The 144179-nt window shown below is 41.6% G+C and overlaps 6 protein-coding genes across 16 annotated transcripts in view; all 6 read right to left on the bottom strand.

The window, feature by feature from the left end:
* Positions 1–11977, bottom strand: part of clstn1 (calsyntenin 1) — a 51167-nt gene extending 39190 nt beyond the window's left edge. For all 4 annotated transcript variants that reach the window (XM_080764475.1, XM_080764477.1, XM_080764476.1 and 1 more), the window contains exon 1: positions 11628–11977. In XM_080764475.1, coding sequence (XP_080620601.1) covers positions 11628–11715 — 88 coding nt within the window. In that variant the 5' untranslated portion in view covers positions 11716–11977. The remainder of the gene's footprint in view (positions 1–11627) is intronic.
* Positions 11978–36274: 24297 nt separating this feature from the next.
* On the bottom strand, positions 36275–45202 carry LOC308314952 (uncharacterized protein; the record flags this gene model as incomplete). Its single annotated transcript, XM_080762776.1, is given in 5 exon segments — positions 36275–36873; position 36876; positions 37109–41078; positions 42435–42514; positions 44987–45202. Coding segments are annotated over 5 exon segments (4866 nt in total).
* ctnnbip1 (catenin, beta interacting protein 1) lies at positions 42868–77699 on the bottom strand. Its single transcript, XM_080763661.1, has 4 exons — positions 77576–77699; positions 67655–67769; positions 64082–64172; positions 42868–45263 (listed from the first exon to the last, which is right to left on the bottom strand). The coding sequence occupies exons 2-4, from the start codon at positions 67748–67750 to the stop codon at positions 45205–45207; spliced, it is 246 nt and encodes an 81-aa protein (XP_080619787.1). The 5' UTR covers positions 67751–67769; positions 77576–77699; the 3' UTR covers positions 42868–45204.
* Positions 77700–78672: 973 nt separating this feature from the next.
* On the bottom strand, positions 78673–102953 carry pik3cd (phosphatidylinositol-4,5-bisphosphate 3-kinase, catalytic subunit delta). 8 transcript variants are annotated; one of them, XM_080764480.1, is made up of 24 exons: positions 102867–102926; positions 101924–102026; positions 100688–100876; positions 98959–99187; positions 98082–98311; positions 97485–97661; positions 96007–96162; positions 95023–95112; positions 93582–93803; positions 92216–92312; positions 91382–91512; positions 90551–90604; positions 90246–90413; positions 89691–89812; positions 88338–88481; positions 86693–86792; positions 85289–85455; positions 84959–85068; positions 84056–84134; positions 83346–83513; positions 82728–82851; positions 81864–82009; positions 81615–81747; positions 78673–81461 (listed from the first exon to the last, which is right to left on the bottom strand). In XM_080764480.1, exons 3-24 carry the CDS (start codon positions 100829–100831, stop codon positions 81330–81332), a joined length of 3123 nt encoding a protein of 1040 aa, XP_080620606.1. In that variant the 5' UTR covers positions 100832–100876; positions 101924–102026; positions 102867–102926; the 3' UTR covers positions 78673–81329. The 8 variants fall into 8 exon arrangements, 6 of the variants coding, with proteins under 6 accessions (XP_080620606.1, XP_080620607.1, XP_080620605.1 ...); XM_080764481.1 differs by lacking the exon at positions 101924–102026 and having other exon boundaries at positions 102867–102953; XM_080764479.1 differs by lacking the exon at positions 102867–102926 and having other exon boundaries at positions 101924–102204.
* A 2076-nt stretch (positions 102954–105029) lies between these two features.
* Positions 105030–120389, bottom strand: tmem201 (transmembrane protein 201). The gene is made up of 11 exons (XM_080764066.1): positions 120184–120389; positions 119024–119144; positions 118340–118534; positions 117677–117856; positions 116862–117238; positions 116288–116488; positions 110190–110419; positions 109121–109183; positions 107478–107765; positions 107152–107283; positions 105030–106918 (listed from the first exon to the last, which is right to left on the bottom strand). Exons 1-11 carry the CDS (start codon positions 120291–120293, stop codon positions 106821–106823), a joined length of 1995 nt encoding a protein of 664 aa, XP_080620192.1. The 5' UTR covers positions 120294–120389; the 3' UTR covers positions 105030–106820.
* Positions 120390–121336: 947 nt separating this feature from the next.
* foxl2l (forkhead box L2-like) lies at positions 121337–122986 on the bottom strand. The gene has a single exon (XM_080762775.1). It carries the CDS (start codon positions 122927–122929, stop codon positions 121856–121858), a length of 1074 nt encoding a protein of 357 aa, XP_080618901.1. The 5' UTR covers positions 122930–122986; the 3' UTR covers positions 121337–121855.
* Between the last annotated feature and the right edge of the window lie 21193 nt (positions 122987–144179).

The raw sequence follows: 144179 nt of genomic DNA, 5'->3' as shown, positions 1-144179 counted from the left end.
CTCACGATGGTTGCTTGCAGCCCCACAGTAAAAGAGTGCACTTGTTTTCCTTAGAAGGGCAGTATATTTGCCAAGTGTCAACCTGCATCAGTCACCAGTTATTTCTGAGTTTTCAAAGAGACTGAAGACCCACCAAACGTAAACAGTATATTTAACATAAAAAAATAATATAATTTAGTCTCCCAACAGGATAGAAAATTCAGATAATATCCAGAAGCCTTATTAGCCTGACAACTCTGACACAAGCTAATCAACCGCATGCTGCGTTGCTGAGGCACATCATGAGAGACATGAGTCACACTCCAAACAGGGACTGTCATTGGCACAAAATTGGGCAGCCTAGTGAAAGCACTTTTGAATAACAATGAATAAAAGAGACAGTAATGCTCGGCATAGCACTCATGTCTGATATACTTGAGTTGACATGACTGACAAATAGCGTTGGTAGCTCACGTTGGGAGCTTGTACTGTGCTGTGTTCGCTATACTTTTGAACATAAGCTAAAATGTGTTTGCCTGTGACATGTCCAAAATACGGTGGCCAGGGCTAATGTGGTTAAATGAAGCTAATCACTAAGCATCTTGCAATAACATACATGAGTCATGATGACTGAGTGGGAACTAGATGAGAAAGGAGAAGAAGATGAGTCAGGAGGACTTCAAAAAGCGGACAGCACAACTGCCAATGGATCATTGTGGGTGAAAAAGAAGAAGAAAAAAAAACTTTTCACTTTCTGACACCTCCCGTGAAATGCAACCTAGAAGGAAACTGAATTGAAAGCGTGAAATGAACACATACATTGTGTGAAATTGTGTCGACAAGGCCCTGGTGACAAAACAACTTTATCATCCCCCTTCAAAGCCACCATGAATAGGGGGAACATCTGTTGCACCATAGAGCGTTCAGTCAAATCCAGCACTAATTTAGCAAAATGCTAAATGTCCCCCCCCCCCTGGTAGCACTAATAGGGTAATTCATAATGAACGGCTGCTTATTCTGGACAGTGTGAACTGTGTGCTATGCATTATTGTGTTAAAATTATTATCAAGGGAGTGGCTTGCCTCCACTGAGGAGGGCATTGGTGGGAATGAGATTAGGGAAGGAGCTTTGATGTTAGTAGTAAGTAGGTAGTAGGCCACCTTGACATTTTTGCTTAACATGGCAGCCTGCCAGTTCGTTACTTCAACTTTAAAAGGAAAACAATTTGTCTGATGTGGTGCACAAGGTACCAATTATGATCCTAACAGGGATTTTTTTATACTTGTGTGCGCTAGTGTCGCACACTGGAAATGGATGATCTACAAGCTTGTACCGGTATATCTTCTATTTTCAGTGTGCAACACGGCGTGCAAAGGTTATAAATCAGGTATATCAATCAATGTTCCATGAGTCTGGACGTTAACCTGGATAATTTTCACTGATATCTAGGACAGATAACCAATATAGAATAGAATACAATCAGTCCAGAAGCAGTTGTAGTACGCATTACATTACATTACATCAGCTCCAAAGGCGTGTTGGTCCATGTTAATATGTCCATGTCCAAGAAATGTAAGTAAAGTGTAATATTCCTGTATCTTACAGGCTTTGAAATTATGTGGGTCAAAGTTATGTATTGTAAGTGAATATGTGCTGCTTCTGTTTTTATTGCATGTTTCCATTCTAACATGACATAGCCTACTTGTGTCCATTTTGTCAAAGCATTTGGCAAGCAGCAGTACACATAGTGTATTGTCATATCAGAAACTCAGCATAAAATCAATTGTCTTGCAGTATTTTATTTTAAGAATCAAGCTTCTCTCAAATTACAAACAAAGATAAATAAAAGGAAATCCATACACTTTAATTGCATCAAAGTTCAAACTTCAAGGGCAGTTTGCAAATAAAACTATATAAAATATAGCACACGTTAAAACCATTTAATGTGTCTAATCGTGCACCAGTGCAGACTAGACAGATAAAGAGTACAAATGGGTGGGTTAAAGAGTGGCTTGGAAAATGTTTGCGCAGTGTCAGCATGAGTGCACTGTGCACAGTCAGTGAGATAAAGAGATATCTAATCTAATGCAGTGATTCTCAAATGTTTTCATGTCAAGGACCCCCTTGAGTAATTCAATGTCCAGAGAATTGTATCATGTTGCATATCATCATCATCATAACCTTTATTTAAACTCGGAGTACAATTGAGGGGCAAGCCCTCATTTTCAATGTAGCCGAAATAATGTCAAATATGTCAAACCGTTTATTGTACATAATTATGCGTTCTTTCCATCAGTCAAAATTATAATACAAAAAATGTAAACGAAAGGCATTGAACGCCGACCTACATGGAATCCACCCTTGCACACCTGGGTCACATCACCCACTGCCAGTGCCAGGTATAAGTAACCACCCCCTGTGGTTGTTGCCAAGATGAGTAAATCTCGCTGAGGAAGGCCCCTGGGCCGAAACGTCCATATACAGCCGCATATGTGCAGTAACTGCAGTTGCACTTGAGTCTGAACTCGATCAAGGTGTCAGACCCCCCCCCCCCCCTTTTTTACATCCTGACGGTGTCACATACGGGTCACGATGCACTATGCACTGCAGGTTATGTGTTTTTTTGCTACCACCACTGACCAGTTCCCTAATATAAGCCAGATGCATTCAGAAAGACAAACGCACGAGACATGTGCTATGCACAGATGGTAGGTGACTGGACCTGCTCACAGCATGCACGCAACACTGTACCTTGTATGCAATCTTGTTACACAGCATATAATGCCACTGACATTTAATCCTATAATGGGATGCGCCTGTTTCATTCACTCGCAAGGTTGATGGGCTAGCCAGACTTAAAACAAACGATGAAATAGGCTCATGTTTATCCAAAGACTACTCTCCATCTGACCAGATTCATTTTTGAGGGGCGCTAGCCCCTCCTATATACAGGTTTAATCTTTGTGTTTAGTTCAATGTTTGTTTTAAAAACACCATTGACAATGAAGGGAAAATGTACGTCATCTTGTCCCTAACACAAGCATTAAATGCCATTAACATTAAAGAGAATTTAATGTTTGTGTTGGCACCGTTTGTTTTATATCACCATTACATCACCTAATCAACATGAGTTAGACTTTAATATATTAGCGCCCCTCACTTCACACAGGTGTGATTTTGTATGTATATTTCAGAACATGACACTACAATAATGCAATAATAAAGACAGTCTCAGTACTGCCAAAGGTTTTAAATCACTTCCTGGTTTGTATGTACTAAACTGAGATGATTGGGAAACCCATGTTTCATATTCTACAGTGAAAGGAGTGTTTGCAGGGTTTGGAAGATGGCTGACCTCTGGGAAGGATAATTAATTCCCCTGGCGAGGCTCCATGTGCCGTGGTCTTTCGTACCAATACGTATCTATGCAGTTATCAGTCTCACCCACCAGCAGCCAACACAAAATGACTACTTAGTAGTACACAAGAAGCAAGAGCATATGAAATTAGCTCAATTTTGAACACTTGACCTGTACTTTGAGGTAGCCTGGCTTCACCAAAAGCATAGATGCCAGCTGATTTGGGATCATAATAATAATTGAATCAAGAAACTCATTAGGCTCAGAATAATGTTATGCACAATGTTTCTGTATGGGCTTTGTAAACTGAATTAAGACAAAAAAAAGTCAAGTATTGTAAAGGGTCAACTCTCGGACAAGGCAACAGCTTACCTTTCGATTCAACAATATGAATTGAATTCATCTTAATTCAGATTGGATTCTTTTTCAGCCGTTGGAATTTAACAGTGTGACGACAACATCTGAAACACTGCCAAATTGTGCATCTTGAAATGCCTTGAAAGTTGAAATTCATAGCTCCAAATGGAGCTGTAAAATATAATAGTCTCTTGATAGCCACAGCAGACATGAAAGCCACAGGCCTTTTATGATAGTCCCAACACTTTTATTGAAAGCTAACATATACAGTTTGACCTACTGACCATGCTGAAACACTTCCTGTGAGAATGACAGGGCACAATGGGTCCTGGTAATCCTCACACAAACACACACACGCGCCCGCGCGCCCACACATGCACGCACGCACGCACGCACGCACGCACGCACACACACACACACACACACACACACACACACACACACACACACAGCTACATCTCCTTTTCTGTATCCATGCTGTCCTGTGTTTCATACTGCCATGACAACTGATTTCCATTATGGGATCAAGGTCTGTCGGTTGGTCTATCAGTCTGGCCGTCTATCTCTATTCTCTCTCTCTCTCTCTCAATCACACACACACACACACACACACACACACACACACACACACACACACACACACACACACACATACACCTCGTTGCAAGTGTGACGTGTTATCTTCATGCAGACCCAGCAACAGTATAACCTTCACTCGTGGACAGACAATACAAGATAAGATAACATTAACCTGACATAAAGCTACTGGTCATCTTGGGATGAACCAGAAAATGACGACAGTGAAGGCTAGTTGTTGAGATCGTGTCACCATCCTTCCAGACGATCAGTCTGTCATTTTTAAATGAACTCATTCATAAGGCTGTGAAACCTCTCAGTGGTTGTTATGAAATGATGAGGAGAACACAGCCAGTAGTTCTAATGTGTGGTACAGTGGTACTGTGTGGTAATCTGTGTGTTACTGGCCCTGTCGTTTTCTGGAGGCGCTCTGCATTTTCAATTGTGTGATTCCTGTTTTGCATTGGACTGTAAACGGCTTGCAGGAGATAAGGTATCGTTTCTCCCATTCAAATGCAACATTGAACCACACCTTATTGTAAAGTTGGTTAAACTATTGGCTTACACTTCTTTTGTGTTGTGGACTAATTTCTTATATGGCCTACAGTCTTGTTGTCATGTGTGCATACTGCAAGGCTGTGTAGTGACAAACATTAACATGAGTATGTTGTTGGCCTTATGATATATTCTTAATATTCTGAATACATACATGCTCTATGAAACAAGTTCCCTCTCTTATCCATGTGTTGTATAATTATGGTCTGATCCCTGCTGCATCTGGTTGAGAACTACTTGACCACAGTGTGTAATGATCATGTAGTCCTACTGCGAACTCATGGAATAAACATCTATCTTCTTAAACCTGATTTATACTTGGTCACGCATCGTCAGCACAACCAATTATAAATCAAGCATATGAGAGTGTATCTGACTACGTTTGCTTCAAGGTACTACTGATTGATCCATAATTCATCCACAGTGTAATTAGAAAATGCCATAATGTATGATATTTGAAGGTGAATTCAAACCATTAACAGACTCATTGATTTGGGATTACATGATGGTATACCAGGCATAATTTATTAACAGACTGTATAAGGGCAGAAGGAGGGGATGACATGCAACAGAGGCCTCCTGTCTAAAACTAACAAAAACCGCAAACATCGCAATTACCGGTACAGTAGGCCTATGAGGTCAATGCACAAAGCAGTGAATTTGTATTTAACTGTTACGACAACATGAACCCACATTCATGTTAGATCCTCATTTCTGAGCGTCTACATTTAGTCAGTAAATGTTTACTACTATTACCTGAAACAAATGATACTGTTGAATGCATTTTCAAGATTTTAGGCAACAAGGAGACAGACAAACGTATCCACATTCATTGTATGGTGAAAACCACATACACAGCAATACTAATGAAAAGTGTCAACATGCTCCTGGCATGGATGTCAAGCATCCAGTCTTGCACGGATCAACAGACAATTATGCCAGTTCTGCCCAGGCCTGGCTGGAAGTAATAACGACGATACAATCTTTTTACCGGAAATAATGTTTATACTGTTTTTGAGATGGTAACTCTTGGTAGGACACGGTCAGCTCACTGACTCATTGCTGTTCAAATCAGGACTATTAATAATTAGCATGCGTTCCCATTTTCCCAATGACTTCGTTGCAGAGTGCCCAATGGACTAGTTTCAGTTAATTATGGAATGGGAGTTGTTGTACAACACAGGTATTAATTAACAGGTATAAAGACACTCAGGTGTTATCAAAGAAATGGGAATATCATAATCTTTTCTTCTTCTTTTTTAAGTTTATTGATGGTGAAATACTGTAGCTGCAATTATAATTAACTGGAAAAATCCAGACCCCAGGAATGCGCCCATGGGGCCGTGCCGCCCCACGTCCGAAACTCTGTCATTGAGAAATGACAGAGTTACCGTGTGGGGGTCGATCTACTGTACCCTCTACTGTACTGTACTGTCACTCTACTGTACTGGCACACCCGAAATCATCATATATACAGTTAATATGTGCGTGTGTGTGTGTTTGTGTGTGTGTTAGGTTGCACACAGGTGGTGAAAAACAACCATGCTCAGACCCACCCAGCCACCCACATAGCTCCCGTAAGGCACCACTCAAAAAGCAAGAGAGAAAGATTTTTAGAGAGAAAGTGAAATGTTTCTATTAATGTAAGGTACTGACAATCAGTCAATCTGTTTATATTACTGTAAATGTAGGCTAGTGTTATGCCTTACAACTTACATGAAGAATAGCTGGTTTCTAGAAAATTCCTATGCTGCCCAGAACTGCTTTCCTTTCTGGTACACAGGTGCATTTTCAACACAAATTAACCAATCTAAGTGGTTCAGAGAGCTGCTTCGGGGACTTATTGATGTTTGGCAAAAAATATCTTGTAGTCAAAAAGGCCAGACACACATGGGAAAATTGCTGGTCTTTGGTGCAATTCATGGAATGACTTCCATTGTGCTTGCCTATTTTAGGTAGTCAGCAGAGTTTCTGCTTGTGGTCTGAAACACTGGTAGCCACACTTCTCTGTTTACCTTGCCTTCCAACGTCCCGTGCTGGATGGCGCAAGCCGTCTCCATCACAGAGCACCGTCTGTTCTAGGAAACGTTGATGGTCCTTAAGGCAAGGCCAGTCTCTCGGGGGCCCCGCTCCCTAAACATCCAACTCACACAGCAGTGCTTCTCAGCTGCCCGTCCAGCCACGCTTGTTTGTTACTTCACGCTAACACAACAACCAACCATCCGACTGACCGACCAACCCCACACCCCCACCCCTTTCCCGACAACAGGGCTGGGGTGTTCCTCTGAAGAGGGGGTTGGGAGCCGTAGAAGTTTCAATGCAACTCAATCACCTCTCTGTGTGAATGGCACAAAGGCCCAGTGAGAGTGAGGGAGTGAGACGCCTCGTAACTCTGCACAGGGGCTGCTCAGTTTATCAGACCTGCGGTTCTGGGACTGCAGGTAACGTGCGCTCTGGTTACATGGTTCACACGGAGAGACTCCTGGTTTTCAATGTGTTCACAACTAACTCACACAGAGCTCCGAGGAGAGCCGCAACGATGATGCTCTAGAGAACTGCAGATCTACTGACAGATAAGTTCTGATGTAAGGCTTGAATTAACAAGCAGTGGTTTAATATTTACATCAGATAAGTTCTGATGTAAGGCTTGAATTAACAAGCAGTGGTTTAATATTTCTCTGCCTCAGAAAAATACCACAGTGAGAGACCAACGTAATTGGACATTAGTAGGACAAAGAATGAAGCTTTTTCCTTTTATCTATTGTGGCTGTTCAGTTTGAATAATAGTTTTGCAATAATAGCCTAACCACTTCCCTTGACAAGTTACTTTTATAGGTGTCAATGCAGTTTCCATAACCTTGTTTCATGAAAATGTAGTGTTATTACTTGATACGGGGAAAAACTGTATTGCAATTTGCAATTTTATTACTTATTGACATTTACCTGCACAAAATAAAAAGTCAATCTGCCTCACATTGATACACACGGTAAGAAAGAGTGCTTCATTCATGCCATCATGAGAAAGGGTTTAAGGGAATCTAGACGTCTTTCTGCTGGACATAGCTGTTCGGACAGCTGACCGAGCAAGGAGCACGACTTTAATTTCCACAATTGAATGACCCATTCTTGATGGTTCACTAACTCCATTCAGCCACTTAAGGAACCGACGAGGGCAAGTCACCACCAAGCCCAAAATAAAGACAGTTGTCTGAGTAGGCTACACATTACAAACTGCAACGCTCCTCCAACAACAGCACTTTCTGAGGATTATCATACACATTCTTGAAGGGCTTGAGTTGTGGTCCCTAACAGTGACCACATTGTGATGTGTGCACTCAAAATCTAGGCCCAGAACTGTGGGCCAAAACAGCTCTTTTGTTCCACTGGGAATTCTATGAATAAATCAGGCAACAATTCAAGAGTTAACTTTGTGAGATAAAGCCTCTGTAGGGCAAGCTAATTGTTATTAAGGGCAGTGCAGGGCAATTCTTTAGGCCTAATCGTTCTCAAAATTGCAATGTGAAGCAATATAATCATTTCACATCGCATGGCTTTTTAGTTACAATGTAGCACAGTAGTCTGGTACACGTCTGAGCTGTGATTCCTGTCATTAAAGCATGACACTTGATGACTGAAGTCAAAAATCAATAAATGTCTAATATAATTGGGTTCATCAAAACCAAACTAGGTGACAGATTAAAAATAACTGACATTTTATTTGATGTATCTCAGCTCAGGGGGGGGGACCCCACAGATGTTCAAAGAGAAACATCTGTGATGTGGGATAGTATGCACTGCACTATGCATTGCACACACAGTATGCACTTTAGGGTAATGGTAATTACGGTAACATGAGTATTGTATTGTATGATCATATCCCTCGGACCCTCTTGCCTTCTTTTACGTTTGTCATTGGTCGACGTGTGATTTCATGTGGTTAAAACAATCCTGTAAACTAACTCTGGTGTCAGAACTGAATGATGGCATGCAACAGTGTTACTAGAACAGCATGGGAGAGTGGAAACAATGTGGCCATTGTCAGCTGTGTGTAGGTTTGGTTTTAGCAAGACATGGAGCACTACAGTATGTCACATGGCCTGCACTATACAGGACAGGTATCTTGGTTGTTCAACGCATAAAAATGTCATTTTGTAATGTGAGTCTTCTGCTAAACAATGGCTATAAAAGGTGTGATATTAGCCAGGGGGCAACCTGACAATTTATGGTGATCAACCTCAACCTATCTTTTCGCAGAGCTACATTCTGTGCATTGGGTTTTTTTCAGACTGTGGGAACAACCATTTCTATCTTGTCAAGGCAACAACGATGTCCATATACATTTCCCTAATACATGTAATGTAAAACCAACTAACAACATTTAGTAATTACAGTGTGTGGGAGCCCCCCCCCCCCGGCTCATATATGATGCATGTATTTCATCCCTGGACTTTGCAGAGGATGCATTTGTTTGTGCTTCACACAAAGCAATTTGTTCAACTAGAATCTGTTAATTTGATGATGAATGAGCTGAGAATGGTTCCCAGCAGCCTGCCCCTTTTGTCTGGACTGTGTGTACAGAGAAAAGGGCTGCACATCACAGGCCTAATCTCTCACTCTGAGGGAATATGGGCACATCCAGCAGCTGCTCAATGATAGCAGAACAGGAACAAACTAAAAACGTAAACCAAAACGTAATATGGCATTCCCACACTTGATATCTAAAGGGAAAAGCATTGGGCACAAAAGTGACTAAAACGTATATATGACATTCCCACACTTGATGTGTAAAGGAAACGAATAGCATCTGCAAATCTGTGAAGGCAGTGACTTATTTCAGTGTACTGAATGTTCAGAGAATCTCTATCTCTTTTGCTGCAAGGCAGAAGCTCCACCAGACTCTGCCTCAGCTTGTTTCGATACTAAGGCTGTATACATCTGACATCTGAGGATATCAGTGCACAACTTACGAAATGCCCAGACGCTTCTGATGATACAGTTTAATGAGAAGAGGATTACAAACACAGACAAGGCTGTACTAGAGAGCACACGTGGTGGAACACTACACAGGCAATTGAACTTTAGACAATAATGGATAAGCTAACACCATTTCACAGCCAGGTCAGACAGACAGCCCATCACTGATAAGACCAGGGATTCCAGCAGGTGTAGGCTAGTTCCTATCCACACCTTCCTTTCTAACACACACGCGCGTGCGGCGTGCGCACACACACACACATCAAATTTCTAGGCCTGTATGTCCTTTGATCGACCTAATGAAAATCAAGGCATTGCTTTACAGATGGTGACCATTAGCCACTGCTAATACATGTCTTCAGCTGTTTGACATGACCAACACGCCTATTATAGATTGTTGAACAATACATTCAGCAGGTTTTTACTGTTACGGATTCATTTCCGGTTGTCTTATTAGAATTGTATTGATCATCATGGCCTCCCAATACTGTGTAGGTCTGACTGAGCATAATATGGGTGTGCCATGCCCATAGAAACAACAAACTATACTCATTATTATTCCCTCCGGTATTGGAGGTTTCCACAGGGACACTGAAACGTTGGCTATATCCAATGACTAATATCAATATCAACCTGCCCTTTAACAGCCTGGGACAGATCTACAGATTCTACACTACAGCTGGTCTCTGGTCAATTTCGATATATTCAATATACAATATACAGTTGCCTATAAATCCAGAATTGGGATGTTCATCATAGGGAAGGGAAGGTGACCCCCGTAAAGGCCTGTATAATTAATCACAAAGTGTGCATTTCAAAGGGGAGCGAATATTTCCATTCCTGTCATTATAACTAGATACCCTTTAGACCTGCTAAAGGGTTGTGCTGCTAGTATTAAAGCCTGTGATGTGTGATGATCGCAATACAACATGAATTTTTGAAACACCGCCGACACACAGTGCTTGTTGGTAGAGGAGGATCTGCAATGCGTGCAAGCTTCGGACCTACGTATACGCGCCCATAACGTTGTCAAACCATGAATTTAGGCCACGAATAGAAAAGAATGACTCTAGTTATAAAAAATAAAAATAAAACCCACGTAAAAATAAAACATAAAGAAAGAAAAGAGAAATGCCAGAAGTCGCATAGCTTACGCAGGGACATGAATTATTCAAGAGACATATTCTAATGTTCAGTGCTAGAACGATTAAAGAAAGTAGGCTACCCTTTTAAAATGAACACAGACAGACAGAAAATGAGAATACGTTCTACACACTCAACGGCACACATTAGCCTATGTGTAGTTTTAAACACGAACGAGAATATAAGTTAACGTCATTAAAAACAGCGTAATATTTATAACAGACACGGTGGTACCCAAAAATAGAATAAACGAACACGGGAGACCGTATCGGGACATTTGATATGTAAAATAACCGTTCGTTGCATTATTATCAGACATAGAAAAAAGAAAGGTGACGATTGACGTTAACCAACAAAAAAATAGTTTGCAATGGTTTCGTCTAAAAATAAATGCAACCTCCGCTCGATGCACTTGCTGCTGGAGCGGAGGCGCCATCCATCCATCCCTATGCGATGCGGCTTCCAGGCTGACCATCCCTGGAACAGGTTACTCTACGCGCATCCCTCCCGTGGGAATACCAGCACTAGGAGCTATGCTCCATCGTCTATCTGTATTGTGTACGGTAGGCCTACGCCTAGAACATAGAACATTTTAAACAGTGCGTGTATTGTGTTGTTGTTGTTTGTTGGGCAGCGCAACAAAACGATGTGTAAATCCCGACTGACTGAGGGAGCTTAACCTTACCTTTAGCCGTCTCCACGGCACATAATAGTCCCAGGACCAGTCCGATGACAGCGGAGGCAAATTGCCTATGGTTCCCCCGGAGTCGCATCCCGAAATCGAGTTTATGGGGCGATGAAAAACAACCCTTCTTCTATCCACCTTCGGCTGGACTGGAATATTTCTATATACAAAAGAAAATAATATTCCAGAAGATGTGTTTTGTAGAGCCGCGGTAGCTAAGATGGCCGTCTCCGATCCGCCGCCTCTCTCTCTCTCTCTGCTATTCCCTCAATCAGCGCTCTCTCTCTCCCTCTCTCTCTCTCTCTCTCTCTCTCCTCTCTGCCTCTTGCATGCAATGCTCACTCTCTCGGTGTCTGTCTCTCTGTGCTTGTGCGTGTGTGTGTCTCTCTCTCTCTCTTGCAGCTGTATCCAACGAGACTGGTGGCAGTGACGTCACTACTGTTATTGTGGGAGCGCTTGCTTGCAGTGAGTTGGTTTTTATATCAGGCAGACGGCTAAACTCAGACCGAGGGCGGGGGGCCAACCAAGTGCCTTCTGTTGGCGGAGAGGGGAGTTGCCTAATAAAAATGAGCATGGTGGTATTGAAGCGGATGCTATTATTATGGACATCATGATGCCATGATCCACACTGGACCCAAATGGAAACAAGCCATATAGTGTTTTATTGGGTTTAATAGCATCCTTCTCTACTTTTTTCTGTTTTTTGCAGACTGTTAATAAAGTATTCAATTCAAATAGGCTATCATATGCAGCAACTGTATGACAAATCTTTTTATAATACATGCATGGGAATACTGCATACAGTGACCTCAGGTTACTGTATATAGGCCACAATATTCCTCCCATATCTGCCTTTCAGTCATTTAAAAAGTGCTAATCGTGTGGGTGAAACGAGCACGAGGGATCATAAAAAACACAGGGTGCACTGTGTGGAGTTCACCTTCTCCACACACCCTGGTAGGAATATGGCCATATATACTGTAGCCTCTTGTGGAATATTTGCAGAAGATGTCGATTCCATGTCAACCATGATCAATCAACACTGTCTGCAACCCCCCTTCAGGCTAATATAACATACAGATTCAAAATGTAAAAACCAACCAGTTGATTTAGCATTGATTGTTTTTGAGCCGATGACAACCACCACCCCTCAAGGGCTGTTTGTTGTGGAGTGAGAGTAAGATGCTGTCAAATGTTGACTGTTGGCGACTTGACGTAGGATGCTAGCTAATCAAACTTCACCCTCAAGGCAAAGAGCTATGCAGCAATGTTTGATGCAGGAACATTGATTGAGAGAATGTAGACTACATCATGTTTTTACATAATTGATAAGCAATCTAAAACGGCAGCCATCTCAAGCAAATTTCTATTAAAATGAATCACCTTAGTCTTTATTAGATGGCCTCTATTTTAATCATGTCGAGATGATAGGCTGGATTGGAATGAAAGAGATGCTTTAATTTGTGCAGTCTTTGATTCATGTGTTGATCGTTTTAAATTGGGATGTCAGCATATTCCTTGTTTGTATACCAAATAAATGTGAATGTGAAAAAGCCTTACTGTATAAAATAAATACCTTTACATTTTGACCATGCAAGGTTGAAATGCATTCCATTACAAAGTAGGCCTACATATTGATAATGCCATCAAAGTAATGTACCCTGATTACATTAGATTACTTTCTAAATCAATGTTTTTAACCAGCCTATAGTTATTTATTACAATTTAGGCATTTATCAGAAACTCTTTTCCAGAGCAACTTGCAATAAGCAAAGTAATAACATACATAGAATGCAGAGAGACAGTGTTGTCCAGGTGTGCTCACACTATTTTGACTTGAGACTCGAGCTACTTTCGGAATGTCCGACTCAACAAGATCTACCCACCTCAAAAATATATTATTCCATTGCTGAAAATAGTTTAAATGTTTACCTGAGGGGGCTTTGGAATAGAGGCACTGGTGTTACACAATAAGACAAACACACATGGGGGCACGGTGGCACAGTTGGTAGTGCTGTCGCCTCACAGCTAGAAGGTCCTGGGTTCGATTCCCACTCGGGGCACTGTGGGTGCTGGCGGCGTGTTTCCTCCTCTGCGTCATCAGTGCCCATACCCGAAGGTGGGGTTGGCGAAGGGGCCTTTCTGTGTGGAGTTTGCATGTTCTCCCCGTGTCCCCTAGGGTAGGTACCCTCACAAAAACATGCAGTAATCCTGGTCTCTAAACTGTCTCCCCCTGGCCGGCCGGGGCGCCTGATGGAGGGGAAAGGAACTGGTTGGAATAACGTGTTCCTTCCACGCGCTACGTCCAACCAGGGAAACTCCCCCCTGTCAGGTGTAAAGGAGCAACTTGGACACTCAAGCATGAAGGAAGCATGAAGGAAGCATGAGTTAAGTCCGTTGCTCTCCCCAGGTTGGCAGAGGGTGTGTAGAGCCCAGGATCACAGTAGATGATTGACACGGGGGGGGGGGGGGGGGGAATGTAATTGGAAGGGTTTTCTTGTATAACTTGGTAATGCTACTGATAATTTATGTGCAACACTCTTGAAAACATATAGTATTTAAGTTGACAGGCCCTTTTTTATATCAATCAAGTAAACTAATTCAAGTGGCAGTCAGATGCCTAAATGTAGTTTCTTTATATTATATTTTTATGGGCATGCCATGTGGTCTACCTGCGCATCTTTTATGATCTATTATACTGGTCACTACACTAGAAACTACACATAGGATCCCAGGTAAACCCAGAACCTAGCATCAATTAGAACCATTCATTATGGTGATGTTTATTGAGTGATGTTTGACTGCAACTCTTTTGTAATCATCAAGATTTTGATTAGCAAGCAACTGTACCTGAATTGCCATGTTTGTTCAATAGTATAGGCCTATAATGAGTTAAAATATATATATTTTGTAATTTAATTCAGTAACTGTTGTACATATAATCTGTTACTTCCCAACTCTTAGCCTATCCAGAGTTCCAGACACATGTTAAAGTGATCTAACAAAGATAACACATTACAGTCTAAGCCCCTCTCAGAGATTGCAATTATCTATAGCTTCATTACACAGAATGGCCATGTTTGTGTGAGGCCACAATTAACTGATGGTCTATGAACTGGGACGGTCTATATAGCCATCAGCAGGGCAGTAATGCCCAAGCCCAGGCACAATGGTTGTTTGTTTGCTCTTTGGCAAAACATGAAGTGGCTGGGAGAAAGTGGAAGCCCCCCACAGATGTCCATCTCTCCAGGGAAAGCCAGAGGGGACAGAATGCCCATTGTCATTCCTATGGAGGACAATGGCAAACAACGGCAGTGGTTTGGACGATATGCGTGAGACCATTGACCATTGACTGTGAGACAGCAGTGGGGCATCACAAAGGTGTTACTTCCTTGGTAACCAACTCACCCACTGCTGTGAATGACGACCCTCCTGAGGGATTTCCATGGCCCTCAATGGCTTGTTGTGGTTGACTTTGAAAGCAGACTCGTTGGCAATCTGGGAACCATTGTTAGACTTCACTTTGTAATAAAACTTCACGTAATTACTTGCTTTGTTTCTCAACACAACATACGGTGGAGTGAAAAACATCATGACACATCCCACACTGCGGGGGAATTATATACATTTCAATTATATAGGCCAACCTTTTTGTATCCCTCCTACACTTGTGTTTTGTATATTACTAGAATTTCGTGCGCGCTACGCGCGCACTCATCCCAGAGCGACTTTGCCACGCACTATGGGAAGAAATAAATGGCGGGAGTTGACTCCACATGTAGTAACGAATGGGTTATTGGAAATGTACCATTGTTTTGTCCTGAATATTTCCACAGCCTAAGTACTAAAGGATTGTGACTGTGGGACAGACATACAGTCTGACATACAATAGGCTACACGTGTGCACAGTGAATAAACAATGACCTATATGCCCAGAGTTCTTAAATTAACATAGTTGGATTTTAACAGAAAGACAATGCCATAAATCAGTCAAAGTAAGTGACAGACTCAACAGTAGCACACAGCATGCAAGGCAGCGATGCATGCATGCAAACATGTTTGTCCAGCTGAGATTTAGTGTCTCCATCTCTCTGTGGAAGAGGTTGCACATGACCTGTACGGCCACACTGAGGCGCTCCAACACAAACACAGACACAAAACAACACCACGCTGTTTGTCCAGTTGACCCAAATCAACACCAATACCTAGCCTGTTTGTCCAAAACACAGTATCTGCTGGCCACGTGTCTACTTCGCCACAACCTAATGTTAGTAACAAATGTAGGGGAGAGCCGCCAAGGTTGTAACGCTTCACGGTTGTAACATGGACGTTATATCTTGATTGGTCAACGCCACCATGACGCCATCGCGTCAGTATGTGTACAGCAACGTACTCTACGTGGCCAGGAGTTTGAAGTTTGAAGTGTTTACCTTCAAAATGCGTCTAATTTTACACCTGGAGTATATGTGTGGTACAATTTTTGTCTTTGGTGTTGGTGAATAAAAATCCACATGGATGTGTTCATGCTTATGTTCTTCATTAGTTTGCATCGTGTTTAGACGGAATTCACGTTCATTCTGGTCTGTAAGCAACTGCAAAGAAAACTTGCAAAAGCGGGTCATTTGTAACATGTGTTACAAATGGTCCGCTTCCATTCAATGCCATTATATGTAATATTTACATATTTGACATATTGGCCAATATTATATGTTCTGAAATGGTATTGTATCGTGTAGTGTATTCTGAAATTAGTTTAGGGTTGTATAACGTTGTACAACTCAATCAATCAAACGTTTGTTTAATCAATGTATTGCCCCATTGAAAAAAAAGAAATGGCCAAACTGGTACTGGTACACCCGATACTATTTAATATTTCCCTTATGTTTGATACATTTTCTTATCACATCCATGGTATGAAAACAATGCTAAGGAGTTGCTTCAATGAAATGTAATTGCTTTAAGCTGAGAACGATATGTTTAATGGTGTTTTTTAGCGTTGTTACATTTATCATGCATGGCCGTTACAATTGATCCGATATGCGCAGCAAATGTAACACTGAAACAGCGTCCACGTTCGGTTGAATAACTCCCGACCTGTTTTATCAAAAAAATAACTTGAAGTGGTTTATGGTAGCTGACATGTGTAGGTCCGTTGCCTGAAAATATTACATGTGTAGCTAAACGGATCTCTGAGTAAAAGAATGAAACGTGCAAAATGTTACATCCTTGGCGGCTCTCCCCTATTAGTTTACTCACAGCACAGCACCGTCACTCCTGTCAGTTATTTCGTCCTAATAACTTGAAGTGGTTTATGGTAGCTGACATGTGTAGGTCCGTTGCCTGGAAATATGACATGTGTAGCTAAAGGGATCTCTGAGTAAAAAAATGGAACGTGCAAAATATGTTCTAAAATTGTATTGTATTGTGTAGTGTATTCTGAAATTAGTTTAGGGTTGTATAACGTTGTACAACTCAATCAATCAAACGTTTGTTTAATCAATGTATTGCCCCATTGAAAAAAAAGAAATGGCCAAACTGGTACACCCGATGCTATTTAATATTTCCCTTATGTTTGATACATTATCTTATCACATCCATGGTATGAAAACAATGCTAAGGAGTTGCTTCAATGAAATGTAATAGCTTTAAGCTGAAAACGATATGTTTAATGGTGTTTTTTAGCGTTGTTACATTTATCATGCATGCCGTTACAATTATTCCGATATGCGCAGCAAATGTAACACTGAAACAGCGTCCACGTTCGGTTTAATAACTCCCGAGCTGTTGTGTGTATTGCGTGGTTAAAAGGCTGTGTGTTTGTGTTGTAAACAACTCATGTTATGTCTGCGCACACTGTATGTTGCTATGGCTGCTGACGTTAGCATGTGTGCTATCAGGCAAAAGCTGAGATAGATATGCAACTACTACTGGGGAAAATGCCATACAAAACACAACACCTAATTTCGGAATGTTATTGTGACCTATTGAGCACAATCAGACCATCATGATTTGCTTGCTGGACCTATAATTAATTTATTAGCATTAAATGTCCACTCGCCCATCCAAAAGAAAAGCAAGATGGCTGCGACAGATTGTGAGCGCGACGGACTACGGAGGCCAGGAGGAACAGAGCTGGTGACGTAAGAGGCAGGCAGTGTTGCCAGGTTTGCGAATTGTAAGCGAGTTGCAGTGTATGCAAGTAGCGTGGTTAAATTCCTTGTTTCTCGGCGTGTTGTGGCACCCGTTTATCTGCTGGCTCGATCGTGATTTTCATAAAAGTAATATTTGCAGAGTAACTAAGAAACTTGAACGGCTAAAAAATAGGCTATGTCAGTTCGGGGAGGGTGGCGAATTTATTTTGCATATAGAGATGTGTGGTGAAAGTGTGGTTCGGTCGGAGATAGAGCATGAAGAATGAGCATGGGTACACCTTTTCACTTGTATATAAGATGCTGCTGCTGTTGTTGTTGCAGTCTTGCATGCAGACATGCCACAGCAAAAAATTGCCACTTGTATGAGTGACAAATAAAACCTTCTTGATTCTCTCATTGTCTATATTTAACATACAGTATGTTTAAAATAGTAGTTTAGCTATGTATTTTATTCACTCAAAATATAGAAAATATATTTTGAACATATTTAAATATATGAAACAAAAAATATTTAGAAATATATAACATGCATTATTTTTATGTACTGGATTGTTAGTACACAAACATGTTGAAAAGTAGGCCTAACTCAGATGTGAGTTGTGCTATACACAATAAAATGAATTTTTTAAAAGGACATCGTGGGGTTTCAAGTACATATTTTTGGAGGTTGAACAATCTTGACATTCAATAGAAGCATATTTGTGTGAAAAGTGTGAATGTACAACAAAAGTTAAAAGTAAATACTGCCTGTATTATTACACCATTTGGGACCTTGCACGGCAACACCCCAACCTTTTAGACATTTTTTATTAAACTTTTGAAAATATGTGAACTTGTAGAGCGGACATTTGAACTATTAGAAAATGTTTTTCAATATTAAAGTGAAAATGGGGGGGGAAAGTTGTGGTTTAATGGGTAAGGCAGCGTGCAAGATGGGGCACCATGCATGCAGTGTGCTGTGATCTTGTAGATCAGATGCCAAGTATAAATCAGGCTTTGGGCTCCCCGTGTGCAGTGCACTCATATGGCCTTTGTAGAGAAATGGAGCCATCTGCCGAACCAGGGGTATCCTTCAATGACCCTCCATAATGAAAAGACCCTGCCTGAGGTTGCTCCTGCTCTCCATCTCAGACATGGCAGCCACATGCAGACAAGGATTTGTGGATTAGATTTAGGGATTTACCACATTATTATAGTTATCGAGGGTCACAAATGCCTTATGGCCGGATACATTAAATTGTTATGCTCTGCCAATGGTAGGTTAGTTCAATTTACAATTTAGGCATTTAGCAGACGCTCTTAATCCAGACGCTGTTAGTTAGGACAGACTGATTGTGGTGTTTGTCCTAGGGCTGGCCAATATATTGATAGCATATCGAGATTCTGATTTGAACTTGTGCTTTTTTCACTATTTTAGACTATTCTCGAACAATTTAAACGAGAATTGATATCCACACAATACGATACAATCATCAATATCGAAGTATAGTAAAAATTGACAAAATCGTGATTTTGTCAATTTTGCCCAGCCACAGTTTGTCCTATTCTGTGTGTGTAGTGTGTGTGTGTGTGTGTGTGTGTGTGTGCCTGCCTACATACAATAATGACCGCCAGCTAGGGAGTACGGCAGAAACTGTCCTTAGAGAAACCTGAGTCACAACCCAGCTACACGGCTGCAAAGATCCTATTATGCCAGACTCCTTTGTATACAGGATGTGTACTGTGTGTGTGTGTGTGTGTGTGTGTGTGTGCGCGCGCGCGCGCGCGTGGTTGCATTTGTGCGTGTGTGCGAGTGCATATGCATGTGTGCGCGCGCATGCGCGCGCGTGCGCGTGTGTGTGTGTGTGTGTGTGTGTGTGCATGTGCGTGTGCACGTGAACGCCAGACACATTCAATTACCAGCCCAAAAAGAATATGTGAGTTGTTTGAGGTTTCGCTGCTAAATCCTGATAGTGTGGAAGAACGGAAGAGTGTTTTTGCAGCGTTCACTGCAGGCAGCAGTCACAGTGGGTGGCAGACAGAGCAAGGAAAACAGTGTTATCAGGAGAATCTTAAAGCAGCCGTGACCATGAGACGCCACTGCACAGTAAAATTCTCAGTGTAAATGTATCCATTTTGTAACTCAGAGTGTAGCGTACTACAAATGTATCCAAAATACCAACAGTTTGTTTTGTACACTCTCTGAATTCCCCACTTTCAACGAATACTGGAAAGCACGCCTTTAAACACAGTCACCCCTGGCGTACAGTACAGCTGACGGAACTGCCCTGGTATTCCTAACCATAACCTCAGTAAACTATATGCCTAAAACGGTTAAACCTAACCTTATTACTAACCTTAACCTCATTAAAACGGTGCCAAAACCAGAAAACCTATACAAACCTACAACTTGCAATTCGATGTGTTGAGAGCTTGCATGACAAAGTATAAATTAGGGCATAAACGTTTAAATGAATACTCAGGATTGTGTTTTTATTCTCTGCAGAGTGTGGTTGGAAGCTTATGTGTTGTTAACAACTGCAGTGCTCCAGATTTCTCTGGTCTCTTTAGATGTGATGACATGGGAACCCAATAATTTGTTCTCTTTTTCTTCCAGCTGTCACATAAGACAGCAGAGACCATCTTTTGGAAAGTGTTTACACAGTAAAAATCCTCAGTGTTCATTTGAGTTAAATAACCACTGACTGACGCAGTGACGCCTTTTGGGTAGTACATTTCTAGGCACTCTCTTTTCCACCAGGGTTGAACCAGTTTGGTTATTTTTTCCCGGCTAATATTGAACCAGTTCAGAGTGTTTCCACTGAAAATGAATTGGTTCAGAACCCTAAAAGTTGGTTCGGAACTGGAACAAAAAAATGTCTTCCGGTTCCGTGACAGCACCACGGTTCCAAGAATCTATAGAATGGAACCCATTCTAGAACCAAAGTTCTTTTGGTAGAAAAGGGGCCTCTGAGTAGTTACAAATGGATAAATTAATTTGAGTCTGCATTCTTAGTCGACATAAATGTAATATCTTATGTTAACAGATTGAGAATTTTAGCATTTCTTTATGAATGCAGATATCCCCTGTGACTTTTGTCAGATGTTTTTTTATATATATTTCACTAGAGGAAATTGGACTTTAACTTGAGGAAATATTGGAAGAAAAAATGTAATGTCCCTCAAAGAAAATATTGTAATCATTGGGTCTGGGGGAGGTTTTGTCAGTGGGGGAGGGGAGCAGGGAAGGGAAGCCATGCTGGTGTCGCCTGCAGTCTAATAATTCATGCTTTCTCTACGGAGAACATTGAAAAGTTATCATTGGCGATTGGTTCGTTTCCTCCAAAGCTGCTCTCATTTATCTTCCAGCCTGGTGCTGTCGCTCAAGGTCAGTTATTAACCACAGAGCCTCCGTCGTCTCCAGTGGATCCACATGCACTTTCATCTATGAAAACTCTTCGGAGAATGCTGGAAGAGTGCTTTCACCATTACTCTTTCATTTAAAGCACTATTCAACACAAGCCAGATGATGATGACTCTTATCACTATAACAAGCCAGTGTTTGCTTATCTACTAAACCTATTTATAAGTTTTCTTCATTTCCTTATTGATGTGGTTCCAAATCATGTTCACCTATTGGTTTGCACACAATGAGGGTTTAGATATTACAGTGATGCTGAAGTTAGTCATTTAGGATACTATAGCTGTACCCGTTGGGCACTGGCCTACATGGAACGATGCAAGTTGGAAATCCTGGACAACTGGCGATCTTACGGACACCAGGCACTGCACTTCTTGTGGTGGTGTGGAACAATTTGAAGTCGGTGGGGCGAATGGTTCTCGAGTTATGTGGATTACAGATGTACTACGTACACACGTATGTACACACGTATACACACAGAAACGTGGCACATTTATATTAGGATATATATATATATATAGTACGAATGGATCAGAACAGCATCCCTAAAGTAGCCTTAAGATGGACCCCACCTGGAAAGAGGAATGGCCAATAACAACCTGGTGGAGAACTGTAACCTCAGAACTGAAGACATGGGGCGAGACACAACATGCTGCACAGGATAGGACCAGATGGAAGCAGATAGTCGCAGCCTTATGTGCCACCGGGAACCAAGAGGATTAAGTAAGTAAGTAAAAAGTACACTGTTGTGTAGTGCCAACACACAATTTTTTCGATTTATTGGCAAAGATCAAATCATTAGATGTATGTAATCCTGCTATTATTGTGCCGAGGATCTGCATACTCTCTACAGCCCTCTTGATAGCCACAGCAAGTGGTTTCAGCTGTCGCGTCTCGGGCACCATTGTTATTAAAGACGGGGCCACTAAATCACATGGCAGGAGTGAGTGGGAATCTGACAGATGGAGTCCTGTTAACCTCATAAAATACCTCAGGCCTTCCATAGAATTCTCCGACTCAAGGATCAGAAACAAATACAGTCAGAAACAAGTTAATTAGAGTCATACATGAATTAGAATCAGTACCCTCATATCAGCTAGTATGGCCCTGTATGTAGTTGTTTTGCTATGTAGCTTGTATTGATTTCCATTGCCTGGGGAAATTCATTCCCTGCATTTGATCCATCCTAACTTGGGCACAATGGGCAGCCACACTAGCAGTTCAGTGTCTTGCTCAAAGACACTTTGGAACGAAGCCAGGAGGAGCCACAGATCGAACTCTACTTCCTAATCTACTAGGACTCTACTTCCTAATCTACTAGGACTCTACTTCCTAATCTACTAGGACTCTACTTCCTAATCTACTAGGACTCTACTTCCTAATCCTAAACCGATGCTTATGCCGTCCTCAATTTGATTTGATTTCCGTTTCATTAGAAACAGGTTACAGAAAGAAGTTGGGAAAAGTTCCACAATCTGAATGGAGAATTCCTCCAGATGGACACCATGTTGCTCAGGCTTATGGGAGCAGTGTGGGTGCCATGTTTTTGATCTTCTAGTTTTTAAGACCTTGACCTATGACCCCCACAGAAGGTCACCTCTGACATGCCATAGAGGGAGTTCATACTGTGGGTCAAGCTGAAGTCAAACTCTCACCTCTTTGGCTTTATTGCTCCAGAATGGTGGGCGCGAGAACGGTGACATGGCTGTCACAACATGTCTAATCACTCATCTGTGACTGGCATGCCCTTCTGGGTCCCTGGAGACTCCAAGTTTGAACCCTGAAAATGAAGGCTCTGGGGTCCTATGCAAGGCAAAGTAATAAAGTTAATGTGTTAAAACTTCATCAACATCGTACATGTTTCACAACAAATTAAGAAGTCACTAAAAATACAATATATTTTCTAACATTTTCCAAGCAAGTGAAAAAATTGGTGAAAAGAAAGCCACACCTGACCTGTCTGCTGGACTTCCTGTGGCTACAGATTGGGAAGTCTCAGACTTACTATATCTAGCGATAGCTGGGAAGATAAAATAAATGTAGCAGTTAGTAGCAGACTGCACACACACATCATATACGCGATTGCGCGTGCACAAACACATCCGTACACCCACACACCGGACGAAGCTATAATATTACAAGCGCAGACTCCACACACATTGCCAACTCATATTAACAGCCCCCATGGTAGCGTCCCTGTGTTGGTATGGGAAAACCTGCTGTCCAGACAGCGGAAGTAAGCAATCTGCTACCTCATTACTCTTGAAGAAGGCTCATATGGCATGTGGGCGATATTAAAGTCAAAGTGGAGGAGGAGACACTGGTACTGTATGTGAAATTAAATTATTAATGTGAAATTATATAACGACATAATAATGAGCTGCAGGGCAATTATCTCATCAAAGCATTTCAACCCTAGTATCCCTGTTCTGAGGCGATCTAACAGATCTACCACGCGTAACATGTTGCAATACGTGTTGTGAGCTTGTAGATCAGCTATTTTCAGTCATCTGAAGCCTGTCCTGGACGGGGTATCCGGACGTAAAAACGAATCCTTTATTATAAAGCCCTGGGGGACCCCGGTCAACTGAGTATTTAAGTTCAATCTAGGTTCTCCATGTGTTTTTTGCTCCAAGAACCAAACTCCTGTGTTAATCCGGTTCCGACCTCCGGGAGCAACATTTTGTTTAATGATGATGACGGTTATTTCACTTCTTCCTCTTTGAAATTGGGGACTGATTCCTTCCTCTGATATAAAGTGGGTGGCTAGAGTAAGCTGAACCCATGGCCTCTGGTAAGCAGACAAGCAAGAAAGCGTAGATCACGCACGCACGCACGTCTGGCATATAATGGTCTTTGCAGCCATGTAGCTGGGTTGTGACTCAGGTTTCTTTAAGGGTAGGGTAGTTTCTGTGACGCTCCCTAGCTGATGGTGATTATATAGGCAGGCAGTTATTAAGTGCTACCAGTCACCAGATATTAACTGGGCAGGTCAGCGAACAGACATGGGGAAGCCTGGAGTGCATCAGCTCGAGTGATTGACAAACACTTAACACTGCAACAGGACACGACTTTGCACTGTGAACATGAATCATGACAAATGATGCTTTACAGCTGGCCTCACGCACTTTCATCAGCCATCTCTTATTGAAAATGACAGGGTGTGGCTTTATGAAGGGAGCCATCAGGAGGTAGGTTTTATTTGAATAAATCCCATGGTTCATTAGTGCTGAGGTAACCCTTGACCTCACATGATGAGGGAAGAGTGACTGGTGCATGCTAATTGTGGATTATGGTGTGCTTGTTTGTGAAAGGGTTTAACATTCCACTATGCTCTTCCTCTCCATGACTAGCATCCATATCTCTGTGTGTGTGTGTGTGTGTGTGTGTGTGTGTGTCTCTCTCTCTTTCTCTCTCTCCATGTGACCTTTTAATTATTGATTTTGAACCAGCTATAGCTCATTCCTTTCCGCCTCTCTGCCTCCATCCCATTGCAGCTCTCCTTCAATTTTTCTTTCAGCATACACTAGACAATCACACGTGCAGCTTGTGTGAGCGCGCACACACACACACACACACACACACACACACACACACACACACACACACACACACACACACACACACACACACACACACACACACACACACACACACACACACACACACACACACACACACACACACACACACACACACACCTTATTATCCTACCTCTGCCTCCCTATCTCCCTGACTGTAGACTGCATATTAAAACCTCAGCCTATAGCATTAGCCGCTTGCTGCAGTGTCAGCAGGGGGTTCGGGGGAAAGGTAATTCATACCAGACTGTCAGCCGGCGCTGGAGGTGAGTGAATGCTCTTCTTCCCCCAAGGAGAGACACACAGAGAAACCAGCCCAGCAGAGGAGCTCACAGACATCAATAATCTAACACCTCACCGCCTGTGATAATGACAACCTCACACACTCATTAAATATACCATGACTACTGGCAAACGCTCTCTGCCCAGTTGTATTTGTGCAGCCATAGCTTTTGAAACAAAATAGATACACTGCTTCTCAACATCGGGTCTGGGCAACGGCGTCAACTCCGCGGGTAAGCAGGAGCCGAAGCACCCGCTGGCAAAATAATAAGCCAATAATAATAAGTTGCGGGGCGGGTGCTGGGTGGGCACCTTAAAATATATAGGCTACTCTAAGGTGGGCACCCACTGTCGTTAGGGGAACCTTCCGCCACTGGGTCTGGGTACCACCAGGGGTACCCATGAGGCCGACTGTAACTCTGAGTATAAAAATTTAGCTTCTCTCCCTCCAGGAATTATACAAGAAGCAGTGTGCAGTCAAAGCTCAGTGTATCATCAAGGACACTCACTACTCCAGACATAATCTGTTCATTGTGTCGCTACTATGACTGCGGCCAGGCGAGCTCTACTGCAGTATCAGGATCCAGACCACCAGCTTTCAAAACGGTTTCCACCCGGCTACCATTACAAGGCCTGAATGACCACCGTCTTTCGCCACACTGGAATGGTTTCCTTTGTCTATGTTTCCTTGTTAGATTAGATTACCTGCCTAACTATACTTTCCTAATGTGGATTTACTGTACCTTCCTTATGCACATTACTCCCTTTATGTGGACTACTTCCCTTATATCTCACCTGCACATGAGGCTACAGTATGTAACGTGTCTGTTACTGTTCTAGTGCCACACTTCATGTACGGCACCTGCTGCTATTTTTAACCTCACCTTATAGCTGCACCTTATGTACACTCCTGCATCTGATGCTATTTCTTCTAACCGATGCTATACAGTACATATGTATTAGATTTTGAACTGAACTGTTTCTATCAAGTGCTTTTCTCCTTGCTTTTCCTTTCTTATCTTCCTCTATCTATCCTCTATCCTTCCTCCATTTCTGGAAGGATCGATTGCACCAAAAGAAAAGAAAAAGACAATATTGTGGAACCAAATGGACCCTTGTGGGTCTTTTACACTCTGGAGCTAAATAAACAATGATGACACAGTGTATCAAATGGGGGTCCGACCGTGGCCTACTGCATATCAAACTGTGTGTCCTTGAGATGAAACAGTTGAGAGTCACTGCCACAGCACACCCACAGCTGAAACAGGTTGAGAATCACTGCCACAACACACCCACAGCTGCGAGGAGAACCAATAACATGATTTGGACGCGGCCACAGCCGCCACATATCATTTCACTGACGAGATAATGTGCACCCACATTGCACAATGAGATGCAATTCTTGCCCGTGGAATGGGAGTGAGGGAGGCTGTGTCAGGGTCACATGCCCACAGGAGTGTGAGTTTGAGCGTGTTTTCCTTGGAGCAACCAGCCCAGTCCTTAGAGACTGTAGTGTAGACCTACTGTAAATAGGCTGCTTGTTCAGGGGCCGTCATAACTCTCCCTGGGTTGCTGTCAGGAGTGCAGTGTGCATGTGCGTGCGCACACACACACACACACACACAAGCACACACTCACACACACACACACACACACACACACACACACACACACACACACACACACACACACACACACACACACACACACACACACACACACACACACACACACACACACACACACACACACACACACACACACACACACACACACACACACACACCCGAACCCAATTACACAGGTGTAAACGTATCGTATGTACATGCACAACACAAATGCACGCTCGCTCACTCGACAACATGCCAACAAGACCACTGCTAGTATAGTTGAAAATAGGTATTTACACACGGCCACCTAAAAAAAACTCTCCCAGCTCCATTCCTCTTCCATATTGCTTTGCCTCCAAGATAATTCTGTCTGGGGGTATTTTAGGAATCCAACTCAGGATAAGATAATCCTGGAACAGCTGCTCTCTAATTTTAAGTGCAGGGCCTTAGGATATGAGTGTCGTTTAGGGGAAAGCAAGACCACAGGGGGATGTTCAGTCAGAACCCCCCCCCCCCCCCCCAAAAAACAACTCATTATATATCAGCTTGCATTCTCTTGCATATTGTACTTTAGTGTGGCCTTCTGTAGTGGCGTTTGCAGTCTCTAGTAATGGTGCGTAAGAGGAGAGCGGGCTCATAGTGTCCGATTGGCCGTGGGGCTTAGTGCCCCATTGGCCGTACAGGTATAGGGCTAGTCTCCCATTGGCTTAGAGGACAGCCAATCATGAACATCTCACCACTAGACGTGACTAGACTAGAAAGTCAGATCATTGATCAGCTCTGCAAGCTGATACTTCTTTTCTTTTTTAAATAACTCACCGGCACCGAATGGAGTTGTGTGATACAATGTGGGGTGGAATGTCACTTCATTGGCTTCTGACACCATGTTCCCTGCACGAGGGGCCACTGGGTCAGGAATAGATCCGCAGGGGGGGGGGGGAGGAGGAGAGGGAACAGGCAGCCAACTCATGATTCATACTGACAACTTCATCCTCTGTTGCCATGGATACGGGACCTGCAGACAGATAAAGGGACACATGGCGACACCTTGGAAACGCTTCCCGCATGTCGTGAGAACGGGGGGGACGCGGGGGGGTGATGTGCTGCATGGGTGTGTGACTATGTGTCTGTCTATTGTTCTTTATAAAGGCACCTGACTTTGTGTACTATATGTCTAAATGGTGAATTGAATTGTATAGCGCCTTTATCCAAAGCACTTTACAATGTGCATTACATTCACACACAATCACACAGACGGCAGAGGAAACCAAGCAAGGCACCAAAGTGCTTATCGGGAGCAGTTAGGGGTTCAGTGTCTTCCTCAGGAACACATTCGACATTACCTCAGGAGGGGCGGCAGGGATCGAACTGGGAATGTTCTGATTCCCAAGTGGCCACTCTCACTATCTCGTGAGCCACTGCCCCATGCAGACTCAGGGGGCATATCTACAGTATCTAATATAACAATGCTTAAGTTGGTCACGTGCCAAAAGCGGTGGACAGAAACTGGTCGACAGAAACTGCTGTTGCCCCACAGGGGCAGAAACAAGGCCTTTTAACCAGGCTACTTGCACACACTACAACTCGCTTACAATTCGCAAACCTGGCAACACTGCTCTGTGTTCTCATAGGCCCACCAGGCCCGCCCCCACACTACTTTTCAGTCTCACAATCAGCCATCTTGCTTTTTAGGGCCCTCGCAGGATAACAGAAAGAAGGAAGGGGAGAAATTAGTGCTTATCCCTTCTAAATCCCTGTATTTACAAAATAAAACACTCAGCGAATCCCTTAGTTAAATCAACATTGTTCATTGTCACTACTTGGATTGTGCCGAAATATTTACATTACACGTATAGCTTTTGCTATTTTCGCCTGCCAGCCAATGCCGACTACACACGCCTGCACACACACACACACACACACACACACACACACACACACACACACACACACACACACACACACACACACAGGAATGGCTATACGCCGGCGAGACAGCAGTGCAGCACGTTATAATTTTCAGTTTCATTAAATAACTGTCTTTCTCAGCGTGCGCACGTGCGCACACAACATTATTCAAGTGAAATGCGTAACGCCAATATTGGGCTCATATAGGCTACCAATACACGACGAAATAACTGACAGGAGTGACGGTGCTGTGAGTAAACTGACAACGCTTTCTGACAGAGAGAGAGAGAGAGAGAGAGAGAGAGAGAGAGAGAGAGAGAGAGAAAGACAGAAAGACGCGCGCGAGCGAGAGAGAGAGAACGTCAGAGAGAGAGAGAGAGAGAGAGAGAGAGGGAGGGGGGGGGGGCAATTCTCATAGGCCCACCAGGCCCGCCCCCACACTACTTTTCACACTCTCACAATCAGCCATCTTGCTTTTTAGGGCTCTCGCAGGATAACAGACAGAAGGAAGGGGAGAAATTATTGGCTCACTATTTTGCTTATCACTTCTAAATCCCTGTATTTACAAAATAAAACACTCAGCGAATCCCTTAGTTAAATCAACATTGTTCATTGTCACTACTTGGATTGTGCCGAAATATTTACATTACACGTATAGCTTTTGCTATTTTCGCCTGCCAGCCAATGCCGACTACACACGCCTGCACACACACACACACACACACATACACACACACACACACAGGAATGGCTATACGCCGGCGAGACAGCAGTGCAGCACGTTATAATTTTCAGTTTCATTAAATAACTGTCTTTCTCAGCGTGCGCACGTGCGCACACAACATTATTCAAGTGAAATGCGTAACGCCAATATTGGGCTCATATAGGCTACCAATACACGACGAAATAACTGACAGGAGTGACGGTGCTGTGAGTAAACTGACAACGCTTTCTGACAGAGAGAGAGAGAGAGAGAGAGAGAGAGAGAGAGAGAGAGAGAGAAAGACAGAAAGACGTGTTAGAGTAACGCGCGCGAGCGAGAGAGAGAGAACGTCAGAGAGAGAGAGAGAGAGAGAGAGAGGGAGGGGGGGGGGCAACAAGCTAACAGCACATGTGCAGGGCACACTACTGAGTTTAAAAACACAGCTGAAACATGAAGTGGAGTCTGTCAACTCTGTCAACGCAATTTCCTTCTTCCCATATTGCGCTGCAATGTAACTAGGATTCGCCGGCCGAAGGCCGGCGAAATTCTAGTTTCACACAAGCACGAACATGTCCTGTGGGCCACATAATTGGTCAATTTGCTTTTTAATGTTTAAGTTTTGTATACATTTTTTTGCATAGCAGAAAACTGGCTGCAGGAGTCATTAACATCTGCTAATAACAGGTGGTGCTGGCTATCACTGCTCCCATGTCATGTCAATTACGCTGCTGTTACATAAGATCTTGCTGGTTGCTTCCTGTGCATCACCAGTCTATGGGCATGGCCATGGTTATAGTGGCCAAGAGATACTGTATTGGCAAGGAAAACCTGTCGTAGGAGTAGTTTAACAGTATCCCATCCCACCCACACACACACACACAAACAATTGGTCCATCAACACACACAGTACTAAAATCCTCATGTCTTTGTTTAACACTGAACATGTACACGTGTGTATTTTGTGTACAATCTCAGAGTTACAATTGAATAAATGAACAGTGCAGATTTTACTGTGCACAGTAGGGCCAGACACCCATCTCACGATCATCATCATTCTAATACGATCATCATCACATCCTCATGGCTCTGCTGCCGTTGTAGAACTGGCATCTACAACTGGAGCAGGAGTTCATTCCATTCCAGGCAGTCAATCAATGACTTCAATCATATTCACGAGCTCCATTGTGGCCATTTCCAATCCAGTAATTACTCTTGTCTCCTCATCCGAGAACAGACAGATTCTACTCCCAGCCAAGCTGGATCAGTAATATCTCCTCTGGCTCAGCAGCAGCTGAGCAGCCGGCGCACTGTGCCAGCCAGGAGACTACAATGACCAGGAGACTACAGCTGAGCAGCCGGCGCACTGTGCCAGCCAGGAGACTACAATGACCAGGAGACTACAGCTGAGCAGCCGGCGCACTGTGCCAGCCAGGAGACTACAATGACCAGGAGACTACAGCTGAGCAGCCGGCGCACTGTGCCAGCCAGGAGACTACAATGACCAGGAGACTACAGCTGAGCAGCCGGCGCACTGTGCCAGCCAGGAGACTACAATGACCAGGAGACTACAGCTGAGCAGCCGGCGCACTGTGCCAGCCAGGAGACTACAATGACCAGGAGACTACAGCTGAGCAGCCGGCGCACTGTGCCAGCCAGGAGACTACAATGACCAGGAGACTACAGCTGAGCAGCCGGCGCACTGTGCCAGCCAGGAGACTACAGTGTCAGAGCGGGCGTCAGGTTCCGGCTAACACTTTGCCACGTTCTGATGAGAAAATGCTGAGTCATTCTACGCATTCCCAGGATTCAGTGGGATACTGTTGGGTTTGCTTCACTCCAATTATTTGTCTTGGGTCAAAGTACACCAATATCAAAACTCACGCTGGCATAACAGGCTGACTTTGTAAAGCTTTTTGGTAAATGTGTTGGAATGCAGGTCCTTGGCTTGGACTTGGTACATTGATATGTCTAGGATGAATAGGATGTAAAAGAAAGCAACACTAGCTTACCGTACTTGCTTTTTAGAAATAAGATATTGTACTTTTGTTTTTGCAAAATTCTTAATAAATCTATATGAAAAGATCTGGTGTCTGACTGCTCCGCCGGAAATCTCACCACACCTTGCAGTTGCTAACCAATCAGGACAGCTCTGCAAGGAGAGAGAGAGAGAGAGAGAGAGAGAGAGAGAGATAGGGTTGTTGTCTCCCTTGACAACAAACCAACACAGTTGTGCTTGTTGAGTACCATGGCCCACTCTGACATTGATTTCTCTCAAGCCATTAAGCCTATTCTTTCCAGTGAAAGCATGTGGATGTATGTAATGTAGTAGTAGCTATACAAACTGTGTGAGTTCTGGAAATGTAAGAATAATGGGGCCAAAAATCTTTCCATAGAGCCAGTGTGTGTGTATACTGTACAGTATGTGTATCGGGGCAAGTGCCAAATGGACTATCATAATTCCCAAAACTATAAATCACATAACATACACATGTATGTGTCTTAATTTAGTGCAAACATTGTGGTGATAAGTATAACAACAGTTTAGAAATAGGGGTAATCTTGAAATGTCTCACTCACTTTAAACAATTGTCTGCCTGACTGCCTGTACTGGTTCATTGAGGTGGCTGATTGCTGTAAAGAAGTTTCCCTCTCTCTCACTATATGTCTGGAGTTTTGCCTCTATAGTCGACTCTCACCCAGGAAGAAGAAAGGAGAGCATAACAAATGTTGAGCGCAGGAGCTTGGAGTCCCTTTCATTATTCAATGCTAGCAAGTGCAAGCTTCACCTTTCCAATGTCCTCTGGGAAGAATCTTTATCACTTCAAGGTTCTCCGTTTTGAAGTTCTCTGAGGACTGAAATTCCTCGTGAGTGGCATTAAGATGAGAGAGAGAGTTCAGGGAACTTGATCAGATAGCTTTTGACCCCCATTTTATCAGACGCTGATAAAATGCTCCGGATAAAAAAGGTTTTCTCTGGGTCCTACTGAAGAGGCAGGCCAAATCTCCAAATGTTTATCAAGATGGCACATGAAACACACACAACCCGACAAGGGTGTTGGATTCCTGTCGCAAATTCCTGCGAAGCTTCTGTGTTTAAGGCTTTATGATGCTGTCAGTTGCACCACTGTATTGTTGTTGTTGGAGCTTCTCCGTTCCCACAGCAACAGCACTCGTCACTCATGCACAGATCAGTCTGTGTGATGCAAAGTTCTGGCATGATCACATTGTAAGAAGAATCTTTTTGTTTTTGTTAGGACAGCCTGTGTGTCAAGTCAGCCTTAAAAAAGCTCATCTTGCGAGGTTCAAGGCTAGTCACATAAATAGCACGTAAATAGCAATTTATTTATAAAGTCACATGTGGTGTATATTTGTACACACTGCAGGCAGGCCATTGACATTTTGCCAGGTCCTCTGAGGTCTAAATAGTTCTGTTTATGGAAAGCACAAGGGGCACTGATGGACAGATGTTGACAGATTAGCGCCTGTCATTAATATAATATGATATATATCCATGTGAAGTCAGAATTGGATTTCACTATCAATGTCACTGAAAATGAACCTGCCATTGCCATAGACAGTGTCAAGACACGGAACCCCTAACTGCTCCTAATGAGCAGGTTGGTAACTTATGCAACTATGCATGGTTTCCTACGCCATACATGGGCAAATGCCGGCCACGGGGCCATATGTTGCCCCCACCTTCAGCCTGCAGGTTAATATTATTTGGAATACTGATATATATAGTTTATACATACGTGGATGTACTCAAGAAAGACGCAGGAGCGCAGGTACCAACAAACTGTCCAGATGTATGAAGAACCGGAATGACTGGATGCAGCGATAGAGGGCTCGTCTGAGGACGACCTAGAGAGATGTATTATTGATTTTAGCTATTACAATTCCAAACATGCAAACATGGATCACTTTAATTAGTTCTATATTAGTAGCTATATTAGTCTTTTTTTATGTCAAATATATTAGTTTTTAATCCATAAAGTTAACATACGTCTAAACACATTTGAAATTAAAGAAAATTTTAACTTTTCAGGATTCCAATGAAAAATGAGCAAAAAGTTATTCAGGATTGCAATTAAAAAATGACAACAAATTGCAGATCTACAGCTTGTAGATCGGCAATTTTTGCTACTTTTGTGTGACATAGAATGACAAAGTACGGCATTCATCCACAAGAAGATTTTAAATACGGAGATATGGTTTCGGCCCGACAGTATATGCAACGTTACGTGGCCATCTGGAGTGAGTGTGGAAACATTTACTTGATCAACTCCTCTTCACAATGAAAGGCCTCTATGATAATACCAGAGATCTCCATATAAGTGTCCCACTCAAAACTGCATCAAAGCATCAGAAGACTTGAAGATGATGGCCGTAATTCAAATAGTCGAAGACACAAGTTCAAATTCTGGAGGTGGACAGGTATGTCAGTCCACAGAGTATTATAGCGGAAATAGGCTTCTGTAAAAGAAGCTAGAGCAGCAGTCTAGATTTAATACACTGTCAGAGGACCAGCATGGTTTAATACTCACACCCTAACACTCTGAGTGTTCATTTAACTGAATGGAGGCTTTGGGTCCATTTGACTGTATTTATACACTCCATTTTGTACACTTGTACACTCAGGATTTTACAGCGCAGGTGGGAAACTGTACTCTCAAATTCATACACATCTGCAAATTATATGACAAAGGCATTGCAGCTAAACCAACATTGACCCAGTTTTTTCTCATATTTTTGCTGTTTGGAAAATAGGCATGTAACAATTCAGTCAACTCACAATATGATTCGAATCACGATAGGTTCACGATATGATTTTTTCACACACACATAAATGAAATGAAATAAAGCCACAGCCTTTTATAACTTTCAAACCTACCCTGAGTGCCTGTACCTGGATTTGTTTATGCCTTTTTCTTTTTGCATCATACCTTTTCCTTCATTCTTTCTTGGATATTAAATGGAATAATATGAGCACCGGTGGTTTTAGAGATACCAGTAGCACTCCTGTAACCTTTCTGTCCGAACGCCACTGACTTACAATATAAAATTAGTTTTAAAAAGTTGGAGATGGAGGGTGACTGATTTAAGCAGTCACACCTGGCCTGAGTCAAACTAGAACTGAACTTAGAGCTGGGTGTGGCTTCGCACCTGTTGTGCATGGACTTGATCAAGGCACAACAGGTTAAATCAGTCATCTCCACAAACACTCAGGAGATAGCCTCTGTCCGGACAGTGGAGAGCTATCGCCTCTCCTGTGTAAAATGTCATATGTTGTGTTATTCCTTACACTGAGAGGAATAAACCAGTCTACTTAAGAAAGCTGCCCTGTGTTGTGTCCTTCCTTGCCCTGGGTAGTGACTAGTCAGTCACAGTTACATTTTGTGACCTACTGGCAGTGTGCAAAATAAATATGGCGCTGATTGGTTCAGTGGTTTGTAAGGTTACACACAGTTTTATGTATTATTATTATTATTATGCTATCCCTTTTGGAAGTATATGAAAAACATTATTGGGTGTTTCTGCGTTAATACCAACAACTTCTTTAACATAAGCAAGCAAGTGAACCTTTGTGTACAGCCTTCAGTGTGCCAGCCTCTATAGCTGTGGCAGACTCCACCCCGTGGAACTCTCTCTCAATGGAGATTCTCCATGCTCCAACACTGGACTCATTTAAGCCGTTGAAAAGACACCCATTGTTTTATTTGTTTGTTTGTTTGTTGATTGGTTGTTCATTGTTCTCGATGTAAAGTGTCCTTGGGTTCATGAAAGGTGCTATATAAATTCAAGCTATTATTTGTATTGCCGGTATATATATCATAAGTTCGTAAAAAAAAAAAGAGAAGAATAGTAAAGGATATTTACTATTTTAAACCACTCTAGATCTACACCAATGTCTGTTGGCTAAAAAATAGCCGATCTACAAGCTCATACTGTGTCGTGGCGCGCTGTGAGCTTGTACATTTTCTATTTCCACCGCTTATTACATTACTTATTATGCTATGCCCAGTTCATGTCATCTTAAGTACAAATCAGAAATAAATGGGTTTCAAAATGTATGGGGTCAATGGGATTGACAGATTAGAGATGAAAATAGTGCATTGAATTACGAAGACAAATAATAAAAGGGAGACAAATTCTCGAAGCGAAAATGGTCTCATCTATTAGTCATGAGGTTTGGGGTGTATCTGCAGAGCGTTATGCAGGGCCATGAATAATCATACTGCATTAACATCCATCTTCCTTTCTCTGCGTTATGTCAGGCTGAATGAAGCCCTGCTGTGTTTGGTTAATATTGTTGAGTCATAGTGTGGGAGGGGGAGACTCCCCTCACCTCTGCAGATGCCATGCTTATAAATGCTTTGAGCTCCCGCTTGCTTTGAAGATGAAAGGCGGGAGGAGCTCGCTGTTCATAATTTCACCTGCAAAGTTACGTTCTTTCTCTCAAGGTTCGCGGGGTGGAGTTATTTCAGCCCCCTGTTTCCAAAGAAACAAGCAGCCTAAACAGTTACATAGTCTCCGTGTGATCAGAATCTAGTGAGATTTAAATAATGTAACTAATTTGCCCAAACAACAAATAAGTTCTACCAAAATGATTTTGATCAAATGCGGAAGAGGGTAGTACCTCCGGTTGCATAGGCTACATCTAATTTTTGGTACCGCTCACACCCAGTAGGCCAAGGAAGGACTTTTTCCATATTTTCTGTTACAAACATAGCCATATAGCATGGTGCTTCTAAAATCCATTTTCACTTCAGTCCATAGATTGCGCTACAAATGCAAATTGCACCGCCTGCCATTCAAACTCCATTTCCCATCACAGCTTCCTGGTGTCCCAACAGCTACATCTAACGACTGACACAGCCCTGGGTAGGGAACCAGGCCACTCTAGTTTTACCTGAACAAGAGAGGCTAAAATGGCTTCCAGCAGTAGAAAACCTTTCCAAACACCTATCTTTGCAGTTGTTGTTGAGGTGCTCTTCCAAAGCCTCCTTCTCATTTGCACAAAGAATTGCTTTTCTTCTGACACCTCCCTTTCTTCGAGGTCTGCTTCGCAACGTCTTTGGCCTCTGGCAAGTGTACAGGGCTGCCAATCGGCTCTCCTAATCTCCTCCTCCTCCAGAAGCATAACCTTTTCCAGACACTCTTCTTTTTGCATTTGTTGTTGAGGCACGCTTCCAGAGCCTCCCTCTCTTTGGCCCAAATAATTTCTTTTTTGGCAAGTTTGGCGTTCTCCTCTCTGAGCGTGTTATTCTCGGCCTCTAGCTGCCTCAGTCTCAGATGATGATCGATGGCTGTTTGGGACGATGGTTGCTGGGCCTGAGGCTCATCAGGCTGACAGCTGATGAGTCTCTTGGGGTCAATCTTCTTACTGGACTGTTCCTCCTCCTGGAGTGCAGGACAGAGGGACTTCAGTTCATCTCGAAGTTTAATGAGGAGCTGTATCTTCTGGTCTAGGATCTGTAACAGGGTAGCATATGAGTCCACTTCATAATCCATCTGCCCTATCTTCTCCAACACCTTATCATCGCCCCACCAGCGGAATGACTCCTGGAAGACAGCTTGGTGGTCTCCTAGAACCCGTTTTTCGGTCAGGTCTGGTGTGGTCAGAGGTTTGAAGTCCAGACTTGCTTGGAAATCCCCAGAATTCCTCCTTGCTTTCTTGGAGGAGGCTGGTTCAGGTTGTGGGGCTCGCTTGTGTTCGATAACCTGTTCATCCATCTCCACCATCTGAGACACTGCCTCGTTGACTGAAAACAACCGAGGAGACTCTTCCTCATTCTGCTCAAAGATAGGTTTGATTTTGTCTCTCTGTTCAGCCATCTCCACCATCTGAGACACTGCCTCATTGACTGTAAACTGAGGAGACTCTTGCTCATTCTGTTCACAGATCGGTTCGATTTTGTCTCTCTGTGGTGAACTGCTTAGCCGGTCCTCGTCATGAATTTCTAGCTGATTGACTGTGTGAATGCTGGGTCGACCCCATTTCATTACCTGGTTGCGGTCAACTGGGAGCTCCTTCACTCTGTTAGCATAGTGTAGCGTGTTGGATGTATCTTCACATGATGTCATACCAGGAGATATGGTTGCAATCATGCACGTACGGGAGTTCTCCCCAATGAAAGAGTCTCTGAGGACCTGAGTGAGCGTGCTGCCCCTGAAGGGAGTGTGAGACTTGTTGCGTCCCAGAGCCCTGATGCACTCCTTTAGTGCCAGCAGACTCTTGTTAATCTCAGCTCTCTCCAGACGAGTCTGTCGATCGACACTGGATGTATCAGCTCCTCTCTCGTTCCCAGCCAGGTCAATGAGCGAGAACCTCCCGTGTAACTCCCCCTTCCTCCGTAGAATGATCTGGAACACGGCATGGCTCCTAGAAGAGTGTGCATTGGCTGAAGTCTTTCCCGATATTCTGCAGCTGTTTCCCACTTCTATGAGTTTGAGAACATCCTCCATACATCTGATGTGTTTCTCCTGTAGCCTGACTACCTGAACATGATGGTTACCATCCTCCAACACCATGAGCTTAGCTTTCTCATTCAGCAGGTCAAACACCTTGCCATTGTAAATTTCAAAGAAGCTTGCATACACTTGTAGTTCTAATTTTGCATAGTTGGGTTTCTTCAACATGAGGAATACATCCTGAGCAGTTAATGCGTATATTCCTCTGGAACAATCCTGGTTCTCTCCAGACAAATCTCCACTCATGGTATGTGTTTTTCCACTTCCTGTTTGTCCGTAGGCAAAGCAGGTAGCCATACCCCTCTCAAAGATGGTCTCTACCAGAGGCCCGGCTGTAAACCTGTAAACCATCTCATTGGTTGTGGAATCATCAAAGGCATAGTCAAAGCAGAAGGCCTGGTTCTCCACGTAACGGGTCAGGTCCACCTTCTGTTTGGGTTTGTGGACCATAACCACATCTTTACTGGGAATAGTTATTACATCCAGTTGCCTCATGGTTAGTTCCTTATTGCTCAGTGGACGCTTCCTCACACAAACACATATTCTGTGTTTTTCAATCAGGTCTGCTGTGGTCAGAGGTCTGTAGTCTAGACTGGCATGACAATTCCTGATCATGTACATGATGTCATAGTTAGGAGTTGTGGTGCCTACCTCCTGTGGTCTCTTCTCTCTCTGTGCCTGCTGCTGTAGTAGATGTGTTTCTTTCTTCTGGAGTTTCTTCCCCTTCTTAACACAGTTGAAATTTCTCCTCACGTCCAGGAGTTGTGTCTGTGCCCATGTTGGCTGTCTATGCTCATTAGCTGGGGGAGGGCAGGCTGGTTCAGGCTGTAGAGGTCGATTGTCTTCAAATACTGATTCCTTCTCCATTTCCACCATCGGAGATGTCGCCGCCTCAAGGATGGTAAATGGCTGGGGAGACATGTCCTCCTTCTGCTCACATCTAATCTTAATATTGTCTCTCTGTGATGAGTTCTCATCCTGACACTCTGGCTGATTGACTGTGTGAATGCCGAGTCGACCCCATTTCATTACATGGTTGCGGTCAACTGGGAGCTCCTTCATTCTGTTAGCGTAGTGTAGCGTGTTGCATGTATTTTCACATGATGTCATACCAGGAGATATGGTTGCAATCATGCACGTACGGGAGTTCTCCCCAATGAAAGAGTCTCTGAGGACCTGAGTGAGCGTGCTGCCCCTGAAGGGAGTGTGAGACTTGTTGCGTCCCAGAGCCCTGATGCACTCCTTTAGTGCCAGCAGACTCTTGTTAATCTCGGATCTCTCCTGGCGAGTCTGGCGGTCGGCACTGGACGTATCAGCTCCTCTCTCGTTCCCAGCTAGGTCAATAAGAGAGAACTTCCCGTGCAACTCCCCCTTCCTCCGTAGAATGATCTGGAACACGGCGTGGCTCCTAGAAGAGTGTGCATTGGCTGAAGTCTTACCCGATATTCTGCAGGTGTTTCCCAATTCTAAGAGTTTGAGAACATCCCCCATACATCTGATGTGTTTCTCCTGTAACCCTACCACCTGAACCTGCTGTTTACCATCCTCCAAAACCCTCAACAAAGTTTTACCATTCAGCAGGTCAAACACCTTGGCATTATAGATTTCAAAGAAGGTTGCAAACACTTGTAGTTCTAAATTTGTATAGTTGGGTTCCTTCAACATGAGGAATACATCCCGAGCAGTTAATGCATAGATTCCTTTGGAACAATCCTGGTTCTTTCCAGACAAATCTCCACCCATAGTATGTGTTTTTCCGCTTCCGGTCTGTCCGTAGGCAAAGCAGGTAGCCATGCCCCTCTCAAAGATGGTCTCTACCAGAGGCCCGGCTGTGAACCTGTACACCATCTCATTGGTTGAGGAGTCATTGAAGGTGTAGTCGAAGCGGAAGGTCTGGTTTTCCAGGTAGCGGGTCAGGTCCACCTTCTGTTTGGGTTTGTGGACCATCATCATGTCTTTACTGGGAATAGTTATCACATCCAGGTCCTTCATGGTTAGTTCCTTCTTGCTCAGTGGACGCTTCCTCACACAAACACATATTCTTTGTTTTTTAATCGGATATGCTGTGTACAGAGTCCTGAAGTCTACCTCCTCCACCATCCGAGACACCACCTCAGTGAAGGTATACAGCTGAGGAGACACTTCCTCATTCTGTTTGAGGTTGTCTCCCTGTGAACTGCTTAGCTGCTGATTGACTGTGTGGATGTTGGGTCGACCCCAATTAATTAACTGGCTGGGGTCAACTTCCAGCTCCTTCACCCTGTTAGCGTAATGCAGTGTGTTGCGTGTATTTTCATAAGATGTCAGACCTGGAGATATGGTTGCAATCATGCACGTACGGGAGTTCTCCCCAATGAAAGAGTCTCTGAGGACCTGAGTGAGCTTGCTGTCCCTGAAGGGAGTGTGAGGCATGTTGTGTCCCAGAGCCCTGATGCACTCCCTTAATGCCAGCAGACTCTTGTTAATCTCAGCTCCCTCCAGGAGAGTCTGGCGGTCGGCCCTGGAGGTGTCAGCTCCTCTCTCGTTCCCAGCGAGGTCGATGAGTGAGAACTTCCCGTGCAACTCCCCCTTCCTCCGTAGTACGATCTGGAACACAGCATGGCTCCTAGAAGAGTATGCGTTGGCTGAAGTCTTACCTGACCTTCTGCAGCTGTTTCCCACTTCTATGAGGTTAAGAACACCCTCTGAACATTCGACATCTTTCTCCTTTAGTCCTACCACCTGAACCTGCTGTTTATCATTCTCCATCACCCTCAGCTTAGTTTTACCATTCAGCAGGTCAAACAACTTCCCATTGTATATTTCAAAGAAAGCTATGTACACTTGTAGTTCTAACTTTGCATAGCTGGGTTTCTTCAACATGAGGAATACATCCTGAGCAGTCAATGCGTAGATTCCTTTGGAACAATCCTGTTTCTCTCCAGAAAAGATTCCTCCCATAGTATGTGTTTTCCCACTTCCTGTCTGTCCGTAGGCGAAGCAAGTAGCCATGCCCCTCTCAAAGATGGTCTCCACCAGAGGCTTGGCCGTGAACCTGTACACCATCTCATTGTTTGTGGAGTCATCAAAGGTGTAGTCGAAGCAGAACGTCTGGTTGTCCAGGTAGTGGGTCAGATCCACCTTCTGTTTGGGTTTGTGGACCATCACCACATCTTTACTCGGAATAGTTATCACATCCAGGTCCTTCGTGGTCAATTCCTTCTTGTTCAGTGGACGCTTCCTCACGCAAACACATATTCTGTGGCTTTTAATAGGGTCACACTTCCTCTTCGTGTTTTGGGAGGGGATTGGTTCAGGTTGAGGGGCCGGCCCGGCACGGCTCACCACCATTCTGTCATGTCTGGATGAAGAGTCACTACTTTTAGACGGCACTGTGCAATAATTCTTTGCAATTTTATTCATTTTAACATTTTGCTGCCCATTACTGCATCGAATTCGCACATTACTACCAACTCCAGTCATCCCAAAACTGCTCACCATTTCTTTACCTAAGTTATCGAGTGTTTTATATGCAACATAGAACTTTTTTATTATTGTTGTCACTCAGATTATGGAACATAAAGAATTGCTGTCATGTTTTTAAATATCCCCAAACTCAAGTTGGTATGTCACATAGTTGGTATGTCACAGATGCAAGCTGATTGGACAGAGTTGAAAATGTCACTGTAAAGTGTAAATACTACTACTAAAAAGGTCTGGGCAGGAGCTTGCGCATTGGACTTTTGTGGCGGTTCTGGACAACCGTGGGTCTGAACGACTCGACACCAGGAACTGCACTTATATCGTGATGTCAGAAGTGATGTAAGCGGTATCCCCTTTTATGCGCATATATGGAGTTCTTTCTCAGGCATGCCCAAATATGGAGTCTATGCAGATGTCAGAATTATGTCAGAAGTCGGTGGGACGAACCTGTATTTAGGCATGCCCAAATATGGAGTCTGGCCCGGGCAGAGGCCTTGTGATGTCAGTTGTGGCCCGGGCAGAGGCCTTTTGTGGCGGTTCTGGCCAACCGTGGGTCCGACTGACACCAGGACTGCACTCCATGTGGGGGTGTGGAACGTGTGTCAAATTTGAGTTACGTGGATTACAGATGCACACACACACACACACACACACACACACACACACACACACAGTTAATGGATACATTTTATTTTCTTAAATTTGAAAATAGAGCCACACATTTTTAAATCATTTTCACAGCTATCCCATATTTGTATTATCACAAAGTTTGAAGGTGGGCAACTCTGATGATGGAAATGGCCACTACATTTCCACACTCCAGGGGGCAATATATATGTTTTAATAAAAAAAAATTATCCCACGATTTTGTAACCCATTTTTCACCCCTGTGTCAATCATCTAATGTGATCCTGGGCTCTACACACCCTCCACCAACCTAGTCCCCATATATGGGGACATGGGGAGAGCAACGGGTGCAATATTGATTGTGTATCAGGCTTGCACTCTCATCAGTAGTGGATCACAAATAATAAAACGTTAACAATTATTATATAGATTAACTACTAGCCTATAGGCCTACTGTATGTTATGAACTTGAATACATATTTGGACATAAAAAATGAATATACCAACTGGCTAATGAATGAATCCTATAACGGTGATTAAAACGGCCGGGTCATGCATTGCAAACAAGGTGGGGGCAGCATGTGGCTTCAGCTCGACCGTACGGTACCTGCAGGCCCCGGGAGATCGACTTCCATTGACCGGGTCCCATTCTCCGCTGATTCTCCTGGCGCTCAGCCCGCTCAGAGACTGCATTGAACACACATCTGTGTCCGCCATATTGGTCCCGTGAAGTGAAGGCTGAAGCCGTCTTCTTATATGAAAAAGTGGTTAATTTCACCAACTGGAAGGTAATCAAATGAGAATGCACTGTATAAGGAATGGTTTCTCTCACCGCAGCTACAGTAGACAGAATAATGTACTAAATCTGTTCAAATTGGAGTTCTGTAGTTTAATAAATATCAATTTGGGGTTACTTTTGACTGGCTTAGTTGTGTAGCCTGTTTCTGCTTTAGCTATACCTGTCATTTAATTTTTATTAGCCATGTCATTTTCAATTATTGTAGACGTAGGATAATAAATGAAATGAAGCCATTAACCCATGCCGTTTTAAATTTCTTTAATGTTTCAGTTGGTATAGGATTTGGAAGCATTGAGTCAAGACATGGTCAGCAGCCATACATAACCAACTAATCGATGTCAACGGAGAAGACAACTGAGATACAGACAATGTAAAATAATTCAAAAGACAACTACAGGTAAGGTCAGGCCATCACAGTACACATTTCTAACCGAACTGAACAGCATGCTGGGAATTTAACCCCCCGCCAACACCCTATGGCCATCACACACACACACACACACACACACACACACACACACACTTTCTCCTCCTGCCTCTCCCTTCCTCATCCAAAACTTGATTAACTTCCTCCCATTTTTTTCTCTCGTTCGAAAAACACACACACACACACACACACACACACACACACACGGTATAGAGTATACAGTATAAGACACGTTTGAGTTGACAAAATAAAATGCATAGACAAATTAAGAAATGTAAAAAAAAAAAAAGTAAAAGTAAACATGAAACGACAAATGTCTTTGTCATAGGCAGATGCTGACCAAGCGAATGGCCATGATAGTACATTGCCATGATCGCTGAGGACATTCAGAGGTTATTGCCATTAACATGGTATAATGGATAATGTTTATCCATATCGGATGATTTGTTTCTCCTTACCTAAAATGATTTAAAAGAGCAAGTAGCTTCCACAAATATCAGAATGTACAAGCGATGGTCATTGTGGTGAGGCTTTTAAGATCTTACATAGATCCACTTAAATCAACATTGTAAACCACAAGGCAGACATGCTTGGCTTCAAAACATTAAGTTACAATTACTTAAGTTATACAAGTTAACAAAATGTACTTAAAACACATTAAATATTGAGCATGTCACTAGAAAAAAACAAGTTGGGTTTTTAACAAACAAAAATATTAAATGGAGTATTCCAGTCGAGTCAATTAACACAAAACAGATACATTTTGATTTGAGAACACAGATTAATGGAGATGCATTGCCAGAACACTGCATTTCCCTTACAAGGTTGTTGCACAGAACAAAAGATTAAATCCTTGTGCTACTTGTTAAGTTGTATTTTTTGTTGTTGCAAAAAAACCCCATTGAAAACACATGATTTACAATAAAGTCTGAGTTAGCACATAGTTCTTAGGTTTGGCCCAATGTTTTTTTTTAAATTATCATTTGTTTTTTCAGCTCTGTTGGGCTAATTAGAGTTTAAACTTAAAGGCTTACTCTAGTGTGAAATCAAGAGCAACCTTTTGCTATAATGCTTAATGGTGTGCTCATACTGTACGTATGCTTTAAAATGATAATTTATCTACATGTCTTCCTTGTTGATATGGTTTTAGGGATTGAATCAATTCAATAAGTAATAAATTAGATCTACAGCTTTCCACTCTTTAAAACACCTTTCATAACCATGTTAAATTTATCTTAGATAAAAAAAAAAGGAATACAATTGGCACAATCAAATCAGTGTTCTATTGTCCCTGGTGTCTGTACAATAAAAAAAGGCTATACATTTCACAATAACCCAAAAACCTTATTCGCTTGGGGAGAGAATGTGAGCACCTGTGCTTAATGTTTCTGTGTGTATGCTAGTGTATTTAATTCTTATGCTTTTTTTTCCCTCTGGAGGAAAGCAGAGTTGCACTTTCAACAGCTAAAATAAAAATACAATAAAATAAAATACAATTCAAGCAGCATAGAGCAAATTAATGTGACAGAATTTGAAAGCCATTACACAACGGTGAACTCAAAAACTAAAGTTTCAGCTCCGCAAAGTAAGCACAAATGAAAAAAAGGAGGGGAAAAAATAACTCTTCCCACAAGCTCATCAATTCAAAACACTCACCAAATTCCATGACCACAAAAAATATGTTTCTCTCACTTAAAACAGTTGCTTGTAGGTCAAATTGTAAGTGACCAAAAACAGAGAATAATATAACACTGTCTAAAAGACTTACCCACCCCTTTTTAACAAAAAAATAACCAAAGCTAAGCAAAACAAAAGATAACCCAAACATTGTACAAATTCATCCACACAATATGTGGGTATTTTCATACTGTGCCTTGTTACCCAAGGCTCCAACCCGTGGTAGACCACTTGAGTGCATCCCAGGAAACGCTACGCCAGCATTTATGAGGAGGAGGCAGGGAAGGAAGAAGTTTGGGGGAGAGCGAGGTGAGCCCCCACCCCCTCTGCGGTCTCTTCCCTCTCCCTCTTCCATCCGGTTCGGGTGCCCCTCGCCTCCGCTCCTGAGCTCAACAGTGTTGTACTTGTGGAGTTTGGGTTGTTGCGGCCCACCGGTGGGGTTTGGAGGGGTGGTGGCGGCGGTGGGGTACATGGTCACTGTCGCCGGTCCTCCGTCTCTGACCGTGAGAATGCCATCACCACGTCTTCTGCACCTGAAAGCCCAAAGCAGAACATTGCATTAAATACATGAGGCCTAACGTCCCTTATCTGGGAATATCAGGCAAATATTCAACGGAAATAGCAGATCTATGGTGATATTTTATGTCGAGGGAAAAACCTGGGGGAACCAGATCAACGTATAAATATATACGGTTTAAGTGGTTAATGCGTACATTCGGTTCTCTACTTCTAGATCTGCAAATGAATTATCGGAGACATCAAAAGAAGGCCATTGTGCAACACAGTAGAAACTTGTTTGTCGAAAGTGTCAGGGAATGGAAGTTGCCCGGGAGACAGATAAAAATTATTCAATAACCAAAGCTTATACAAAATATGAACCACATCTGTTCTCTCAAAAGCTGAAATGCTGTATAATGTCTTTTCTTTTTAAAGACGAAATCGTTTTTTTTATAGAAATAATGTACATGAATGAATGTGCAGAAATTAATGTTTGCTTTTACGATAAACTGCAAGTATACCGTTTGTGTACTTTTATAATATAATACTAAGTGCTTCTTGTACTGCATATATCTATGTTGGTTACTTCAGATGATATTTACTTATTTTGATTTGTTTAGCTTGAAAGTTATTTAGATACCATGGCAGGTTTGATGTTCACTTCACCTGGTATCCTAGTTTCTTTGAAGCACTATGGTGTTCTGACTGTTCTCCTATAGTGTTCTCTTTGCACTCTACTAATGCATTTACTCAGATTTTGCATTGGTCACTCTGGATAGGAGGAATTGTAAATTGATAGCGATGCTCGGTACAGTAAGGACATCTATGATCGACTGAATCATCAAATTACACTAGTGGACAAGTGGCAATTACGGTTTTGAAGATCACTTTATCTTAAAAACCTTTATATTACCCCAAAGATAGACAATCTCAGTGTTTTGCAATTTGGAAATTGCAAAAAGAATCAAAGGGTTGAGCTTTAGATGCCAAAAACACACTACCGTATACTACAATAAGAAAATCTCTCATGTCGGCAGGTCACTTCATCTATTGCTGTTCACCTGTGGCGCAAACCCATCACCCATCAGCACAAAGCCCAAAAGGAAGATAAATCACACGGAGCCCCGCTGCCAGCAGCATCCCGTTCAGTCCAGATAACACTTAAATCCGAGGACTCGTAACAATTCCATCTCCACCGTTTTCCCAACAGCCTGTGGGAGGCCCAAGGTACCCATGAGGTTCCAGACTCATTTACATTTGCGAATTGGTCTGGCTATGGTAGTCTAATGAGCTGCCCGGTATTGATTGATTGACTGACTGAATACAATTCGGCTAAAAGTTCATACAATCGGGCTAAAAGGATAACACAAAAAAGTCCTGGGGACTTGTTTCCAATGTGGTCCTATATAGAATCCATTCATTATAGCAAATTGCAGTAAGCACTGGGAATTGGCCTTCAAATATTAAATTGTTGGCCTCCTCCTCCAACCCTTTACCGAATGCGTATACTGACAGCAGTGTTCCAACTGCCTACTCTCAATCTTGCCACTAGTCTAATCATAATGAAAATTGAAGTTATCATCACTGACACCTTTTGAGAAGGATGAAAAGCACATAATGGCACATCTTGCAACTTGGCTATAAAAAGCTTCTTCATTCCACTGCTCTAAACAGCTTGTTATATTTAATTATTGTGGAAAAATGAAAGTAGGCCAGCCAGTAAGCATGTGCTTCCACATGTATTTGGCACAAAGGGCGGACCCTCCTCATAAGACAGCAGAGACCTTCGGATGAGGCATTCCCTTTTCCATTTGGACATTTCTATAGAGAAGATTAATTAGGATGTTTCTGAGGTGCATTCAGGTCGGCGTACGCCTGATAAGAGCAGGAGCTATAAAAGAGGAGGGTAGCTTTTAATGTGGACTTGTAGTTCCTTTGAAGTTCTCAGCCCCCGACTCACCAGAGCTCATTGTGCCACCAAATTAGGATAAGACAAATAAGTGAATGGCAATTAACAGAAAACTAAACACAGCAACAGAATTGAACTATCAAAAAACTAAATTAATTAAGAAAAATGCTGGGCGCTCAAGTGGTAAAGTCCCTTCCCCCCACCACGGAGAAACAGAATGGATATCGTTATAGTGCTCAGTGTTAATGGCCCTTTACACAACAGAGTTAACCACCAAGTCCTCTCTCTACTGTTGCTTAGCGACAAATACAAATCTGATCACACATCACTGACCAGCTGGTCATCTCAACCTACAGTATGAGCAAAATACAGCTGAATCCACTTCCTTCTATTTTATTAATATTCTTTCACCTCTTTTCTCAACTGAGTTGCATGTCTTCGTCACTGCCCTACAGACCAGTGGTTTCATACTTTTTGTGCCCATACGCACACTCAGGGCTCGACAGTGCGACTAGGTACTCGCATTTGCGACTAAAAATATCACCGTGCGAGTTGTAAAATTCAATTTGTAGCACAGGTGCGACTATACAGGATTTGACCGTTCAATCGTGATAAAGACAAGTCTCTACAGCAAGTGCACAATTCTATAGTCACGGTTCTATACCTACATTTATATTTCTGAACGGCGGTGTCGTTCGCCAAAAAGAGCAGAGCTACAAGCTAACAACATGTCGAGGCTCAATGTGGCGTTCATTTGAAGATCTGTCCCCTTTGCTCCCACCGCCCCTCCCCTCCCTGTGTCGCTGGTTTCGCTCGCTGCTCCGTGCTTTTCCCTGTCACTGCTTGCTGACTGTCAGCAGCGGCACCGCGGTGAAGTTGGTTTCAGGTTTTATATCCACCCAGTTGGATATTCGAAAATGTTAGGGACCGTCAATAAATTACAGATTTCAATTTTTTAAAAATGCAATATCTCCTAGACAAAACCACCTGGACACACCAAAAAATATCACAATGTTCATTGACCATGCCTACACTATGCACACCCTTTATTTTATTTTTTTTCCTGAAAATGTATTTTTTATGAATTTATGAAATCTAAGAAATTGAATAACTTTTTGGTCACATGACCTTTTCAACAAAATCATTGTTCAAATTATTTTTCAATAATTCCTACATCATGCACACCCTTTATTTTGAAATTATTCCTCAAAATGTATTTTTAATGATTTTCTGAAATCTAAGAAATTGAATAACTTTTTAATCACATTACTTTTTCAACAAAATCATTCTTCATATTATTTTTCAGTAATTCCTACATCATGCACACCCTTTATTTTGAAATTATTCCTCAAAATGTATTTTTTATGAATTTTTGAAATCTAAGAAATTTAATAACTTTTAGGTCACATGACCTGTTCAACAAAATCATTGTTCAAATTATTTTTCAGTAATTCCTACATCATGCACACCCTTTATTTTGAAATTATTCCTCAAAATGTATTTATGAATTTCTGAAATCTAAGAAATTGAATAACTTTTTAATCACATTACTTTTTCAACAAAATCATTGTTCATATTATTTTTCAGTAATTCCTACATCATGCACACCCTTTATTTTGAAATTATTCCTCAAAATGTATTCTTTATGAATTTCTGAAATCTAAGAAATTGAATAACTTTTTAATTACATTACTTTTTCAATAAAATCATTGTTCATATTGTCTGTCAGTCATGCCTACATGATGCCAGTGTTTCCTGCAGGAAAAAGCTTTGGCATGGTGCTGGGCGCGGGGGGGCCTTCTGGCGCGCGGGGTTGATTGATTCATTAATGAATCAATTAATTAATAAGATTAATAAATTAAGATGAATTCATATTATTGCTCTTATATTGCTATTGGAGACACTGGGGGAACACTGGGCAGGCACTGGGGAGGCACTGAGGGGACACTGGGGAGGCACTGAGGGGACACTGGGGAGGCACTGGGAAGACACTGGAGAGACACTGGGGAGGCACTGGGGGGACACTGGGCAGGCACTGGGGAGACACTGGAGAGACACTGGGGAGGCACTCAGGGGCACACTGGGGAGGCACTAGGGAGGCACTGGGGAGGCACTGAGGGGACACTGGGGAGGCACTGAGGGGACACTGGGGAGGTACTAGGAAGACACTGGAGAGACACTGGGGAGGCACTGGGGGGACACTGGGCAGGCACTGGGGAGACACTGGGGGGACACTGGGGAGGCACTCAGGGGCACACTGGGGAGGCACTAGGGAGGCACTGGGGAGACACTGGGGAGGCACTCAGGGGCACACTGGGGAGACACTGGGGAGGCACTCAGGGTAACACTGGGGAGGCACTGAGGGGACACTGGGGAGGCACTGGGGAGATACTGGAGAGACACTGGGGAGGCACTGGGGGGACACTGGGCAGGCACTAGGGAGACACTGGGGGGACACTGGGAGGACACTGGGGAGACACTGGGGAGGCACTCAGGGGCACACTGGAGAGACACTGGGGAGACACTGGGGAGGCACTCAGGGGCACACTGGGGAGGCACTCAGGGTAACACTGGGGAGGCACTGGGAAGACACTGGAGAGACACTGGGGAGGCACTGGGGGGGACACTGGGCAGGCAGTGGGGAGACACTGGGGGGACACTGGGCAGGCACTGGGGAGACACTGGGGAGGCACTCAGGGGCACACTGGAGAGACACTGGGGAGACACTGGGGAGGCACTCAGGGGACACTGGGGAGGTACTGGGGAGCCATGGGGCAGACACTGAGGAGGCACTGGGCAGACACTGCAGGGCAGACACTGGGGTGGCACTTGGGGAGGCACTGGGGAGGTACTGGACATTTCATATCACACACACACACACACCATGATTCACTAGCCCTCTTAAAAAAAAAGACATCATGCACACCCTTTTTTTGAAATCTAAGAAATTGAATAACTTTTTGGTCACATGACCTGTTCAACAAAATCATTGCTCAAATTATTTTTCAGTAATTCGTACATCATGCACACCCTTTATTTTGAAATTATTCCTCAAAATGTATTTTTTATGAATTTTTGAAATCTAAGAAATTGAATAACTTTTTGGTCACATGACCTGTTCAACAAAATAATTGCTCAAATTATTTTTCAGTAATTCGTACATCATGCACACCCTTTATTTTGAAATTATTCCTCAAAATGTATTTTTTATGAATTTTTGAAATCTAAGAAATTGAATAACTTTTTGGTCACATGACCTGTTCAACAAAATCATTGCTCAAATTATTTTTCAGTAATTCCTACATCATGCACAGCCTTGATTTTGAAATTATTCCTCAAAATCTATTTTTTATGAATTTTTGAAATCTAAGAAATTGAATAACTTTTTGGTCACATGACCTGTTCAACAAAATCATTGCTCAAATTATTTTTCAGTAATTCCTACATCATGCACAGCCTTTATTTTGAAATTATTCCTCAAAATCTATTTTTTATGAATTTTTGAAATCTAAGAAATTGAATAACTTTTTGGTCACATGACCTGTTCAACAAAATCATTGCTCAAATTATTTTTCAGTAATTCCTACATCATGCACACCCTTTATTTTGAAATTATTCCTCAAAATGTATTTTTTATGAATTGTTGAAATCTAAGAAATTGAATAACTTTTTGGTCACATGACCTGTTCAACAAAATAATTGCTCAAATTATTTTTCAGTAATTCGTACATCATGCACACCCTTTATTTTGAAATTATTCCTCAAAATGTATTTTTTATGAATTTTTGAAATCTAAGAAATTGAATAACTTTTTGGTCACATGACCTGTTCAACAAAATCATTGCTCAAATTATTTTTCAGTAATTCCTACATCATGCACAGCCTTTATTTTGAAATTATTCCTCAAAATCTATTTTTTATGAATTTTTGAAATCTAAGAAATTGAATAACTTTTTGGTCACATGACCTGTTCAACAAAATCATTGCTCAAATTATTTTTCAGTAATTCCTACATCATGCACAGCCTTTATTTTGAAATTATTCCTCAAAATCTATTTTTTATGAATTTTTGAAATCTAAGAAATTGAATAACTTTTTGGTCACATGACCTGTTCAACAAAATCATTGCTCAAATTATTTTTCAGTAATTCCTACATCATGCACACCCTTTATTTTGAAATTATTCCTCAAAATGTATTTTTTATGAATTGTTGAAATCTAAGAAATTGAATAACTTTTTGGTCACATGACCTGTTCAACAAAATCATTGCTCAAATTATTTTTCAGTAATTCCTACATCATGCACAGCCTTTATTTTGAAATTATTCCTCAAAATGTATTTTTTATGAATTTCTGAAATCTAAGAAATTGAATAACTTTTTGGTCACATGACCTGTTCAACAAAATCAGGTTAACCCACAGGTTAATATCAACTGGCGGTTTGAGGGCCACATGTCCCCCCCACCTTCACCAAATGCGGCCCGCAGGTTAATATCTACTGGCGGCCTGAGGGCCACATGTGGCCCCCACCTTCACCTAATGCGGCCCGGAGGTTAATATCAACTGGCGGCCTGAGGGCCACATGTGTCCCGCACCTTCACCTAATGCGGCCCACAGGTTAATATCTACTTGCGGCCTGAGGGCCACATGTGGCCCCACCTTCACCTAATGCGGCCCACAGGTTAATATCTACTGGCGGCCTGAGGGCCACATGTGGCCCCACCTTCACCTAATGCGGCCCGGAGGTTAATATTCACACCTTCACCTAATGCGGCCCGCAGGTTAATGTCAACTGGCGTCCTGGGGGCCACATGTGTCCCCCACCTTCACCTAATGCTGCCTGCAGGTTAATATCAACTGGTGGCCTGAGGGCCACATGTGGCCCCACCTTCACCTAATGCTGCCTGCAGGTTAATATCAACTGGCGGCCTGAGGGCCACATGTGGTCCCACCTTCATCTAATGCGGCCCGGAGGTTAATATCGGAATACTGATATATTATTGATTTCAGCTGTTACAATTCCACACATGCAAACGCTTTAATTACTTCAGTCTATATTAGTAGCTTAATGACTATAGTAGGCCTACTAGTCTTAGTCTTATGTCTACTAGTCTTATGCCATTTAAGTTCCTAAATGTAACATAAAAAGTAAAAACATATAAATGTATTTGAAATTAAATAAAACATTTACTTTTCAAGATTTCAATTCAGAAATAGCTAAAAATAATTCAGAATTTAAATTAAAAAAAGAGCAAAAAAAGCAGATCTACTAGATCAAAATGTGTCGCAGTTTGAGCTTGTAGATCAGCTATTTTTTTTACTATATGCATTGTGGCCCTCTGGAGTGAGTGTGGAATATATCTCCCTCTGAGTCTCCATCATCAAAGTGTTCCACCCCTGCCCTATCCAAAAACTAGTTATAGATCTCATTGACACAAGACACAACAGAGTTGATAATATGCCACATGCCACATGCAGTTGAATGCATGTACAAATTGCATTATTCAATACACCTGTGGCCCACAGCCCACAGGTGAAGTTGATTTCAGTCAATAGCACAGTAAAGATGATAATAATATAATGTGATGTGTGTAGTTCTTTATAGATCTATAGCTTCTTAATTTTGATCTCAAAGTGCACCAGATTGAAGCATTTCCATGTCAAATTTACATTATGAAGGTGGGGGACACATGTGGCCCTCAAACCGCCAGTTGATATTAACCTGCGGGTTAACCTGATTTTGTTGAAAAGGTCATGTGACCAAAAAGTTATTCAATTTCTTAGATTTCAAATATTCATAAAAAATACATATTGAGGAATAATTTCAAAATAAAGGGTGTGCATGATGTAGGAATTACTGAAAAATAATTTGAACAATGATTTTGTTGAAAAAGTAATGTAATTAAAAATGTATTCAATTTCTTAGATTTCAGAAATTCATAAAAAATACATTTTGAGGAATAATTTTAAAATAAAGGCTGTGCATCATGTAGGCATGAATGACAGACAATATAAACAATGATTTTGTTGAACAGGTCATGTGACCAAAAAGTTATTCAATTTCTTAGATTTCAAATATTCATAAAAAATACATTTTGAGGAATAATTTCAAAATAAAGGCTGTGCATGATGTAGGAATTACTGAAAAATAATTTGAACAATGATTTTGTTGAAAAAGTAATGTGATTCAAAAGTTATTCAATTTCTTAGATTTCAGAAATTCATAAAAAATACATTTTGAGGAATAATTTCAAAATAAAGGGTGTGCATGATGTAGGAATTACTGAAAAATAATATGAACAATGATTTTGTTGAAAAAGTAATGTGATTAAAAAGTTATTCAATTTCTTAGATTTCAGAAATTCATAAAAAATACATTTTGAGGAATAATTTCAAAATAAAGGGTGTGCATGATGTAGGAATTACTGAAAAATAATATGAACAATGATTTTGTTGAAAAAGTAATGTGATTAAAAAGTTATTCAATTTCTTAGATTTCAGAAATTCATAAAAAATACATTTTGAGGAATAATTTCAAAATAAAGGGTGTGCATGATGTAGGAATTACTGAAAAATAATATGAACAGTGATTTTGTTGAAAAAGTAATGTGATTAAAAAGTTATTCAATTTCTTAGATTTCAGAAATTCATAAAAAATACATTTTGAGGAATAATTTCAAAATAAAGGCTGTGCATGATGTAGGAATTACTGAAAAATAATTTGAACAATGATTTTGTTGAAAGAGTAATGTGATTAAAAAGTTATTCAATTTCTTAGATTTCAGAAATTCATAAAAAATACATTTTGAGGAATAATTTCAAAATAAAGGGTGTGCATGATGTAGGAATTACTGAAAAATAATATGAACAATGATTTTGTTGAAAAAGTAATGTGATTAAAAAGTTATTCAATTTCTTAGATTTCAAAATTCATAAAAAATACATTTTGAGGAATAATTTCAAAATAAAGGGTGTGCATGATGTAGGAATTACTGAAAAATAATTTGAACAATGATTTTGTTGAAAAAGTAATGTGATTAAAAAGTTATTCAATTTCTTAGATTTCAGAAATTCATAAAAAATACATTTTGAGGAATAATTTCAAAATAAAGGGTGTGCATGATGTAGGAATTACTGAAAAATAATATGAACAATGATTTTGTTGAAAAAGTAATGTGATTAAAAAGTTATTCAATTTCTTAGATTTCAGAAATTCATAAAAAATACATTTTGAGGAATAATTTCAAAATAAAGGGTGTGCATGATGTAGGAATTACTGAAAAATAATATGAACAATGATTTTGTTGAAAAAGTAATGTGATTAAAAAGTTATTCAATTTCTTAGATTTCAGAAATTCATAAAAAATACATTTTGAGGAATAATTTCAAAATAAAGGCTGTGCATGATGTAGGAATTACTGAAAAATAATTTGAACAATGATTTTGTTGAAAGAGTAATGTGATTAAAAAGTTATTCAATTTCTTAGATTTCAGAAATTCATAAAAAATAAATTTTGAGGAATAATTTCAAAATAAAGCGTGTGCATCATGTAGGCATGAATGACAGACAATATGAACAATGATTTTGTTGAACAGGTCATGTGACCAAAAAGTTATTCAATTTCTTAGATTTCAAATATTCATAAAAAATACATTTTGAGGAATAATTTCAAAATAAAGGCTGTGCATGATGTAGGAATTACTGAAAAATAATTTGAACAATGATTTTGTTGAACAGGTCATGTGACCAAAAAGTTATTCAATTTCTTAGATTTCAAATATTCATAAAAAATACATTTTGAGGAATAATTTCAAAATAAAGGGTGTGCATGATGTCTTTTTTTAAGAGGGCTAGTGAATCATGGTGTGTGTGTGATATGAAATGTCCAGTACCTCCCCAGTGCCTCCCCAAGTGCCACCCCAGTGTCTGCCCTGCAGTGTCTGCCCAGTGCCTCCTCAGTGTCTGCCCCGTGGCTCCCCAGTACCTCCCCAGTGTCCCCTGAGTGCCTCCCCAGTGTCTCCCCAGTGCCTGCCCAGTGTCCCCCCAGTGTCTCCCCAGTGCCTCCCCAGTGTCTCCCCAGTGTCTCTCCAGTGTTCCCCTGAGTGCCTCCCCAGTGCCTCCCCAGTGCCTCCCCAGTGTCCCCTCAGTGCCTCCCCAGTGTGCCCCAGTGTGCCCCTGAGTGCCTCCCCAGTGTCTCCCCAGTGCCTCCCCAGTGTCTCTCCAGTGTTCCCCTGAGTGCCTCCCCAGTGTCTCCCCAGTGCCTCCCTAGTGCCTCCCTAGTGTGCCCCTGAGTGCCTCCCCAGTGTCTCCCCAGTGTCTCTCCAGTGTGCCCCTGAGTGCCTCCCCAGTGTCTCCCCAGTGTCCTCCCAGTGTCCCCCCAGTGTCTCCCCAGTGCCTGCCCAGTGTCCCCCCAGTGCCTCCCCAGTGTCTCTCCAGTATCTCCCCAGTGCCTCCCCAGTGTCCCCTCAGTGCCTCCCCAGTGTTACCCTGAGTGCCTCCCCAGTGTCTCCCCAGTGTGCCCCTGAGTGCCTCCCCAGTGTCTCCCCAGTGCCTCCCCAGTGTCTCCCCAGTGTATCTCCAGTGTGCCCCTGAGTGCCTCCCCAGTGTCTCCCCAGTGCCTCCCTAGTGCCTCCCCAGTGTGCCCCTGAGTGCCTCCCCAGTGTCCCCCCAGTGTCTCCCCAGTGCCTGCCCAGTGTCCCCCCAGTGCCTCCCCAGTGTCTCTCCAGTGTCTTCCTAGTACCTCCCCAGTGTCCCCTCAGTGCCTCCCCAGTGCCTCCCTAGTGCCTCCCCAGTGTGCCCCTGAGTGCCTCCCCAGTGTCTCTCCAGTGTCTCCCCAGTGCCTGCCCAGTGTCCCCCCAGTGCCTCCCCAGTGTCTCTCCAGTGTCTTCCCAGTGCCTCCCCAGTGTCCCCTCAGTGCCTCCCCAGTGTCCCCTCAGTGCCTCCCCAGTGCCTGCCCAGTGTTCCCCCAGTGTCTCCAATAGCAATATAAGAGCAATAATATGAATTCATCTTAATTTATTAATCTTATTAATTAATTGATTCATTAATGAATCAATCAACCCCGCGCGCCAGAAGGCCCCCCCGCGCCCAGCACCATGCCAAAGCTTTTTCCTGCAGGAAACACTGGCATCATGTAGGCATGACTGACAGACAATATGAACAATGATTTTATTGAAAAAGTAATGTAATTAAAAAGTTATTCAATTTCTTAGATTTCAGAAATTCATAAAAAATACATTTTGAGGAATAATTTCAAAATAAAGGGTGTGCATGATGTAGGAATTACTGAAAAATAATATGAACAATGATTTTGTTGAAAAAGTAATGTGATTAAAAAGTTATTCAATTTCTTAGATTTCAGAAATTCATAAAAAATACATTTTGAGGAATAATTTCAAAATAAAGGGTGTGCATGATGTAGGAATTACTGAAAAATAATTTGAACAATGATTTTGTTGAACAGGTCATGTGACCTAAAAGTTATTCAATTTCTTAGATTTCAAAAATTCATAAAAAATACATTTTGAGGAATAATTTCAAAATAAAGGGTGTGCATGATGTAGGAATTACTGAAAAATAATATGAACAATGATTTTGTTGAAAAAGTAATGTGATTAAAAAGTTATTCAATTTCTTAGATTTCAGAAAATCATTAAAAATACATTTTGAGGAATAATTTCAAAATAAAGGGTGTGCATGATGTAGGAATTATTGAAAAATAATTTGAACAATGATTTTGTTGAAAAGGTCATGTGACCAAAAAGTTATTCAATTTCTTAGATTTCATAAATTCATAAAAAATACATTTTCAGGAAAAAATAAATAAATAAAGGGTGTGCATAGTGTAGGCATGGCCAATGAACATTGTGATATTTTTTGGTGTGTCCAGGTGGTTTTGTCTAGGAGATATTGCATTTTTTTAAAATTTGAAATCTGTAATTTATTGACGGTCCCTAACATTTTCGAATATCCAACTGGGTGGATATAAAACCTGAAACCAACTTCACCGCGGTAGCAGCGGCAGACGAAGATAGCATTAGCATGATAGCACAGATTCAGAAGGAATTGCTTGAACCCCGACACGTTATTTGCAAAGTTTGTTTGTAATGTTCAAAGTTACTTTTAACCAAACGCGGGTGAAACAGCGTGCAGCCGTGCACGCACGCACGCGCGCGCGCACACACACACACACACACACACACACACACACACTCATGGAGTGGACGGATTGATGTTTATCAAAAACAACCCTTGCTTAGCGTTTGCTTACAAAAGCGTGTGCCCAGCATAAATGATAATGCGAATGACCGAACTGGCTGGATTACCATTAATATCAGTCAGTCAGTCAAAGCCAAGGAGAATGTTACAATACTAATTCACCATCGAGCAGCCTCTGCACTGTCTGAATGTCACACTAACATGATAGAACAGCAGGATAAAAACGGATAGCCTGTCTATCCATCCATGAGCAACATATTATCTATCTAGCTCTGGTCCATAGCTCTAATGTGTTGCACGTATTAGAGGTATGGAACAGAGCTACTATCGATCTATCTACAAATTATTATCATAAAACAAATTGATTATATAGATTATATGAAAACAAACATAACAATGATATCATGATGAATATCACTATTTTGTGATAATTGCTGAAAAGATAGTGATATAATATTTTGACATTATTTTCCACCCCTACCTCATATCACTTCATTAAAAAAATCACACCCATGTGAAGTGATGTCATCATACATCATCAGATATCATCTCATACTGGCCAATCAGAATGCCTGTTGCCTGTGATTGGTTAGCTGATTTGCTCGTTTACATATGACATACATTTTCCCTTCAATGTCAATGGCGTTTAATTTATGTCATATTTAGCAGAATGTTGACGTAATTTCTCTGCTGATTGTCAATGGCTCATTTTGAGATGTGTGGGGACAAAGGCTGTATGTAGGAGGGGCTAGCGCCCCTTAAAAATACATCATTTTTCATCGTGCTCCTAAAATAATTTGTGTGCTACTAGATCTTTCAACTTAGGCGCACACGTGCTACTTGGTAAAATGCTAAGCGTCGAGCCCTGCGCACACTAAAGATCAAGTCAAAATCTCAACACCATTTTAAAGAACATAAATTAAATTGAAATGTAACTATAACTGCCCAAAACAGGGATGTTGGGTTGAAAAGTAGTTCAAATTTAAATATATATATACATTTCGAGGCACACATCAAATTATTATTTGGGAACCACTGACAACTACTTGTCTCTCTCCACCAATACACATGAAGTCACCCAACAGTGAGGATTTTCCCGGGTGGGTGTAACGCACGCAAAGTTACAAACTATCCTCCCCATTTCCGCTACCAGTTACCAACTGCAAACATGGCTTCCATGGCTGGAGAAGCTGGCGTTTAATCAGATTTATGCAAAATAAATACTTGTAGTCTACATTCAATACTCTCAAATATATGTCCCCAGGAATTTTTGCGTTATCCTTTTAGCTTTAATGTCTTGCTGCACCACATGCCATTTTAATTTCTGGACAATAAAGTCAAGGAAATCAAACAAGGACATTAAACTAAAATTTATCAATTTAAATGAGAACAAAATAAATTAATAATAATAATAGTCCCCCCCCGGTGGTGAATGACACGAGAGAGAGAGAGAGAGAGAGAGAGAGAGAGAGAGAGAGAGAGAGAGATTGGTTACGCACCAGATCTGAACCCAAGACATACTCTCATGAGTGCATGTACCAACAAAGAACACAATCACTGATGACATGTTTACTAACCCACAGACCTGTCAAGTATGTCTACAGTCTCTCTTGGGTCTAAAAACACTTAATATATTACTGGTATAAGCAGGAAACAAAACAAAGCAACATAAGACAGTAGGTCAAACGTCTGTAAACGGACAATAAAACCTCTCCAGATTAAGGAAACATGAATTGTTTTTCGAAATAACAGAAAGGGAGTTCATTTCAAGCTGCATTGTTAAAGCACACTAGCATAGTTATATTTAATTTACAGTAGCTCTATGGGTAAAGGTACCATTGTCCCAGAAGGAGCGGCTAAAGGGCATGTAATGTCTCCCATGTTAGGTGCAGTGCAGTTATTAGATAAAGTAGCAACAGCATTTGAGGTCACAATCTGTGCAGGGTCAGCTGAGAGCATAAAGGAGTGGAGTGGACTCCCCTCATAGGAACAATAGCTGGGGCGGGTTAGGAAATACTATTCATGCATGTGGCTCTTCAAGTCGACTTTAAAACAGTGGCCACTACAACCACAAATGTCCCAAGAAACTCGCTAGCCTAGGAACCCAGTCGGCTCCGCTCTGGCAGAACAGAGCAGCTGATTTTTATGTTTTGACGTGTGTTCCACGTGCGTTAAAGTACGGCTAGAAGGCTCTTTCAACCAACTAGATTGCTTCCTCGATACAACCCGTTGTATAATCTATAACTCTTTTTTGTACAGGCCCAACTTCATAGGACTATGACATGCGTTTAATTTAGGCTAATTTAATTTATTTCCAATAATAGAATTACTAGTGTTTAAAGCTGGATTCATTCAAATTCAGCTTCAAACATCTGATCCATGTGGCCATGAATCTCCATCAAACCAAGGGTAAACAGTAAACACATAGGGGGCTATATGGGTACAGGACTTCCATATGCCAGTTAAATCCTTGGGTTTTAAGGATCAGTGTTCTCAAAGATCTCTATTGTGAACCTGTTGGATCCATTTTCATAATGAAGACAATCCTTTGGCGCCAGAGGAGTGTTATGCGACAATCCCCCGTCCCTAATCCCTGCCCATTTGTGTACAGTATGTCCCATATTTTGGGTCTAAGAACATTTTAAAGGAGGAATTTGCAATTTAGCGTATGGGGTCAGACAGCCAAAAATGAAAAATGACGCCGGTACTGCAGATCTCAGATTTAGGCGACTATAACAAAATGAATAATGTCCAATCAATACAACTTTATCCCAGCCAAGAAGCTGAACAAAGACAGGCCCCTCCTTTGTGTCACTATAAAAGCCAGGTTTAAGGATTGTGTGATACAGGGATTGTAAGACAGACAAAAAGGAAACAAGATAGCTCATCGATTGCGTGAGGCAGTAGCAATGTGAATCGAGACAGAAGCAATGTATGTTCGGTGGGATGAGACGAGAGAGATTGGAATATCACACCCTGGCTATGTAATTACCTCTGCAGCTTGCCTCCAGGCCCCCCTAATGAGGCCTGTTCCCGTGTCCCAGTGACGCATCATGCCGCCACGCCACCAAACCCCACAAGGGAGCTTTCCTTTCCTGGGATGACTCGAGTTGCTATGGAAACCCCATCCACAGCTCTCCGTTGTTATGCCCCTCAGAAGTCCTTTTGAGAGGAGTGAAGTTTCCTCATCAGCTCAGAACGGACATGAGTAAGCCCCGAGGCCAATGACCTCACATGAAGCTTCGAAAAAGGCATTTGTTTTAAAGGACATTTTTAGTCACTTCGATCCTCTGCTCTTCGGAGCCAGAATTCAGTTCCATCAAGGTATTTATTATTGGCTGCAAAGCATTTTTGAAAAAGCACTCTGCTTCGCAATTCCTCTTAGGCCTTATTAAAATTGCAAAAAGAAAAAAGAAAAACTGTATTTGCATTTATGGTAATGAGCCAATTAAAACCATTTGAAATGCTAATTCATTGACCCAAAGACTTAAAAGAAATGTATGACTAGCAGTCTCAAAAGTTGGTTTCATCTTGTCTGAAAACAAATAAACAACGTACAGAATGTATGTGCAACGTTTTCTAATGATGTGACCAGGCATTCTGTTTTCTTATACTATTCCTAACTAGCAGTTATTGCTTTCCAATGTACAAGCAGCAACACTTGCAGTGGGAGGAATACGGAAAATCATTACAGTCTTTGCATGAAGGACATAGCATTTTTTCAATGCAGATTAACCTTGTACTGTGTCAATATCAGAGCAGATTTCCATCATATCCTTAGTACCCTCCAAGCACTGGATCGATAGGGCCACGTCTGACATTTGATACAGTCTCTGCTGTCTAAGGTATCTCGAGAACCGCCCGATTGACTGACGTCGAAATTCAAATTCAGTGTGCAAATCACAGACGACCCGAAGGAGTGCTGTCGAGTCGGTCGGATAGGCGGATTTATGGTAAACCCGGAAATCGCCATATATGGAGTACGCTATTGTAATAATATTTCGGCATGCCTGACACATTGACGGACTGATTCTTCAGTCACTGTTCAACTGTGCGTGGTAGACACTGCAATTCTTCATCATGCTCATGTTTTGCTCAACTGTCCTTTACCAAGCTGTTACTGGGACCAGGAGACTGATGCAAGGCCTGAGGCAGCGTGTGGTGCAGACGGTAGGTAATAGTAATACTAATGAAACAGTGTACACAGAGACAGACAAGCCTTGGCTGGGTACTGCTGGCTAATCACATACGGCCTCGGTCTGGCTTGTGTGATGATCTATTTGAGAGGACGACAGCAGTCAGAACCTGCTGTACAGCAAAGGTCATGTTATGATGATGGAAAAAATATATAATAAAAAGGATGTGAGCTGCAGTCGAGTGGAACCTCAAATACTAGTGTTTTTGAGAACGGAAGTCAGGTGCTTATAATATTGTGAACTAATCATGTATACACAATGGTATGGGTTTAAAATGCAGCTAATTTATTCCCCCCCCTTACATATAGTATATGAAGAGTAGTCACATACTGTAAGGCTTTTGCTTATTATAAACTATTTGGAATAGCATAAATGTCTAAAAAAAAAAAGCTAGAATTTCCATAAATATAATTCGGTCACTGTGAAAAGAAGCAGCTATTGAATTAATGTGTATCGGAGGGGCTTAGACCCTCCCAGTAGGGCTCAGCATGACGAACTACATTAAAAGGGAGATTGAGCATTGTCAGAATGACAACATTGGGAGAAAAAAGGGAAAAATAGGAGGGGGAAATGATAATAGAAAAACAACAATGCATCTTTGAATCTCTATCCTATTCCTACCCTCGACATTGAACAGGATCCCACTGTAGAGGAGACATACATTTTCATTTAACAGAGGGCTGCATTTCTTTTCATAATTTTCTGTGGCTTTTGCCTTTATTTTATTTATTTTTTAAAGAGGGATAGGTACAGTAGGCTGACAGGAAATGGGGAGAGAGATGGGAGGGTGACATGCAGTAAAGGCCGTCAGGATCGGGAGTCGAACCCGCGGCACACTGCCAGACTGGATTACCAGCTAAGGTGCCCAGACGGCTATGCTAGCCGCCTAGGCCAGGGCTGCAAATTCTAAAGAGTGGTTAAATCATAGCAATCACCACTTATTGTAATCGCAGTGTAATTTTGGACAAGACAGTAACCAGTAATCATTTATCAGTGCGTTTGTGGAGTTTGCAAATGGCACTAAACCTAGTCTGTCTTTGTAAGGTATATGCATATTACTCTATGCACCTTTGATGAGTCACCCCCGTTCATAATTAATGATCCTTTCCATGGGAGTGATACACAGCTAAGTCACATCACTGAACACACTTACTGAAACCATTTCAGTGAAAATAGCAGATCTACAAGCTCACAACATGTCACAAGGTACGCTGCAAGGCGCTGTTAGCACAAAAGTTCAGCCGTTGAGCTTGTAGATCGGTTATGTTTTGCCATTTTATATTAAAGATAAGAAATGAAAGCTAAAATTAAATAGTGACACAGTTTAATGCTATATATGGATTGAATCGAGAAGAAGAAATGGGCAAGAGGAAAAGATCAGCAATCTCAGCATGCATTTCTTTTGCCTACCCTTAAACCTGCCATCATCATCATAACCGTGAACCTAATCCTGCTACCTTGTTCATAGGACAGTCAAATCATGTACCGCATAATCTCATAGGCACTGCCAAAAATGTGTCTCTTCCCCCCTTCTCAGAAAACCTACACAGATTCCATTCAGGTACGGACCATGTCGCAGGCAATTTTCCCACAGTGCTAGTTCCCCCAAAGCTATAATAAAAGATGGGTCTGGCCTGGGCCTAAGACCCAGCAAGGTCACTACCAAAGGCCCAGTGGGGAGTTACAACACTCATCTGAGGGCTGGATTTGGACTGAGCCTGGAAGGGAGCTGATAAGTTGCGTTTGATTTCGGAAAGAAAAGGGCAATCACAATCCTTGAACAGCTTGGCTGCTGATTGCAGAGGCGGTTACCTGCAGTGGCAGTGAGCCAGCATACACTTCGATTTGTATTAATATACCGCCACCTTGTGGTAGAAACATTGACAAGTTGGAAGGTAAAAAAAGTCTGGTGGAAAACAGAAGCTCTGTAGCGTGCTCTTGTGTCTAGCTTGTTTGCATGTGCCTTGTTCGCATGTGCCTTGTTCAGCCAATTAGTAGATATCATATTGGTTAAACATATAACCTTGCTATCTTTGGAGTATAGTTGTGTCTGAATCAAAGGCATATAAACTATGAGCTTGTAGAGCTGCTTTTTATTTAATTTTATCACAGCTAATGAGGATGTGCTTGTTTTAGCCTAATGAGGTTAAAAGTGTTTTTTTGTTTTAAATGTACCGGTAAGTGAAACCAACTTCCAATGTTCCAATGAACAGCTGCACCCCTAGATGTGATCATGACAGATTGGAGTCATTCACTTGCAGTCAGACACACTGCTCTGTGACTAATCACACAGTGCTCTCTACTGGCCTCAACAGATTGAGGATTTCGATTAAGCCTCTTGGTGTAGGGGCTCTGAGGTTGGTTAAAGAGAAGTGTGTGTGTGTGTGTGTGTGTGTGTGTATAGACAGGCTTTCCCTAGTCTGAGCTCTGGGTGCAGAATAGTCTTTAGGATAGATGAGGTAGCGTTTGTGGTCTGGGTTTGAACGAGCTTTACTTGTCCGACTGTGTGTTCCCCAATAGGAGCCTTACCCTGGTCTATGTTGTGCTGCGGTAGTTGGCTCATCTGACTGTGTACCACGCCTGCATAATTCCGGAGAAAAGCCTCTTCATTCGGCGTGAGCTGAAAGCAAGGGAGAAAGTGATTAGAGTTCATAAAACACTAACGCAAAGCAAAAACACATCCTAAAAGGAAAACCTTTGACCTCCTTTGAACGAACACGGACAGTTACATGTGAATAATAACTCTCTCCCAATGGATTGGACTCACAGGGCATTTTGTACTAAGGCTCTGAACTGACAGACCGTTTTGACAGGGATTCTGCCATGACCTCAGGCATCTGACTACAATACTTACGAGTCGACATGAATGATGTACTGCTGTCAGGACAGTGCCTGCCCAGGCACACAAATGTCAAATTTGGCATTTGACATATTTGCTGAAGGTCAGATGTGTCATTTAACTTGAGTAGTCAGATGCGACAAAGACTGTGCCATCCTTCAAGATACGATAACACTCTGAGAGCTGGGATGAAGCTGGGATCCCAGAACACAGGGATGAGCACTTGGTTATTTTTGTGTAAACGTGTATGGAATGTGATAAAGCATCTAATCTAAATAAAGTAAGTTAAACAGTCATTTTTCCTTCTGGAAATGTGATGAACTAGATGTCTATCAGCTATGGTTTCAGAGAAAGCCTTTGGTTTATTTTTAAAGATTTGTTAAAAATAGAAATGTAACTGGGTTTATATACGTAATACATAAATCCAAATGCTTGCTGGCCATGGATTAAACCTAGTAAAATCCCACCTGCAGTCAGACCACCACCACCTCTCAACTGCTCATGTAGCTGTTGTGTTATACATGTGCTGTAAACAAGTGTCTCTCCATAAAGAAAGTGTGCTGTCTGCCTGTCGTGGAAACATGCTGTAGTACACCACACGACATTGTTCATATTCCAGGTAGCCACAAAAATCAATTCTTCCACATGACTGAACATTAAAAAAATTCTTAAGGCTTAAAGTCCTTGCAGACTGGCACCTTTTTCCTAAAACCGGCAGAAGAATGCTGCTAGAAATTCGAAAAACTCAGCAGTGTGCAGGGATATTTATCATTAATAGAGCCTGACCAATGGCAGATCTTGCGATCAAGATTTTTGGCAAATATCTGTCAGTACCGATGGAAAATATATTGCTAAATCCCTACTTCATTGATGATGTAACTCATGAATGATTGTAGCAGCAACAGAATTAACTCAGAATTTGAAATGCACAACAACCTTCTGTCTGCCGTCTTACGCAGAAGAAATGCATCCTAAGTAATTGGGAGGAACTTCATAATGCAGCAAGAAAATGACCCAAACACACTGCAATCACAACAAAGGACTTCATTAGGGAGAAAAAGTGGAAAAGGTTTTAGACTGGCCAAGTCAATCACCAGACCTTAACCTAGTTAAGGATGCATTTCACATCTTAAACAGGAGATTGGGGGCACGCTGACACAAACAAATGAAAGGGACTGCGGTAAAAGGGAGAGGCAAAATAAGAATGCAACAGTTTGGTGACGTTAGTGCGTAATGCAGTTATAGCAAGCAAGGGATACACTACCAAATATTATTGTGATATTGTTTTGTTTAACTAAGTGTTAAATAGCTCTATATTCTCATATCATTCATTGCTATACTGTGTTGGTTCAGTAAAAGGGGTCTCCCCAATTCTCCAGCTCTTTAATAAACAGAAAAGGCATTTTCAGGTCAGGAGACCATTTTGATCTAATCAGGAGGATGAGTGTATTTGGAAGTGATGACACAAAGAAATGAGTACTGGCACACAATTTGAACTAATACACTAACAAAAAAGCTGATAAATGGATACTCTCTCTCCTGATTGGACAAAATTGGCAGCCCACCTGAAAATGTATTTTGTGTTTATTAAAGAGCTGGAGAGAAGGGGAGAACCCCGAGTTACGAGAGTACAGTAGATACCAAAAACATTTACCGGTAGTTAGAACCAAAAACGTCACTTATACTAACTTTAGGTATTATAATTATGTATCCATCTATCTAATCTAAATTCACAAAACCTGTGTTTGTTTGTGTGTCTGCTGTCCCGAGTAGACATACTTAAAACCTGCTTAACATTTGTTAAGCGCTCTATAAAAGGACGTGAGTTCCATTTTTGTGTGTGCAATTTGAAAAGAAACATCTCTATAGAAGTTCAGGAGGTTCAGCCCTGTAGACTGATTTAACAGTAGACACAGACAAATGAAGTTATGGAATATTTCCATCTTTATGGATGAGAGAGATAATTAACAATTGCCAAAGATCATACAGGTGCTAAATAGAGGACATACAGTATAATAGATGATAATATAAAGTCTGCACACTGTTTTACTCCCTATAACCATGCAGAAAGTTTAACTTTTAATATCACCAAAATATGAGAGTTGTGGTGAGATGACAGTTCATTGATTATTGGGAGAAAAACTGTGTATTCTGAAATACCCAAGTCTGTCACCGGGGGTCTCTAAAGTGACATGTAGTAGTACTTTATAGTTTGTAAAAACATAAATTTACTTCTAGGTAAAAAATGGAATGTTTTACCACATTGAAAGTATCACTTTGGATGATTTGTGCAAGTGGAGATTCAATATTGACAATGAGGATCATGGCATAATAAAGGCTAAAGCACATCATTATGATAAAGGCACAGCTCACTTCACACAAGTTTTTTTTTTACTCAAATCCAAAATAATTCAGTGCAAAAACAAAGGAATCTGCAATCTGCCTTGCTGTCCCAATACATTTGGAGGTAACTGGTATAATACTGTATATAATGTTCAACGTTTTTATGGTGATACAATTTAGACAAGATTTTGTATTTGTATAGAGAAATTCTAATCTACAATCTACATAATTTATAGGTGTTTGGTCCACACATAACTTTTACATCACACTGCCCAGCCCTACTGTGACATTGCAGAAATGGACTCCTCGTGACATTGGGGTTGCATTGAGTTATCCAATGCTAAGCACAGTCAATGATCAACATGGAATTAACATTTAAAAGCTACCGTTCTTAATTTTCTTATATAAATTCTGGATGACAGCCAGTCATTGGGAACATCCTGTAGAACATTAGATGATTTGGGGGGGGGGGGGGTAATCAAGAGGTGTCTTTCAAACATTTACATGCTTAACCAGATTACTGACTGGGATTAATCAGGTTAAGGCAATAGTTTAATTACAGTGTTTACATGTATTGTGTTTAGTGTGATTATTCTAATAAACTGTATCCTCTCAGTCTGTACACATGAGGCACATGAAGTACATGTCTTGTGTTTAGTGTGATTATTCTAATAAACTACAGAAACCAGCGCTCCACAAAACAACAGGTTAGGCCGGCCGCCGGGGATGTGTTGGAAGTCAATTACATGAAACAGATCTCAATGTTTAGAAACAAATACTGTACGGTATTCCTGACTTGCATCGTTCCCGACTTGCGTCATGCCCAAGTAGGCCGGCACATGAAGCGCTTAAGACCTAAAGACTGAGCTGAAATCTAATTGTGACCACGGTTTCTTCACTTCAAAGTACAATGCACTTACATTTGAACCCATTTTCTTGAGCATGAGCAGGACCCGCACTTTCTGTTGGATGTACATCTCTTCAGGAGACTTCCCCGGGGCCTCCTCGCGGTTCATCCCCCCTGCTCCGCTAGCTCTGCAGACACAAAGACATCCACCACCATTAGGAGGAAATCACTAACAGGCATCTCATCAGGCAGCACAATTATTTGTGCTTGCTCTAATATGGGCCTGATACATTTATGCATTAGCTGTGAGTCAGTGTCAAATTATTTCTCTTCCAATTCCTTTAGATACCGACTACTGGCACTATTGTATGCATTACATGTGATTATGGACCTCTTTGAATGACACGATACATATTTTCAACATTCTGCAATTTTCAGGCTGTGTGTGCTCTCTTTTTTTCCATTCTTTACTTCCAATTATCTTTTTACTACTTGAACTACAGTACAAACGTTGATCCTGAGTTTCACCTTTCTTTTACCTCTGTGGCAATAAAGTTTAGTTATTTTTCTACCTTTATTGATAGTATCAAGTGAAGATTAACAGGAAAGAGGGGAGAGAGACATGCAGCAAAGGTCTTCATGAATGGGACTCGAACACACAACGTGCCGTCAGGCCAAAGCCATATGTGGCTGGACCACTTGGCCAGCGGGCGCCCAAGTTGATTGATTATTGATTGATCAATTCATATCTGTCCGATTAACCAGTGTTGAAGCATTCCCATTAGGGATTATGATACCGAACATTGCGAGCAATAAGCTAATTTGATGAACTTCGGTTAACCACTTTCAACCTAATTTGTCATTAGAACATTGGATAACAATTTCTAACATTAAAAAAGGGGAAAAAAACAATATACAAGCTTTACCACACCTCGTAATGTGACACATTGTGAGCTTGTAGATCCACTATTTTTGCTATTCGTTGTACGACAAAGTATATAGAGCTTACTGGTTAAGCTCCATATAATCCAAACATTAATGAGATGGGACTTTAGAGGGCTGACCAGTAAAGAGCATCCACAGAGCAGGATTTCACAGCACTTCACAGTTCACAGCATAAATGCTAAATGGCTCTCATTAATATTGCATGGCATTTTTCCTCATAGATCTCGCCCCTGCCTGCTCCTTCTATCTCTTATTCTCCCCATTACTAATGACCTATTTTCACTGTCAGTCTGCGATGCGGAGATACAAATTACAGGCAAGGAGGGGGAATAAAGTGCAGGCATAGAGAGGACGATGAAAGGAGCTGCCATTGCTAATGCAAATGAAATGACAGACAAGGGATCAGCCCTGCTGTGCGATGGCATATTGATCAAGGGGTGGCTGCTGTCACATCAGATCCCTCCGACAAAAAGACATGGTTTTAAAGTATGGGTCTGATTATTCACTAATGCCAAAGCTTGTATTTGACTAATGGAAATATCTTAATGGAATTTCTTGCACAACCAGAGAAAATAATTCAGGAAATTAACTGAAAATAAAATAGTGATTCAGGGGAGTGAATATCAGTATGCAAATCAGGGGGGTTATTTAAAAAAAGAATACCCTATAAAAAGCCCATGGGGGGGGCACAGAGACCACGATAGTTCTGGTGATTTATTTTGGCCTCTTATCTATACAAAGGACCACTAATGCACGTTGACAGCCTGTTTGATGTGGGGTTATATTTATTTAATTGAGAAGCTGGCTCACCACTCCTCCCTAAAGCCTGCAGGGGAGGATTCATGGGGCTCTGTTGGCTGGAGTGTGGGTGCTACGGGCTCAGATCAGCAGGGGATCATACTCCTGGCGACAGTCCATGTGAAGTATGGCAACCTTTAGCTGCGTTTCTTTGGTTGACTTTCTCCTCTCAGCTGTGTTCAAACCACATCATAAACGGAGCATAAAGCCTGACACACACCGGGTGCGCAGCGACGCGGCAACGCCTGGACAATAGAACAGTGGCGTATCGGAGCGTCAGGCGAGCCGTGAACGCGCGTCGGACGCCGCAGGTGTGCGATAGGTTCATTGAAAATAACGGAGGTGGCTGTTTTGACGTGCGGCGTGCCCTTAAGTCGATATGTGTGAGCCGGTGCCTTGTAATGCAGCATTGTCAATGGCTTTCTACATTGAGAGTCGAAGCCTGCAGAGAGGAACCACCCATGGCAAATTGAGCGCCAGGCAGAGTTTAACTGGAAAGCAACCCAGAGGACTCAAAGCAAGACATGAAAGATGGAGAGAGCTAGCCCCTGTCAGTTCAGTCGCTCTGTGCACCTTTGGGGATTGGCAGTGGTGGTGGTGATGGGTGGTTGGCGGGGGCAGTGATAGTCAGTGACACGTTTGATCATGTCTCCCCCACTCTCTACTTCTGACAAATGGGAGGGCCAAGACTCCAGGCAGACAGACAGAGAGAGACCTACACTACACATGAAGCAAGATAAAAATGCACCCATGCATTATAACATATTCCGTTAGCTTCTGATGCACAGAGGGTGCTAATTTTCTAATGTTTTCTGGTTTCTTCTTCACAATGTCAACATTTAGCTTTTTGATCAAGAATAAAGGGTTTGATAGAACCTATCCAAGATCATCCTTGGGGCTACGGTCTAGGCCAACACTTCCAGGCAAGGATTGTGTGGTGTCTTTTTTTTGCAAAAAGAGCATACAGTATATCATACAATCAATGCTCAGTTACTAAAAGAGTTACTGAAAAGACTCTCCCTTATTGCTGCCACAGCCACCCAGATTTATTTTCATCTCATATATCCACACATCCTAAAGAATGTCTTGTGTAAGAGCTAAATAAATAAAAACTCGCTCCTCAGAATTCCACGGGGACAGACTGTAGAAAGAAGAAACAATGCTAGGTTGAGGAAGGGGAGGATGCTCTCAAAGATCATTGTTGTATCAATGTATCGTCACTGTGTTTGCCCTGCTTCAGGTAGGGAGGAGCGATTTACCAAAATAGACATACTGTAAGTAGTAATAACTAACAGCACAACAGGCTGCAGAATCAACTGCATAGTTGGGGACTCTTTACGCGGTGAACTGGCTATGCAATTCCAAACTTTCCTGCACTGATGAAATCAACCTAATTTAAAACCATCTCAAATGATTTGCCTATGTCAGGCTGGCTGCACTAAAAGGTCAGATAATATAACCTACCTGCAGTGAGAAAGTAGCCTTTATATAATAGGCTAATTGTCACTTGTACTTATCTGAAGCACACAATTTTACTGAGATTCTTTCAAGACACTGTCAATTACCGGCTGATGACCACGACCAATCTTACAAATGTTTAAGTTATTCAAAAACATAAAATTCAAAAGCTCACAACACATCTAATCGCAAATGCAATGTGTAGTGACCTTGTAGATCTGCAATTTTGAAAGAACTCTATAATCAATATAGAAACCTATAATCGAAACCAATACAGATTAAAAAAATAATGGGCAATATATATCGGTCTGGCTCTCTAATGTAGGACTACACCCAGCCTTGCTCAACAAATAAAACAACCTAATTCCCCTGCAAGTTGACTCCTAGCTTCTCTTCATGCCGTTGTGTAAACAGAATAGATTCTCCAGGGGAATTACAGTACAAAACAAAACCCCCAAACGTACTCTCTCTCCTATTAGACACATATGTGCTACTTCAGCAAAACAAGGTCCATTCTAGTCCATCCCTTGTTTGGAACTATATCTGCTGCATTTTACAGAAGACTAATTATGAAAACATATATATATATGAGGATATTAATAACTGAGACGAACCTGCTATAACATTATAGCTATAGAAACTGTCGATCTTATTCTTTTGATTACTTTTTCGATTTTAATAAATGGTAAATGGTGCATTTATCACATACATTAATATACTGATGACAGATGAAACCGTGCAAGGCACCAACCTGCTCATAAGGAGCAATTAGGAGTTCAGCGTCTTGCTCAAGGACACTTCGACTAACTCTGGGGGAGCCCGGGTTCGAACTGGGAACCATGTGTTAACGGTAATGGTGTACCTCCTCCTGAGCCAGTGCCCCCCGAGAAGCCAGTTTCATTTTTAGATGTTTTTAAATACACCAAACAAATTGACGTGAAAAAGAAAATCCTAATCGATTTAATATAATATTTTAACTATATCAGGTCTGATTAACCACTTAAACCCTTTTATACTTTGCTGTACAATAGTGTCCCACAGAATAACCGATCTACCTGTGAGCTTGAACACGAACAATTTTCACTATTGGACTTTATTATAACGATCTTTAAAAAAATAATTGATTAAGATTTGTTTGATAAACTGTAAGAACCAAGTCAAAGGCTCTTGTGTGCACGTGCTGTGCATTGATGGTGGGCTGTCTCACTCAACACTAATCCCCCTGGGGGAATCTCAGGCAGGCTTCAGAGACGTACAGCTACAGCAGCTAATATTCCAGTGATAATCAAAGGCTTTTCTTTAGTGCTGATCTGGGTCTAAACCCCCTGTGTGTGCCAATGTTGGACTGTTGTTGTGATGTTGGTCTCAGTGGGCTGTGTTCCGGGGAACTGTCTGAAACATGCTAGGCACTAGGCCATATGATTTCAATATCACAATTATAAAAAATAAAACAAATCCTCAATTACACAATTAATCAATCAACGAAAAAACTTGCGCACGAGATTCATTGATATTTAGAGCAGAAGGGGAAAAAATATATCAATCATATGATTAACATACATGACTAAGATTAAGTCGGTTATTTGTTCTAATATCGGATTCATTATAATTTGGGTTAATTGCCCAGCCCTACTAGGCAGCCTGGTCAAATTTCTGTATTGCCATTTGCAAATACTGAAGCTGTGGGAGCCAACGAAAAACACACAGAGGCCATCTCTAATCTGTACACAGCAAAATAGGATGCATTGCATTTATGACGGCAGTGGCTCATGGGTAGAGTGACCGGATGGGAACTGTAACCGTTACTGCATGGTTCCCAGTTCGAACGCGGGCTCCACCAGAGTTGGTGTCGAAGTGTCCTTGAGCAAGACTCTGGAGTCTGAACCCCTAATAATTGCTCCTGATGTGCAGGTTGGTGCCTTGCATGGTTTCCTCCAGCAGGACGACATGTCTAACTTTCCAGGAGCCAAGTGATTTTATGACCTCAGTGTCTAGTGTCCAACAATGTGCATATGCATTTTTCTATAGTTACAGCAAATGACTGTCCGGGAAGCGAGTGACTGATTCTCGTACCAGTTGCCGTGCACTGATAATTGAAGATAAACATGCTCTGAAAATGCAATGTGAAGTGGTCAAATGGGAGGGTCGGCAACATTTTACACATTTTCAAGTGGACCGTCAGCATGACCCAGAAAGGGTTGGGAACTGCTGCGCTACATATGGCCTCGTACGAGCCTCAACATGAGGGCCAGAATAAGAGGAAAATTACTTGAGAGCATTTTCAACACTGTGTGTGTGTGCTCCCCTTACACTTGGCCCTAGGGGCCATCGAGTGCAATAAAGGTCTGCCGCACAAGATTACAGTTTGCAATGTGATAGGCTTTCGCATGGGATCCAGGAGGACCACTACAGTGTACTTGACTGATGACACACACACACACACACACACACACACACACACACACACACAGTCCAGTTCACCTGTTGACCCCATTATTAACTCTAAACACCATGGAGTAACTGATTACTTCCAGTTGTCTTGCTGACAGCACACACAATACAGACACTGCATCTGGAACTAAAACCTGATGAACAAATGCCATGAAAGGCCTGATCTTCATGATGCGATACTTACGGCAAAAGCATGTTGCCCTGAGAAAAAGGCGAGAGGTACAAATGACTTGCATTTAGCCGCGAAGTGGTCAGCTGAGTGCTGACGCAGGCCAATGTGCGAGCAACTGAAGTAGGCTGCCTAGTGCCTACTGCGTTTGACTTACAGACAGACACAGATTGGAGCCAACTTAGCCTTACACAAATGCCACGAAAGGCCTGATCTTCATGGTACCTTGAGTACGGTATATTAAAGTACCGGTAGGTTTCACTGAGAAGAGGTTGAGAGGTACAAATTACTTGCATTCTGTAGTGAAGTGGTCCGATGACCCAGTTCAATGTGTGAGAAACTGAAGTAGGCTGACTACTGCGTTTGCCAGCTCACTTGCCAACAACTAGGCATGTTTCTACGGAGCAGCTGTGCCACAGCGGGTACACATGCATACAGTGTCCGAGTCACAAACACATACTGTATGCTCCGTAGGGGGCACTCTTCAACTGAAAATCACTGGCTAATCCACTCCAGTCATGAAACCTGGCCAACATGTTTTGTTAAGCTAGCTATTAAGTCTACAAATGCCTTCTAAAAGGGTAGTTCTCCAAAGAAATTTGTATTTGAAAATGATTCAACATTTTTCACTTTTTTTTTTAAATGACACAGATGCTCTCCCGATTTTGGGATGTGTTCAAGTAGAGTACATACACACAGAATAATACTCATCAACAAGAATTAATGATTTCTGCAGATCCAGTACAACTCACATGCATGATGCTGAATCAGCGAGAGGCAGACATGCAGACGCTGCGGGCCAAAAAGGCTCTGGCTTGGTCCTACTGGATGTCTGCCTGCGGTCTTTGTGCTACGCCTTTTCCTCACATTTACAGTTACCACAACAATGGCCACAGTATTTGGGGACAATGGTGATGAACTGGATTGTGAAAATATGATTGATAAGTAGGTCATGTCTTGTTGTCACCACGTGAGGCATGAATTCAAAGTATCCTGCTTGACCATATAAGCTTGGTTCATTGTTTGATTCCTGGGTGGATTTAAATCTTCTGCTGTTCCAACAATTTCAGCTGGACGTGGCTCCTATTTTACTGGAAAGTTAATGTACGCTCATTGACAGTGGGTTCTGTGTTAAATGAAGGCATCATTTAAAACATGTAGAACCCACCAAGCCCAAATTCAGACTTAATAATACCACAACTAGACAATTATTCGATCCACGGCATATCTTTCATCAGGTCCTCACTAGAGTATATCACACAACTGACAGCATAGTTCACATTTTGATACCTTGTGCCAATGCAGAGGAACAGTTTTAACTGCTAACATTTTTTGTAAAGTATATTCATACACATACAGAGAGCTCAAACATTGCAATGACTAAGCTATCAAACCACGACCACTAGAGCTAGGCTAAATAATGTACATTGCTGCAGGCATACCATCTCAGTGATGGCTTACAGCATTTAACTGGTCATCTTAACTGACTAGTGAGTGACTTGAACATAAAATCAGGTTTTTACAGTTAGACAATACTGGCAAATATGACCACTTAACCCTATTCTGTAGTTGACGCGGTTCCCAAAGGCTCTATACAAGGCCCTTCCTGTTTTCTCTCTATACTAAATATCTTCACCAAAAATAAAATGATCTAAAAAACGGATTTACCATTTTTCACCAATGTTAGCCCCAGAATAGGAATGGTACGATTCATGTGGTTAAATAAGCTAGTTTTTGTATTACATTCAATTGCATACAACCCAATGTACGCCAGGAAGCCCACACAACTGAACTGAACATATTGGAATATGGTCTATGATCTCAGTATGTCTCTGCTTGCATCACATGGGCTCTCTCTCTCTCTCTCTCTCTCTCTCTGAAGAGCTGAAACAGAAGCTGCTGCTTTAAGCTGGTCCCATGGGGAGAAGACTGCAACATTTCAAAAGACCTACCGTCAAGGTATGGCATACAATTGTGTGTTGTGAAGTTAGTGCTATAGTCAAATAAAGCCAATTATAGTTGGTATACATTGTTGGAACAATAGTTATTTGTATATTTCTCATTAGTGCAAAGCTGGCAAGAAACTGTATGTTAGCTGATCAAACAATAACATCCAATAAGGTAAAATCAGAATTAGAATAAATTATTGAGTAAGTAACTTGGAAATGATAACAATACATTTGTAATTTGTATATTTCTCATTAGTGCAAAGCTGGCAAGAAACTGTATGTAACCTGGTCCAACAATAACGTCAAATAAGGTAAAATTAGAATTAGAATAAATTATTAAGTAAGTAACTCTCAAATGAAAAGGATCTCATCTCATGTGAAGTTTCTCAGTTTCATTCTTTAAACTTCACATGAGAATGATGAGATCTTAAAGAACCTAAAGAATCTTTAGGCAGGCCCAAGACATTGTGGTATTCTGGGATATTCACTCTCTGGATGCAGCTCCAGCCTCCTAGGCCATTCTGCTGAATTGCCTGCAAGCATACATCGTATGCAGGCAATTCAGCAGAATAAAATTCTCTAGCTCAAGCTGCTCAACAAATAGATAGGTCACATGATTTGTGAGCACCGCTGCCAGTGAGTGGGTGGAGAAAAGGGATGTAACTTGTTTCACTCTATATTAATGGCCAAATGTACTTTATTTACATTGTGCTAAAAGTGTTCTTTTGAAACCTTTTAGGCATGCAATGACCATGAATGCAATGAATACACACTACTACTTTTGGTTGGGACATATATATCATGATCAGATATACCCACGGTTCTATGGATTTTCAACACCACTTCACTCCAGAATAGTCTACTCTGCTGCACAATGTTGGACAAGGCTGACAAGTGTATGCTATGTGCCAAACAGCTAAGGTATGGTGAGGTTGAGAGACGGACTAGCCGTTCCCTCTCCGAGGCTGCTGAAGCTCCCTTGGGGGCTGAACAGCCACTGAAGAAGAGCACCTGCCAGGCTGCCACACGCATGTGGAGACAAGGAAGAGATGGTCCTGCCCTAATCTCATTCCAAAATCCAGTCAGCTGGGGGAATGTGAAAACAAGACAGCCTTGAGTACCGAGAGACATAACCAAGTTTGATACATGCCAGGAAAATCTGGATCTCCAGCCCACGGCCAACGATTCTACGAACCCCTCACACTCAACCGGCAATACCCTCTTGCAGCAGGCAGTGTGCCAGCTTCAATCACAGCTGAACATGTTGTCAGCCATCTGACAGTTGGAGAAGGCAGACGTGCAGCACAATTATATTCATGGGAAAGTGAAGTGGGAGACAAAAATAGAAAATGCAACGGTACATTCTACATTGATATTGATGTGGTAGCAGAACGAACGGCAGAGGAGGCCAACCACTTCAAATCACTGAGTATTTTGTGACTGCAGGGCAGGTTCAAGTAAAAGTTGAACAAACGTTGTCCCCCCCCCCCCCTTCCAAAATAAATGTGAGGCAGCCACACCAGTGAGGCGGTTACTGGGAGACATTATTAGCATGTCCCTTTAGCTGACTGGTAAATATTTATCCAGTGTAATATCTGGTTTCAAACTCAATTGTACGAGTACGTAGCCTACATGCTAAGTGAGGGTCGATTTAAAGAGACACATTATCTATCCTTATCGTTTAACCAAGTCGAAAACCTGTTTGTTGAAACTGTGAACAGATTAACAGAAGACTTTTGGTTGTTGCCTTTGGTCGTTTGGATGGAAATTCCAAAGGGGTTTCTAACATTATGGAATAGTCTGCCCAACCATGCTACAGCAGCACTGATTGTAGCACATTGAAGCCTTTTTAAATGTCCCGACAGGCGCGACAATGCCTGTTTTTTTGTAAATAAATCCGGAGATTGCAACTATACCTACGGTCCTACACACAAGCGTTACACAGAAATACACATCTCAAAAGAAACCGCGATAATATCCACCTCTGCAGTCAGTCTGCAAGCAAAGCATTCAATGCTACAAGGCTAAGCTAGCTCGCTAGCAAGCTGGAGACAAAAGCCTGAATGAACTTCCTATGTGCCGAACCAGTCCAGGTACCGCTTGGTCGAGCAGAAGAAGTGTTAACCCAGGAATACTAGCACGTGTTATTACCGTTTAAACACTGGACTCATGGTAGTGTCCCTGTTGAGAAAATGCCACATTATTTATGGGGTTCTTATCTTACCCCTCCTGGTCCAGTTTTTCTTTTCTTCTGTGTTGTATTTGAATGGAGTGTTGTGTTTGAGGAGGAGGAGGGCGTCCTGTTCCGTTCCGGGGTCACATCCCTCCAGTCGGCAGTACAGCAGCGCTCTGACTGACTGGCGATGTGTGTGTGATTCACGCACCACCGCTGAATGAATGCTCATTCATAACCACTAGGGGGCGCCTTCTTCACAAAAAACAACATTAAGGGGGGTCCAAAAATCCTCCTCAAATGGATCAGTACACTATATTACTCCTAAACATTTTGCCAAACATCACACACTCTCCTATCCTCCTGGTGGAGACCTTTGCCCAGAAGGGCACTTTTTCTAGTTAATTTCTGCATCTCTTAGGGCCCATTTAACCATATAATGCATTTGGATGGCAAAAATGGCAGATCTGCAAGTTCAGTGTCTTGAATGAGATGTGCTGTGAGTTTGCATATCTGCTATTTTCCAGCATAGGACCGTTGCACAGTGAAGTATAAACAAGGCTTTATGATTATTTTAAGTCGTTTTTAGAATCCTCCTCCTCAGGAGCATATCCACGGATATCCCAAGCCGTGCATATCCACGGCTTCCCAATCCGTGCATGCCTATTCCCACTATAGGCTGAGGAAAAAATGCCACTTGACAGTTTTCAAATCAGCCTCAGAAAACATCAGGTAAGTGATGACACCCTGCACTGCATTGCAGAAATCTGCACAGCGTAGCACCTGGTAATTATAAAAGCCTAACTTAATTTGCTCACTTCTTCATGGCAGCTCACGTCACTTCCAATATATTCTATATTCTGGGCTAGTGTGCTTCCACTGAGATAATTGGACTGCTTGAATTCTAGTTGACTTCGAGCATGTATATATATATTTTTGAATTGCCATGTTTTGTTCTTGCTTAAATGTAAATCGCTCTGGATTAAGACAAGAGTGATTTACATTGCTAAATGCCTAAATTAATTACATTGTCTTCTCCTTCATTCATACTGTACATAGATCTTGTTTAGGTCTCTCTCCCGGATTTCAGCACCAAAACTTGTAGCGGTGCAAATACCATCAGACGGGACAACTTCTTGCTTGCAATTAAGATTTCATTTTATTTCCTATACGGTTTAGCAATACTAAAAACAGGGGAAAGGGGAGGTGGAACAATGTTGGCATCAAGTTCAAGGTCAAACAAATCTGAATCGAATCGAATCTGAGTGTCACTTGTCCTGCCTATAAACACTCACAGCATGGGCTCAATCCCACTGATTAGGGATGACACTATTATTTTAGTTCTTTATTTTTGCGCACCCCTGGGGTGCACGCATGACTATAGTCCTGATGAAGACCGTTACAGTCTGTTAGCCTAAACAGGTCGAAACATGTTGGTTGAATAGTCTTTTCCCTTTTTGTTTTTGAGTGGTGCAACCACTCCAAGGAACGTCAAGGAATGTCCCTATGTCCATCCATATGTCTGTATGTCCCTATGTTTAGGGTACCAACAGGGGGTTGGTACCACTCACTTCAGACAGGTTTGATTTTTTTACTCTGAGTGCCCGGATCTCCCCTCTTTTATCTAATGTTTTCCCCGACTGATCCAGGAACACCTTTTTACTATTTTAACATTGATTTATACGTCTCCGAACTGTCATGAGAGCTCGAAAATTCCAATAATCCGACTCGGACTAACGGGTGGTCGGACCACCGGCGGTAAATCCCCATCTCCCGGACCAAGTGAGTCCTGAACAGAATTCTGGTCCCAGTATGAAATAAGTTAAACACTGATGTGTGACTCGACCTTCAAATATTGAAATCTCTACCACCAAATGAAATTAGTTAGATATCCCACAAAATGCAACAATAACTATTTTCATTAGAAACATTCCCAAACTACTACTTCCATAGAATCCTGTGTGTTCAAATCATTAATCCATTTGTAACTGAGAGTATACAAATGTAGCCTATCTAAATGAACCAATAATTACCACTGAGGATTTTTACTGTGTATACAAGTAATAACTTCCTGGATTAACAACATCAATGCAATATTATTTGACATCACCATAATAAAAAAACATCATATAGGCTATGCTTCATTTTACTTAGGCTTCATTGCTATTTAGCACAGTGCTACTGCTATTTATCACAGCATATATCACAGTATAAATATGCCAAAGCATAGAGATGATTGCCACTCGTAAGTAAAATGGAACAGTAGTTGGCACGTACAAAAAGAAATCCTACAAAATGTACAGTGCATAACTTAAATATTTGAAACACACACACACACACACAAACACACGCACGCACGCACGCACGCACGCACACTCCTTACGGCATCATCTCAAAGAGTGCACCATTTTTAGGCACATTTAATTGGGCCAAATGTTCAACACAATATACTAAGACAAAAACATCCAGGTCCCTATGCTATGGCTTGCTATTTTTCCCCAGTCTCCCAATATTGGCCTATAGAGTATAGAGGGTATGCGCGTGACATCATCATCAAACCAGGAAGTTATGCAGGAATGCCTACTGAGTGGCTAAAAACTACTTTTTGGCCTTGACAGCCCATACATACAAACTGAAAAGTCATTTCTAATTGCATTAAACGACATTAAACAATGTTAAACTCACTTTGCCTATCACTTTGCCACTCGATTTGCCATTCACTTTATGCATGCGCATACCCTCTATTATACTGGACTATGGTATTACGTGATTATGTGATGTCATGGTTCTATGTACGGCGCACCTGATACCTGAGGAAACTTCCTTCTCCTGACACTTCCGCTCACATCATTTTAGAATCACAGAATCAGTCTACATTTGCACTTATAAGTGACTACCGGTAGTTACTGAAAATGCAACAACAGTTTTTGGTCTCACTATGGTCTAAGAATCATGTAATAATTACAATAGTATGACATTTTTGACTAGGACATTATACTATTTTCTTTGAGATTTAGCTACTGATTAATCTAGTATAGGATTAATTCAAAATTACTTTCTTGTCTGAATATGAATAAAGTCACATTGGTCCCAAAAGGCAACATAAATCAAGGCAGTATTATAAGTAAAGTATCTTCCTTAAGTACCTTCAAAATGTTCAATGCATTGAACAGGTTATGTTCAATGCTCTGTACAAATACTTTAAAATCACAAGTGAATATCTGAAATGAAAAGCTAAAAGAAAACGAGATATTGCAGTGATGTTTAAAAGACGGCACTGCAATGGAAACATATCGAACCATCAGTTGATGTAAACCATATGAAAGGCTGGAGGACCCTTACTTACAGTGTGTTAGACATTCTTCAGTACCTCTTTCGGCCATAATTAGGTGTTTAAGCCAGTGGTTTTCAGATAGGAGTTCCAACACATCAGTGTGCTACATATCTTTTCCTATCCTTGCTGCAATGTCATCACTATAAAGGCATTTCACTTTGCAATGAATGATCAATAAAGTTCTGCTGTTTCCTTTCATCATGGCCTTGAACATCTTTGTGTGATCAAACTTGATAATCCAGTCATATTATTATCTTCAGGCACCTGCAGTTGGTAGTAAATTCATAAGAACTGCCCAGTCAGATGTAAACATTTGTTAACCTTCTTTGAATGGTATTAGTAAAGGTAAATACTTCAGTGCATCTTCTCCCCTTTTTGTCTCTGTCAGAGATTAAAAGCCATGCTTCTTTTGCATGCTCTCTTAAAATGTCTTTCATTCAGTGTTCTCCATCCTTATGACACAATCTTTGACTATATCTCTTTGGCCAAGGAATGCATCATCCAGTTCACCTTTGTCTTCCAGCTCTCCCGAAGCGCTTCGTTGAATTTTACTTTGAAATTCTTCAGTGCCTCTTCCTCTGATTTTCCCAAAGCTAAAGAATCCTTTTGAAAAGAAAGCATAGTAGCACTGTACTGTAATCATCATAATCATCATCATCATCATCATCATCATCATCATCATCATCATCATCATCATCATCATCATCATCACCATAACAATCCTCATCTTCATCATCAATAGTTTTCATTTCATACCTTTAGATATTGGATATCCTTGAAGGAGGAGAGCTCAGGCAGTCCTGCTGCCTTCATCATCGCAAAGAGATTGACAAACAGGGTCCCATTCCGACACAGGATCTTATAGGCCTTCTCACAGCATTCCCTGAACCTGACATTGTGCAGACAAAAAAAAAGACAAAATCTGTTTCAGAGGCCGACACAGCAATTCAATAACCTACAACAGCAACATGGCATTTCAATACGATGACAGCCTTCTTGCTGTACCTCTCAAACTTCTCACTGTTGTTGGTCCTTCCTTGTTGGATGACATGGACAAAGTCATATGTCAAAATGAAAGGCACGCGTTCCCTGTTAATCCCCAGTTTCCTCTTGAAGTTCCCGAGGAAGTGCCCAAAGTCGATGTGGAATAACTGATGAACAAAAGTGAGGAGAAGTAATAAATACCAATAGCCTGGTATCAGCTTCTATTGCTACTCTGTCTGTGTATATGTATGTACAGTATCTGTATATTATCTGTGTACTGTATGTTTTATGTATCTCGATCGTGTTTTACAGGTCCCCCTTGAAAATGAGATGCTGCATCTGAAGGGGCTATTCCTTCAATAAAAATCTGAAATATATCGACTCAATTTAAATCTTCATTGTCTTGAAACTGAAATTTGGTTCGCTGGATTAGAGTTCTCAACAAGCCTGAAAATGTAGGCCTAATTATCATAATGTTAGGCCCGAAAACCCGAACCCCTCTCAAAATAAATAAATAATAATTATTATTATAAGAACTTGAGAACTCTAGTAAGGATTTTCAGCTCCAGATCCTGTAGCAAGTAGCGTAAATCAGACTAGGATAACTCAATGTCTGAGATTTAATGATTCCTTAATGAATCATTAAGCTTGAACTATGTCATGTGCATGAAAAACAACAATATAAATTCAGGATTAGCAACGAAATTAAATCAAGTCATTTATGCAGCTAATGTAAAGTCGCCCCCTTGTGGTAAAAAGTATGATTACCTTCTTTGGGAAAGCAGCTCACTAGTTAAATAGACATTATGGATGCTCATTGACTCAACAGTGGGTTACAAACATTCCTATTGAGGGAAAAATCTCAGTTAAGCTTAAAAATCTTACCTGTCCAGTTTCCCTGATCATAATATTGTCATTGTGACGATCTCCAATGCCCAAGACGTAAGTAGCTACACAGTAGCCAGCACAGGACAGTGTGAACTCCTCTATTGCTTCATCAAGTTTGTCCCTGCCAACAAATACGTCAGACAATACAGTACATGAAATATTTTAGTTCAAATTGCATTGCAACATTACTTGCACGCAAGCAAGCAGGCCTTCACAGAGGGGTTCCTGGGGACAGTTACTGATTGACTGCCCTGTCCTGTCAAGTCATGGCTGCTCTAGACGTGCATTGGGTTTATTGTGTCATTACGCTGTTCTCCCATTTGCAGGTTCAATTTGGAGGCTCCTGCCTTGCAGACTAATTACCAAGCTGTTCCGTATCGCAGCAGACCGGGCCTGACCTGGCGTAGACACTGAATCTGAATACTCCTGTTGTTGGAGCTTAATGCAATGCTGAAGAACTTTAGAAAAGCTAAACGTTCACTTTATGGGATACTAGGATCAATTTTGAAGCACATGTGGAGTCCGAAATACACAAAAAGACAAAAAGTTCTCCATGACTATCATAGGTATCAATACTAAGGGTATAAATAAGGTCACGTCGCTGATCTTACTCACTCTGGATTCTTGGATTTGAGCCAGTTGAGCAGAGCATCCTTGTTGAAGGCAGCGGTGGCAGCGCTCTTGCTGTGGTTGTGTTGGATGTTGGCGATGGTGTCAGAGTTTTTCACCACCTCGATGAGGCCTGCCTTGTTTCCAGTGGACAGGCAGCCATAGGGGATCATCCTGTGGAGAGAGAGAGACACGTTCACATTCAAATGGAGACCACGACACTGACGACAGGACACCCCCATATCTCGGAGAGTGTATAAATATAACTAAATGGACTTAGGGGTGCACGATTATGAAATTATGAACAATATCCGATTATTTGCAGGGTCATATCTGCTGACTGCCGATACCGATTTCGAAATATTACATTATTATATTAAATTTATATTTAACTCATTGCTGATCTTTTTTATTTTATTTTATTTGTTTTGCTGGTGAAAATAGATGGTAAGCCCACCTCCGCACTAACAACTGATGCTATTAAAGAGACAGAGACAGGCAGACTCAGACTTGTACACAATCATTAACGGTCACATTATTATTACATTTTCAATATCGGTGAAAATAATCTGTATTATTTTGAGACCGATCTGATACCGATATGGCATTTTTATGACCGATTTCGATACGCTACCGATTGTACCGTGCATCCTTATTTACACTTCTATTACCATCCATTTAATGGACCTTCATGACTAACAGGGCATGAACTGTACCTGAGATCCAGGCCTTCTTTCTTCCAGAGGTTCTCCATCAAACGGATCATCTGAAGGGTCAGCATGTCTTGTCGAAGATCTGGAGGGAGGTGCAGTAAGTAATGACAACCCATTCTGACCTAAGATCAGATTCTAAAAATGTCTTCTACATCCTGATAGTTTTCAGAAAAAGCTATGTTTCTATGTCAGTCGTTCTTCGATTTTGAGCTTGTAGCATAACATAATGCTAACACCAAAAGGGGTTCCCGCCCAAAATGGGTTAGGATTTAGACAAATAACATGATTCTACACATTAAAGGCCCAATCTGGGCTTATTTTGAGTTATTTGAGCTTATGTGTTGATTGAAACTATGCTATTCTGTATTCTCTGCGTTTTCCCCACCATAAAACATAATATACAGTAGTTTTACTCTTTATTTTTTCTTTAAAGATGGGCCTTTTTCTGCCTTCTTTGATAGTATACAATAGTCAATAGAATAGATAGACAGCGACACCTGCGCTGTCAGGTTGCATTGAAGCATAGGTGCCGTTGCGCAACTTGTTAGTACGTTTAGGCCCTCAAAAACATGATTCATTCGGAGGAATAATAACAATCTTTGCCATTTGGTGCCTTGCATGGTGTAAATAATGCATGGTGCCTTGCATGGTTTCCGCTGCCATCGGTGTGTGAATGGGTGAATGTAATGCACAATCTATGTAAAGCGCCTTGGATAAAGGCGCTATATATAAATGCACCATTTACCATTTCAATAGGACTTCGCACTGGTGCAGTGCTCAGGCTCTAATTAAGTTGTAAATTACAATAAAACAACAGCAATAAGTGTCATTCAAGGAGGTAGAAAAGGCCATTCTGTAGAATTTAAATTTAGAGGGATTTTAAACTGAAAAACAAGTGTCTCTCACCATCCCCATTCTTGAAGATTATTCCCACGGTGTCTCCCTGGGTCCACCTTTTCTTGTACATCAACCACAGCGGCTTCATCTTAGAATCCATGAACCTGCATCTGTCCACACTGCAACAGCAAACACTCATTACAAAAACACCACCTCATTCATGTGTGTGTGTGTGTGTGTGTGTGTGTGTGTGTGTGTGTGTGTGTGTGTGTGTGTGTGTGTGTGTGTGTGTGTGCGTGCGTGCGTGCGTGCGTGCGTGTGTGTGTGCGTGTGCGTGAGTGTGTGTGTGTGTGTGTGTGTGTGTGTGCGTGCGTGCGTGCGTGTTGGTCCAGCACATACCAAATCTCCGAGAGGATGATGCTGGGATTGAGAGGTGAGAGCAGGTCAGACAGAGCCTCCAGGTAGGCCTCCTGTTTGATGACATTCTTCAAGTCCTCTGTGGTCGTTTTGCAGGAGCCTGACTTGACAAATTCACTCAGGGCCTTCATTTTGATCAGGGCCTCGTTCTGCCAAGTCAGGAAAACAATCACATTTCACATTTCAAAGTTAGTGTCGAAGTATCCTCGGAAACCCAGACGTTTTTTATTTCGGTGTCGAAGTGTCCTTGAGCAAGAAGCTGAACCCCTAATTTGCCCTCAATGTGCTGGTTGGTGCCTTGCATGGTTTCCTCCGCCATCGGTGTGTGAATGGGTGAATGTAGTGCAGAATCTATGTAAATCGTTTTGCATAAAAGCGCTATAAAATGCACCACTTACACACCAGACTGGTGTACAGTTTATATTATAATTTCCATTTGCAGAATGCTTTTTAAACCAAGCCCAGTTGGCACGGTTTCATAACCATGCTCAGCGCAGCCAAACCAAACCAGTAGGGAGGGCTTAATGATGCAGGTATTTAATTATTGGTTTTAGGCCCTGTGCTGGGAAAGCACTCTTGAGACTCCACACTAAAGGCTGCTCTGACTATTATTTACTACTGCCAGGCAGTTGAGGACATTCGACGTTACATTTCCATATACGGTAAACAACTATTCATAGAACACCAGTCGTTATCACCTCTATAGGTGATAACGATTGGTGTTCTATGAATTGCATGTTATCACATGGTTGGTTACAGGCTCTTCAGGTTCTCAATGGTTTTGTACAAACATGGACTGGCGCTCAGAAAAGTGATCAGCTGATCGGCAATGGCTAAGCCGAACCAATCACTGCGGTCCTTCTGTCATATACTGTACACAACTTTCAATAGGGAGCCAGAAATGTGTTTACTTTGTGTTTACCTTAATTTGTTATGGTACAAGCAAGATGTAGTACAAAGACTTGCCTTGCCAAGCCAGGGGTTATTTTGCTGACAATCGATAAGTGTGTTTGAGCTTTTAGTACCCAGCATTGGCTGGTGGGTAATAGCGTGGGTGAAATAGGCTCTCTCTTCTCCCTCTCTCCCTCTAGTCTCTCCCTCCCTCCTCCTCCTCTCACACTCCCCTCTCTGCCTCTCTGTTGAAACACAAACAACCCACAACCCTAGCATTCCTATTCTGGGGGTAACATTCGGTGCGTTGCCATGCGCCGTGAGATTGTAGATCAGCTATTTTCTGTGAAGAAATTTAGCATAAAGCAAAAAGGGGAGGATGACTACTCTCTATAGTAAAGAGCCCTTGGGAATCCGGTCAAGGAAGTATGGGGTTTAAGTGGTTAGGCGACTGAAATGAACGGAACTGCTTGTTGTAAATGTTTTGCCTCTTACTTGCTTGGTTAAGTTCTTGATGTGGCAGATGTTTCCCCTGCAGTAGGCCTCCAGAATCAGGCCAAAGCGCAGACTCACTGATGCTACGTGCATCTCTGATCTGCAACAGAGAGCAATGCTTCAGTCACATTTTCCACTCGCAAACCACCAGAGCAACCTATACTGTAATATATTCTATTGACCGGAGTTCAAAGGTGAAAGAAATTATGTTTTCTCAAGCACAGTAAAAACAGAGTGCAAAGTGCAAAAAATAAAAAAGGATACTGCGTATGCAGTTGTTTAACATAACCAATATAACAATTTAATTTTAAATAGCATAGATTATAGAAGTACGGTAAGTACCCCCTTTACCTGACTACTTAGGTCACATTCTCACCTAATACTTCGGTAGACTCGAATGCGCATGGGGGGGATTTTGGGATTATTGCATATTTAATTGGCTGCGGTTTGCCTTCACACTGTCATTCGCAGCAATTGGAAACGCAGCAGGGGGGGACCTTTATCAATGTGTTCCATTCATAAACTAGCCTACACAGTGAAATCTATGGTAATAAAATTACACTCACAACGTGCATGTGTCGTGCCGTCTGGGGGACCCCCCCCCTCTCTCTCTCTCTCTCTTTCTCTCTACGCAAGCAGCCACACACTGTTCTTTTGGGCATGGAGGCACAGCGCTGCATGAGCGCACTGATATAACTCCCCAGTCCCCACACAGTGACAGCACTGCATGTTTACGGCACGCACAGACAGACAGACAGAATATTCTGTTGGCTATAATAGGCTACACTGCAGTGTTTTTATGTGTTTTCTTAAGCAATTGATTAATGTACACGTCCTCATTTCGATCAGGGCTTCAGACAGTCTCCTCATTCGACCACGTCTATCCACAGTAACGGGACATCTTTGCGCTGCGTAAAATATGCCTTCTCCGTCTCCAACTGTGTTCAGCTCCTCACCCGCCACATTGTTTGCTTCATTTCCTTTATTTACCTCACACCTGCACCGAATCGTAGTCAAGTGCGATTGGAAGCGAAGCGAAACCCCCGTTTTTGGACGGAGTAAAATGCGGTTCTTTGCTGCGCATTAGGATTCGAATGAGCCTTCACACCTGCCAAACGAAGCGCACTTTCTGAAAATGCGCAGCAGGATTCGTTTTAATCGCAGCAAAGCTCTCTGGTGAGAATGTGACCTTACTTGCTTAGAAAAAGAGAAAACTATAAATCTAGCATATCGTTGCTGTCAGGCAGAAATCTCATAACTCCATATTTGTTTGTTTTTATAAATTAATGCCCTATTTTGCCATACTACAATGTCATACAAAACAGTAGCAAAAACATGTTGCCTTTTGAGCTTGTATATCTGCTATAATTTGCTATTTTGAACTTGAAAAAGTAGCCATTTTGGACACGAGGTATCCACCAGATGCTATGCATGAATCTTTTAACATTACAAATAAGAAAAGACTTGAAATTAGATGACCTTGAGCACATTTACTTTAAACTGTGTCCAGTTCTCCCATTTTCCACGTTCTATCACGTACCCCCTCAGTATCTCTGCGTACCTCTAGTGGTACACGTACCCCCATTTTAGAACCACTGGCATAGAATATGCCATAAAAAAAACACAAGAATACAGAAAATCCCACCTGAGATGCCAAAAGAGGAAGTGTCCTATCCTCTTGTTGGACAAGGCTCTCTCCAGTAGGAACGTGGTGAGGTCACAGTCCAAGTAAGACTCATACTTCAAGACCTGGACGAGCTGCAATAAATACTGCAGTAGGTCATCGCCACTGGAGAGACAAAGGGAAAGAAAAGATGTTGCTGACTGTTTATGCCAGTGGTTTTCAACCAGTGGTCTTTGAGGGGGTTCTACTGTAGGTGGTGTTGCTGACTGTTTATGCCAGTGGTTTTCAACCAGTGGTCTTTGAGGGGGTTCTAGGTGGTTTAACTCTCGAGAGCGTAAAATGAAACCAAATGGACCCTTACTGGTCCATTTGGTTTCATTTTACGCTCTCAAGAGTTACATTATTGTTAAACATCTGCATTAGTTAATTTACAAGAAGTCTACATAATTAAAAAAATAAATTGTTATTTTGATCAACATCTGCCTGTTATCGCTCCCATGGTACCAAAATCAACACAGCATTGAATTTGGACAAAATTGTATCCAACGATAAGAAAACATTCTTTAGTTTTGGGTCTGAGGCTAAATGTCATCAAATGGTGGCCCGTGGCTCAAATGCCAACTAAATAATGGTCCTTGATATGAAAGAGGTTTAAAACCCACTGGTTAATGCAACAGCATTCTGTGTGACATCTGTTGTCATGTGACAGTGTGCGTGCGTTCGTGAATGTGATTTCCTGTGATTGTGTGTTTTTATGTGTGTGAGTTTGCACAGAGCAGTAGTGATGGAAGAAGTACTCACATGTTTTACTTAAGTAAAAGTATCAATACCGCAACGTAGCTACAAGGTCCTTTCAAACGGGCAGTGTGAGCTTATAGCTATTTTCAAATGGCCGACCCCCTTGAACCCCTCTTTGAGAAAGGACCACTGGACTACAGTGTAATGGTGTATATTTCAAATGGCCGACCCCCTTGAACCCCTCTTTGAGAAAGGACCACTGGACTGCAGTGTAATGGTGTATATTTCAAATGGCCGACCACCTTGAACCCCTCTTTGAGAAAGGACCACTGGACTACAGTGTAATGGTGTATATTTCAAATGGCCGACCACCTTGAACCCCTCTTTGAGAAAGGACCACTGGACTACAGTGTAATGGTGTATATTTCAAATGGCCGACCCCCTTGAACCCCTCTTTGAGAAAGGACCACTGGACTACAGTGTAATGGTGTATATTTCAAATGGCCGACCACCTTGAACCCCTCTTTGAGAAAGGACTACTGGACTACAGTGTAATGGTGTATATTTCCCCAGTGAGGCACAAGAACAACAAAGGATGTAAAAGGTATTTAGAAAGAGTGTCAGCATTGTATGTACCTGAGCTTCCTGAGGCATCTAATGGTGAAAGAACGGACTGCCGGGTCAGGAAAACTGTAGTCTAAGAGCTCTAATGCATAGAGGGCTGGGAGTTCAGGCCAGTTTCTCAGTAAACTCACCATCTGTGGAGAATCAAATGATTATATGGCTGGACAATACTGTATCTACAGTATGTCATGATGATCAACTAGAAAGCATTTTGATTAATTCAAATGTATTTCCCAGAAAATGACCCTTCATCATCACACAAATGTCAGAACATTAGATGTCGATGGGATTACAACACCACTAAATGTATAGCAATATTTATTTTGTAACACTTTTCAACAACGTACAACGAAGTTGTATGATTGTACAAAGGATTGCACACTTACAGTTGTACGGTTGTGCAAATCCAATTATTCTCAGCACAGATAAATGATCAATTCCACTTTCTGCACATTTCCAGACTACTTATGCCTTATGGAGTTTGAGATGAGCTGTTTTGGAGTGTTGGTGTTGGGCGTAATGAGTGTCATTAGTCATTTTCATGAAGTGGTTTCACCTCTTACATACCTGCGCTACATCCTCTTGTTTATTCCACTTGGTGATGAGGAGCAGCTTGGACAGATTCTCCGGGTAGCGTTCTTGGATTTCGCCACGGAGCTTCCACAGAAGATCCTTCTCGTCCTCAAAAACCTCTGTGTGGTTTTTGTTGTCCATTATCTCTTTGAGCTTTGTGTGCTATGGAGAGTGATGAAACCAAAGAATGTGTCCAGAAATTGGCACACTGTTAGTGTAGATAGAATGCCTTGTGGACAGAAGGAATCAGTTATTATTGTTTATTGCTATTATAATAAATAACAAATATTTCCTCTTACTTCTTCTTTAGTGGCGACAACGTTGTCACCATTCCTCTCTATAACAGGACTGATCTGAAAATAGATTTGTTTTTGTATTATCCATTTGAATTAAGACACATAGACAGTCTCCAACATAAAAATACAATAAAAACATTATGATTAAATACAAAATAGACCAATAAATAACAAGCATGACAATAAATAGACATTATTATTATTATTAATGCAAAGTTTAAATGCACATTGTTGGACTGCATAATATGTAAGTGCTTCTTGTTCACCCCCAAAAAAGTGTGTATTTGGATCAGGATGCCATAATGATTGGTATTTATACGTGATGCAATCCCTTGTAAAAGGGTGGGTTATCTGTTAATCACCTATCAATTATTTTTTATTTACGTGTATTTATTTATATGAGGTCAGCATTACTATTAACTATGGCAGAGGTTTAATTGCGTACACAAACAGGTATTTGAACTTGATAGGTATGGTGTACCTTGTTGAGTGGAGGGTAATAGAGGGTGTATGGTGTACCTTGTTGAGTGGAGGGTAATAGAGGGTGTATGGTGTACCTTGTTGAGTGGAGGGTAATAGAGGGTGTATGGTGTACCTTGTTGAGTGGAGGGTAATAGAGGGTGTATGGTGTACCTTGTTGAGTGGAGGGTAATAGAGGGTGTATGGTGTACCTTGTTGAGTGGAGGGTAATAGAGGGTGTATGGTGTACCTTGTTGAGTGGAGGGTAATAGAGGGTGAGGGTGTATGGTGTACCTTGTTGAGTGGAGGGTAATAGAGGGTGAGGGTGTACCTTGTTGAGTGGAGGGTAATAGAGGGTGAGGGCGGATGCTGTACCTTGTTGAGTGGAGGGTAATAGAGAGGGTGAGGGCGGATGCTGCTGAAGCGAATGAGGAGTCCAGCTGCACTGTCAACATTGGGGTTCTTCTCTACTGTCCCCATTGGGTTCAACAACTCACTTTTGTCATCTGAGATAGAAAATGTGACACAGAACATTGCAATAAATCTGCTAAAACAATAAAAACTAAACAAATGTTGCTTTTTACAGGTTGCCATTCAAGTAATACCAGCAAATATCAGTCATTTCATCTTAGGTATTTGAATCATTGCGTCTAGAGATGTAATGATTCACTCAACTCACGATTAAATTTCACGATACCAGGCCGGATCATGCAAAAACAAGTCTCATGATTATTATTTTTTCTTTCTTAATACTGTATTTTATTTATCTAATATTTTCTATATCAAATTAAAGAATGGTTCACATTCACAACAGAAAAGCAAGGAGAGCGTGCGGTTAACAAGCAAACACAAAACTAGATTCTTAAAAAGAGCGTTGTGATTCACTTTTCAATTGACTGATTTGAATCGGTACATATTTGTATCGACAATTAGATGTTAAATGTTATTCACCTAATTATTTAATTATGTTATTTTAGGTCAAACCGTAGGTGAAAATAGCACGTTGTGAGCTTGGAGATATTTTGTGTGTAGAGCGAACCAGGAGGGGGCCTAGGGTAGAGCCCTGGAGGACTCCATTCAACTAAGTATAGTCTTTTTTAACTGTAGACGTGTGAGGTTCACACAGTGACTGTGTGAGTCTCTCTACACTACAGTGTTGCCAGGTAGTGTGGGAGCATTGTGAACTGTGGTTTTGATCAAGTTGAGTACCGGGAACAGATGGCCACGTGGATAGGAGGAACTCTCCAGTCTTCAGCTGGTCCTTGTAGTCAAACACCATGGTGTTCACCCAGGCAATTGGACAGTCCTGGTGGTAGTGGGGTGGGTGGGAGAGAAGAGAAAAAGTCAGAGACAGAAACGGGGACCGTGACTCATGGTTTCATATTTCTTCTTTTGTAAATCTACATTAATTAGATTGACAAGCTACACCGTCATGCGGAGAAGTGTAAATGAAGCTTAACCTGAAGCAACCACAACAACAGATGAGAACAGAACTGTTAAACGATGTGAACAAACAAGCAGCAACGGCCAAAATAGATCAACTTTTGCCAGCCTTCCTGGTGTCTGGCCGAGGGTACTTCTCCTCCACGCAACTGAAGAGAGAAGTAGCTGAGAAAGCAGAAGCGATGTCTAACGATTCCCGCCAAAAACACACCTGGTCACTCGTCTCTCCTCAACAGCTGCAAAAACAAAACTGAATCTGCCATCATGATAAAAGGGGAAGTTGCTGCTGTTGTTGGTGACTGTGCTTCAGAGTGTATTGTGTGGCAGGTACTGTGATGTCGTGCAAAGCTTTGGGACTTCCCCAAAATACTGTATATGCTTCATATACAGTATAGACACGCACGCATGCACGCACGCACGCACACACACACTATATGGAAGCTTTAAACTACAACTGCTACAAGGACATTAAAACGTTCCCGAGTGGTTCTAAAGAAGGCTGCCCTCAAAAAGAAAGCCACTACTACATATTACAGGTCAACGGAACGTGGGGGGTTCATCTATGGGAGCCACCATCTGTGCCAGCCCAGTTCAAAGTGAGTGAAGGAACAACAAGAACAACAGTTTTTTCCTAAACTTCTCTAAGAAGAGGTCTGTGGAGATGGATAGCAGATTATCTTCACAGTCACAGCATATCTACATGGTAGCTGTGAACATTTCATGGAATTTAGAATTCCATGAAACGCACTCTGATCCCTTCCTTCCTTCCGCCTTTGGAGCGTTATATGACAAGATAAAAGACTATAGATGAGACGTTAGCCGCAGTGTTGCCACTGAACAACACACTTGCACAACCCAGGCAGACACTGCAGCAAAACACACCCACACAACACACTACACATACTACAGAGGAAGCATGTCTGCTTGTGATTGCTAATAGATGACCAGTGAAAAACACACTCGCTTGCTCTCTCTCTCACACACACACACACACACACACACACACACAGTAACCACATGGTCTTAAGCAAATCGTCAAAATTATGACGCAAAACAAATCTGTTGTATTCAGCCAACGCAACACCGTCTTCACGTGACGAGGTGTGAAATACAGTGAGGCTTAAGGACTCACAGCTTTCTTATTCCTCTTCTTGGTGCCCCGTTGCTTCTTGGCCTTCTCAACGACGGCGTAGAGGGCGAAGCACAGGCGGCTCATGCGCGGCAGGTCAGCCACGTTGATGTCAAACTCCAGCTTCTGGTCCCACAGCGGCTCGGAGCACACGGCCACCTCCGAGCTGGTCACCACCTTACAGAGAAACTCGCTGCCGTGGAACAGGCCAGCCTGGACCACAAGCTGCAACACACGCACACATTACATTATACATTACCATTCTTTCACAGTTTGCAGGTGACAAATCACAAATCACCGCGAGCCTAGAATAAATCACGTGAGCGAGAACTGTGGACAGTGTATATGTACTACCAGTAGAAGAAATAGAACACACAAAAAGCTCTGAAGATTGGTATAAATATTTAATCTTGTGATTGTAGAAATCAAGAAGACCAGGTGAGTAGACGTTTGTGGAAGTTTCTTTATGTGGATGATTTCCACAGACTTTCACTAATTGATTCAGTTCCTGTATCATTCAAAATGAGAACATGAATGTCTTTTCCCTGAAGTGTATAGTCTGACAAAAATAATAAACAATCGAGAGATCCACTTTGTTCAGACTCCAAATTAAATCTTGTATGAGCAATAATGCTTCTTGGCACATTACCAATTTTGGTTCAAAGTCAGACTGGAATGAATCCAGCTTTAATAAATACTGTATGAGTGGATACTCTCCCTGGGGATATGTTTTCAGACCTTGGCCTTGCCAACTGCATTCCATGGCTAATAAATTATGTGACGGGACAAATTTGCCGTGCGTCATGATGGGGCTCAAGACAAGAGGCAGCAGCCGGAAGTGCACTTACACTTAATAAGCCACCTAAACAGTAACACAGTTAGTTATGAAACTGGATCAAAAAGACAAACGCAGACACTCATTAACCCAGATTTGTGCTTTCAATATTATTCTTGTCTGTCACATAATCACATTTATAAAATATGTCCTAACAAAACAGAAGAACTTTGGAAAGGGCACTGAAAATAATGGGAAACATATTGTTGTAAATATCATTGTTCTCATCATGCATGTGCCCAAAGTGTCTTACAGACATCTGCAGTGCACTGTGCACAAACACAAAGACAGACAAGATATAGGCCCGGTACTATAATGCCTTTCTACAGTATAGTAACGACATCCATCACTCTTACACAAACCCAGAAGTGCATTAAAGGCGAGTCAGAGTGTGAATGCTGTCCTGTTCTAAGAATGTAGGCCCCACAATGAGACGTGAAAGTCAGATAGGCCCTCCCCACTTCCTGTTTTGAAGTTTCAACCAACCGCCTTGATGAATTATGGGAAACGTGTGGTCAGGGACATGTGACCCTGTCATTTACATGTCAAAACTTCTGTTCGTACAATTTGAGAAATTGGTAAACAAGACAAACACAAAACCTCACCAACCTTCATTCCTTCATCCGCATTGACTCGGCTGCCCTGTACCAGATGAATGTAAAATGGCTCATTAATGGACCACAAAGATGTTGTGTTCTGCTGTTGAATAGAGACAAAGCAGTGGATATTACCTTTTCCTACAGTATATTATTTTATATTTTCCAACGGCTTCGAATGCTATCAATGAATGAATAAGACATTATCTCAGTTGGGGCAAATGCGCTCCCCAGTCCCCACAACATTATTTTCGATTCTGTGCCTATCGGGTTGCAACTCGCATGGGGCTGAGTCGGCTCAAGCTAACTTTGCAGCGTTCGCCACGGCAACTCGCTGACTTTAGCTTGCTTGGTGGTGGCTATCGTTGCTCAAGTTCACTTGAGACAGCACCCCTCCATCACTGTCAAAACAGTAGCTGTCCTCAATGCACAGAATTTACCCACTGAGATCTTGGTAGGTCAGTAGAAGGCTACTTAGGCCAATCAATAGTCTGATTAAACGTGATAATATCCCATTCAGTGCATTGATTACATTCGAATGGGACAGTATGGTCTCACAAAATACTTTCTATCATTAAATCATTGGGAAAAATGAACAAGGCAAAAACATAGGATTATGATGTCAATAAAAACTTTAAAAATGAAGATCTCATCATAAAATGTATGTACAATAAAAGTGAGACGTTCACTCGGAATGTTGATCTATATCTAAAACTTCAGAATGGCTTGCTTTGGATAAAGCAAAATCATACTTTTGACAGAACCCAGTAATCCCCAAAGCAGATGAGATATAAGCTCAAGAAAGGAAAAAAAAAGAAAGTAGATGCGAAGTAAATTATCAACATGCTGCTACTGTGCTACACAGCAGCAAGTTTGGAGCATGCCAAAGTCCACACACAACAGACCTCCTGGTTGAGAAACAAAGCTTCTCAAAAGACACAGAGAGTCTTGTTCTGTTAATGAAACACGACTGTAGTTCAAGAGGCTAACCTCTCACCTTCTTCAGAGGCAGCGGAGGAGGTCTGTTTGAGGAGAGACTCTTAGAAACCTGGCTGCACAGGCTGTCCTGCTCTTCCTGGTATTTGGTGATGGTGGAGCGGTGAACCATGGTCAGTTGGGGGTTTTCACCGCTTCTCAAACAGGAGAAAAGGTACTGTAAGGAAAAACAAGAGATCCGGGGACACTGTCAAACCCTGCTCAAAATGGTAATGCCAGGTAAATGGTGCGTAGCGCTTTTATCCAAAGCGCTTTACATGGAGGAAACCATGCAAGGCACCAACCTGCACATCAGGAGCAATTAGAGGTTCAGTCTTGCTCAAGGACATTTCGACACTAACTCTGACAATGTACTAAAAATGTACATAATATATGGTGTTACATGTTTTGAAAATGGGACACTGTATAGTCCAGACAATGCAAACCAGTGTTTCCATATTTGTTTCATTCCTGCAATCTCTTGGGTGAACTGGATTTGGTGGAGTGAAGAGAAAGAGAGAGAGAGAGAGAGAGAGAGAGAGAGAGAGAGAGAGAGAGAGAGAGAGAGAGAGAGAGAGAGAGAGAGAGAGAGATGGGTACTAGTTGAGCAATCACTCAGTTCGCCATCAGATACTGTATATTTCCCTGTCTCCAGAGAGCACTGGTTGACTCCTGGAGGCCGCTCATTTGCTGTAGGACGGTTAATGCAGTCAAAATGTAATTATGTGTGGTTGGATGCAGTTCCCTGCTGCAGGGCTGCTATACAGATATGAGTCATCCCTGCAGGTAGCCGGGGTTTCAAAATCAACAGCGGAGTCTACTGCCGCTGACAAACAACCTTGAGGTCACCCCACTCTGATCTGACAACAGATGTCTTTCATTTCAAGACTCCATACAGACAAAATACCAAACAGACAAAGAGTCAACCCAGTACCCAGTACAGAAAAAAAAAACATCCACCAAAAATATAACAGATAAAACAGCTCGCCAGACAAATAGTTGTCAGAGCCGGATCTACCATATGGGCACATTGGGCACGTGCCCATGGCCCCCTAAAAAAAAGAAATTTTAATCTTATTTTTTTCTTATTTCCCTGCTAATCCGAATGAAATAAATGGTGTCTAAAAAGATTAGTGTTTTATTGTCGGTGAGAAGGCAGCAATTGTGTGTAAAGCAGCAACAATGCGCTGATTGGCTGTTGTTAAAGGTGGGTGGGCCCACTGGGCTGTGTGAGGTCAGGTGGAGAGGTGACCGTGATTCTGTTGTAATAAAAGATGTATGTCCGCCATCCAAAAAAAGATGAAAACACTAAATACACTGGCTAATTCTCTTACCCATTTGCTTACTATGTGGGTCAAATAGGCCAATATAACGGCATAAAACTGCCCCAAAACAGCCCAAAACAGCCAACATTTTGTGTGAAGGGGACCCTTCGAGCTTCAGTGCCCAGGGGCCCTCAGAGGTGTTAATCCGGCCCTGCCTGTTGTAGAGGTCACTCACTTTGAACTGGCACAGAGGGTGGTTCCCATAGATGTACTCCCACGTTCCGTTGACCTGTAAGGTGTAGTCCTCAGGCTCCAGTCGGACTGAACGAAAGACAGTGGCTTTCTTTTTGAGGGCAGCCTTCTTTAGAACCACTGGGAATTCCTGGAGATCCTGCTGTAGCATAAAGCTTTCCTATAGTAAACAAAATTCCCACTTAAGTAAGTCAAAGTATTGGGCTGGAAATGATGATATAGATATAGACAGACAGACCTCCTAGCCCAGCATTGTCAGAATATTTCACAGTGAAATGTGTGTGTGTGTGTGTGTGTGTGTGTGTGTGTGTGTGTGTGTGTGTGTGTGTGTGTGTGTGTGTGTGTGTGTGTGTGTGTGTGTGTGTGGGTTTGTAGAGTGGCGTTTGTGGTGGTGTGGGAGGGGGAATTCCAGAGACTGACATTTACCTAGAACCCTATTCCAGAGTGTGTCTATGCAAGGTAGAACCACAGGTTTCCCTGTCAAAGGTTTTCTGTTTATTGTGGTTTGACGCCCTATCGAAAAAACATACCTTTAAGGTTGTTGTTGTTCACTGACTTACGGTACCAATAAAATACTCACGTCGCTATGCTCAAACTTGACATTGATGAAGATCTTTTTGGTGCTTTTTGACATCATGTTCCCTGACATCGGCTGGGAGTATGGCTCCAAGTCACATGGGAAACTATACTCCATCCATTGGTCCCATGGCAACCTCTGTCGCTCCAGGGCTTTCTCTTCACAGAATGCTCTCATATTGGTCCGGAACTCATCCACTTCATGGTTCTTCTGGGCCTCAAAATCATGCAGACCTAAAACAGAATAATGACGCAAATAATTCCCGGAGATGAAGAAGAATGATACAACGAGAAGGGTACAGTGCTGTAATTGTGTTTAAAAGCTGTAGCAGCAGGCAAGTAAGTTCAGCCTCAAGCCAATGCTTTTTCTAAGCTACTGGATGGTGGGCCAGAACACAAGCATTGGCTAATATATAAACTGGAACTTGCAACAGACTGCTACAATATGCTACACACAATAATAACTACATTTCTATTAAAGTTAATAAATAAAGATTTGTGTGGTATAATCATAATATCTGCATATTGACAGAACTGCATGTGTAATCAAAGTATACAGAAGAAAGAAGAAGAAGAAGAAGAAATCTTGAGACAGTCAAGTCAAGGTATCTTCTTAGATGCAGACAGAAACTGTGTATTGTTTAAGGTATTTGAAACACCTGCTTGTCACTCTCTCCAAGGATAAAAGGTATATTAAGCATTCTTCAAGTGGAGTTAGATTTTCGGATATCAATCTAATGTTGTACAATGAGACAGAAAGTAAATAAGTAATACAATATATTTGTAGATAAAGACCAAAAACTACGACATGGCTCAGGTTTGCAGCTGCCCAGTTCTGATGTAGTCTCCGAAATGCACTGTCCCTGAAGGGTGACTCTGACCTTTGCCAATCAAGAGGCTGATCTGTGTGTTGGTGAGCTTCTCCACTCGGTCACCCTCCCTTGCCACCAGCCTCAGGACAGATATGAAGGGCCGGACGTCACATATTCGCCTGGATTCTTCCTCTAGCTCCTCTCTCTCAGCTGTCTGGTTGATACAGGTAAAGACGTATGCATCAGGGTTACCCAGGGCTCTGAACAGTGGCTCGCTGCTGGCGTTTCTCCAAACCATCTGACAAGAGATGAAGTCAACAATAAATAGAAAGCACCAGAACCCTACCTGGTATATTGTTGATACACAGTGAAGAATTTTGTTCACAAAGGTAACTGAGGAAGCTGCCATCTGTCAAGTGAAATTGCCAGTAGAAGTATTTCAGTTATTCTTCGGCTCTTGAAGGTCTCTGATTTATGTAAGGAGCTAAAATTATACGCAAGTTAAAAAATGAAGATTTTCTTCTCCCACACTTTCATATTGCACGTTAATTGATGCCAAGTTAAATATTTTATTAAATAAAAAAAATAACTTTGTTTGCAACAACTTGATCTCTCCTTTATTGAAATGAGTGAAGCCAATTTTTTGCAGAATCATTTTCAATGAAGCAATCTCCAAAGACTATTTAATCTCTTAACAGCTTCCAAGAGTATCATTACTTACCACAGCTAAATCAAACTGACTTAAGTGGCAGAGTGATGTTGGCACCAATGGCTATAGCAGCAGATCTAACTCAGCAAAAACTCTGCCTTGTATTTTATGTTGTGGACAGAAGCTGTGCCTTTCTTTTAACAACATAACATTTAGGTCAATTTTGATCTGTGTATAATTAAAATATTCAGATTAGTCAATCAATCAATCAATCAATCAGTGTTTCACCAAATATAAACATGCATAACATTTAACATAACATTTATCTACAGAGAGAATACTGTTTATTGCACTAGTCTGACTATGCTACACCATTTTGATTGAATAGTTATAACAATAATAGGGTAATTTATAATTAAATATCCATTCATCCATCCATCTTCAACCCCATATCCGTAGTCGGGTCGCGGGGGCAACAGCTCCACCAGAGCCCTCCAGACTTCCCTCTCCAGAGCAACATTAGTGAGATCCTCCTGGGGGATCCCGAGACGTTCCAAGGCCAGTGAGTCGATGTGTTTCCTCCAACTGTGCCTTGGTCTGCCCCGGGGTCTCCTCCGAGTGGGACGTGCTTCGAGGACCTCCCTAGGGAGATGCCCGAGAGAGGCATCCTAACCAGATGCCCGAACCACTTAAGCTGGCTCCTTTCCAGGCGAAGAAGCAGCGACTCTCTCTCGCGTGACTGAACTTCTCACCCTATCTCTAAGGGAGATGCCAACCACCCGTTGAAAAAAACTAATTTTGGCCCTTTGCATTCGCAACCTTATTATTTCGGTCATGACCCACACTTCATGACCATAGTTCATAGGAACGAAGATTGCTCGGTAGACAGAGAGCTTTGCCTTCTGGCTCAACTCTCTTTTCGTCACAAGTGTTGTACAGCGACTGCGATACCACCCCCGCCGCTCCAATTCTCCCGGCTGATTAATTAATTAATTAAATATATATGACACTATAATTTAAGTAGGCCTACCACTGAAATACAGCATGATTCATGGATTATGTTTTTATTGCCTAAAAGAAATGCTGTAATGTATGCTGTAAGCAGGGCAATGACCAAGGATGTATATAGTATATACTATAGGGACGTACTTTTTTGATGTTCTTGATGGTGTCGTTGCGAGACACTGGGAATTTGAGGAAGATACCAGTCGGCAGGAGGAAATCCATCATGATCTCCTGGTCCCCCTCCTGCTCCTCCCACTCCTCCTGCATCCCATACTTCCCCGGGGACATGATGATGATGACGGCCTCTCATTTACCGTCAGCGGAAACACCAGGCTAGCCATTTATAGAAAGGCAACACACACATGCAGCATGCAGGGGTTTGGTTAACACCCATTATATGAACTGTGTGTGTATGTGTGTGTGCATGCGCGGCTGCGCGCACATGTAATTTGCAATTTACTCAAGAAAATATTTATGAAAATATGAATTTGGTAGATTGCTGATTTTTGGACCAAGTTCAGTATTATTTGGTTGTGCACCCAACAAATTGCATTTTTAGCATTCTGCAATACTTTATTTACAGAACAGGAAAAGCACTATGCCGAAAATGTAGTGCTTTGTGCTTGGCTATAAAGGTCATATAGTTTATGCAGGGACATTTTCTTGCTATACACCTGAACTTATTTTCTGTTATGTCTTAAAAGAAGTAGCCTAAAGTTTAGAAGCTTTTACATTCTAGAAACATGTAGGTTATATTAATACAGTAGATTGAGGGCACTGCAAAACAATTTGCATGATGGCTTAAATACCATGCAATTATATGTCACAAACTGTCAACACAGACATAGGGCTACAGCAAACAATCATACAGGAAGGAACTTAAATTAGTCTGTTCTTGGTTAATTTTGACAATTATTGTTATAGACAGAAAACAGGATGGCAAATGTAATGTCCAGCGCTAGGCTATAACGGAGTATAAAAGAAACAGCCTACTGTAGGCAGTAGGCATGTGCCTAGCCCTAGGCTACTTCATATTACGAAAAATTACTTAACTTATCAATGTATAGATCAAAATAGGCTATAAAGACTACATTATATTGTCTTGACTTTAACCCATTTAGTAGGCCAATGTCAATAGACACAACAATATGCGTAACCTACAGGCTACAGCCGATTGCTACTATTTAAAGAAGGAATAAACATGTACAATGTAAAGGCTAAAATGTAAGCCAAACAATAGTATCCACAACGCTAGATAGGCTATATCCAGTAGCAGTAGCATAATGTGACATAAACCTTGAGTCTTGTGTACATTTGTTGTCTATGTAATACCAACTTGCCTGTAAACGCAACCTGTACACACGGCTGTTTCATACTTGCCTCCGCTCTACAACAAGCCTGGCTGCCGGGCGGTTATCTCTTCATAGTCTTCAATGAAGAGCTACACTCACTGCAGTCTGCATGTGGTTGTATCGTCGGCTACCTGTAGAAAATATCCAAAAGTATGTGTACTTTACCCAGATCTAACTGCACCGCCGGGAATTTATAACGCAGATTAATAAAATAAATGATGTTTGGTACTGGTCTGGTACTGGTAGTGTGGAAGTGCGCTGTCATTCAAGCAAAGGATGTTGCATTTCGAGCAAGGATGTTGCACTGCCTGCCTTTTGCCACTGAGCTCTTGCTTTTTCATCCTGGTTAACAGCTTGTTTAACGTCGAAAGCCCTCCCCTCACCCCGTCTCTTTGAAATGAAAGTAAAACGAGCTCAATAATGTCCAACTCCTGTCCAATGTATAGCCTAAGACTAGACTACCCTAGCTGCTATTACATTACAATTGCATATTTTCATATGTCCAGTTACATAGCCCAAAAGCATGTGAACTTTAATTCGTTTAGTCTATACAAAGTGGAACTTAAGGCGTATATTCAAGTCACGTAGTGAATTGTTATTGGCAGATGAAATGTTCATCTTGTTAAATAATTTGATATGCACCCAGCAATAATAACTAAATTAAGCTGGTTAATGGTTATAGGCCTACTAGTAGTCGGCTAAATTATGACACCATTCCCATGGAAAGTGGAACATACATCACAGACGTTTACTTTATTGCCTTGCTTAATATAACGAAAGGGGAAATGGACCAGGGTGATCGAAGCTCATCCTGTGCTATAACTCATTACCCATGACTCATTTACTCTTAAGGCAAAAGAGTAAATTACATAATTGTTTAAACTTATATATAGGCCTATGTTTGAGCAAATATATAAGCCTTGGCTATAAATACTGGTCAAATAAATATAACTGTATAGTTGCACAATTACCTTTTAAATTTTGATTAAAGTTAGTCCCCATTATACTCAAGTGTTGGTGGACAAACCTGAAAACTCCAACTTCTTTAATGAAAATGGTCTAAAAGGCCATACAGCCTAAATGCAGTGACACAACTCAGTCCAAGTTCTAAACAAACATGCCAAAGTAGTTGTGAATGTAACCAGCTGATGAAAACAGGAAGAGAAATTTAGAGCTGCCATGAAACCGCTTTTTACTGTTGACCACAGTATTTGTTAAGGGGAAGGTTGCTTCATGTCATTCACCAAAATTTGTATAATCCCTTTGAGGGGTGTGTACTGAAGAGAGGAATGGATTATCTAAAGTCAAACTTTTTTTGGGTGACTTTTGGTGATTCCACAAACACAAATTATTACAAAGGACAGCATTTTTACACACACACACACACACACACACACACACACACACGTTGATTGATGCTGAAAGTTTCTTGGAACATATCCAGCCCATGTAGGCCTACTGTTTCACCTCCCACTATACAAGATGTGCAACTATTTTCTAAATCATTGCAAATGTGTAACAATGTGTAATAATGCCAATGATAGAGTTGTGACTAATGTCCTCCTTCACAAGAAGCAAAGACATTCAAAAATATGTTGGTACAATTGTTACCATATGCCGGTATCAAAACTTCATCATTAAGTTAGGATCCAATAGAATTAATAGTTTAACATTTTCCGACCATGCGATGTGAGCCAATTGGTTGAGAAACAGATCTATGCAATGAATATTACAAACCCACAGTGCTTTGCTTCCATGTCCAAATGGTATTTCCTCATGAGAGAATATGTGTAGCTTTGTTTATGTTGTCCTGTCATTCATATTTTAATTCTCAATGAGCCATAAACTTGTAAGTTGCTCCTTTATCAACTATGGTTAATTCCATCTTTCATGATACCATTTCCTTGCTCCAGTTTCTGTCCATTTGGACCTGTGTCTTTTCTGAAGCACTTAGGTCAAGTTCAGAGCTGAAATATTTCTGTTCACTACACTAAGTGTAGTGGACAGCCTGCGATTTAGGCTAACAAATTGCAGGTGTACTAAATGCCAGGAGGGGGCATATTACAAAGCTTAAAGAGCATAACCTAATATTGCAGCTAGAAATCCTATCCATTTCTGTAACTGGATACAATTGGGAGGGGAAAAAAAGTTCAAATACAGGATTTAACATTTTTGAATGCACAGTAAAACTGTGCATAAAACATTTTTATTAGAAAAAGGACTGTTTAAAGTAAAGAAATATGGAATCAACAAAATAAATTATTGTCCTAACACTGTGAACATATATCAAACAGTAGCAGTGTTGGATGCACAAAGGTGAAACAATACCTCACACCATTAGTACAAACGCAAGATTCAAGAGGGAATCTGAGAGCATGCATACCGTAAATCAAATCATCTGAAGGTGGCACATTTGTATTGACTGGTGTAGATCAAAGAGTTGCAGTACCTGCCACAATGTGAAGTCCTGAAATTATAATGGTTTGTCAATCTCTTGAGTTAAGACAGCGAATACAAACAAATACAGGGTTCCAGTCTCACCCAAGACAAAAATATCTTAGCCAAGCAGAAAGACAATATTTACATTTCAACATGAACATATCTATGGTCATTCAAAAGTTTTTTTTCCCCAAGGAAAGAGCTTGCTTTCCAGGAAAATAATGTACATATAAAAGGGACATTCAGTTGGCATCATGTGTAATATAGTATAGTTAAAGGGTAAGACCACTTTTTTTGAGGTTTGGGTTGTGTAGTTACTTTGCCATGATGCAACTCCAAATGTGGACAAGAAATAAAAAATTACTGCTCCAGTGATTAGAAATTGATCATTCAAAATATGCTCCTCATTGACTTACATTGTAGCTAAAACAGCTCTCAAAGTCACTCTTTTAGTACGTAAACAAACACAAACAAAGTTGATTCAGACAATATAGAGCATCACCAAAACTCATGCGGTTTTATTTTTTCATAAAAATGTTAGATTCCTGTTGATTTTACTATTTGAAGATCTGGATCCGGATCCACGGATCCAGTCCAGGTTTTCTTCCCAATAAAATGGACAAATCAACAGGAATCTAACATTTTTATGAAAAAATAAAACCGCATGAGTTTTGGTGATGCTCTATATTGTCTGAATCAACATTGTTTGTGTTTGTTTACGTACTAAAAGAGTGACTTTGAGAGCTGTTTTAGCTACAATGTAAGTCAATGAGGAGCATATTTTGAATTATCAATTTCTAATCACTGGAGCAGTTTTTTTTTATTTCTTGTCCACATTTGGAGTTGCATCATGGCAAAGTAACTACACAACCCAAACCTCAAAAAAAGTGGTCTTACCCTTTAAAGGTTATAGTAGCTGTCCAAAACTATTCATTAGTTAAAGACCTCATTCTGTTACAATTACAGTTGTTCTCAGCTGAAGGTTGTTTTCACTTCAAAATGTTTAGTTCTTGCTTTACAATAAAGAACCTTGAAAATGTTGTTTTAACTTTGCTTTACAATAGCTTGAAAATCTATTTCTGCACACAGACAGAATTTCTTATAAACAATCGTTTCATAATTATGCAAACATGCATAATAGCATTGTTTGTCACATACACCAAAGAATAGTTGTATATTCAAAACAAAATACTCCCCCCACAAACAGCATGATCATTTAATAAATACTAACAATCAGAAAGCCCCCTCAGACAATGCAGTGCATGTATGTGTATGAATAAAGGTCTTGTTTATATACATTTGAGGCCTCTGCATACATGCCAAAGTATATGACTCTACAATCCATACATATGCACACATTGCTCTCACACACACACACACACACACACACACACACACACACACACACACACGAAATAGGGAGGCAGGATTTTCCTCACCGATACATGAAATTAAACATCTGTGCTTATGCAAATTTTGAAAAGCAAAGAGGCTTCATGTAGTTCAGGTAGACATGTTAACAGATACAAATATACTTCTTATAATTACATGCAAATAAACATGATACCTGTCCAGTTTCCAAGTAAATATCTGTGATTTTCACAAGTGCAGATGTATAATGGCACTACCTGAACAATCCATGTTGTTTTTTGAGAACTGTTAAATGTAAATAAAATCCCCCAATCTGTGCTGACCTATAGAGTATTAAAACAAGGAATTCCGTTTTAAAAGGACATTAATAGCATTAATTTGCAGACAATCACATGGATGTGTCGCAGATGGTTTATCCTGTAGTGACTTTGTGACCAAAAAAAAACATTGTTTTGACAGCTACTGTAAGTGCTCCCAATATTAAGCATTGCATTGAAACAGTGTAATAGAAACTACATTGCATTTGTAGTCACTCGTACTGTAGATGCCACTAAGTAATAATATGCTGCTCAAAGATTTAAGCAGGAGGTAATGGTCTTGTGTAAAAGCAGCATTCTTTGAATTGTATGTTTATTGCACATTTCACAGCATGGTTTAAAGAAAAACATCAAACCATCGCTGGCGCTGCTAAGAGCTGAGCTTTTAACTCATACACTGGAGTCACAAAAAGGCATAACTTATTTGGAGTTTGCCGCAACAAACCACTATACATAACAAAATGAGGCCAGATCACATTTAAAGGGACAAATTGAAATATTTGAAGCTATATGAACAATCAGAAATTGAACAGCCAAATTCTGCATCTCATGGCATTCCCTAGCCATTTTGCACGACTGCAGCCACAACAACAGAGATGTGCAAAGAACCTTTGTCAGCCCACATTAGAATCTTTGGCTAACCAAACCCAAACAGCTATTGTAAGAGAGGAGATAAAACATTCTCCTGTGCTGCTTAAGCATACATGGACAAAACCACAAACCACAACTGAGAAAGACCCGAGGCTGACTCACACGGTGCCAGTCAGGAAATGAAATAACAGCAGATCTATCAAAGGCTCATCTCCAGTTGCGGTACATGTAGACGGAGGCAAAGAACAAGTTGGCAGTCAGGCTTACTAATAAAAGCCCTGGCCATATGAGTCGCATCACAACACCTAGAAATGTCAAACAAAAACATACACACATACAAACATACATTAGGTACAAGACTTTTGAAAACTAGATTTCAGATTTAGGTGTGCATTTTAGATGGCTTTGATTTTAGGTCAGTCTCTTACATTTTAGGACTTTAATGACACAACACTGACGTGTCAAGCAATACAAATTTGATTTAACTAAGAAAGAGACCCATTTCCATCCCATGTTTAACTCGGACTGCTCAGCTCACCTTTGGATGCAGGTGTGCTCTCCGGGCTGTGGGTGGTGGTGTCGACCAGGCATGCTGAGGAGGACTCTGAGGAACTGTGCCTCCTCTGCTCTTCATGAATAACACTGCCCTCCCTCAGCAATGAACTTAAATCTAAATCAAATATATCAGGGGTTAGGGTTAGTCATTATGGCAAATGAGCACAACATGATGTCTATGACCTTCAAAAGGACTGTCGTGTTAAGGAAAATATGTAACTTAAATGAGTTTATGACATGATAGTACTCATACATCTAATATTACTTTTACTTTTCCACCAGGGCACAACTGTCCCTTGAAAGACTTACCATTCTGGCTTTGGAAGGGTGATATATCAGGGGAAAATCGGCCACTGTAAATCGAAGGGGCAGGCTCCACAAAGAAGTGGGACGGGGAAACGGGCGGGGACATAGGCGGGGGCTCCATCTCAGACGAGAAGAGTCGAAGTTTTCGGCCACTGATGTTGAGGCGGGCAGGGCTGATGAGTGGACGTCTCTGAAAGGCAGAGGTTGAACTTGATACCGAACCTGCCACCGAGGGCGTCGGAGAGGGTCCTGGAGAGGACGGACGACTCCCTGACTTCAGGGAGAAGTAGTCTGTGAATAAACGGTAACATCTCTTTTGTAATGGAAAGATCAGATTGAATCAGTGTGTAAGAAAACAAAGCAAAGAATCTACTTCCTTCGCCGTCAAAAATCCTTCGGTGCTAGTAGGCAGATTCTTCTTTTCTGTTATTATGAGTGTTCTTCAGTACTGTAGTACCACCTGGTATGGATGTTTGTCTGCAGCCCTAAAGTCACAACTGTTGCAACAACTGAACATTGTTCAAAGATTGTTGGACAACCACTTCAGAGGAGACTAGAAAAAGTGCCCTTCTGGGCACAGGTCTCCACCAGGAGGATAGGAGTCTGTGTGATGTTTGGCGAAATGTTTAGGAGTAATATAAACGTGTGTGGTGGCTTGGCCTGTTGTAGCGCCACCATGAGGCTGATTTGAAAACTGTCAAGTGGCATTTCTTCCTCAGCCTAGTGGGAATATGCATGCAGTTTCACCGCAATCGGACGCTGCGTTGAGTAGTTGTGGCGATTTGTACAAAGCTCCTGAAAAGTTTAGAAGCCAATCGTAGCCAATGAGGGTGGATTATGAGAAATCAAACAAACCTGTCTTGATCACATGACTATGGAGAGCATGTGTACCGATTTGTGTGAAATTTGGATAAAATCTGAAGGAGTAATATTAGAAAATGTGTTTTACATATGTCGGCCTCCTGGTGGCGCTATAAAGAGCAGATGTGAAAAAGATTCCAGGCAAAGGTTTTTCCTTGGCCTCTAGGGAGTTGGCATACAAAGTTATCCACAGATCCGTGCAGTTAGAGGTAAAACACTTTTTGGACAGTTATAGCACCGGACAGACGGACACACGGACGGACGGAGTGCAAAACATACTCTCTCCCCATGCCTTCGGCCTGGTGGAGACAAATATAGGTTGCTACCTTCAGGAAGGAGATATGTTGTCCCAGCATACAATAAGGTCAGACTAAAGAGGTCCTTTGTCCACTACTCGACTTTGAGGCTTAAACAGGAGGTTGGCCATGACAGGGTACTCTGAGTGGTGGACATTGCTCTTCATGTCTTTATGTATGTAATCTTGTTTTTGTTCTCTGTGCTATGTTAAATGTGTGTATGTGTTCTGCATACATGGCTGCTGGGTCGCAAAATACATTTCAGTGTGAAGTATAATTTAAAAAAAACCAATTAAGTACTATATCATATCAATGAAATTATCAGTGACTTTGCAAATGTAATTTAGAATGGCATCTTATTTATAAAGACAGGACAGTGGAAGAGACAGGAAAGTGAAAGGGGAGAGGGGTGACATTTTCTAGTCTGTGCCATAACCAGATAAGCCAGCAAGGGGCGCTAAGACCTTGAAAGACTTGGTGATTTTGTACCTGAGGATGGGGAGTCTTTGCATTGCGATGAAGGTCTGCTTCCACTAAACAGGTACCCTGATTCTGAAAATAAGAATCACACAGCCAGACCGTTAATCAAACATCACAACATTTTGTAATACCTTCTGTGATCAGATGATTAGACCAGACTTGCATGCATCAGAGACACACTCGCACTTTAGCCAGCTTCTTCATAAACTTGGTGCTCTTACGTTACGGGCAAAGAAATCAATAAAAAACACTCCACAGTAGATTAGAAGGATAAACAACAGACAAGACACTGTCACACTAGAGCACATCCAAATTTAGCCCAATTAATCAGCAAACAAGCCCACAAATTACTAATGCCTGATTAATACTGGAGCGCTGTTGAAATCTTAGTAGGATGACTCATCTGACCATATCACTTTTATCCACATCTCTGTAGACCATCCACATCTCTGTAGACCAGTGCCGATGAACTCTTTCATAATCACTTTCGTCTTGACATCTTGATCTAAAATCAAGGTCAGCTGGGCATGCTCTGCATTTTTTATACATGCCACAGAGCATGATAGGATGTTACCTGCGTAACAGTATCATGCAGTACATTTGTATGGAATCATCTGCATTCCTCACATTTCTCCACTCCTTTATTTTGTCACCCATCTGTATACTGGTATGAACAACATGTAAAAAGTGTCTAATAAAAACAGTATCTGACATCCATTTAGTATAACCCAATGGATATTACTTATTGTTGCAAAATAACCAATGGATCCAATTTAGCGACTATTTAGTCACAAACCCGTCAATAAGTTTGATTGGTTATTTATAAAACCCACAGATGTAACCACTTTCAGCCTGCTTTTTTATGCATCCGAGAACTACGGATTGTAAAATGTATTTGCCACCTGAAGAACTCTCAGAGTAGCTTCCAGCAATCAGCATGCAATCATCCACTGACTGACCAAAGCTCTCCAGAAAGAATATACATTACAACATTCCATGCACTGCCAGTTGTCTTCAACCACAACCATGATGTTTTGTCATGTCATCTATACTTTGCCAAAACAGAAAACCGTTTTACCTGTCCTAGCAAGGGAGGGCATTGTGCCGAGGCAGAGGGCTCTGTTAAGACGGCCAGGCAGGGAGGAAGGGGAGGCCTTGCGCTCCCGAGGACTCTGCTGGCGGTTGATGAGCTTGGAGAGGTTGGGAGGCGGGGTGGGGATGAAAGTTGCTGCCTGGCTGGGGAAGGTAGCGGAGAGCAGGGGAGGATTGCAACTGAAGGGAGGGCCCATAGCGCTTCCTGCAAGGTATCTGCAAAACAAGAGCAACATAATTGTCTACAATCCAACATCACAGTCCTTCTGGGTCTGTACAAGGTTTTATTTGTAATCCTACATAAAAGTAAAGCAACGAATCATCATTACTCCTTTTCAAGTTGGCGAGTGTATTCTTACAAGACGACTTAGACGAGTCATCCTTTGACTGACAATTCATCCGCAAAACGCTCAACACTACAGTGTACCTACTATGAGCAAATGATCAAAGGCAAAGGTTCACACTACAACCGTTTTAGGTCATTTCTGGCTTTGTGACATAAGGAATGAACTTTTCTTTACATAGCTGCTAAACACAAAATCTAACATGAACAAATGACAATCAGTGGACAATTAACGGACCTATGCGAGTAGTAGGAGTTTAGACCCTAACAAGTCATATAACTGCACAATTATTGCTTGTCATGGGGCTGTAATCATCCATGCATTGGGCAAATGTAGTCAAACCACCTGTCCAGCACGTGGTGCATGAAGAAAGACACCAGACTGATAAAAAACAAAAAAAAGTCAGTACAACTGTTGACAATGCCTACTGACCGAGATCTGAGAAATGCTTCTCAGCAACTGCTCAAATCCTTTACATTTCTACAACAGTCATTCCAAATACGTTTATTTTCAGTGGTACTGTAAGGAGACTTTGTCATTCTAAAGACAACTGACCATAGGTTTAACCAGAAAATTGTCAAACTCTCTGGGTAATAGATAGATGGATAGATCTTTGTCATTGTAACAGGTACAAGTACAAATTAAGGATGTCATTATTGACATATCCTGTATGAATTAGGGATGTCATTATAGGGAAGAATTGGAAGTCTACCAGTACAACTGGGAGGGGGAAAGAACTTTTGATGAACACCAAACAGCGAGGGCATGTCCTTTCACAGTTTTTTTATTACATTCAACAGACAGCAATCACTCCTATAAAAGTCCCCAAAAAGGTAGTTTAATAGTAGTTGAGAAAAAAAAGGGTTAGACAACAATGAATTTCAGCATTCATATATGTTATTCCCAATCCCAGAGCCCTAGTAAAAACTGACGCACAATAGTTTATCCATTAATTTACATCACTGCTTAGTGCTTACCCCAAAACAGGATGTACATCATAACAGCGTACAGCTCCACAAATAGAGCATTTCATACAAACACTTAACACAATAAAATAAAAAAGAGACTGTCATGGACCAATAATATTATCCAGGGACAACAGACACATCCCAGGTCAGAATTGCACTTCCACAAAATAACAGAATTTTGGATGTTAAACTACAGAAGGAAACAATAACAAGGTGTACTGTTAAAGCCCTGAAAAACATGCAAAAACTAATAGTCATCCTCTTCTTACATGTAAAAGTTCAGACAAACAATCCATAAATTCCATGAGTCCAGTTCCACCGTTTGTAGACCAGTACATTGCTATGATGTCACAGTTTACACCAGTATTTTCCAAACATAAGGTTTGACACTTGACCCAAAATCGGCCACAGACCCGTTTTTTATGTAAATGTACCGTTTTAAACATTCCTACGCTAAATAAATTGAATTTTGTTCCCAGGGAAACACCAAATTTCTCTTCTGGGACTCAAGCTGAGTCTCCAGCTGGAAAATAATAAAAGAAAAGAAAACCCTGCATTACCCCACTTGTTTCTTTGGGTCTTAGTTATAGAGGAAAGTACAAAAACACGGATCAGACTCGACTCGCCATACGCTATAGGAATAACATAATTGAATTATTAAATTGAGAAATATTTCTCCTTTTAAGATGCACCAGCCAAAGAGAATGCATTTCACTTGGGCTTCAGCCCCGGACGGAATCAACCAAGTGATGAAATCTCTTCAGAAAATACTAACACAAGTTAAACACAGTAAAAAGCTAAATACATTCTGATTAGCTATTAGCTTTATATGGCACACCCTACACGCAAGAGTTATAACGTACCTACATTTGGGACGTTAGGTTTTAATACAAAGAAACCTTGCACACAAGTTTGTGTTTCTGTAACGCATACATAACATTGATAAATGTTTGTCGGTACAGAAACAGCAAACTGCATAATCACTTAGGGCCAATTCATACACTATAGCGCCGAAACAGCGGTAAAATAGAGTATGAATCGGCCCTTAGGAATAACAAAACAAACGGATACATAAAATAATCACATTTGTTAGCTACAAATATTCAGTATAATTGTGTATTCAAATCTGGCTAGCTTTCATCACTGCCTTGTTAATTTGCCACAAATGTGTTTCACAGAATACTATATGCTCCAGCTACATTTGGCACCTTAGACCTAATTTATGGTTCAGTGGGAAACGTCTTGCTTACAAATTACAAATACCTCATTTTTGTCAACATGTTGCACAACTCATTCATGCCTAAGCAAACACTAGGCTTTGAATGTAATATATTGCGACTATATTTGTGCTCAAAACACACCACAACACTCTGGTGTTATAGGAGAGATGAGTACTTGGTAAAAGGGGAAGTTGAGGTCATACAGTTCATCAGGAAGACATCAGAATACTCTAAACACCCCAAGCAGGATGAGCCACATAATTGCTCTTTGTCAAAAATAACATACCAGGACAACAAACCTGCATTTTGGGCATAGAAAGAAAAGCTAAACCTGGTAGTCACAAGCATACAAGACCTTACTTTGGCGAGGAGAATTTTATGCTTCAGCTCAACTACATCACAAAAACACACAAAAGATACAAAGCATGGTAGTGCAGATAAACCATCTTTGTCAAGATTTTGTACAGATCATGCACTGAATTATACATCTCTGAAATTTCAACATGACTCAAATATCTAGAAACAGAACCACTCGAGTTCGAGCTTCGAGTGGGATCGCCATGATACAGCAATTAAAACAACCGTACAGCACAGGTCTGGGCAATATATTGATATTTTCTGGTATGATGGATATCGTAATATTGTGATAAATAATGGCATAAGTTTTCAAAATTGAGAAAATAGCCGATATACAAGCCAGGCAAGCTCACAATGCATCACGTTTTGAGCTTGTAGATCTGCTATTTTCACCCCAATAAAATATTAAAAACACCATATCGATCGAGTTATTTGGTTAAAAATAAATAAATAATTTATTTTCTCCATCTTGCCCAGCCCTAGTACAGCATTACACACAGCTTGAACAGCTGTTGCTAGGATGGAACAGCCAATCAGTTTAGCTTAATAATCTGTAGTCCAATAGTTAATTTTAGTGTATAATTAGTATTAATGATGGTTCATTTAACAAACCATTAAAACTGTACATTTGACAGTTTCAGTACTGTTGCCACCATGGCATTCCTGTAGAATGCCACAATGTGGTAATGATCATGAAAAACATATATAGGCTTGATAAATGAAACATAATAAATATATTACAGCTCAGACAGACAAAGAAATGTCAGAGACAATAATATTGTCATATCATGGCATATTACTTCCACGCAAAACATCAACTAGGAACATACAACAAACTGCATCTTTAATGCTCAATATTGGCCAGCAGTTTTGTTGCCGAAACAATCGAGAACTTAAGGTTTAATGATTGCCTTGGCTTGTGGCTATTACTGCAACAAAGATGCTGGTCTGAGAACATCTAAAGATCAGCACAACATGCAAATTACACTTCACAGTAAAACTAACACAGACAGTCCTTACAGCTACTACTTGAATACAACATTTTACAATACTATGTCTACCTTCCTATTTTGGTATTGCCCATTCATTATTTTTTTAAACAAAGTGCACTCGTAAAAGGTTAATGCATGCATTGAGGGTGGGATATACATTCTATAAAACAGTGCATACATATAGTAAAATGTTACTATCACTATGGTCAATAATGGACGAAGTATCAAGGCAAGGGACAGAGGAAAGGATCTAGTGCAGTATAAATTCCACTTTATCATTAGAACGGAGTTAGAAAATGTGTTAAAACAAAAAAACACTTCCAATAAGAAAAATAACTTGTCTCTATTGGACGGATAACCACTTGAAACGTGGTGCCATTTGTAAATACTACATAGGCTTCCCTTTTTTCTGTCTGTTTGAGAATCCCATCTCCTATTTTAATATAGGGGACGGAAAGTACCCAATAAAAAATACTAAAATGCTAGTAACTGGAAATGAGCAGCTTTTTCCATGGTCTTTTTTTTAGTAGCCTACTACAGTTATGCTGTTATGGCAAAACTTTACAATTTAGTTTGAATTGAACCTCTTTTCCTTCATAAGGCTATTTGATAAAGCTCTACATAAAATATAATCACCAGTTTGAACCTTTTACTTTACTATTCAACAAGTAATATTTATTCTAGTTGAATTACATTTTATTAAATAATTATGATTTATTTTACATCAATTACACACCCCATGAAGCTTTGAATTCATGGAGAGTTTTAGTTTTTGGCACATTCCTGAGCAAATAATTGGATGACCTTCAAGGTTCAAAAGATTAAAAAATAACTGATAATTATTTAAATAAAATTACCAACGCTATGATGTAATACCAATGCTGCAAAAGGAAAACGATTGAAGGATTATCTAAAACTCTAAACCAAACGCCAAATACGCAAAAGCTGTACTTGAGAGCTTTCACACTTTGCGTACATTGGCGGCCCCAAGTGGCAATGAGAGGTAACAGATCACACCACTGGTCAGACCAAAGTAACCACTCAAAATCATTGTGGTAAATGTACAGTTATTGAAATCCTATGAAACAGGCTGATCGTGTACATTTGTAATCCGTTATATGACTATACTAGTCATATACTATGAATAGTTTTTGTACCGGTATATTAATGTAAATCTTGTAGGCATAATGGATGACTTCTTTAAACATTTAGCTTATATTCATGATTAATATGATGCCAAGCATCAGGAAATGAATACAATCCATCATCTTTTGGTTTTATATTTATGCCAGGCTAAGTTCATTCCTTGGAGGGATGTACGTGACAATAGGGAGACTCCATGTCAGGCAGACAAAAAGCCAATAGATGCACTTGTGCTATGAGAGTAATGATAGGTCGATAGCATAAAGACCTACAGCAGGGAAAAAGCGAAGGTATAGAAGGTATGATTTTGCCCTACAGTATGGATTTTGACGATACTGTGTTGACTGGTAGAGCTTGTTTTTTTTTCCTGCTGTACTTGAAGTCAGTTATTTGCACTTGGTGCAACTAGACAATTTAATTTAAATGTTTTACATTTATGAATTACTTGAGAAAAGGTTATTTTTCTAGTACTGCAGTTTTGCACAATAAATGTTCTTAGTTAACATAATAGTTGCCATACCAGTGTTTCAACCCTCAGAAGCTTTTATATTTAAATTTTACGAAAAAGGAATATACCGTGATATACAGTATATACCATTCACATCATTGCCTCAATTTATATTGTGATAATCATGATTATTTGATTAGTTATGCTTAGGATGACAAATCAATGTCATGTTAACTCAATAACTTGAGTGTTGTGATCCCCCCCCCTGCCACAAAGTAAAATGTTAGAAATGCTATACAATCTTCTTACATACAGTCTTGGTAGTAGTACCAACAGTAGTGTTCAATGGTTTCATAGTATATTCCAAGTAATAAACTTTAAAGGTGAGTCTTCGCCCCCCCATATTATAACAGCTTATATTAGTTGGTTAATAAAGTAGTAGCAATGGTTAAGAGCGAGGCTGAAATGAAATGAAAAGACAGTGTCATTCCAAAAAAGAAATATGACACATCATATAATAATAGTTCCCATTGTGTAGCCATGATGGTGGTCCTAAGATGCACATGGTGGTCTTTTTAAAACACATTTAAATGTTACTGTTCAGATTCTGACCTTCGACCTCTGGCTCTTCTCTGTCCCACGGACTTGCGCGTTGCCACGGCCGCGGCAAAGCCAACCAGGCAACAGAGGGCGATGGCGCTCAGCCTGGCAGTGTCCAGCCAATCCGAGATGCCCGTCAGGTAGATCTCAGCCAAGTACAAGCACATGACCAGGAACCACAGAACAGAGGCCATAGCATCAATTCTCCTCAATCTGGAAAAAGACAACATTTCTGCTCAACAATATGCTCCAGACTGATTTACTCTGTATTTGTGGAATGTGGTGGTAGACAATATAAATGACCACCAAACAAGATTCAAGTCGTCTGCACATTATCGTAAATGTGTCACTTTATTTTATATATTTTGGCCAAAGAAAATCAACTTAAATCTCTTAAAATTCCAATCAATGCAGTTGAATTAACAACGTACGATCGAAGCATTAATACACTTTCTCACCCTCATAATATACCATTTCATTTAGTTGAATTATTCTGTTAAAATAAAATTCAAATCAGCATATTCATATTCAAAACATGTCTGCTGTTCATTGAGACAAATACGAGACAAAGTGTTGCCTTCCTTACCGAACAGGTCCAGCCATGAAGATACCAGTGATGCAGGTCAACAGGCCAACGGAGGCCACAGCGATCTGGTTGTTTCTTCCATAATGCCAAGCCAACTGGGCTTTTTCAACAGCTGCATCTGGTAGCAACTGAAGTAGCCCCTGCCAATGCTGCCACACATAGGCATATCTGCTGCCATCACTGTTGTTGTTGGAGGCGGAATCGTTGAAGGGGCTGGGTTTGGGAGGGACGACCCCGCCGCTGAGTGTTGGGGGGGCACTGGCGGACACAGTCTGGTCTGTTGACCCGAAGACAGTTGTTGCCACCAGGAAGGAGCAGGCCAGGAAGGCGAGGGCACGCAGCAGTATCACACCCACAGGAGTAGTGATGGAAGAGCTCTGTGGGAAGAGAAAAGGATTCATCCATTGAGACCAGCGACCAGACTCTAAAATGTCCAGTTTTCAGATAAAACTTATATTTTCTATATCAGTGGTTTTAATGTCAAGAACCCCCAGAATTATATGTATTTGGCCACAGACGTCCATCTCAAATATGTTGTTACAGGGACCCCCAGAAGCAAAGATATGAGTTAAAAAATAGCAAAAAGATTTGACACAGATACATTCCAGGTGTTGATGGGTTAAAATGACAACTGGAATATCTACCAGATCTGTGGTGACATGTCACTTACAAATTCCAGCATCAACTTCTACTCCATGAAAGCCTGAGGGCTTTTATTTATTTATTTAAATCACAGCTTTTATAGAGAGACAATCACACATGCACTGAGCTGAAGCAATAATAACCCATAACTTGGGATTTGTATTTGTATTGACCTTTACGAAACTCTTGTCAGATTCTCGGCTGCGTCGTAGTTGATGGTTTAAGAGCCCCGTGCGGAGCTGCCGGTTTTGGTGTTTGATGTAGTACTCTATCGCCGTCTGGCATGGGCGGCACAACTTGTAGGTCTGCTCCAGATGGTGTTTATATGCCTCAATCTCCTCGTCGTAGTTCTCCTAGGACAGAGAAAAAACACACATGATTGACAAGCAATATACAGTATATAGTTTCCATTCTTGGTGTTATTTCGACTTAAACGTGGTAAGTTATATTTTTGTCAAAGTAAGCATTAAATAGCTCTATAATTTGATTGCTTGTTTGTTCAGTAACAGCAGTGTCCCCTTCTCTCCAACTTTTTAGTACACAGAAAATACATTCTTAGATTAGGATACCAATTTGAGCATTACATTCACCCATTCATACACACATACATAGTATACATCGATGGCAGAGGAAACCATGCAAGGCACCAACCTGCTCATCAAGAGAAATTCAGAGTCTTGTTCAAGGACACTTTGACACCAACTCTGGGTGAGCCCGGAATCAAACTGGGAACCTTCCGGTTCCCAACCGGCAACTCCACTCTTAAGCCACAGCCACAACTCCACTCCTAAGCCACTGCCACAACTCTACTCCTAAGCCACAGCCACAATACATACATCGTCCCTTGGGATGAACGAAGCCAACTGCTTGATCTTGACAGACTGGTTGTTGTTGCACTTCCTGCAGAGGAGCATCTGGCAGTTGACCCATTGGAGTGTCTTGGGAGTCTCTGGTGACTGAAGGCTAGCAGAAACTCCATGGTTTAGATCTTCCATGTACTGAGCTGGGATGGGTTTGTTGTAGTCGCCATTCTGATGTTGCAGCAAGACAAAACAAATGTATAAAATAAATACAATTAGGGCTGCAACTAGTGCTGCACAGTTAGCTACCTTACCGGTAATCGAAAAAAGATTGAGATCTAGATTCAGAGACACGTCTTTCTCTACATTTGAGCAAGAATCATGCAGCACTAGTAGTTGGCTGTCCAATTCATTTTAGTTACTCTTATGTTTTTGCTACAAGAGAGGTTTAAGTCAAGCACGTTGATGTTGTCTCCAGCCTCCAGATGTCACATTTTGAATGTAGTAATGTTCAGCAACTACAGACTAAAGACAAAAAATAATTATGGGAAAAATGAGAGCAAGAAGCGTGCAGTACTAACTGCATCAATCCTTTCCTACGACAAAGGATATTTTATCCTTTGTCGTACAATGGCATCACACGATCTACAAGCTCACAAAGCCTATTGCATTGAGAATAATCACATGAAAACCATGGTGGCAAATGGTTGTTCAGCTTACCTCCTGGAAACCATTATATTGATCACAAACAGGGCAGTCCCAACAGTTCCTATTCCCATAGGGTACCACTGTATTCTGATTGCAGAACCAACAGTTGACATTGGCATGGACAGGCTTCTTCCTATAAGACAATAAGATAAGGAGAGGCTTCTTAAGTCATACAATCTTGACACTCTTCATCTTACACATCTACAACATTTTCCTTCAAGGACATGGAAAGGGTTTTTTTTATTTATAATTTGGAGTAAAGGTGAGAACTGCTTGAGTTTGCACAAAAACATTTCACCCACTGTTTTACACCTGTAAACCTGTGATGTGACAATATATAAAAAATATATACCGGTACTTCTGATTAATATTGAATAGTTCATTAACAAATTCATGTCTCCATTGCTCTCTTCCATGTAACTAACAACTGCTGTAGAATGACAACACATGAGACATGACATCCTGGTCGTCAAAGATCACATCTTAAACTTGAAGAACTTTTTTTTTTTAAGAGGAAAATTATATATACCGGTATACAATCAGTGGCTCCACCCAGAAATATGTTAAACAAGTCTAGCAACCCTTATCCCAGTTATAGTTTATTCTCTTTTTCATCTATTGAATTCTACAGTCTTTTTTTTTTCTTTTTTCTGTCCTACCCATAGACTGTAAAAAATAGGTCCTACCCGAGGTGTGGGTCTACAACATTTCTCATTAGAGAAGGGTAGCGAGGGAGACCAGACCAACTCCCCCCAAACAACCGTTGCATGTAGCCTACTAGTAGTTATATTCAATTGTACAGTACACTACCATACAGATTGTTTAAATTAAATATCGTTCTTTTGGTTAAATCCAGTTTAGAGCTGCACCTTTAACACTTTTCTGCGCTACCCGGGGTCCCGGGGAGTAAAAAGCTAGGCTACTATTAGCCATTCAAGTGTTGACAAGTGATCTTGATTCCGCTTGAGTCTTGAGAAGTGGAGGATGTGTTAGTACGGGACTACGGGGCATTATTAAACATCAATAGTTCATTGTATTATTATTGTAATATGTTATTCCATGTCGTTAATGCGTTTTAAACCTGGTCGTCAACTTATCAGCTAAATCATAAATGGGCTAAATACACCAGCAGGCCACACACACATGCACACAGGCGAGGAGCATTATTATACCTCGTCGCGATTCTGTAAATCAGCGCTCCTCCGGCGGCAACTGCCGTCGCTCCACATCCACCATACAATAGGTGAGGGTATTCCGTGAGGAACTGGTTCAAAGTTTCCATGATCTCCCACCGGGCAGGGATTTTAAGCAGCAAGTTCAGTAGTAAAACATCTGAGTTGTTGTGCTTCACCCGAAAACCAGGCGCGCACGCGGGAAGAACTCCTCCTCCACGTCGCCCTACACAGGAAACGGATTTACGTCGCAGACATATGGGCGTGGATACGTTCCAATAATTATGGTCGAATTCATCCTACCTTCTGCCCTTATATTATTATTATTCACTTCTTGAAACAAATGCATGAATCGATCATCAGGAAAAACTAATCTAGAATCTATAAGAAATACACCATATGTCGTCTGACTCTCATATCACGCGGCAAAACTAATATTTGTGGATGTACAAATAGACAACTGACTGAGGGGATGAAGAGGAGAGGCGAGTATGGTGATGGAATGGAGCCCGGAAAACTTTATCCGCAGCTTTTCCTTTGGGTTCTGGCGTAATATTTCTCATTTGATTGAGACGCAAAATGCGATTAACGATCGCACAACTCAACTATCCTTAAAATAACGAGCAATTATAATTTCAAATTAAAATTAAATAATTACTGATGATGATGATAGGCTTATATCGATCTATAAAATGATACATTTTATTTATTGTTGATTCAACTAGTAAGGCAGGCAAACGTGTCAGTAGGCTACCGTATTCCCTATTCTGCCTACTCTAAATACAATACAATACAATAAAATGATCAATCTTTGTCCTATATAATATATGGCATGCCCTTTGCCCAATATGGTATGATTTCATTGGTATCAGAAATTCAGAATTGCGCAAAAGAGCATAGCCTCTTCATTTTTCTGCTTCAATTAGTGTTAATTGTTGGTTTAGCAAACATAATTAAAACTCAATTGCTTCAATTGCTATTGGCAAAAAGAACGGATCGAATCTACATTACAAGCTAACAAAGTCCCAACTTGGCGAGTGACACCGGCAGTGAGATTTCACATGTGAAATGGAACAAGCAATGAAAAGACAGTGTTGCAAAAAATATTTTTATTGTAACAAACACGATGTTATACACCAAGTAAGTAGCCTAACCGTCCAGAAGTGACAATTAACTAGCCTTCACAGAGCATTAGGTGCTGTAGGTAGGCCACAGAACATAAATTGTTTAGAACAAACAACAGAAATAAATAACGCAAGTTTATCCCTACAACAAAAATATGTCAGAAAAAACAAACCAAATAAAATATTGAATAGCTACGTACGGGCAAACCTCCAAAAACATGTGCCATTTCTAGATGTATTTGCATGCAAAACAATACAGTATTGCAATATACAATATTGCATTACAGCAATGCATAACTGCAGCAGCAGTGTAGTGGGCCTAATATAAATGAACAATTGGCAAATTTGAAAATAAAACTAATGGATTGCTTTAAATGTGCAAGTTAAAGAACAAACCGTATAGGCCTAATGGAACACTTGGCACATATTGAAACTTTTACCTCATAATGACGAAGTGCAATTGAAATGTAGAACAACAGAAACTTGTCCGTCAGTCAGTGATATGGCCCTGGGCAGGGCACGTCATGTGGAGGCTAGTATTCAAAGTTTCAAACCGAGTGCGCAAAGGGCATCTCTGGCTGTCTGGCGTAGAACTGGGAGAAACTTGCGATGGAGACGGTGCCTCCGTTGGGGCTCATCGGCTGGGTCATCCCACCGTAAGGACATCCGTTGTGTGCGGGGACCAACACGGATGGGTGGCGGTGGTAGGAGGCACCGTAGGTGGGGTGGTGGTGGTGGAAGTGGGGGCTTGAGTAATACGAGGCGCCCACTGGCACTGGGCTGTTGCCGGTAAGTCCATTCGGAGAGACGGGACTAGGGTAGCCGCTGCTCTGCGCCGGTGATGAGAGGCTGTAGCCGCCGGTGTACTGGGGGGATTGGGACTGGGGCGAATACAGGGTCCATGGGGATCCACCACCGCCGTATGGGGTTCCTCCACTCCCGTATGGGGTAAGGGTTCCTCCACCCACGTATGGGGTAAGGGTTCCTCCACCCACGTATGGGGTTCCTCCACCCCCGTATGGGGATCCTCCACTCCCGTACGAGGATCCACTGCCGTACGGCGATGCATGCTGCAGGTACACGTGCTTCTCCGGCAGGTAAAGGGGCTCCGGATACTGTGGATAGTCGACTGCTGGGCTCCCGGATAAGTAAGGCACACTCGGGGGTCGATATGGTCTCCTCACCCTCCTCCGTCGCCTGTAGTTCCCCTTCTCGAACATGTCCTCGAACGCGGGATCCAGTGTCCAGTAGTTGCCTTTCCTGCTGTCTCCACCACATTCTCTGGGGACTTTGACGAAACACTCATTGAGGCTGAGGTTGTGTCGGATGCTGTTCTGCCAACCTTTCTTGTTTCTCTCGTAGTAGGGGAATTTCGAGACGATGTACTCGTATATTCCGCTCAGGGTCTGCCTCTTGTCATAGTTGTCCTTGATCGCCATGGCAATGAGAGCCACGTAGGAATACGGGGGCTTTTGCATCAGCTGGTCATATTCTTCGGCCGGTGGGTCACTCTCCTCTGGACCCTCGCAGCGCCTCTTCTCAGCTGTGTTGGCGCTGAGGTCCAAAAGTTGTATTTGTTCGTGGTCGCCGCCGCGGCCGGGGGATTTGTCGTTAGCATCCATCTCTCGTGTAATTCCTACTGGTTCTGGCAATGCTTATAGGAGCGTGCTGCTAAACAAGGCAACGTTTTATAATTGTGAGAAACGTTACAGGTGCACACACGTTTGTAAACCCTCCCACGGAGAGGACAGTAGCGGGTCATCACCTGCTCTTTTTTGATCTCGCCGCGTTTCCCACGCTGTTTAAAAAGACTGTCCGGGGTTAGAAATGTCAAATTAAGTAAACAGAGGTCACAGACGAGAAATTTGTAAGGCTTTGCACTTGAAGTGCAATTAGTTCATCAAAGAACCATGACCCATGTTTTCACATCGACTGTGTTTAATGTCACCAATATTGACAAACATGAGGACATGGCAGGTGCCTAGTTGCATATACGGTAGATTAGTTTACATTTTAAAGGGCAGAGTGACATTTCCAGTGTCTTTGCACTGGGAAAAAAAGTTTTTAAAAAATGCTTAGAAGCCAACACTGATGAAATTTATTCGAGGGCACTGCAGACCACATGTCATCATGTTTAAAACAAGTACACAATCCTCACATATGTTTCCCCTTTCAAAGTGCCACAACTCCAGATAGGCCTACAGTATGTAAATATACCCAGGGATATCTCAACCACTTTGCACAACAGGCAGAAAAAAGAATGCAAGTGCTTTTTCACAATGATATGTTTTGCTTTTGCTATTTATTCAAGTTGTGATAGCTGCAGCAGTGGTGTATGCTAGAGAAAGGTAGAGCCTTACTGTGCACATATCACAGCACAGCATACCACCCACATACAGTCAGGCATGAACAGCCTGTCTGCTTGGGATGGTAGATAATGATCACCTGCTCTCAGTAGACAGTCTGTCTCCTCCAAACTGATAGAGAAACACAGATCTAAAAAATTAGAACAGGCACCGGAAATGTTGCTACATACTTTTAGATGCATGAGAGGGCATATGTATTGGCACTAAAATATCACTAAAAGGTGTTAAGTGGTAATAATAAAGAATATGTGAACAGGATCTATTTAGATTTTTTTTAGACTAAATGGAGTATGTCTGGAGTCTCTTTAAACTAAATCCATATAATGATAAGGTGTGTGAATTCCAAAATGATGACCAAACTACATGGAAAATACAGTGAATCAGCACACAGCCAGGAAGAGAGGGGAAAGTCCAAACACAATTTTATGATGCAAAATTTAATGAAGAAAGCGACCAAGGATGTTTTAGTTATGCCTGTTATTAGTTTGTTCCAGTCTTAAGATAATGTAGCCTACTTTATTGTTGGCAAATTTTCACTGATAAGCAAAGCCTAAAAGTAAATCTCTCATTCACTGTCAGTGGAGCAGACAAGTGCACCAGGCTGCACTTGATGACATCACAGATTAGAGACTTGGTTCTAGTTATGGGGAAAATGTGGTCTTGGTTCCACTGATAGAATTGTTCAAAAATAATTGAAGAATATTTATTTCTCAGCTTGATACGAGTTAAAATGGGCCTTTCACAAGAACAGTTAATTTATTCTGTGTTGGGCAATGGGGAACTGCAGCTTTTAAATGCCTGAAACTAATTAAAACGTGAAGTTCATGAACTCATCATGATCAAGGAAGTTTAAAAAAATGAAGATCACCATATATCAGAACTATGTTAGGATAACATTCTAAAAAATATTGTTATTCAATCAATCTTAGAAAGCTAGATTTCCCTCCTCATGTCACAAAGTGAGGCGCCAGACTAAACACAATCTGCACAGTTTAAGCTATCTGAGACCAAAGAAGAATGCACCAAAACTGCCAGAAACAGATTTTAAACAATAGGAGCGATGCAACAACACTTACACTGTATCACTGATAGAAAGAAATGTCATACAGTACATATCTTTGTGATAACCACAACTTTCTGATGAAGACCCATTTAATTCTCATTAAAGTACACAGGTGAATGTGTTGTCACAAATAACTAATCCTTCTCCAGACAAGAGAAGTTGTGTACTTTGTGGTGATGCATAAAGGCCCATCACACCCCAAATTAAATGAAATGATGTGAAGTCTAGGGATATTATTAATATCTAAATATTAATGTACAATCCTTTCTATACATATACCTATACAACACTTACATGTTCCCAGACCAATCTCCTGATCTATGCTATGCCCTTAATTGGTGTGGGAACACATAGGTGCTGTCACAGCACCTATGTGTTCCCACACCAATAGCATAGATCAAAGGCTATTAGCACTTGATGCTCTCTTGGTCATCAGTTCTCATGGACAGCTAGGAGCAATGTTAAAGTGTTGCTATATTGCCTGAAAGTGGTAGACGGGCAATGGTCATTGAAACTATCTCTGATCTAGTAAAATACAATGTTAAAGTGTTGCTATATTGCCTGAAAGTGGTAGACGGGCAATGGTCATTGAAACTATCTCTGATCTAGTAAAATACAAATTATAAGCCAACAAAAGAGATGATCTCTCTTTTGTTTTCTTGCACTATATACAGTAAAACTAAGAAAACAATAGTGTTTGGACTTAAAAGAATAACTGCATTGTTTTTTTGTTTGTTTTTTACAAATGTTTTATCCCACAATTTTTTCACTCGGTGTCAATTATCTAATTGTAATCCTGGGCGCTACACTTCCTGGGCGCTACACTTCCTCTGCCAACCTGGGGGGGCAGCGGACTGACCTCATGCTTCCTTCTATGCATGAGGAGTCCAAGCTGCTTCTTATCACCTGACAGGGGGTGTAAGGAACACGTTATTCCGACCAGTTCCTTTCTCCTCCATCAGGCGCCCTGGATGGCCAGGGGGAGGTAGTTTAGAGACCAGGATTACGGCATGTTTTTGTGAGGGTACCTACCAAGGGGCTAGTGAGGCTTTCCAACGTTGAAGCAAATTTGGTGCCCAAATGCGGAAATGCGCCCAAAAAGGCAGAAAGAAGAAAATAAAGGCAAAGGCATAAACACTATTTGTTTTGTTTTTCTTCTTATAAATTATTTGATCGGCCCAAAACATAGTGTTCATTGTCATGATTTGTCACGATCCGAGTTGGCTTTGTCCGCGGCGTAACCGTCTTTAAATAAATACTTTAAGAAAAGCCTATGGGCAAAATGCATTGGGATTCATTTCGTGGGCCACTCGTCGTTCTGAAAGGGGGTGGGACTGCGACGCTCTATAGGGGACACGGGGAGAACATGCAAACTCCACACAGAAAGTCCCTAACTGCATTGTTTAAAAAAAGCCATTTCAGTTAATTTTAAAACATTGCACCATGCAATGGAAAAGTAACCTAATATTCCATTATGAATGACTTGAACACCCAGATCACTCTGTTTTTGACATGTCACTGCTAATCAAGATTGACGCTCAAATGCAAAAACAGGACCTATTCACTTACTACAATAAGGAACTTTCTGGTTGGCATTCCGAGAATACCTTTTATGCACAGATGGCAACTATACACAGCTGCACTATTCTCAAACACCAACACTCCTCTTAGCAGATCAAGTGGCTCAACACCTAGCTTTTCTTTTTCCTTCAGAGTGGCGGGTGGGTGGAAAGGTTGGAGGATGTGTGCGGGCGCTAAATGGCTGCAAAAGAGTCCAATCTTCTCAAGATTCGTGCCGGAGCAACACGATACCCTGGTGTTTGGAAGTGAGATGAGTGATGCCCAGCTGCAGTCATTGTTTGAGCCCAATGGTTTTTTACTCCTCTGGCCTCTTGAGAATGCCACTACACAGTTCACCGGATGGATTACAGTACTGCTAGACACTTCAACCTGAGAAACCACAAACACACTTTTGTTCCTCATTCTAGATCCATGAAATCCAGTTTGTTCAGTGGCCACTTTTTGAAAATGTGCCAGATTTTAACTACTGTCTGAAACTAAACTCCAGGGGAGAAAAAGACTCAGTGCTTGACTTCACTGAAGCCTGTGGGTGTGCAGGTTGAGTACACTGGGGCACCTGCCAAGCTGGGATCAGTGATAAAAGGAAATGACAGTATGTGTTGTGGCTTCAATGTAAATACAAGCGCATGTGGCAAACCATGGTCCTCCCCTCGCCTTACAGTAGTTATTTAGGTACCACTCCCAGACCTCTATAATCCATGGATTAGGAGAAACCTGACTTCCCTCTTGTTAGGCTGCCTCTCAATGACAGAGGAAAACAACACACTTCATCTAATTGGAGTTCTGAGTGTGACTTTAAAAAGTAAATAAATCATTGTCATAATTTGATTCATCGAATATATTTGCTAATTTGTTTCAATGTTCTCCCCGTTCCTCTCTCCTGCCACTGTGTGTACCTTGGCTGAATTCCCTTGCAAGGTGCGGCCCTGTCTCAGGTGATGAGAGACTTGAGTTCTCCATTCAGTTCACAATGCCACTGACCCGTGCCTTCTCCCACAATGCACCACTGTGTGGTTTCAACATGACAGCCTGTGCGTCGGCCCTCTGCCAGTCTGGCCCGCAGCCCACAATGCAGCCACTCCCAGAGGCTGAGCTAACCACTTCTCTGGTGTTTGCATTAATATACTGTGGTCATTACAGTAGCAGGAAATAGGGTATTCTTCCCACCACACTGGGAGATGTTAAGGTGCATGCTGCCAAGACATTTTGTCTTTTTTCTGGTGTTGACTGACCTAAATACGCTTTGCAAGTTTAGATATAAGGGACCTTGTTAATGATGACTGATGGTTCATGGTAAAAATATGCATTTGCGCACTTGACAACTGTCTGTGACATAGAGTATACTCCATACTGACAGCTGATGAACAAATAATCATCACAAACAATCCCAATTTTTTTTCCAACTGCATCACCTGTCATCAAGATAGTTGTGAATTGTGAAGACTGTGAAGCTACCAAATGCTTTTTTGAAATGTTATAGATAATGTTATAAACTTTTTGAGCCCAAGCAAATCATTCGGGAACCAGTGTTACAGCAACATGTGCATGTCAAACAATAACAATATCATGTATTAACTAAGAATCAGAATCAACATGATCAAATCACAGATTTGCAGGTGTAAAACAGTGGATGAAATTAGTTTTTGTGCAAGCTCCATCGTTTTTGTTTTACTTTTTACACATAGTACCGTATATTTACAGAATATTGCCACAGAGCAAAAGACCAGGTCATTTTGGATATTCTTCTGTGGAGACTACCCTGGCAATCAAGAGGAACAAGACCCACTCACATTTCCAGATGTTCTGAGTAGGGACACAGGACTGACTGTGAAAGAATGAACTTGGTGTGGCAATGAGCAACAGAGACCAGTGGAAGCAGCTTGTGTCACAGATCTCGAGGGCACACGAATGATGACGTATATATATATGGTGATTATCACAATTTATGCCATAATCAACATTAAAACAAAATAGGCTTGAAATATTTCACTTTATGCATCATGAATCTGGAATATAAAAATGTACCTTTCCTCGATATTAAATCTTTGACATGCATCGGAATTTCTTGATACTTTCTTCCAGTTGAAAATAATTCTCGTTAAAACACAAATTTGCCCCTCCCTGCTCATTCTTCTTTTTTATGCCTATGCTGGCGACAGCAATGGCTGGAAGCATTATGTCCGTAGTATACATCTTTACATCTGTATGTCTGTCTGAACAAGGATGACCTGCCAAAGGTCAAACATCAAACCCCCCCCCCCCCCCCCAGAATGGCCTATTAAAGCGCCACCAGGAGGCCGACTTTTGGAAAAACATTTCTTTATATTACTCCTCCAGATTCTGTCCAAAAATGGGCACTTTTTCTAGTTATTTTGCCTCAAATACTCTTAATTATTCTACTTAAAATGTTACCACTGAAGTCATTTCAGTTTTTGATGGTGAGGTATTATTTTGTCTAATACCATATCCTCATGATCAGTTCACATTTCCCCACAAAATAATGGCGTTCTCACAAAAGGAATGATATGCAAATATGCATGATATGTTTGGTCAAAACATAGATAGTAAATACAGGATTTACAGTTTAGTACCTTAGAACAGAGGTGTGACAGCACAACTAGCTGTTAATAGAAGATTTGAGAACTGATTAATCACATTAGAAATATCATGTGTGCCGATTAGTGATTAGACAAAAAGGGCAGGTATATGCCCCTGTATTTTAACATCAGTTATTATGTTGGTACTTGTAGACTCTTGTAGAGCCAAATATTTTCTGAGGTGGTAGGCCTACTTCAGTATAAAAAGGTTGGGATGCCTTAGAATACAACAGGAAATTAATTATTATAATGTTTTGTGAACTTTGGAAAGTGAAGTCTTATTACATTTGGCTGTTTGGAAACTAGGTTTAGAATTTCAGTTGCTCAGTTCAAGTAGCAAGTTTGAGATTTTTAACAGAATACAGTATAACTCTGTTAGCCTCTTCCGCCATCTTGTGGATAAGGCTGGAATATATGGTAGGTTGCTTGCTCCTCCAGAGCAACCACTATGTTATCAGATTTAGAACAATACCATTTATCTCTCTTCCCCAGATTATGGTGCATTTATATAGCACTAAGGCTACTTTAACCATTTCATGTTTTATTGTTTTTATTCATTAAAAAAACCACCTTCACCTGTGTGAAGTAGGGCATTAACCAAATGTGAATTTTCATAGTCGCTCGATTACTATCAAAATAATTTATAGTTGATTATTCGGCGGTAAAATATGATATTTTTTCCATCCAATCAAGCATTAAAACACCGTGTTCTGAAACGACCAGCGAGTGAAGGATTAACTGCAAAACGGAGCCGGTGAAGGAGGCCGAGTGGAATCGTAAGAGTGGCGACACGCTTTGATCTCGCTGCATGTTTGGAACTATAGCCCCATAGGTGGGTGCCTATTGACCATATGTAGACCGCGGCCATCTTACCATATAAGTTAATGGCAAGGTGCTACCTAGGTGAAACTTCCAATGGCAGCCCATTCATCCAAACAGAAAAGTCCTATCTGATTGTATTAAACAACGTCAAACTCACCAACATTGCAGCTGTACGGAAAGCTTGAATTATTCTCTTTCTATCATGAAAGTGTTTGTTTCATAAAAACCCACTGTATACATGTTATGAGCTACTTTGTGTCCTTGCAGGTGATTCTTTTTCTAAGTGCTAGAGTTTGGAAGTGCTCGTTAGATATCACTCAACTTTCCTGCGCCTACCACCTGTTTTGAATGAGCACATAAATTATGACATAATGCAAGAGGCAGCAGGACATGCTTTACTGAAAACGTGGAAACATGGCCGCGGTCTGCAAATGGTCAATGGGCTATAGTTCCAAACTTGTGGGTGGTGTCATCGGACTTGGTTTTTAGTCCTTGACCTTGAACATGCACGCGTGAGGGCCCGGTCATCGCTGCTTGCAGCTTTAATAATTAAAAATAATAATAATAATTATTATTATTATTATTATTACTACTATGTCCACTTAGCACCTGCCCAATTTTGGTCATTAAGACATGTGAATCCCTTGACTCCATCAAATCTGCTCTCAAAGAGCACCTAAGGAAGGCTGCAATTTGAATTCACCCCATTTTCCCCTCACTGTATATGTTTTTTTCCCTTCTTACCTCCTATTATGATGATTTCCTGTTTTTTTTATATAGAAGTGTATATTTGTACGTCTCTAAATGTTCTGATGAATTGAAAATGATGGACCCTATTCTAATGCTTTAGTTTATGGTGTCGTCCACAGTAACAGTTTCTGTATTGAGTTGTGCTTTCCTTTGAAATGTACCCATTCCGCATACTGTTAATAAATACTTAAATCTTCCAATCAATCAATGAACCATTTTGGGCTTGTATTCGAAAAAGTGTTAAACCAGGAACCGGCTCAAGGACCCCTGGGGGTCCCTAGAACTAGAAAACCTGGAACTACTTTGAGAACCATTGCTACAGAATATACAACATCGCTGCACATACCTGTATATGGCATTTATCATATATAGGGAAGAAAAAGTTCTTCTTGCAAGTTTAGACCTTGACAGTAGAGGGAGGCAAAGTAGCACGCTTAAGTGTTCCCCACCTGCCCTCTATTCCTTCCATAGACGGATTCCTTCCTGTTAGTGATTTTCCATTAAAATATAAATAGCTGTTAAAATTGGGGTTGTAGTGAAATACAATAAAACGTAAATTTACTTAAGTGATCGCCAAGATTCTTTTCTACTAGAATGTGTTATTATTACACACCAAAACTATGCCTTTTGAATTCCAAGAAGAATCCTTAAAAAACAAACAAAAAAAAAACATTCTAAATTATAATTATGAATTACTTCATAGTACATTTTATACATTTGGTTTTGGGGTTTTCTTGTGAATATACACGAATGATTCTGGATGTTTCTCACCATATATTATATCACGGGAAATAGAAACACTGGCATGGTTGACAGCGTGGCAGAAACATTAGCATCCAAAAACATGAATAGCATAAGTATAGGACAAATGGAATAAACCTGGCAAAGCTTTGCATGATACATGCATGAATACTTTTTTTTAACTTATACTCCATTACATGCCAGAGGCAAATATTGTACTTTTACTCCACTACAATTATTTGAAAACGTTAGTTACTTTGTTAGGTTGTGATTATTATTACAAAACATACATTAACCACTTCAGCCCTATATACATCTGCAAGCTTGTGAGCTTGCAATGCGACACATTGTGAGCTTGTAGATCTGCTATTTTCAAATTATTTTTATACATTTGAAAACTTAGTAGTTCTACATTGCAGTATTGATACTTTTACTTAAGTACAAATTGTGAGTACCTTTTCCACCACTGATGTTGATACACTACTACTGAGTGGGTAACAGATGAATCAAGGAATGGTGGAAAACACAAGGGGCCCTCAACACACAACCCAGAATAGGAAGAATGTTTCGCCTTTCACGTGCATGCCCCACAGGGAGAGAAAAAAACATAATGCTTGACAAAAACAAGCCTCATGGTGATTACCATAGTCCCATGGTTGCTTGATTGGTTGGGACCAGGGTTGGTAAACAGCACCCAAAGTTGGACCTGGTGACCCCCGTGATTCCTTCATTCCAACACGTCCCGTTCCAGATAACTTTGAAGTCAAAGACAAAAAAAAGAGAGGAAAATGTATCCCCGGGGTCTTTGGAATTCATGTGTGGGACCACAAAAACAACACTTCATCAGGGGCACCATTCACAATGGTGATCAGCAATATATGGGGAATTCAAATGAGCGGCATTGTGCAGGGGGAAAAGCCGGAGAGATTTGTCTGGTCTCCTGGCCCCTTGGGTCCTTTTTACATCCTCTCATGGGTGACTTTGATGTGGACAAGATGATTGAAAAACAAAGCGCCACAGCTCGGTTTAATTCCAGAGGAGAAAGGGTTAGTACTGTGGAACGAGAGGGTGGGAGGGACCGAGGGATTGGGGGGTGGTCACAGTTTCATAAGGGAGTTAATTCACACAACGAGAAACAAAAATCACATTTCAGCTAGTGTATCAATCTGCCAGGCGAGGGGTAGCCGGGTGGATGGTGGATGGGTAAATGTCAATGACAGCAGCGGCAAGCAGGGAGGGAAGGTGGGAGGGATGAGATACAAGGTTAGGCCTGTGTGTGCGAGGAGGGGGTAGTTGCCTGGAACCTCAATGTTGGTGCAGGCACCCTCACATCCACATAATGAGGTGTAATGGACTCCAGCTTTACAACACTTGCAGCACCCAGTAAGTCGCCTACTACATTACTTCTTGCAGCAGAGGAGGATGACAGAGGCTGCGTGGGAATCTGGAGCAACTCTGATGTTGTCTAGAGCCAGGGACGTGCAGTGTGTTTGAGGGGCAGGGGCTGAAATCCCGTAAGAGGGCACTTTTGGACAAAAATAGCGACAATAGCAGATCTACAATCTACGTTGTGAGCTTATAGATCAGCTATTTTCGGGGCGCAACCCAGCACTCTTTAGCTAGTGGAGATGCGGTGTACGACATGGATTTCTAAACAAATTTGTTCAACGCAAAATGCTGTGTTCAAGTTCAGCAGACTTCCCAACTTCCCAACTTCTAAGTTGGAAACGAAAGGCGACCGGGCCTTTGCCCTTATAGAGCCCCAACTCTCTGGAATGCCCTCCCCCTGGTGATGAGGCTCGCAGCAGAGTCCGTCCCCCACTTCAAATCCCTCCTGAAAACTCACTTTTATAAAGCTTCTTTTAACGCCTAAATGTTTACTAAATGTTCCTAAATGTTCTAATGTCCTACTGCATTTCTGTAAATTATGGGTTTTTTTTTTTTACTTTTGTGTGTGCATTTATTTTTATTCTTTGTAAAGCACTTTGTAACCTTGTTTTGAAAGGTGCTATATAAATAAAGGTTTATTATTATTATTGTCTCCACCAGGCCGAAGGCATGGGGAGAGAGTCCGTCCGTGTGTCTGTCCGTCCGTCCGTCCGTCCGTGAACAGCTAATCCAAATTTTGCACACACACTCCCTGGATGCCAACATGAACCTCTGCCCCAAAATTTCCAGAACGGCCTGTTATAGCACCATCAGGAGGCTGCTTTGTGCAAAACAAGTTTTTGGACAGTACACCTACAGATTTTGTCCAAACATCACGCAAATTGGTACACAGTCTCTCTAGAGCCATTCAACGAAACAGGTCTTTCAGATTTCTTTCAGATTGGCTAAGATTGGCTTCCAAAGTTCACAGCAGTACTCAGTTTCAAAAACATGCTGCAAAAACACATCGTGTGATTTCCGTGAAATTGTGCACGTACATTCCAACTAGGCCGAGGAAGAAATGCCACATGAACATTTTCAACTCCGCCTCATGGTGGCGCTATAACTGGCCAAAAAGTGTTTTACCTCTAACTGCATGGATCTGTGGATAACTTTGTATGCCACCTCCCTAGAGGCCAAGGAAAAACCTTTGCCTGGTATTTTTCACATCTGCTCTTTATAGCGGCGGCGCCACCAGGAGGCCGACATATGTAAAACACATTTTCTAATATTACTCCTTCAGATTTTATCCAAATTTCACGCAAATCGGTACACATGCTCTCCATAGTCATGTGATCAAGACGGTTTGGTTTGATTTATCATAATCCACCCTCATTGGCTACGATTGGCTTTTCAAGAGTAGCCCGCTTTGTACCCGTTTTGTACAAATCGCCACAACTACTCAACGCAGCGTCCGATTGTGAAACTGTGCATGCATATTCCCACTAGGCTTTGGAAGAAATGCCACTTGACAGTTTACAAATCAGCTCATGGTGGCGCTACAAAAGGCCAAGCCGCGTCACACACACACACACACACGGGCAAAACACACGCACCCATACACACAACACAACACAATGTGTGATGTCACTTCTATTCCGCCTTCTGATTGGCTTACACTCAAATTGAACCACAAATGAGAGGGCGGGCCTTGAGTTGATGCAGAGTTGAGTGTTTGGTAATCTATGGCCCAATCCCAATCCGCTCCCTTGCTGACTCAATGAGCCTTCACTGATTTAGCTGCGCGTTCATGTGAAGTCTGCGAGGGCTTGAGGGATGTCTCATTTGAAATCGGTAAATCAGTGAGGGCTCAGCCTCGCCCCTTTATGCACAGCATCGATGCTGACTTTGGCAAAGAAATTACCGCGGCTGACTGCCGCGGGGGCAAGCGTTTCCGGGAATCCCCGTTTCCAGACCTAAGCGGAAAAAGGTTTTGCGCTGCGGACAGAAGAAGCTGTGCGCAGCTTCTTTTTCCGGGTTTTTAGACAGCTGGTGGATGGAGAAAAAGCTCCAGTTCCGCGGACGACTTGCGCGGAGGAGAGCGCTTCCGGGAAGCTGGCCGTCGCGGCAATCAACCGTGTGGGTGGAGCTTCTTTTCCATCCACCAGCTGTCTAAAAACCCAGAAAAGACGCCGGCAGACAGCAGAAAACGGCTGCGCCTGTCGGTCTGGCAACAGCTAATTATGAATTTATATGTGTATTTTCTAAATACGTATTTGTATATCAAATGCATTTCTCAGACCAGTATTTGTATTTTGTATTTAGATTTAAAAAATTGACCCAGTATCTGTATCTAAATACATTTATTTATTTATTTTACTAAAAACTAAAAAATACCAAAGAATGAATGAATGCGTCCATATCTGGGCATGGAAGCCAGTTTCCATCTGATGTTGTGTGGGAGTTCTGACTGCTCCAAATCATACTGAATAACTGCCAGCTTACATAACGTCTTAAGACTAGGACTCAAGTCCAATATGTACAGGTCATCAGTTATTGGGCTGTTGTATGGGGTTGCTGTACTTCCTCTAAAGAAAATGATACGATCTCCCACCCTGCAACATCCCGTCCAAGGACATGGTGGTGTGAATGGTGGAGTCGGCCCTATCCCCTTGGGCTCAACCTTCTTCCAGAGTAAGGTCTCTGGGTTAAGAAGAGGAGCTCCAGTTGGTCACTCTTTTGAAAAGACCCCCCCCCCCCCCCCCCACACACACACACACACACACACACACACACACACACTCCTGCTGGGTCCTGCTGGGTCCTGCTCTGCTCTTGTTCCCCCTGGTACAATGCTGGTGGAGCGGTATAACTCCCTATAGACACCCCCCCCACAACGCCTCCCCCCTGTGCTGGGGCTTATGCTGACAGGCTGGACCCAGAGCCCAAGCATATGGATACCAGACCAAGAGGCCTGCTCTCCAGCCTAACCCTCCTCAGCTGGAGGTCTATGGAGACCAGACCAAGAGGCCTGCTCTCCAGCCTAGCCCTCCTCAGCTGGAGGTCTGCTGGAGATTGGGCATCAACGCAGTAGTGTAGACAGACACCCACATGCAATAGAACTCGTCCTGCCTCTTGTCACAATGCGACGCATTGTGAGCTTGTAGATCGGCTATTTTTAAATGGCCGAAATATAAGGCTGAAGTGGTTACTGTATGTTTTGTAATAATAATCTAAATCTACAAAGTAACTAGTAAATCAACTTTTCAAATAAATGTAATGGAGTAAAAGTACAATATTTTCCCCTGAAATGTAGAGAAGTAAAGGTACTGGCAGTTACCTAGTAAAGTACAAAGTAAAGTACAAATACCTAAGAATTGTACTGAAGTACAGTACTTTCACTTTGCACCACTGATTTGAACCGGGAGGCATCTGGGCTTCATACAGGGCTATACTCGTGTTAAGCAGAAGAGCTTCAGTATCTTCACTGTTCACGGGTATCTTTACATTACCCGTTCTCAATCTGAGACCCCTAGGGGTCCTTGAGAGAGTTCCAGGGGGTCCCCAGCTGAATGATAGATTATGAACCAAATGGACCCTTATGGGTCTGTACCTCGAGAGTGTATATGGTTCCAAGTGTACACTTGATTTCATTTTACAATATAAATTGGGGTCTCAGATAGAAATGCCATTAAATGGGGGTCCGTAGCCTAATGCATGTCAGGTCCTTGAAATTAAACGGGTTGAGAATCACTGCTAGGTCTAAATAATGATATTTAACAGTGGTGGAAATACTACTCAAATATTTTGCTTAAGACAGTGCTCAAGACAGTAGATATACTCTGTGGCAAGTTATAGTCTAGCTATAGTCCGGAATTCAAAATTTACTTCAGTAAAAAAGTATCAGCATAAAAATGTACTAAAAGTATAAAGTAGGGCCTACTCATTAGGCAGAAGAATGTCTTCTCAAGTTTTCAAAGGTATAAAATGTATTAAAATATATTTTGAAAATAGCAGATCACATCATCATCATTTTCAATGATTGACTGATAAGCGCGAATGCGCGATGTCATCAGCGAAGTCAGTGTCGGTTAGGTATTTAGCAGGATGACGAGAGCTTCTCCTAGGGTGTAGTTGGTAGCCCTTAGTATCAACTGCAGATAGATAGATAGATAGATAGATAGATAGATGATCTACAAGCTCACAATGTGTCACAAAGTGAATAGTTTGGCTATTTTCAAATGGCTGATGAGAATGTATAGGCTTAGGTTATATGGCTTCAATGTAATGGAGGGTTTTTAGGCTTTCTCCTGTTTTTATTGACTTGTAACACTTTTAAATATCAAGTAATATAAAGTGAAAAAAAAAGAAAGTGGTTAATTTATGATATAAAAATCTACAAACTAACTGCTAGCCAGTACAAAAATCACACCTGTGTGAAGTGAGTGGTGCAACTCTATGTGGGGGTCCCGGGAAGTTCCAGACCTACAGGACCACGGCCAGGGTGCCGGCCCGGTTCCGGCAAGCCGCCCCACTTCCGAAACGGTTGAGAAATGAGCTACACCACATATAAATGCACCATTTACCATGAACTGGCTTAACATTAATTACAGTGTGTGTGTTTGTTTGATTGATTGATTGAAATCTTTATTAACAGTTTGCAGAATTACAGTACATTTCAAGCACAAACTCAATACAAAGACTGTTAACTGTGAGTGGACGACCCAATTAAGCCTTACACTTGTTTACAACAGGGTCCACATTGTTCAATTCATCAATTGTGTGTGTGTGTGTGTGTGTGTGTGTGTGTGTGTGTGTGTGTGTGTGTGTGTGGGCAAGAGAGTAACAGGAAGCGTTAACAGGAAAGCGTGACAGCTTCCTGCTGGTTTTCATAGTAGCTGCAACTGCGCAAAAATGGGGGTCTGTGGCCTATTGCATATCAAACTAGTTGAAAAGTTTGAGAATCACTGTTTTACATCAATACTACAAACTGTAAAAAATACTTCAGGGATACATTAACCCAGCGGTTCCCAAAGTGGGGTCTGGGGACACCTGAGGGTCCCCGAAGGAGTTCCAGGGGGTCCTCAGCTAAATGATTGTATGGAATAAATGGACCCTTGTGGGTCTGTACCTGAGTGTACAAATGGAACCAAAATGACCCTAACTGTTCCATTTGGTTCAATTTGTACACTCTCAGAGTTAAATTAACATTGATTTTACAATATAAATTTGGGTCTCAGAGATGGATATACCATTAAATGCGGGTCCGTAGACTAGTGCATGTCAAACTGGGGGTCCTTGAAGTTAAATGGGTTGAGAATCACTGCTAGAGCCGTAAAAATCTCCTCGGGGGTCCCTATATGGCATTATCTCTTCAAATGGGGGTCCACGGGCTAATTAGTCAGTTTGGGAACCACTGCATTAACCTATACTTCCTATTAAGATACCGTAGGCTATAGTAGTACACCTGTTTAGTTTCCATTGGGCAAGGTGTCCAGACCACACAGCTAACCACAACCCGAGATCACTCAAACACAAAGAGGGCTCTAGTTATTGCCTGTCCTCAACCCTCCTTCAATTCTGACAAGAACTAATGTTGAATGTTGATTCACGGCTGGAATAGGTAGCCATTCTGATGCTAATGCAGCTTAAACCACCTCCTTAACTACAAACTACAAGGCTGCGCCATAGCTGCGCTGACTGAGCTCTCTCTCTCTGTGTGTGTGTGTGTGTGTGTGTGTGTGTGTGTGTGTGTGTGTGTGTGTGTGTGTGTGTGTGTGTGTGTGTGTATGAGAGAGTGGCGAGAGAGAGAGAGAGAGAAAAGAAGAGGAGAGAGAGAGAGAGAGAGAGAGAGAGAGAGAGAGAGAGAGAGAGAGAGAGAGAGAGAGAGAGAGAAAAGAAGAGTATGAGGTTGAGAGAGCAGGAGAGAAAGGAGAGAGAATTAAAGGCCAGAGGGAGAAGAAAGATAATGTCAAAGAGCACTTGTTAACTTTTGATGGCAGTGGTCCTCTTGTTCCAGTCAGAATACACAATATTTAGAAGAGTGCTCCAGCAGGGCATTTACATTGCAGTGTTTCACCCTTTCTTCTAGTCAAAATCTACTTTTCACCATCTAGTGTCACTGTTTGTTTATTCAACCTTTCAGCATGACCACAGGTTTAAAAAGACAGGGGTGCCATTCAAAACACTGAATTATGTTGCCGATTACAATATAAAACTTAAAATCTAAAGATCCAATAATGTAAAACACAAATCTAAATTACACTATTATTTAAGGGTCTGCACATGTATGGTATTGGTTATTTCCTGTATGTCTCAGTTAGGCATGTTGGAGTGTCCAGGTCGTCTCCATTCCTAGTTTGGCGTCCAGAGATCTCCTTCCTGAGGGATTTTTTTTGCTGTTTTGTTGGTGGAACCTTTAGAATGGCTCCAAAAGTGATTAATGACGATTGTACGCCAACCAACGTCCTATCTGGGTGGCTTTGGCTGTCAGGTCTGTGATGGCTGAGACAAGGGTCAGCAGTTAGCGCTATGACCTCTTAAGACCGGAGGGATGCTTGCTGCTTGGCCTGGCCTGAGACAATATAGTAGTGGAGAAAGGACAGGTGGTCATTAAAAGTTCTGTAATCCCCTCTATGAATAGCTCATAGGCAGAGAGAGCGACAGGGAGAGGGAGAGAGAGGGTTAAACAATAGGGAGAATGGGTGAGAGAGAGAAGGAGATAGTGAAAGAAAGAAAGAGAATGAGGAGGAGAAGGAAAGCAAGAGGAGAAAGAAAGAGAGAGAGATGGAAAGAGAGAAGGAATTAGGTACATGGGAGGGGTGTGTGCAGCGTGTTTGATGCTCGGACCGCAGGGCTCTTTAGCACAGTCTGCGAGCCGTGCTTCAGAGCGGATGTGTTAACAGTTTCGGGCTCAATGGAGGGAGAAATCCCCACAAAGGGAGGTGTACAAATATTGTGGGAAATCCGTCCGCTCTTTAATATTTCATGAAGGCCCACAATCTATTCATGGGACTCCATTCCTTTGGAGGGGCCTGCATTCAGGCTCACTCTGCAGGCTCAATGGGCAGCCCCTAATTGAGTGCCCGCTCATTCTTCGTCTCCCTGGCAGATTGTTCCCCCATGAAAGACTCTGCCTCTTCATCCTCCTTCTCTTTTCCCCTGAGAGTGGCCAAAGAAAAGAGGGCATGCCTTGCTGGTGGTGGGTGTAGGGAAGGTGAAATAAGGGTGGTGGTGGTGGGGTTGGATTGGGTGGGCTGGGGTGGAGGGTCTGGAGGGCCAGGAGGGTCTAGTTGTGGATCAAATATGATAATAGGGCAAGAGAGGATGGTAAGGCGCCAATGAGATGGGGGCAGGGGCAAATCCTGTGTTCCGCTATGGCAGAACTTTGCATGTTTGTGGTTCTCTCTAATTGTCTATGTATGAGTATGATTTTCTTTCTCTGTGTCTGTTCTCTGTTGGCTTTCAAAGTTTGCAGAATTGGCCCTCATGCGCAGTACAATTTACATGACATTTTTCAAGGACTTTCCTACTAGACTGAGGAATAAATCCCACCCTTTTCACATTGGCCTGTTATAGCGCCACCAACAGGTGGATTTTTGCTAAACACATTTTTGGAACAAAATGCCTCAAATCACCCAATTGCCATCCAAGGCGTAAGAAGAAATGGCACCCTTTTCACATTGACCTATTATAGCGCCACCAGGAGGCCACAACCTGACCTGGCCTGTTGGAGACCTGTGCCCCGAGGGGCACTTTATCTAGTTTGGCATGTTTTACTTTCTTTTCAGTCAGACAACTCAAGGAGGATGTAATATATATATTTATTGAATATAAGAAATCAATGCAATATATTTATTATGGTTTGGCGATGTATTGGATCTGCTTTTTAGGTACTCAGGATCAAGCGCATCAGTCCCGACCATAGGGACTCTGAATCCCCCGTACCTAAAACAGTAGATCCAAAATGACAGGTGGTAGCTGGGGTGGAGGTGGGTGCGCACTTGTATACCGCAGCGTAGAGTATACAATAGAAAGCAGCAAGCAGAATTGAGCGCAGCCAGCAAGACGGCAAAGGATGTATGACAGCAGCACGCTGATACACCAGCAGTGGGCAAGCAAGAAGGCAGAGGAATGCAAACCTCTGGTTCAAGTAGCCGGTATGAGAGATGGGGTGAGCTGTGATTGGCTAAGTGCATCATGCGGATGATGCTGCGGTGGCCCAATTAACGGCCGGCGCGCTGACTGAGGTTCCCTGACTGAACTTGCTCTGCGCATGTCTACGACAGGCACAAATGCTCATTTTTATTAAGAACCCTTTAAAAAGGTTTGAAATCTACAAGCTCACAACGTGCGCCTATGCCCGCTCTCCTCTCCCCCACCGCACCACGAATAGAGACTGCAAACACAACTACAGAAAGCCCCACTAAGGTACAATATGCAAGAGAATGGAATGCAAGCCGTTATATTAATGACTTGAGTAATTTCCCGTTTATAAGGTCAACTCACGTGGCATGCCACGCCTCATGGGAGGTTATCTGCCAGGAAGGATGTGATGTCCACACAATGCACATGATAACTTCAAAACTTCAAATTTTACTCACCACATTCAAGGCCCTCATCAACCTTACATCCCCTATCTCTCCTATAGCCCCCCCCCCCCTGCCAACCACTGCTTCAGGACAGGTCCAATGACACCAGCCTCCTGCAAATCCCCAGGAGGACCAAGCATCAAACCTGAGGTGACAGCAGGGCCCTTTCAGCTTTCTTTTCGCTCTAGTCTCTATGCTTCCAATCCACATTAAAGATTCCCCCACCTTTTCACCAATACAAACAAAGGCTCAAAACTCACCTCTTTAGATGAGGATTCTCTAGACCCCCCCCCCCCCCCCTCATGTTTTTATGACGGGGGGTAGCACTTGGAATAATTATTCCAAGGTAGCACTTGGAATAATGATTATTTTTTAATCGTTATCTTTTTTTAATCGTTAATAGAACATTCACCCATAGTTAGTTGAGGAGTTATCAATGACTTGCTAAATGTTTGTTAATAGTAAGTTGCAATATGAAATCCACAACAATAAACCTCAGACAATAAACCACAAGAATAAGACCCAGTCAGACCAAATAACCATTAAAAAGAGATTCACCTTGTCCCCTTTCCAGCTGGGTGCTAAAGTGGCGTGTGCTTCATTACACGGCGTCCATTTGTTTCATAAAGTTTGGCCGTGAGTCCTTTCCTTAGGCCTTCCTATCCATAAGCCTTGACCAAACATTCCTTAAACACAATTTGTGTACTGGTCCCATAGTGATGCCGTTCTCGCTCCTCTACCACTGAGGCCCTTTTATTGTCTACTCCTGCTATCTGCAGCACCATGCTGGGCGTCGGCAGCACAACAGGTGAACTTGATCAACCTACTCAGTGCACATTGATGTGCTCCTGAAGTTTGAACAGGAAACTAGTCAAATAAAGGTCTGTGAGACCCAACATGGCAGGAACCCCTTCACAATAAAAGTTTCACCATCCCAGGGTCCGTTACAGGCATTTCAGATTCATTGAATATGAAGGGCCCCAATGGAAACAAGCCTCTCTTGATTTACTTATGTTTGGGTATTTCTTGTTTATTATGATAGATCATGTTACTTTCCTTATTGTTCTTCTATTTTTATTGTGAATTTTCTTGTTATTATTCCTGTGCAGCACTTTGTGGCTCAAGCCTAGAAAGGTGCTATATAAAGAAAGTTATTACTATTAAGACCAAAGGCAGCAAATTGGTTGAATGGTTTTAGCGAGAGGATAAAGATATCCCAGATCAACACTGCGACCCAGTCATAAATGTACACCTCATGCCTGCACTGTCCTTCATCCGGTCTAGCAGGCGCAGCTGATGCCGCGTGGTGGGCCGGTGACGGAGGGCCAGCTGAGAGCATGACCCAGGGGGCTCCTGGGGTAGTCTCCAGCTGCAGGCTGGGGCTCCTTCTGATCCTTGATTAAAGGTCATCCCGCTCCCACTAAGGGCCTGTAAGACCCTGGAAAGCCTGGCTCACTCCCAGCAAGTCAGCCGTCACCAGCCCTGATGTGTGTCCAACAGGCTTAGGCCAGGCTCATGAGGGATGGAGAGGACCTGCAGTGCAATACTCTCAGTGAGAGGAAAATCCTGGACACGCACCTCCAGTCAGTGCGCAACACATACACCCACTCACATTCACGCACGCATGCACATTCACACTCTCACACATGCATGCACGCACGCACAGGATGCATAATAATAGTGGTACCCGGGGCCTGGTCATTGCAAACCCCCATGGTGGAGTGTGGCAGAACCATGCTAAATGGATTCCATGGAGGAAGAGATTTAAAGCTTTCATAAGGCTCAGTGTGTTACAGGCTACTGCATCTGGGAGCTTTGATGGATTGTTCTCTAGTTCATTTCTGAAGATTTGGTTTTGTTAGTGGTGATCTGGTTGCAGCTCAGAGTTGCCTTTCTGTAGTGGGATTTCGTATAATGGGATGGGATCCTATTCAGTCTTTTTGAACGCGTATTTATTTTTCTATTTGTGATGTGGTGCAGTTTGTCTTGATGTTATCTTGATATATCAGAGTGAGCATAACAGCCGTCTTGATTTTCTTCCCAGACCATCAGCAAAAACAACAAATCTCATATAATCTCATAGCAGCATACTCGCACACTATACGCACCCAGTGAAATCTGCAGTGTTAATCTCACCATTTGATAAACTGGAGAAATCGATAAATGTTTGCAGTTATACATGTAGTTAACTTAACACTCAGCATTTTACAGTGTAGACATGGGACTCAGTGCCAACTGTGGAACGGTGGTGTGTTAAGAATATGGATAGCAGGAGATGTTGGTACAGATCTTGTAAAATGATTGCACCTTGCTTGTTAACCTAACAAGTGTAGATGATTAAATTCAGTGGCTTTAATCCCTTGCGGCCCATGGGCTCAAGGGGAAGTAGTTCCGCCACAGTCTAATCCGGGCCTTTCCGGCCATGGGACGCTCCCCAGGCCACTCTACTGGGCTTTTGTGTCAGCGGGTATTAGGACCACAAGTGCCGCCTGAGACTGCAGTAGGCACAGGATTGGGAGGGCCCTAGCTGGGCTGAGCAGATTCAAAGCCGAGGGGAGGGGTTTCATCAGGGCAAAACTTTCTCCATCTCCTGCAAGTATTTATAACTGTTGTTTAAGAAGAAGACCGTAATATTGATCCCTCAATGGCAATTCAGTCGCCAAAGACAGTACAGCGGTTAACGATACAGATTACTGGGCAAGAAAAGTAATGTAGATATACAGCATGCTAGACAGACAATACAGTTAATGCAATCAGTAAGTTGGCAAAAAATATATAGAAAATAAAAATAAATATGCAACATACAATACAGCACTATTCACCCTCAGCAGTACTTGCATAGAGCAAGCCAAAATAAAATACATGAGAACGCACAGTAAGCATGTCTAATAGTAGAGACTTTAAGCAACGACGGCAGTCCGCTCCGGCAACTGGAAATGGATCAGTGCTCGATACATAAACCTGCTTGCCCTTTCTACTACGGCAGAACCTAC

The sequence above is a fragment of the Protomyctophum bolini genome (assembly GCF_963924005.1).
Source record: "Protomyctophum bolini genome assembly, chromosome: 5".
Taxonomy (NCBI): domain Eukaryota; kingdom Metazoa; phylum Chordata; class Actinopteri; order Myctophiformes; family Myctophidae; genus Protomyctophum; species Protomyctophum bolini.
This window is presented reverse-complemented; position numbering and strand designations above follow the sequence as displayed.

Coding starts and splice junctions, on each gene's coding strand:
- ctnnbip1 (XM_080763661.1), bottom strand. CDS start 67,750: ATGAACCGCGAGGAGGCCCCGGGGAAGTCTCCTGAAGAGATGTACATC. Junction 64,173..67,654: donor TCAAGAAAATGGGTTCAAAT/GTAAGTGCATTG, acceptor CCTTGCTTTCAG/CTCACGCCGAATGAAGAGGC. Junction 45,264..64,081: donor GCAGCACAACATAGACCAGG/GTAAGGCTCCTA, acceptor TTGGGCTTTCAG/GTGCAGAAGACGTGGTGATG.
- pik3cd (XM_080764481.1), bottom strand. CDS start 100,831: ATGTCCCCGGGGAAGTATGGGATGCAGGAGGAGTGGGAGGAGCAGGAG. Junction 93,804..95,022: donor ATGCGGATGAAGGAATGAAG/GTTGGTGAGGTT, acceptor CGTGTGTTGCAG/CTTGTGGTCCAGGCTGGCCT. Junction 85,069..85,288: donor ATCATCCTCTCGGAGATTTG/GTATGTGCTGGA, acceptor TTGCTGTTGCAG/TGTGGACAGATGCAGGTTCA.
- tmem201 (XM_080764066.1), bottom strand. CDS start 120,293: ATGGAAACTTTGAACCAGTTCCTCACGGAATACCCTCACCTATTGTAT. Junction 110,420..116,287: donor AGAAGAGCCAGAGGTCGAAG/GTCAGAATCTGA, acceptor CTTGTTTTGCAG/ATACCTTGCAGGAAGCGCTA. Junction 106,919..107,151: donor GAGCACACCTGCATCCAAAG/GTGAGCTGAGCA, acceptor TGACATTTCTAG/GTGTTGTGATGCGACTCATA.
- foxl2l (XM_080762775.1), bottom strand. CDS start 122,929: ATGGATGCTAACGACAAATCCCCCGGCCGCGGCGGCGACCACGAACAA.